The 135,489-nt window shown below is 28.9% G+C and overlaps 8 protein-coding genes across 10 annotated transcripts in view; 5 read left to right on the top strand and 3 right to left on the bottom strand.

Moving 5' to 3' along the window:
* The window catches only part of LOC123297681, a 22,883-nt gene extending 10,422 nt beyond the window's left edge, over positions 1–12,461 (top strand). The window contains exons 2-5 of the mRNA XM_044879434.1: positions 8,740–8,859; positions 8,941–10,176; positions 11,231–11,431; positions 12,253–12,461. Coding sequence (XP_044735369.1) covers positions 8,740–8,859; positions 8,941–10,176; positions 11,231–11,431; positions 12,253–12,407 — 1,712 coding nt within the window. The 3' untranslated portion in view covers positions 12,408–12,461. The remainder of the gene's footprint in view (positions 1–8,739; positions 8,860–8,940; positions 10,177–11,230; positions 11,432–12,252) is intronic.
* Positions 12,462–18,979: 6,518 nt separating this feature from the next.
* On the bottom strand, positions 18,980–25,220 carry LOC123292375 (visual pigment-like receptor peropsin). Its single transcript, XM_044873010.1, has 6 exons — positions 25,202–25,220; positions 22,166–22,334; positions 20,913–21,040; positions 20,341–20,551; positions 20,056–20,272; positions 18,980–19,090 (listed from the first exon to the last, which is right to left on the bottom strand). Exons 1-6 carry the CDS (start codon positions 25,218–25,220, stop codon positions 18,980–18,982), a joined length of 855 nt encoding a protein of 284 aa, XP_044728945.1.
* A 2,984-nt stretch (positions 25,221–28,204) lies between these two features.
* On the bottom strand, positions 28,205–36,274 carry LOC123292366 (SET domain-containing protein SmydA-8-like). The gene is made up of 3 exons (XM_044872998.1): positions 34,993–36,274; positions 29,877–30,046; positions 28,205–28,604 (listed from the first exon to the last, which is right to left on the bottom strand). The coding sequence occupies exons 1-3, from the start codon at positions 36,194–36,196 to the stop codon at positions 28,536–28,538; spliced, it is 1,443 nt and encodes a 480-aa protein (XP_044728933.1). The 5' UTR covers positions 36,197–36,274; the 3' UTR covers positions 28,205–28,535.
* A 6,343-nt stretch (positions 36,275–42,617) lies between these two features.
* On the top strand, positions 42,618–49,420 carry LOC123300951 (fl(2)d-associated complex component-like). Of its 3 annotated transcripts, none has more exons than XM_044883644.1 (4): positions 42,618–43,035; positions 43,780–46,253; positions 46,328–46,393; positions 48,453–49,420. In XM_044883644.1, the coding sequence occupies exons 1-4, from the start codon at positions 42,705–42,707 to the stop codon at positions 49,215–49,217; spliced, it is 3,636 nt and encodes a 1,211-aa protein (XP_044739579.1). In that variant the 5' UTR covers positions 42,618–42,704; the 3' UTR covers positions 49,218–49,420. The 3 variants fall into 3 exon arrangements, with proteins under 3 accessions (XP_044739579.1, XP_044739570.1, XP_044739587.1); XM_044883635.1 differs by having other exon boundaries at positions 43,777–46,253; XM_044883652.1 differs by lacking the exon at positions 46,328–46,393 and having other exon boundaries at positions 43,777–46,253.
* A 1,699-nt stretch (positions 49,421–51,119) lies between these two features.
* LOC123292356 (alpha-aspartyl dipeptidase) lies at positions 51,120–53,146 on the top strand. Its single transcript, XM_044872986.1, has 2 exons — positions 51,120–51,312; positions 52,578–53,146. The coding sequence occupies exons 1-2, from the start codon at positions 51,120–51,122 to the stop codon at positions 53,144–53,146; spliced, it is 762 nt and encodes a 253-aa protein (XP_044728921.1).
* Positions 53,147–53,478: 332 nt separating this feature from the next.
* On the top strand, positions 53,479–55,023 carry LOC123305089 (platelet-activating factor acetylhydrolase IB subunit beta homolog). Its single transcript, XM_044886700.1, has 4 exons — positions 53,479–53,679; positions 53,771–53,977; positions 54,039–54,161; positions 54,238–55,023. The coding sequence occupies exons 1-4, from the start codon at positions 53,614–53,616 to the stop codon at positions 54,517–54,519; spliced, it is 678 nt and encodes a 225-aa protein (XP_044742635.1). The 5' UTR covers positions 53,479–53,613; the 3' UTR covers positions 54,520–55,023.
* Positions 55,024–60,269: 5,246 nt separating this feature from the next.
* LOC123305007 (protein Mo25) lies at positions 60,270–64,610 on the top strand. The gene is made up of 6 exons (XM_044886597.1): positions 60,270–60,408; positions 60,493–60,961; positions 62,718–62,886; positions 62,946–63,110; positions 64,160–64,264; positions 64,334–64,610. The coding sequence occupies exons 2-6, from the start codon at positions 60,558–60,560 to the stop codon at positions 64,520–64,522; spliced, it is 1,032 nt and encodes a 343-aa protein (XP_044742532.1). The 5' UTR covers positions 60,270–60,408; positions 60,493–60,557; the 3' UTR covers positions 64,523–64,610.
* A 53,909-nt stretch (positions 64,611–118,519) lies between these two features.
* LOC123292346 (leucine-rich repeat-containing protein 15-like) lies at positions 118,520–121,601 on the bottom strand. Its single transcript, XM_044872974.1, has 3 exons — positions 121,380–121,601; positions 119,407–120,376; positions 118,520–118,785 (listed from the first exon to the last, which is right to left on the bottom strand). The coding sequence occupies exons 1-3, from the start codon at positions 121,599–121,601 to the stop codon at positions 118,520–118,522; spliced, it is 1,458 nt and encodes a 485-aa protein (XP_044728909.1).
* Between the last annotated feature and the right edge of the window lie 13,888 nt (positions 121,602–135,489).

The raw sequence follows: 135,489 nt of genomic DNA, 5'->3' as shown, positions 1-135,489 counted from the left end.
TTTAAGACTTTTTTATTACAGGCAAGCCTATATCATTATTTTTGTAATTAAATTATCTTTCTTCTGGTAAAAATTTCGATCTGTTAATAAATCAGTGAAGATCTATTCATACCGTATGAACAAGTACCTAATTATAGGTGGTAGCTACAACGATCTGTTAACCAATAGCCAATCGAAACTGGTATCAAAAGAAAGATAATTTTACTACGAAAATAATAAACAGTCTTCATTAGAGAAGCTATCACAAGCTATCCATCAATAAAATTTCATATCAAACAAGTCTCATCTGGGTTATCAAGTGGGTGAAGGTCAATCTTATACCATCTCCTGTACTATAGGCCCCAGGCATTCTATGCCGTCTTTTTGTAACGAAATGAGTCTACACAAACAGGGTGATGTAGAAAAGTGTATGATTTTGATAGCTTAAAATCATCAATTTATTATTTTACAATCTTTAAATACATTTTTATCGGGCGAACAAGTTGTTCATAACATTACACAGGATTTGAAACACTCATTAAAAGTTTCATTCTTTTGGTAGTTAAATTGTTGTTGATTCGTTATATTGATACAGTTGTTACCTCTCCTGATACTCTTCTTTTCAGATAAACTCATAAAAAAAAAGCCCCAAGTTGTTAGATTTTACTAATTTAATAGATAACTTTCTTTAGTTAGTTAAAAATAAAATTTAGGAATTACTTAATTCAATTTGTACAATATTCTTAAATACTTGTTTATGTATTTTAAGATGGTAAAATTAATTTGAAAAAAATTATGGGTTTTTGTTTTACAGGGTTTTCAAAATATAAAACCAATGATAACATACAAAAAATAAGTCCTTTTTCTATGATATTTTAAATGAGTTTTATTCAATTCGTAAAAAATTTTATGCTCTTTGATCGTCTACAACTTTTTTCAAATTTGGAAAAAGCCCGGGGTGGAAACAACCCGCAATCTGCACGCTGCAAGTGTTGCCACCATGCCGATAGTTATAAAAAGTTTTCTTAGGACATAAACCTTGAGTAAACAAAAGCATTATTCGTGCGGAAAATTTCTGATACTAATCCCACTAACATAAAAATAAATAAGACTTGATTAAAACAAAAATTTAATTTTGTTCAATTGAAAAATTGGCTGTTAAATTGTGTTGTATCGTAATTTTTATTTACAATAAATTTCTAATTTAAAATATCCAAAATAATTTCAACTCAATTTACAAATTGTTAAAAATAACTAACTAACTATAATGGAGTCATTGTCCTATTTTTTTTTAAATGCATTTGCGACGATTTGAATACAATGATGTTTGAAAACATCAACTTTATGTAGTCTATTATTATACAAAATATTTAAAGAGAAGACCAGAGCCTATCAGTAACAAAAATTAATAAATTTTCAAATACAAATGAATGGAAGGAATAGAATCATAAAACCAAAACTGCATAACCTGTTATAAGATAAATATTTAAACTTCAGAAAATTGGCAAGAGTGTAAAAGGCAACACCACAATTCTCATAGTTATATTCTTATAGCCTACCACAATTCTCATAGCTATGCTTTAATCTTAGATAAGTATTATTTCTCTTGCCTGTTTTCTGTCACATTACGAGATCTTATTTCTTTATCAATTTCCATGATTCATGCCTCATTTTGAAGTTCGCGCTGGCTAATGAAGATAAATAGACTCACGGTCTAAAAAATGTACCTCTTTGGAAAAAACCGGCTAGAGAAATCATATAAATATTTAAATTTGTTCAGTATGGAATTTGTACGTCATATCTGTAATAAAATTGCCTATATATAAAAAGAAAGTAAATTACTATATTTATCGCTTATAAATTTTTTCTTTAGACGGTTTTTAACCAAAGGTACCGCACTTCGAATGGAAAAGGATCTTTGTACCGCTGCTAGAGGCGGCCAACTTGGCTATGTCATCACAAATTGTCAAAGATAATCAATCAATAAACTAAAATTTACAAAATTTTATTAAAATGTTATTTTAAGAAAACGCCTCCTTGATCGTAGGAGCACTCTGTATGTATCTATTGCATTTATTTAAGTATATTACATATCCATTTATTTGTATTTTGAATTCTTAAGCAGCTTATATGACAAAATTTAACACTTGGTTAGTGAATGCTGTGTCTATTTTTGTTTTCTGAACTAAAATAATCTATAACACTTTTTTTTTTCAAATTGGTTATATTTATTTTTAATTTATATTTCGAATTACTTTAATTTATGCGTGCCTAACGTTGTTAAATTCTATTTTTATTTGTCTTTGTTAAAAATTTTGAAAATAGCTCGTTCGACTTTTGCTTTTCAGATTTTACAACGAAATTGCGTATTTATTTTAGTACGTCTTTTATTTGGTTTGACTGTAAATAAAAAAATTTATGTCTCACTTAAACTCACTTCTGTCTGTTGTATGGAATTCCAATTGTTCAATCTATGGTATATTTATTTCGAATTGTAATTAGAAACAAGTTAAAAGAAACAATTGACTGAGTGAATTGTGGAAATAATACGCATATAAAGTCAATGCTTGCAATGTTTTTAATAAATTCAGTGTCAGTGTTTGCAATGTTTTTAATAAATTAGAAAATTTTAAAAAAACCAACAAAGTTATGGGGGCCTTGCGGTCGCAAGTTCTTTTGGTTTACGAAAACTTCAAAAAAAAATTTTTTTTGTTTTTTGAGAAAATTGCAAATTTTCAACTCTATCTTTCATAGTTTTGGAGAAAATAGACACCAAAATTTAATCCTAATTAACGCCCTTACGAGTAAATAATTATGTCTACGAAAAAATGTTTCAAACAAAAGTTGTTATTTTTTTATAAGAAATATTTTTTCATCTAAACTTTTGTCCTATCTCTAACGGTTTACTAGATGGGTCCTAGGCACCCAAGATCCAATTGACCTATGTTTATCCTTTACGAACTCAAACTCAATTTTTATGCTTTGAGTAAGCTATAAAAAAAAACAGCTTGATATTATTTTTGAGTTATTGTGTTCAACGACGAATAGACGGACAGGCGCAAATGGACTAATTAGGCGATTTTATGAACATATATACCAAAGTTTTGTTTGTATCAATTATATTTTAAGCTTTATGAAAATTAGGACTGAACTTAGTATACCTTGATATATATTTCATATATACAGGGTATAAAAACTATAATATTTTACTATTGATGTACATTTCTAGAAAAATGTTAAGAATAATGAAAATTTACCATCGATGAACTGATGCATATCTACTATCGGTATAAGAGGTAAATGAAAATCTTTAATTAAAAAATTTTGAAGGAATAAATTTCTAACTTAATGTGTTCCTTTATCTCTTACCAGTTAAAAGTTAGATTTCACTTTTTAGTAGGTACATGGGTCACCAGTATTTGTTAAAAAAATATACACAGCTTTCTACAGTAATATAAAAACGGTCTATTTTCAGGAATAATAACCTCCTAATTTCTTTATAGGAAAGGGCTTTTGGTTATCCTTTCTGAAATTATAGAAATTTTACTAAGGAAAATATTCCTCAGTTTTTAGCTCCCGAGAGCATGTATTATTGAGAATATAAAATTTGAATTTCTTAGCAAGTCATATGTAAGAAAGAAAGTACAGGACCCTCTAGTAACTAATCTTTTTTTCTGTAAATCTTTTATTTACCTATAGAAATCTACTTATTGAATTTTCTTAGTCTACCTTTCAAAGACTATAAATACATATTACAATTATGACCTTTTGGAACCAGATTACCCAAATGACCTTTAAGGGTCAAAGCCCTTTTTTTAGCTAGATACTTTAACGCCTTAAATGCAAGTAAATATTATTGTCAAACTAAAATGTTGAAAACAAAGAATTAAAATGAATAAAATTACATTAATTTGTTGTCTTCATTTGGGAGAGATAAATTTGCATCAATAAAAATGCATCTCTTTTAGTGCAGTGACTTTTGACTAATAATAAATCTTTTGTTTACAAATTTTTTTTGACTTTATTTATATTGACTTATACAACTATCTTGGCACCGATAAAAATGTTCAAGGATTTCTTTTTTGTGCTGATATTTCATAAAAACAAAAGAATTTTGTTTTTATGAAAATTAATTCATAAAAAAAACACATATTTTCTTTAAATTTTATGTATCATTCATAATCTTATTACTATGTCAAAGACAATCCCTATTCAAAGTGATATTACTTACTTTTACTGCACAATCATATTCAAGTGTTATTGAATATAATAATTATTTATCGGCTAATCTATTGTTCCTTTGCCTTTGTTTGAGATTTAAAAAATTGTTTAGAATTTCGTAACGCAGGAGTTGTGTAACTCTAGCAAATTTACTTCCAGACAAGTTTATTACACTAAAAGTCCCAGTCATAGTCTCTTGTCCTAAATTCGAAAAATTGGTTTATGCGTTGCGTTAGTATCTAATTTACATCAAGAAAGTATTATTTAAAAAAATAAATACTATTTACCTTATGTATTTTGCATTTTAAAAAAACAATTCAAATTTATTTCTAAAACAGTATAGAGTGTCATGGTGTCTTGAATGACATCAAACCGTGACATAATATCATTTTTGTATATGCAAGTTTACATGTTTTTGTATTTGTAAGCTTATTGGTGTTTGCTCTCACGTGACCGGATGTATAATTTTAAAGAATTTTTTTTTTTTTAATAATAATAATCCTTATTATAAAATTCATTTTCAGTATTGTTATCTGAATATCATGATTAATCATTCGAAACTTTTAACCAACTGCGGATATCTGTAACAACCCGTTTCATGTATTTTCGGTTCAATTTTCCTATAACTCACTCTGTCACAGTTTTTATTAGAGATAGTTTCCAGATACGAGTGACATCATGTCACCATTACAAATGCAGATTGTTATAAAGGGTAGTTTTATAAAACCACTATGGCGTTGGTATTAGATAGGCTGATAGTTCTCAGATTTTGCACACGTACAAACCTGGAAAAATTAATTTAATTAATAGTTATGATGAGCTGTTGTAGTGCATGGTATATGCATGAAGGAGGTGCACACAGTCTCTGAAAGTCATTGAGGAGCTGATAAATGAAATTGTAAGCGGAAAAGGTGGTAAAACTCATATATGGTAATTAAAAGTATTTAAATTCAAAAAAACCATTAGTCATAAAATATCTTAATAAGAACCCCACGCTTTTTTACGATAAAATGATTTTTTGAATTTAAAGAAATTATTTTCTACCTTTTAGGTTCACAAGAGCGTGTTTTTTACTTTTTTAAGCTATTATTTGATTGTGTTTTTTAGACTATTATATTTATTTATCAAAAATTCAGTATGAATATGGTGGGAGCGCAAGGAACAGAGAAAATAAATATTTTCAGATATGGAAATCGTTAATCCTGAAAATCTTGATCAGGATAATCAAATAAACTTATTAAATTATTGTATTGTCATCGGTCCTTGATAGGCATGCCAAATCTGTGGTTAATCCGAAGTGTTCAAGGGGATCAAAATCATGTTCAAATTTTGCGTTATATACTAATATAATAACATACGTATTAAGCTAATAAAAGCGAGTTAAAAAATATTGGCGATTTCCTTGTTAAAATGAAATATTCCGCTTGATTGTATACCGACATTTTTCAGCAAATGGCATATATGTTATTAATTGTCGCGTTGCTAAGTAAATTTAAAATTAATCCAAATATTCATTTGATTATTTATTATTTAACATATATTTATTTAATTATTTATTTAAAGTATCTCAATATATTGAAGTAGATACTTTTGAGATATAAATAAATTATAATACTAGACAAAAAAATTATCAAAAATGTACGTTTATAAACTATGTCAGATTATTTGATTATTGTTATTTTAGACACCTACTTACATTTAAAAATATAAAACAAATAATTTACATTAAAACCTCTTGATATCGAACAAATTAATTTTATATCATACACATAAAATCTTTCACTAATAAGTTTTTGAATTTGATATAAGATTTTCCTGGAATTGGCCAAACTTCTTGAAAATCAAGCATGTATAGAGACTTATTTCCAGCAAACACATCATAAATATAATAAAATTCAAAAATGTTATTATTTTTATCGACCCCCCAATATTTGCGAATTATATAAATAACTAATCTATAGAAAATTAATTAAAAATTTTTTATGCCTAAAAAATCTATAAAATTTGAATTATACTTTCTTTTTAATTTTTATCGCATTTCCGCGTTTCCTTGAAATATAGATATAACAATACGAAGAATTTGTATAGATTAAATTAATTTTTTACGATATCAGTGATGTGATAGTAAGGCTTAACCATACCTACCTACATTCTTTAATTTGATAAGAAAATTATTTATTTGAATTATAAATTTCTTAATGGAAACTTGACAAATAATTTTATCTAAATGGAGTGTTTACTTCATAAATTTTTTGAGGTGATATTGGTAGGATAAAATCGATAGTAAAATATACTATCAGCAAATTCTGCATGATTTCGGTACTGCTTGTCGCATCGAGAAAAAAAAAGCATTTTTAAGCTTGAAATCTTGAAATGCATGAAAAAATTTTGAGACACCATATTCGGCGCTCTCGAAAGAAAATTGAGCGAAGGAAATATATTCTAAATTTTTTATTTTTCAAAAGGGTAGGTTTATTAATACTTGGGTCATCTGTATCATGTACCCGACTATGTATCTCTTCGATATCAACTATTGAATGAAACGTCATCTTTTTTTCAATTATATTAAAGGAACTAATAATCGTACAAAGTAAACGAAAGACTTGAGACAAAAAAAATTTTCTAGTACGGCTCAATATTAATTGGAACAGCAAGTTCATTAGCACATTGTATGCTTAAATTACTGCAAAAACTTTCAAAGTGATAGGTTGAAGCATCGCTCTCGAAAGGAGTAGGTTTTTTATTTCCCCTCATAAACATCAATTGGCCCATGAGTGCATTTTCAGAGACTAATAATGTCCTTGTACTTTACATATTTTATACGTGTAATAATTATAGAACTTGATAAATTTTTTAAATATAAATACAATGTTATTTTTATGGAGGAGCACGTGCAATATTTTCTAATCGGTTGGAATTATGGAATTACTTGAAAAATGTATTATATTATAATAACTATAATTGACAGTTTAATCATAAAATTAATAATAATCATAAAACATAATAAGATTAAAAATATTTAATCATTATTTTTTTTCAAATAAATAAAAATCTTTAAAATGTACTTCAGAATTTAAAGTGCAAATATTTTGAGTGTATTGTCTGATAATAAAATGATAACACCATTACTCGAATATGGATACTAATTAAAAATAAAGACACATAGTCGGTAACGATTCTATGAATTTATTATAGAACACGTGTATTAGTTCATAATTTTTTCCAAGTAACTAACTCTACAAAGAAGTTAATATATTGTCAACTGAAAATGACACTCGAGAATTATGTGTAAACTAAAAAGCCCAGTTTTGTACTCTTTTGGCTGAAGAACAGTCGGCTTTCGCACGTAACTCATTATATGTTTTACCGTTACCTGTTTTGTGTCTTCTGGATCGCTTAGGATTAAACTGTACTCCATTACTAACGAAGTGATTGTTATTGACGAATTTATAAAGATTCCAATTTTTTGTTATATATGATTAATTTATAGTTTGCACTTATATCAATTACACCATTGTATACAAATGACAGAATATCAAAAGACTATCAGTATTAGGGCAGTATCAAGAGCAATAATATGACAAACTCAGAGCGTTAAAACATGGAAAATAAAATAGTTAACGCTCTATTTTGGAGGGAAAAAAATGATTGACAGTAAAATTGAAGTGAAGTCCACTTAAAATTTTGAGTATTTATCTTTCTTTATTTGAGTACTTATTTAATAATTAATCTTAAAGTTTAAGTACTTTACTCATTTCGGGTTTTGATTTCTCTCTAATGATACCCTCTTTTGAGTATTTATTCGAACTCATGTTATCGATTTTTTATGTGTACACATATTTTATTGTTCTACATTTTACAAATACTTAAAAAGCAATCAATAATATTCAATATCTTCTTGCATTTTCCCAAGTATTTACTAACTAACAAGCACTTGGGTAAACAATCCTGAATAACCTTGGCAGAAAAAGCTACTTTTTTATTATAAACAACAATCTTATTTAAGCTGTAGACAAATAAGTAAAACCTAACAAGATTTTTCAAGAAGATCTACATTGTTTTATCAGATTTAGGTTTTTTTTTATTTATCTTCTTATAGTCTAGGAGACCTTGACGGTAGAAGGTCGATCTTCGCCCATCTGATAACCAGAGGAGACATTTTTTTTATAAAATTATCTTGATTTATAAACACGGCAATGATAGCTTATCTTTCGAAAAGTGTTTATGACAACTTTTAATTAAATTAATTTTAATCAATTTTTCCCATGAACGGTTTTTTGCAGGCCAGTCTCTACCACTTATTTCATAATTAAATTATATTTCTTCTGATATCAATTTCGATTGGTTAACAGATCGGTGTTAAAAAAAAACTAAGAAAGGATGAAGCTGTACTGGTTTAGGCATTAAAAAGCCTATTTTCATCCTCAGGGCTCAAGTTATTCGCAAATTTCGTCTAAATCAGTCATGGATTTTATTGACTCTCATAATATTCTTACTTATTAAACCTATTTGTATTAATAAAAGTTTTTTTTTTTACAGCCGATGGTGTGACGTACTCGTTTGGTGTATTTTATGTACAATTTGTGGATTATTTTCATTCGGGAAAAGGAGAAACAGCATGGATTCTTTCAATTCTAGTCGGTGTTACATATTGTTCAGGTTCAGTAAAAACACAAAGCATTAAGCTTCATTTACCAAACCAAGCAATAACGCAAAACTATTCTAATTTCTATGTTTCAGGTCCAATAGCAAGTATATTTGTAAATAAATATGGATGTCGAGCGGTAACAATAGCTGGTTCTATTTTGGCATCCGCATCATTAATGATAAGTGTATTAGCTAAAAATGTTTTAACATTATACTTTACAATTGGTTTGGGCACAGGATTCGGTTTTGGTTTGATCTACTTACCTGCAATTGTGAGTGTAACAATGTACTTCGAGAAATATCGTTCGTTAGCCACAGGTATTGCAGTATGTGGTAGTGGCTTTGGTACATTTGTATTTGCCCCTCTTATTGAATGGCTTAATGTACAATATGGTTGGAAAGGTGCAATTTTTATTGTGGGTGCATTGATGTTAATTTGTATTATTTTCGGTATACTATTTCGACCACTAGAATACCCAGAAGAAGATTTAAATGAAAATGAACTAGTGACAATTAGTGAAAAGAAAGTGGACGAAACACGACCAATAAATAAAGTTTTGGGTGCATCAAATCCAACATTAAATAATTTACAAATACCACCAATGATAACAAATGGAAAAGAAAGACCCCAAAGTATGGTGGGGCATTATACAATGCCACGAACAAATCAGCCAAAAAATTCTCCATTGTTAGAAAATGGCACGAAACACAGTAAGCCGAGTAATGATATTAATGCTCGTTTAGCTTTGAGTCAACCATTATTGAATACAAATTTTGGCACTTCTGCTACTGGATTAAATGCCCGTAAATCGGTTGGTGTTATGTCACGGCCTGATATTTTATATCAAGGTAGCTTATTAAATTTACCACAATATTCAAAACCAGATATACATGATTTTACAAAACAATTACCATCTTCCCAAATAATAAATGGTAATATTGCTGATGCAAATAAAAATAATCGCATTGTTTACAATAAGAATGAGACTCAAAATAAAATTAGTGATGATGATGAGCCAGATTGTTGTTGCACAGCCGATACAAAGGATACATTTAAAGAGATGTTAGATTTTTCATTATTTTCGGATCCAGTTTTTATATTATTTGCTGTATCAAATTTTTTAACAAGCATTGGTTTTAATATACCGTATGTTTATATTGTACCACAAGCAACAAAGATGAATATATCCACAACTGATTCTAGTTATCTATTATCAATTATTGGTATGGCTAATACAGTTGGACGTATTGTACTGGGATATATTTCTGATAAACCATGGGTTAATCGATTGGTTATTTATAATACCTGTCTTACTGTCTGTGGAATAGGTAAGATATATTTTTATTCTCAAAGTGCTAGGTATATAAATCATGCTTACTTTTTTATAGTTAAAATTGTATCGATTAGTTTTTATTATGATTCGACAGTCTAACCCCACTAAATTAGAATAGACTTTTCTAACGTGCAGTTCTTCACAAATTGTGAATTTCTACCTCTTATTTGTACAGTCCTAAACTATATTCTGTGTAGTTATGGTAACCCGTTTTGTAGAACATTGACCTAGTTTTTGAATTATTTTAATAGGTTATATTCGATATTAGTATATCTTTGCGATACCTCTTTTTATTTATTTCTCATAAAGGTCATTAAAATTTAGTTATCATTTATAACTAATAACAGAAAAAAATAAACGCGTAAATGTCCTTCAACTTCAAGTATACCTAAATCATATTATTTTTTATATTTATTGTTTGAAATATCATCAAAGTCATTATACTTTTCTAAGCATAGGGCTTTTCATTTACAAAATGGTTTTTTTTTTGTTTCGGACTGTTTTCAATCCAGTTAAGACTTATCTTATTTCTTCTATCCTGGTCAAAAAACGCGACTTGAAAACTTAGATAAAATATATTTAACTTTCTTAGGTTGAATGGTTTTTGACAAGTGTTCGAAACAAAATCAAATGGATGAAAAGGTCTATTGTAGGGTTAGCCATAAACTGAAAATATTCGGAAAATATATGCTATAAGCGTGAAGAAAATGTAAAACTTTGTACAAGCATATTTCTTTATCTGAAAATCTTTGATTTATCTGCATTTCATTAACAAGATCTAATTGACTCTCTATGTTTAACACACTGAGATAGTGTTACGAGTTTTTCTTCTTCATGTTACCACATTAGTCCTTGTTCTGCAAGACTTCGGGCAAATCTTGTTCAACAGAGTAAGACAGAGATAATCTTTTATGGAAGAACCAAGGCTAATGTGTAAAAATAAAACCAAAGTAGAATTTTAAATGGGTAGTCATCACTACCGCATTTTCGTCTAAAATTTGTTTTTAATTGTATTAATTTACTAATTCAAATTAATTTAATTATTTCAGCGACTTTCTTCAGTGCCTTCTGTTACGACTTCTATACATTAGCATTATACGCAATAGTATTTGGTTTTACGATAGGCGCCTACGTTGGACTGACATCAGTTATTCTAGTCGATCTTTTAGGTTTAGATAAACTTACGAATGCCTTTGGTATACTTTTACTGTTCCAAGGTCTTGCTTCATTGGTTGGACCACCATTAGCAGGTAAGCTATTTTAATAAACTATATTTTGGTAAACATTTTTTTCGATGTAGTAAAACTTAAAAAACTTTATAGTTGGAGATCTTTACTATTGATTTAAATTTTTATTTAAAAAGGTGAAAGGTGAAAAAAGAGGTTTTTTTAATTATTCGTGATTTTCAAAATTTTAAATTGATTTGTTTTTCGTGTCGATATATTCCGTTGGTAAGACATAATATCTGGCAATCGTCATTTAGCAGTATGGTTATAAATACTACATTGAACTGGTATATTACCTGTCCTTATTAACATATATTACGGCCACTTTATTAGGAAAACCGAACTTTACAGCAACAATTAAAATAAATATTTTTCATTGTTCATGCGGATAGTATCCTGGTTCATACTATCCGTGCCATTAGATAGCTTATTAGATAGTCATTTTATTCTTCCTATCTTGTGCACGTCTTATCGAAAACAAATTACTCCAACAATTTCACCAACTTTACTAGACTTGTCCTATCCAATAGCAATAGCAGAAATGAAACAGTTTCGTGGGCGGATAATAATAATATTAAAGCATACTAAAGGTATGCTTTAGTGTATTATTACGACTTTAAGACATTGTGTAGAGAAAAAGTTGAGAAATTGATTTCGAGTTTCGAAATCAGAAGCTGAAAACGTATCTAATGGATCCTCCAGCTTTACCGATTTACTAATTAAATATTTTAAGTTTCACGAGAAATATTTTAAACTCTATAGGGGGTTTACGGATAGTTTGACACCCTGTGAGTATATGGAAGACTTTCAAAAAAAAAAATTAACTTTTTTTTTTTTAATTTTAGGTTGGATGTATGATATTTTAGAATCATATGATCCAGGATTTTACTTATCAGGTTCAGCAATTGGTGTAAGTGGAGTGATATTATTTGCTATTCCAGCTCTACAACAGTATTTAAAACGAAGGTCGTTAAGAAGAAATAATGTTGAAAATATGTAATTAGTAAATTTAACTTTTTTTTTATAAATCTAAATTTTAAAAAATGAATTGATAAGTCAGATTCGTTCATTTTAGAGTTATTTTATTATTAAAAATAATTCATTAAATTGTTATTTAATTTTTTAAGTTTATTTTTATACGCATAATACAAAAAATAAGAAACATATCGTTAAGAGAGATATAAAGATTATTTTTATTTAAAATAAAAGACTGTTTTTAATAGTAAATATTGTAGGTTTTTTTGTTTTTATCATAATTTTTTATTGAATCTGGCGTTAAACTTTATTTAGTTTTAATATTTTTGCAAAATATAAAGGTTGAAACCATGAGACGTAACTAAACCATATAAACACACTTACGAAAATCGTTCAAATAGTCCGAAGGTATATAGGAAGATAATACCGCACTTAAACCGCTCTTCATATGTTTCATTAACAGTTCATCAAACCGTTGGTTTCTTTATCTTTTATTTTGAAAAAATTTTTCATTTACCGCTTTGATTTTCAGATCTTTAATAATTTATTTTTAGGGTGTTCCACCCTCCGTACCAAGTTTTTACGGACAGATCGTGGTCCATCGTTATCAGCGTGCGATTTCAATAAGAATGCATATTTTGAGTTAAGTTTGTTACAAGAAAGTCTATTTTTCATGGCTTAATGACCGCTTTTATAAGTATTTTGTAGTTTAATAGATACGTCCTCTGTAACTGAAAATAAAAATGTTAAAGAATTTTTAATAACAGACCAATAATAGTTGCGCCCATTCAAATAATCCACAAAAAAAAATAATAAAAATTAATTTTGGTAACTTTTAATCCTAACTCGATTCCACCACGACAAATTAACCGTAACCATCAAATGGAAATCATTAAGAAATAGAAATTAGTTAGATTTTAACGATACAGATGTGATAAAATTAAGCTAAAGTAAGGTTAGCGCCAGTTTCAACAAATTTTATTTTATTTTTATTTTAAGGAACAGAAATTGATTGTGATTGTTGTACAGGGGATAAAAAGTAAGAATTGCAGGATATTTATACAGTATAGTTTCAATAATCTGTAATCCGACACGGCCAGTAATCCAAACACTTCCAACATTTCCATACAGCTCTCTTTGCCTGTGGGAGTACATCACTTAAAAATGATATATGCACATACATAAATACATGAGTTTTTCTATACAATGCTTGTAATCCGAATAAATCCAGTTCATCATCCATCATTCCCTGGTTTTATGCCCGGATTAGTGAGACTACTGTATACATGTTTGGGAACAAATATATTTGATTAAAAAAAAATTTATTCGTCATTTTAAACAGTGAAACAAAAATTTAACAAAAAAATATTTAACGCCTTGTATATTTTTAAAACTTTTAATGCAAAATTTATGCAAATTTAAAATGGTTTGAATACTTATATACTTCTAGCTAACTAGCATTCTTAAACTTTTAAACTTTATTCACTTAGCCTTGAAAATTAAAATTTTTATTTCACAAAGAAATAAAAAAGATAAGTTACTTTTTGTAAAGTTTAGTCTACAGTACAAATGAGGGTATGATTTCGTGACTAACACACTCACGAAACTTCGCGAGTTTCTTTATTTCAGTGTAACCTACAACATTTTTATTTACGAAAACTTTGGAAATTGAGGTGTTTTCGATATGGGGAAGACGGGAAACATGTCAATTAAACGACCTGTTGAAAAAATATGAACAACTGTTTGCTTTTTTCTTGAATGCAACATATATGAATATATCTATAAGAGAGGATAATAGTAGCCTACAAAAATATTGGACCGTTTGGTATGACCTCCATCCCCAACATGTTGAAAAACGATGGTATGAAAATTTATGAACAACCGGCTAATTTTTACACGAGCCGTTTTCTCAGACCTACGCCTTAAACATATCAGTTTAACGGCTATATGTTTTATTATGCTAACGGCCCAATTTTCAAAGTTTTCGTAAATAAAAATGTTGTAGTTTATGGTGAATTGAAGCCACTCACGAAGTTTCGTGAGTTTGTTAGTCAGGAAACCATACCCCCCTCTGTACTGTAAACTAATAATATGAATAATTTTTCACACATTTTCTAAAATAAAAAAACTTTTCTCTATTGTTAAATTTTTAAGAATGTCGATGTAATGAAATCTATCTGCAAATACCATAATGTTCGTGATAAATTTAATCTGGATCCAGTATAATTAAGTGTGGTTTTAAATAAGTCGATTTAGACAAACTTGTCTAATTGTAAGTAAAAAAAAAAACTTTCTACCTTACCTAATTATACACACACGCCTATTAATAAAGCAAGGCCAACTTAAATTTAGTAAAACTAGGTAAACCGTTTTAAAATTTTTATTGTTTTGGACCGTATAATGTCCTAACGAAGCTTTGTGCTAAGGTAAGTTTAGTTAAATCGAAATATTTTAAGGTTCACCTTATTTGGGAGAGCGTTTCAAAGTCGTAGGCAATGGGAGAACATCATTTTTAGACTTTACGTAACCCACAAGCTTGATTTTTGGTGATGAGCAAGACCAAGACCAACACCAAGGCTGTATTTGACTACCTTTGATTAAAGAATTTAGTGTAATGGGTTTAGCATCATCGTTTTACGTATTCACCTCAAGTCTTGCTTGTCTTGCATATGTGTAAAAGAAAGATCAAAGTTCAACACGAAGTATGATAGACAAAAGCAGTTAATTACAGCAAGACCAAGACCAATGTACAAGACACAGAGCAATAAAGACAGTCAAGTTAGCCTTGTTTTGTTCCCGCTGAAAATGTGAAAAACACCACCAAAACTACCTTTTTTCTATACATGCTAGAAAAAATTTGATTTTTGCAATTGAGGGGAAATTTAATGAAACTTATGGTAAAAATCAAAAACTTTTAACGCCTCAATTCAAGGCCGTGTTGCAAGCACAACGAGAACTGGAACATTATATTATAATGCCAACACTTAATTGCCAGCGCAGCGATATTCTAAGTCGAAGACAGCAGGCTGCTAAATTGTCCAAGGAATGGAATTAAAGTTGGTGCTTGTGGAGGCAAATAGGTTGAAGGATAGTATGTGGTGAATTTGTTTTTAAGTTAAGACATTCTTAAAAGCTAGTAATAACGATTTGCATATCGTTTATATAGAGATTCAATTGGAATCTTGCATTTTGGTCGTAACCGTTTCGTCGTTATAACCGGTTTTAAATGTTTACGTATTTTCGATTGCCTAGCCAATCAATCTGCATAAACGAAGAAACGACCTACAAGAAGGAATTAATATTTCAATGAAATATTGTCAAAACCTATCATTTAAATTGTCACTGAAGATTACTTATTATTAATTTATTCAAAAATATATCCTATTTATAATATTAAATAATATAAGAAATTATTATATATCAAATTCGACCAATGTAAAATAATTGTTAAAAACATTTTTTTTTTTAATTCATCATTTATGTTAATACATATCTTAATGCCAGTTTTATACAGTGCGTGTTAACGCGTGAGTTGGCGTAGGCTGCAACTATCATGCGAGTTGTATTATTCTCGTCTTCGTTCCAGAAACTGATATTTTCAACGCTTGAGTAAATAAACAAGTGCAAACAGCAACTTCTATTCGAATTGCAAAAATTTGTCTACTCGCTATAAGGCACTGTGTAAACCTGGCATTATTCTGTTTTTGATACCCTTTCTTCTTCCCACAAGCGCAAGTAGATTACAAAATTTCCTAAATAAATTTCCATACTGGATAACAATTTTCTTCAAATGAAATATGCATTGTTAAACTCGTCAAATCATACTTTCTGTAGAACCATAAACTCTCAGTCTTTATTAGCTGATAGTTAGACATGCTTTTGGAACAAAGCCTTGGTCTGAATGTGCTTAATTCATTCTAAGTAAAACGCTCAAATTAAAATCCATACCATAAAAGATAAGTATTAATAGAAGGCGTCTATAAGACGTCTATAAGTGAAACTTAGAAATAATAGTGCAAATAAATTCCCAGAGGAACACAACAATTAGCCCTTATATTATTATACAGCATTTAAAACTTCTTATTGGATATCTAATATATGATACAATTCCAAAGAAGTTTAAAAAATGGGATTATCCATTTTTTTTCTGTTTAATTTTATAATACCTGTTAATTTAGGCTATAAATCTATTTGCGCTACTAATTCTAGATATTCATGAATTAAAGACAATAAAAAAAATCACAAACTACATTGCGCTCTAATATGCCTACGAAATTTCAAATAAGCCCTTCCCTAACAAAACTTAAAACAGTATACGAAAATTCAAACAAATACAAATAAATAAGGCCTACTATTTAATTTGAATGGCAATAATTATTTAATACATAGGTAGCTACTACCTAATTTAATTCTTATATTCGTTGCATTTTGATCATGCCATTCATATATTGTTACAATGATGACCGATTTAAACTTAGAGATCTCTGAAATTATATTCTATAAATAATCACATATATTTAAAATTGCGTCACACATTCAATATTTGGTAATCACCAAATGCATAGTCAAAAATTCCGATCCCACACTGAAAAGGAAACATTCGGAATATTGCAAATGATCGAGACCAATCCAGCTGCATAATGCCTCAAAGGATTATTATAAGAAAATTATTAACTATTTGCCACGACACAAATGTTTGGTATTATCATTGTATAGCGGCCACTTACACATCTTAACCATCATCATGGAATTCACGTTTGTAAAGAATAAGCGCCAGAATATAAGAGCTAGAATATCGCGATAGAATTGGAATTCGAGGTACCGGATGCACAGGAAACCTCGGGTATCCGATCTTGTCACGATATTCGTGTTCAGCAACCCCAAAAACCCCTGAGTAACGAGTTTGGACGGATTATATTATGAATTTCCCGAAAACTCCAGGAGACGAGGGAGGCGTTTACCCCGGGCACCACGGAGGCCAATTCTGACTAGGTACAAGGTTGGGTGGCACTAAATTCCTGTTGCGTAGTCTTCACCTTCACTTGATGCCGTATATTCCTGTGATTTATGCAAATATTTAATAAAGTTAAAACAAACTTTTCTCGTTAATCAGAAATACATATCGAAACAAATATCGACTAGACACAAGTCAAAATAAATAACAAAAAAGCAGCAAAAAAAGCTTTGGAATGCTATGAATATAAGAGAAAACTAACCCTTGCATTTAGTTTAAGAATGAAACATATTTTTAACTCTTGAATTTTTGTATACCAACAACCATTAAACACCAAAAATTGTTCCTTAATACGTTTTTCCATTTTTGATTAGTGCTAGTAATTATGCACGGTTCTTAAACATAATTATAATTATTCTGTGAATATTTTTATAATATACATAAAATTATAATAAATTTTTAAATAAAAATAAAGTAACAAGACCTTATTACTCTAAATAATTCTACGATCCTTTAACGAGTCAGTAACCGATCCCAAATTTGATTAATTTGTTTATTATTAGAAATTTATAGAATAATAAGATCTTGGATATTATTTAAACAAAATTTAGTTCAATATTTTTACATGTACAAGAATTATAATTTTCAATCAGAAGCGTCTTGTGATAATAGAAAAAAAAACTACAATACTTTTTGGATTTTAGCTTACTAACTTGGATTTTATATAGTTGTGTAATCCATTAGCAGAATATGTTTTGAGTTCCAGTCAAAATAATGATAATCTTGAACTTTTTTAACTAAAAATAAACTAAATTCGATTTTACAAAACTTGTACTTAAAAATTTGATAACAAATACTGTTTATTTTAGTTTGCATAGTTTCTAGTAAAAAAGTTTAAATTATTTATCATTATTACAATTAGCCATTGATATACTCCGTTCAAGAAAGAAAAAAAAATAGACATTTAAATTTAAGAAAAGTTAGTGACGTTTCTGCCAGGCTGCCCAGATCATGCAGCTTAACGCTTTGAATTTTTTACTTTGAGGTTTTTTAAAGCCACAAGTAAATGTAAATAAACCCATAACAATTGAAGCCTCAAAAGACAAAATTCAACGCTGTATCAATGAAATAAATCAAAACTTATGCGACACAGTCCTTGCAAATTTCATGAAAAGAATACGTCTGTGCCATAACCTCATGTTGTGTTCTTTATTATTCAATAAATACTTCAAACATTTGCCGCAAATATACATGTTTTATTTAAAACTCAAAACCGGCATTCTTATTGTAACGCCCTTTATTTATACAAGTTTTTTTAGCCATTTCGGTAATATTAAAACTATGTTTATGTTTTTCCAAATGATTTTATTTACAATTTGCAAATAAAACTGTAAAATCCATTTTTAAAATTATCATTAATATTCAAATATCCAAATAATGTCTAAAACTAAAACAGTAATCACGATACGCTTCTAATAAAGATGAAAAAATTCATTAAAGCTAATATTACAATTATTATGAGCAGCTTTCATTGATTATAATTTATTCTTGATATACTGAATATACATCTTTCAAAAGTAAAAAATAAATTATTTTTTATTATATTTATTATTTAAATCCTTATTCAAAGAAATGATTTAGATTCATCTAACAAATGGTCGTGATTCTTTAAAAGGTGGTACCATATTTAAAAGTGCGACACGAATTCGTTCATCGTATGCTAAATATGTTAAAACTGGTATTAAAGCTGTGGCCTGAAACAAAATTTACAATTAATATTGGTCAAGTGAGATGATAAAATTCAATAATATATTCGGCTAAGTCGCAATAAATGGCGTTATGAATGAAAAATTGATCGGTATAAAAGTGCCTTACAAAAATTCGTTTCCAAAAACCTCATCAACAACTTTAATATTGGCATGCCAATTTCTTTTGATTTTTCAAATTTACAGAACTATTGAATATTTCTCAAAATTGATCGTTTTAATGACTTTGGAAAAATAAGTGGAAAAATAATCCCATTGCATTTTCACATAAAATATTAATAATACTTCGAAAAAACATTTAGAATAAAAAACTTGTTTATATTCATTTCAGAAGCAACTTTTGTTCGGAAAGCAAAAAGATTCGACATCAAGAAAAATTTTGTTTTGGAATTTGATGAAACTCGGTGGATGGAGTAATTTTGATCCAAAAAGTATAAAAGTCAGGTAAATTTAATGATTGGATGCAGAGTTTCTGAGATATCGCAATATTTGGGTCTATTTTAGTTCGTATTTCAAAAACTATTCGACCAGTCGTCAAATGTACTTGATTTTTGTACTTTTTGGGTCAAAATTACCTTATATACTGAGTTTTATTGAAATTGGAGATAAAAAAAATTTTCAAAGGGTACCCCTTTTTATTATATTTTTTTAAAGGGTACCCCTTTGAAAAAATCGAGAAATTCGGAACAAAATTTTTTGTTTGGCAATTTTGATTCAAAATGTATAATAATATGGTTAACTTAATGATTGGACCTATAGAAAGTTACAATGTCGGCGAGTATCATGGGCAAAACTTCATTTTCAAAAAAGTTGGTCTTAAAAAGGAGAAATTGCCCAGCAAAGCGTTCGGCTATATGCTAGTTTTACATAATTTTAATAAATTATATCTCTTAAGTATAGTCTTTCGAACTAATACACTACCTTAATTTAATTTTAATATTTGTAAGAAGTACCTCTGTGCATAGTGGAGACAATACCGCTAGTGGTACTGGAAAAATTCTTGGTGACCATGCTAGACCAGTAATTACCCAAAATATATGAATAGCTTGTGGTAGCCATAACAAAAAAAATCCTGTTGTTACAATAATCATTGTTTTTGTTAAACGCTTTTGGGCATAAGTTTGTTTTTCTCTAACATTTCGATCGTTTGCTTTCCAAAAACACCAAAATCTATTTGAAGAAAATATTTTACTTGTTAATTAATTTGACTCACAAACAAAATATTTATTTATCCATACATTATAAAAGTTGGTATAATACCCGCAAAAATTATAATCGCAATGTTGAACAAAATTTGATATTTATTTGTCATTCGCCAATCAAAATCGCATGCAGCGCCAATAACATCACAACGATAACTGCCAATTTTAAACAACGGTGGTATCGAACATAAAAGTGCGAAAATCCAACAAAATATTATACCAAAAATGTAGAATGTAAATGGTAATTCTGCTGAAATAAAAAATAAATAAATAAATAAACTTTGTGAGAATGAATTAAAAACTATCAAATTTTCCGCTTTCCATCATTTGGTGCCAAAAAATATTTTTTTACTATCGTTAAATTAATAGATATTTGTAAAATTTTCGTTTTCAATAAATGAGTTCGATGATGAAACCGGCTCAGTGTTCGGCTCAGTGTACTTGATCACATTGTCGTGGCTAGATTAGAACGAAGTAACTGATTACACCCACGTCATAAAATTTAATATATGTAATTAAAATAAATAAAGATTAACAAATAATGATGTGGGTGGTCCCTGTTAAGGCATATGCCATAATTCCATAATTTTTATAATAAATGAGTTTACCTTTAACCTGACGTCTTGATACCAAATATCTTTCGAAAGCAACTAAAGCTAAAGCAACAATCTGGAGTACACCTAATAATTGTTTCATAAATCCAAATAATTGACAACATGAATCGCCAAATACCCATCTGAAATAAATAATTTCAATAAAGAATTATTGGAAACTCAAAAAATTAAGAATTTATAGTCAAATGCTGTGATTAAATCTCCGATTTAATTTGTAGTTCAATTTCAATAATGGTATTCAGATACACCTTGTATAAGAGCTACTCTCCATTTTAATATGAGATATTTCCCATTAAGTATACTAAATCAGGCGCTTCAATAAAACTTCATACTGGAGACGTATATGAAGAATTTCACCTTTCACGTTATCTAGAGTTCAACTAGGTATACGTTGCAGAATTTTTTATGACATTTGTTTCATATCGGCGGCTAGGCAACTTCAGATCTTGCAGCAAAACATCCCAAAATAAAGATCGGTAATATTTGTAACTAAAGTCAAAATTTCATAGAAAGATTTTCATCTACATCTATTATATATATTTCTTGTGTGTAGATGTTTGTTACTGTACTCTTTCTAAACGGATGGAGCGATTTTAATGAAATTTTTTTGTGTGTTCAAGTGGATCCGATTTTTTTTAGATTTACAATTTGGACCACAACAACTATTTTTGTGGATTCCGTACCAAAAAAATTAAATTTCACTAAATAGTGGGAGCGCATATAAATAATATATTTCATTATTATTACAAGTTACTATGTACATATGTATTTTTAATAGTGTTGAGGTATTATTTATTATTATTCAGGTATTGTGGATGGGTATTTATTAGAGCTATATACGAGCGCAACGAGCTCCACTGCCGAATGTCAGGCCGTGGTATGTCTAATAGACACGACTAAAATTTGGATTTAGCAGGATAGAATGGCGTTTAAGCGGCATGCGCTTAACGGACAGGCTAAGCATAGAATAAGTATCACGGGATTGGAGTTACGTTTCCAAAATTTCAGGTGATAATATTTTCTTGTTTGATACTTTTTGGAGCGTGATTATGTAGTCATCGGGATTTTAGTATTTGAACTTTATTTTATTTGACTTATGGAGTACCATATGGATTATAAGAGTTATGGAGTATCGGTGAAGCTTGCTAGCTTGGTTCTATTTAGCTCCTTGTAAGACGTACCAACACGGCATCTCTTAATACTCTATAATATTTATTTAATGTAGATAAATAAATAATTATACGCACCTTCCAGCAATAGCAGATGTCCCAGAAAATGGAAAACCAGCCAAAATAATTCGTGCCAAGCATGATACGCATAAATTTAAGATCAGTAAATGACTCCTTATTGTATTTAATAAAGGACTTTGTAAAAATGCACTCACAAGCCATATGTTTAACAATAAACTGAAAAGTCCTAGAAAATGATGAAATAAAATTGTTTATATTTATAACAAAGATCGGACAAAAATACATGTTGTTGTTTTTAAATTCTTAAGTATAAATATTTTTGAACTTCCTGCCAATATTATGCAAATAGTTTTCTTTTGTTTGAAAATAAAAATAAATATCAAAACAAAATTCTTTTGAATTTATTGGTACCCAGACTTTTATTACAAAAACAATATTTTTCTAATTTTCGTACAAAAACATTCAAAGCATTTTTAAAGTTTAAATTTCAAAGAGTCCAGCTGTTAAACCTGTCAGTAAAAATTTTAAAATTTTTTAGTTTTGTTTTTGTTTTACAAATTAGGTGTTTATTTTAATTAAATTAGAACTTGTATTAGAGCCAATTTATTTATCATTAAGTATAATAATAAAATAATTTCACTTTCATTATATTGAAACTTCCAATATACTCACTTAATTATCTACAAAAATACAAGTCTAAATTTAATTTATTAATACTAAAATCAAATTTAAGAACCAATACCAATTTTAATAGGTACTTATTTACAAGAGGACAATCGTTAAATTAAATTTTTTTTAAATTTGTTTGGTATATTTTGATGAAATGTGTCCCACTTAAGTGCTTTATAGAGATAGTGTGAAGTTACATTTTACAAACGACTCTCAGATACGGTGAAGATATTTATCGTGTGAATCATAAGACAGCTAGCTCGTCATTTATTAAAATTTCACATTAACTGCTTAAGAAAACATCGTTTACTTGTATTATTTGCTAAATAAAATAATTGTAGTTTTTCAATTTCGGTGGTGGAAAGTAAAGGTTAAAAAGAATGGTTTTTTGTTTTCAAGTATTTGGAATTCAAATCTTTTCTAAGAACTAACGATTTATAGTTTAACGACACTAGCACGACGAACACAATAAGGAGGGAAACCTACCTCCCTGGAAGAAGTGTATGTACCACCATCACGTCTTAAGATATATACTAAATGTGTGTTAAAGTTCATTTAACAAAATAAAATAATAAATTAACATAATAAATGCAAAATTTGATTATACTAACCTTTCCAGGTTCCGTTTATGCGGAAAAAATTCTACACTCAATGGGTAACAATAGCTCCGTAAATATTACATTCATAGAAACGAAAAACAAACTTTCTTTATTCTTTTGAAATCATTATTTTTTCGGGAGTTTCATAAGATGGACATAAATACCTACTCAATATTCAAACTAGGGTTTCGAAATCGAGAATATAAAGTTAAAAAAAGGTCGATACTAGATCGTACGAGAATTTAAAAAAAAATTTATATTTATTAAATTGTTATTTATTAATACATTTTAACGATAAGAAAGTAATTTGGAATAATTTTGTGTACTCCCTTTGTTTTTAGAAAATTTACAAAAAAACTTTCTATTTCATATTCTATTGCCAAAATATTTCTTAATGAAAATTTCCACTACTATTATATACGTTAATATCGATTAGAATGTTGTTGAGCATTTGTTATTCAATATTCATATTTTAATAGTTTTATAATTGGATAATAAGTTAACAAAAACTATGACAAAGATTACAATAAAAACACTCTTACAATATTGAAAATATACAGGTTGTTATGCTCTGGTCCATAACTAAGGCGTGACAAAGGAGGCACTCGCCGATCTTATTAGAATTTTTTTTGAAACCCACTAATTTTGGGTCATTCTTTGCATCTGTGTTGTCAGTTTTTCGCTAGCTATCACTTATGTGCTTAGTTCCGAGACCACGACTCCACATTCTTGAAACTTATTAGAGCTAGGTGAATTTTGACCACAAATTTAAAAAATATGGTCCAAATTTTGTAGGAATACATTCTCAGTTTAACAAAATTGGATAAAATTTGGATTTAATAGAGCAAAATTAAATTTTTTGGATTCTGATGACGTCACAAAGTTAACAAATTCGATTTTTTTTGATAACACAGTCAAATTTGATCCGATCTTATTGGAATTTTTTTTGAAATCCACTAATGAGGACACTTGTAATAATAGAGGCGGAGCAAAAGAGGTCAGTTGAGTATCTATAGAATTTTGTTTATTTTAAGGAAGTCATGTTGAATCCACTTCAGATTTTTAAAGTTATTTATTAGGTCATCAAGTTTAAATACTATATGCAAAATGTTTGATATAATTGCAAATAATTGTCAGCGTGATAGAAAACATAAATAAATAATCGTACATACCAAAAATATAGTAGCAAATTCCTAATAAAAGACGATGTGAATTATCCAAAATATACCAAATACACTTATATTTTGGATTTAAAATCATAATGAAAATTTTTTTTTTAAATATTAGCTTCAAAGACGATTATATTTATGCGTATTTATTTATGTCGCGTTGTGGAAGTAAACTAACGTAAATCAGGTTGAATTTATTACAAGTAAAGTATTTTTTTTAAACTACAATAAGTTTTGTTGAGATACTAGCACAGGTAAGTAATTGTGTAAGTACAAACATATAAATGTAACTTTAAACTCTTTTGAAAATAAAAAACAATGAACTTTATATCTCTATTGAAAGTAATCAGAGCTTAACATTTAAACTTTGTTATTAATAAATTATTTATTTATATTCCAGGTTAATTGATACGCACGGGACAATTGCGGATACTTGCGGTCTTTCTTTTTGATCCCACCAAATACAAATTAGACTCTTGCATGGAAAGGGCTTGGCCTTAAACCATCGTACCTACATTATTAAGTAAGTTTACTGAATTCGAAAGAAAAAAGGTTTGCTTATTAGAAAATTTTACTTTTCTCCCAAGCGGTATGATATGAATGCTTCTTCATAAATCGAACCGATTTTAATAATTATTTCACCTATAATAAGTTACCTATCTCAAATGCACCCATTTTTTGTAATTTTTGGTTCAAAATTACCTTATATACTGAGTTTGATCGAAATTGGAGATTAAAAAAATTTATCGATTTTTTGCAATTTCTTTAAGAGGTACTTAAAAAATCTAGAAAAACGCAAAAAAAAATTAGTTTTGGAATTTGATGAAACTCGGTGGATGGGGTAATTTTGATACAAAAAGTATAAGTAAAAAGTATGTCAGCGAGTATCTTGGGCATAACTTCATTTTCAAAAAAGTTCCCCACCAAAAAATTAAATTCCATAAAATTGGGAACAAAAGGGAGGCTAAGTGAGGGCTATAAAGTGATAGTCTTTGTTTTTAAAGGAGAAATTGTCCAGCAAAGTGGGCGGGTATCTGCTTGTATATGTATAAAAATACACAACCAAAGTTTAATTTAAAGGAACAAAACTTTAACACAGTTTACCTAAATTTCAAGTAGCTGTATCTATATATATATATATATATTTAAATTTTAACTATAGTCCTTTTTGACATCTGTTTGGTAGATGAAAGACATGTTTCGGATTTTACTCCATTTTCAACAATTGAAAATGGAGTAAAATCCGAAACATGTCTTTATAAAATTAGAATAAAGTGGTTAAGCAATAAAATAAGTGTGTTTTTAAATTTATTTTATCACATAATAAATTTACTATATTGTCTCATTGCATAGCAGAATTAGACACTACTTTGATTCATTGTATCATTTTCAGTGGTCGGAGAAAAAAGGAAAACTTGACAGAAATTTTTATGTAAATATATTTAGACAGAAATAAAAATTTTTACAAAATAAAAAGAATGCAAATTACAGCCAGTTTTTACATTATGAGGTATACTTATTGAAATGCGGACACAAAAAAACCATGAAGAATGCGTTGAGCCTGCTTGAATTGTAAGCACTAATGTCTTCCAGCTGTAAAAGCTAAAAAACTAAAATTACCAATAATGTTTATTTAAGTATTATAATAATATACTTACCTAAGAGTTGCTAAAATACAGTCCAATTTCTTATGAGGATACACAACTAGGGGTTTGGGTGATCTACTGACTACGAAAACTACGGATGAGGGAATTGGCACGCTTAGCTCAATAATTATATTGCATGTGTAAAAAAAAACCTATCGAAATATGTTTTGTTTACCCTATAAAACATATTTTGCAAAGAAAAGCTAAGCCAAGTATTAAAGTAATTAGTGCATTGATATAAAAGCCATTGATATAAAAGCCATTGACATAATACGATAGATTTTTTTTTCTTACTTGTAATTTTATTTTAATAAATTTGTAAAAATAACATAAAATAGGTAGAATTACACGTTAAAACAACATACGCATTTTGCTTTTACAAAAATGATGCAGTTCTGATGCGGCCATGAATGAATACCATGAGTAACTATTGGAACACACTTGATGATACATTAAATATTATAAAAAATAAATAATAAAGTATTATAAAAACAAGTGAAAACAAACAATTGACTGAGTTAATTGTTGAAATACCATGTATAGACAGTGTTGATGCGCAATCGTTTGTTTTTTTGACGTCACGTAAATAACAAAAGATATTCATTTTTAAATAAACACACACACAACTGATATTCCTATATTAATACATACTATAAAATTTGCACCTAATTAACGCCCTCGTGGGTAAACAGTGATGTTTACAAAAAAATGTTTCAAACAAAAGTTTTTTATTTTTTTATAAGGAACATTTTTTACATTTAAACTTTTGTTCTATCTCTAACGGTTTACAAGATGGGACCCAAGACCTAATTGACCTATGATGCTCATTTACGAACTTGACCTCACTTTTTACGTCCTGAGTACGCTGTAAAAATTTCAGCTCGATATCTTTTTTCCTTTTTGAGTTATCGTGTCCACAGACGGACGGACGGACGGACGGACGGACAACCGGAAATGGATTAATTAGGTGATTCTATGAACACCTATATCAAAATTTTTTCCGTAGCATCAATATTTTTAAGCGTTACAAACTTGGGACGAAACTTAATATACTATGTATATTTCATATATACATGGTATAAAAATTATGGTGGAGGCTGTGGAAAATATAATTTTGATTCGTGAATATTTTCTTAACAGAGGGTAGATCAATCGATTTTTTTGGTTGATCAAAAGTGGTCAAACGATATAGCTCACAATGACGTAAAATTCGTTCATGAGAGTGACAACTTCACAATCATGGTTATATTGCATTAATTTTTAACAAAAAAGCTTAACATGCAACGCAGTTATTAGGCCATGGCCCATGAATAATGAAGCCAATTTTCAGTTCAGCCAAATCTCCAGTTAAAAATTATGGAAGTTGTATTTTTTATTTTCGTGGTTTTATTTGGGTATTTCGCTAACGTTTTTCTGCCTGACATTTATGTTAAAACAAAATCATTAGCAACAATATGTTTAAAAACTGTCAAAACATCGAAAAATTGAACTCTATTTTTAATTCCTACGATAGTTTCAAGCATCTTGCCCTTTATTCCGGCATATTATACTGTCAACATCTTTTTTTAGTCTAAACACAAGGCAAAAAGAATATCGTTGCAATACGAAAATTCAGCATGAACATCAAAAAGCTCTATTTTCATAAATTGAACCCTCAAGCCACGTTTAAAACTTTATTTTGAGTCGTAAGAATTCCACTTCATTAAGAGCTTACGATGTATATTTGAACTGCATAATACGATGGATGATATATGGATTTGATTATTCACATAAAATGCTCTACAGTTTTATTATTTTAACGTGTAAACCTACAGAAACTCAATGTGATTGAGTTGTGCATAGTATACCAAAACTCTGCAAACTAATTACAGTTTACTTTCTAAAAGCCTAAAAACTGTATAATTATTAAATAGACATTTATTTAACCCGTCAGCCCTCGCGTCATGAGAGATTTGCTCACGCGTTCTGCACATGAGTCAAATTACACAAATTTAAAATTTAAATTTTCGAAAATGAAAAAGTCGTGTTTGTCATGCAAATAATATTTAATTTTTGCTAAAATTTGAGAGTTAAATAATCAAGTACGTCACCACAATTTTGCAAAGGTAACGTAGGTTTCTCTCTTAATGCTCCCTCGAACAACTTAGGTTCGAAACTTTGAATAGGTAATTAAAACATTGTACATTATAATACAGAAATCAGTCCACAGAGTTTTGTATACTGTTCGCTTCCAGCCTATGTAGTGAGCTAAACGCAATTTCCATAGAATCATCGATTCTTTCGTGTTTTATGAACTATATACAATTCCAACTAACTACTGAATAAAACATCAGATATAATCATATTAATCTTTAATCATCAACCTACAATCACCCCTCAATATTTTTATTGCTGCAACTTTAACATAAGTTACCTAAAAAATATAAATTTATCGAAACGAAATTTTTTAATCAATCAATCAATTGAAGCTTTAAATCATCAATCTAGAAAAAATAAAGCATAAAATGATTAAAATTGCATTAATGTGCTTAATCACAGATGAGTCAAAAATCTTAATAAATTTTATTTAATAATACAAAACAAAAAAAATCAAAAAAATAGTTTTGTTAAAAGTGATTTTCAAAAATTGTATGATACTTTTCTAAAATTCGAAAATTAAATTTTCCTGTATTATCAAAAAAATTGACTTTTTTTACTTGATGACGTCATCAGAATCCAAAAAATTTAATTTTGCTCTATCACATCTAAATTTTATCCAATTTTGATAAACCAAGTATGTAATCCTACTACATTTGGGTCATATTTTTAAAAATTGTGATCAAAATTAACCTTGCTCTAATAAGTTTCAAGAATTTGGAGTCCTCGTCCCGGAATTAAGCATATAAGTGATAGCTATCGAAAAACAGACATGGCAGCTGAAAAAAATGACCCAAATTAGTGCGTTTAAAAAAAATTCCAGTTAGATCGGATCAAATTTGTGTTATCAAAAAAATTGAATTTTTTACTTTATGACGTCATCAGAATCCAAAAAATTTAGTATTATCCAAAAAAAAAGAATTTTTAACTTTATGGCGTCATCAGAATCCAAAAAATTTAAATTTGCTCTATCACATCCAAATTTTATCCAATTTTAATAAACCAAGTATTTAATCTTAATAAATTTGGGCCATACTTTTCAAATTTGTGATCAAAATTAATCCAGTTTAAGTAATAGGTTTCAAGAATTTGGAGTCCTGGTTCCGAAATTAGCACATAAATGATAGCTAGCGAAAAACAGACATCACAAATGAAAAGAATGACTCAAAATTAGTGGGTTTCTAAAAAAATTCAAAAATTCCAATAAAATCGAATCAAATTTGCCTGTGTTATAAAAAAATCAATTTTTTTACGTATAAAAGATACGTTTTGTTTTGCGTCTCTATTTCTTATCCACCCGTGGCGGCTGCCTCCTTTGCCACGCCCTAGTTACGGACCTGGTATTTAACACAAAACGCATATTCAAGGTATAAAAATTTGTCTGGACATCCAAGTCCATTTTTATTTTAAATGTCTAGAAATGTGATTAATTTAATAATTTTGCGTAAAATTCAATGACTCATCTGTAATATCAAAAGCTGTTAATTTGTGTTAATAAAAAGAAAAACTTCATTATGAATATTCATAGCTTCATTATTATTAAGTATACCTCTTTAGTATTTTTCTCATTTCTTCGTTGACTTTTTTCCATTAATGTTAAATATAATTCTTGTAATAGAAAACCTTTCATTTTATTCTCACCTAGTTGTAGCACCTCAACAATATTTATAATTTCTCTGCATAATTTTTCTTTATATTCTAACAGATGGTCTGATAATTCTGGAAATAAATTATTTATTTTAATGTATTTTTATTTTTACATTTTTTTCGTTATTTAAAATATATCATTAATTTCAAACAGGAGCGTATTTACAAATAGCTTCAAAAAAAAGGAAAGTCATGTAAATTATGATCAAGTTATCTTATATATTTAAACGAGCAATTCTTATATATATATATATATATATATATATATATATATATATATATATATATATATATATATATATCAATGATCTTGGAAATGGCTCCAACGATTTTCATGAAAATGAGTATGTAGGGGTTTTTTGAGGCGATAAGTCGATCTAACAAGGTTTCATTTATCAGAAATGTCGTTTTATCCGTCTTTTCATGAAAAATTCATCAGATATCTATTGGTGTACGTAGTTAATGATATACAATGCAAATTATAACATAACAAAAAGGAGGCGTTTGAGTAGTCTAAAGTGAAAAATATGACTCTTGCTGATATCTATTGGCGAATAACCGAGCAAAGCTCGGTCATCCAGATATTACATTTTAAATGGGAATAAAAAAACAGTGTAAGGCGACAACAATATTTTTTAATTTACCCAATACGACTAGTTAAAACTACCTGCAAATTTTCAACTCCCTAGCTTTTATAGTTTTTTAGAAAATAGAAGTTTTGTTGTTTACGAACAAATATTTCAAACAAAATATGTTCATTTTTTATAAAGAACATTTTTTATATTTAAAGTTTTGTTCTATCTTATCCTACAGACTCAAGATCCAATTGACCTATGTTGGTCATTTACGAACTCAAAATTGCTTTTAACGTCCTGAGCATTCTATAAAAAAATCTCTTTTGGTTTTTGAGTTATTTTGTTTTCAGGCGGACGGGAGGGTAGACGACAAACGGAACTAATTAGGTGGTTTTATGAAGACCTATAACTTGGTACTAAATTAGTACACATTGATATACGAGTGATGTGAAATATTTATATCTGTATCCGTTTCTTCTTTAGCGGCTATTATTCATTGGTATAAAAACTAGAAAAATCATTGCACATAAGTCTATAGAAAACAATACTTTAATACTTTAATACTTTATTTCTATCCGAATTAGTTTTTAAGCACGCACCAAGTACATTTTTGCTGATCCGGCACATCGCTAATAACTACAAAAAACACAGATACATTATACGAACGCAAGACTAGGTAGCAGGTGCGACGCACGTCAACACTTAATTATAATATTAAAAGTAATACCAATTCATTTAAAAGCATTCATATTTCATTTTAACTTTAATTGGATTAAATAATTAGTCAATTGATTGATAAATGAATTAAGCAAATAAATGCTCCACTAGAACCGAAAAACTTTATTTACAATTGAAAAATTTTAATATTAAAAATACGCTCCTGTGTATTTACCTAGTATATAAAATAAATTAATCGAAAACACGTTGACATTTCGGTATTTTTTAATCATTTTCAATGATTTTACCTACGTATATACTAAAATCACCAATTTTTAGGAATCCAAGTAATAGTTTTTTTGAAATGGTTTATTAAAAATATGTTTGCCAAGCATCATATATACAACTGAGTTGTAAGGTTAGGAAATATAACATTTTACTTCTGAAAAATTTAGATATGGTAAAACGGAACGACAAAATTTACAAAATTTGCTACCACTTTTTTTGTAGGCGTGTACCGGGAGAAGGTAGAGTGACATGGTCCTAGAAATCCGCTGTGTGACTTTCATAAATTAGCATTAAAATGTATTCAAAAATGTTACTAAGGAGATTTTGATCACTACATTAAGATTATGATGCCCAAAATATTTCGCAATGACTGGGGATCAGAACGTCTTGGTTGAAGATGTTATTTAAATTGGTTTTAATATGCATTGATAATCGGCACGAGTTATGATGTAAAATGACAATAAAGTGAATTTACACCATAATTAATCAGGTGAGGTCCTTAAGGGTACTGATCGCCAGGTCCCATTGAGGAATATTGTGGGTAATATGTTCGCAATCAGCGATCTCAAAAATGATTAAACACAAATGGTAAAAAGTTATCTTTCTAATAAAGCCAGTACCATGGCAATTTACATTCTTTTAATGTGCGTTATCATATCATTTAATTATAAATAACGCCAAAATTTCTTTTTTATCGAGTATTTTTACACTTGATTAGTTACGACGACTTTTTATTAATGCTTTTAGTAGTTTTTATAGAAAATAATTTAATACACATATGAAGGTTACATGAGTTATTCACACACTATATTAGTTCTATCTCTAAAATTAGTACTCACATAAACAAAAATAAAAAATACGGGTGTTATTCTACAATGATTAAAAAAAAAAAAAAATATTTTTATCTTTCTAGAATTTATTTGTATATTCTGATTTGTGTAGTGTTTTATGTAATAAAACAGACGCGAGCTTTGAGCCTTTGATAGAGCGGACACCAAATTTGAATAGGGTGTTAATATTGTTCGATCTAGCGTAGAATTATTGGACGGATAACTCTGAGAACTTTGACTTAGAAAAAAAATGTTATAATAAATAATAAGCAACAATTATTAGATTTGCCTACCCCAACACACACTGATGCAGCCTAACGTATTGTCGCATTTAAACAAGATTAAATACACACACAACATGTTTTCGCCAAAGAAAATTTGTGTAAAATCATTTTCAACACAAATTGATCAAAGCGTTTTATTGCCGTGAAAAATGTTATACAAAATATAAAGCTGTGGATTCATACAAAAACATTAATATAAAAGTATACAGTTATGGGGGAAATTAAGGCGAAACTGCGCATTTAAAGAAAAATCAAGTTATTAAAAAAAAATCAATTCTTTTATTGAAGAAATCTTTCAACTTTCTTCAAAGGACTTATTTGTCTATCATACTATATTATTCAGACTCAAATAGAATCAAAGATTATGAAGATATTAGATGATTTACAACCGCTTCGTTTTGGTCCATTCTACCTTTATGTCGAGGTAAAATGAACTCATACTCGAAGTCAAAATGAACCTGCTATATAAATTCAAAAAATCAATGAATTATTTAAGGAAAAACATCAAAATTTAAAATAAAAAATAAATAGAAAAAAACAAAAATCGAAGAAAGTTTCTGAGAGCTTTTCTTGCTTGTGCACATTGCAACTTTATCTGCTGAGGTCGTTTTACCCATAGATAATAAATATTTATATTATACTATAGATACGCGTCTCTAACATCACCAAGGAAACTTGCAGATTTAGTTCTCACTCGACTCACGAGATAGCGCTTCAATCAATTGACCGCCTTTTTTAAAATACTCAATGCCAAATTCTAAATACAATTTAAACATTTTTTTTTTTACTTTTTTATTTTATTTTTTTTTGTTTTACTGTTTTTGAACATGTTTTGGTATTTTTATTTGAAATGCTATCAAATATTCTTTTTTCCAAATCAAAACGCAAAAAATTATCAATATATAGATAATTTTAATTCGAAATTAGAATTAAAATTATGTATACTGTACAATTATAAAATCACCTTATACAATCCGACAATCGTGATGAATAATCGTAGAAAGTTTGTATATAGTTACTATTAAATTTTCTCAACTGACGATACAAATCCAATTAAATTTTGCAGGTAGGTAGGTATACTTGTAATTAAAAATTGTAGAGGAACTTAAAGGTAAAATTTCAAGGCTATAATTAAATTTATTTGTTTAAAATTCACATATAATGGATACATATTACAATTAATAATTCAACTATTCACTAATTAAGGACCCACAGATATTTGATGCCATAACCTTAAGAAAATATGTATTTTTTTTTGAATATTCATTTTTATTTCTATGAGAATTTAAGTATAATTTTACCCCCCCCCCTTAAATTTTGGCAACGTATGGCATACGGCTCTATAAGAGATAGAAAATTGAAAATCTATATGTAGCTTTGAGTTGTTGCTTTTAACCAGTTGTTGCTTTTAACCGGGTAATTTTCGCCTAAGAAAGTACCGTGTAAAAAAATTTGCAATAATTTTAGCGTGTGAAGCAAAGTTAATAAACTGATTTATTAAGTCTCCCTTTACTGTTTAAGAGAGGCCTTTCAACCTACATAGGTCAAATCTAGCTACAACTTACATGTGCCATTATATACGAAACATTTTTCTGCACCTAACTGTACCTCAGGCTTTTCTTATTAAACTGTGCTTACGAACTTACGTGTACATACTATAAAAGTATCCAATAATCAAAATTACTGGATGGAAGTAAATACATTTGCTTGGCTGTTGATGTTCTTATAACAAGCAAATATTGAGTTAAGTATTGCATCAATGAACTTAATTAATTCAAGAAAAAAAGTATTTGTCAGTATATTAAGAGTTTATTTTTTTTGGAACCAATATGTTTTATACCACGTATATGAAATATACCAAGGTATACTAAGTTAAGTCCCAAGTTTGAAACGCTTAAAAATATTGATCCTATGAACAAAATTTTGGTTTAAGTGTTCATAAAATCACCTAATTAATCCATTTCCGGTTGTCTGTCTGTCGTCTGTCTGTCCGTCTGCCATCACGATTACTCAAAAACGAAAAGAGATATCAAAAGTGAGGTTGAGTCTGTAAATGAGCAACATAGGTCAATTAGGCCTTGGGTCCGTGGAACCCATCTTGCAAACCGTTAGAGATAGAACAAAAGTTTAAATGTAAAAAATGTTCCATATAAAAAAATAAACAACTTTTGTTCAAATCATATTGTATAATATGTATTATAAGGGGGTATCAGTTATGTATGTGTGACATGTATGTATGTATAATGTGCAACAATTAACACAGTCAATTGTTTGTTTTCATTTGTTTACAGTGTATATAGTCTTGATTAGAACACCCTATATACGTACATAAAATATAACACTATTGCTATTTGAATTGGTCTAAAATCATCACATCTACTCACCATTAAATAAATATCCAGATCTATGTCCAAGAATTCCAACAACACGTAATTTTAAATCAACAATCAATTGATTACAATTCGGGATACTTAAATCTATCCGATTCTGTAGAAATTCTATTAAATTCTCAACAGTATCTGAATAATAAGGATTAACAACAGCACTTAACGTTGATTGAAATATACCAATTTGTTTGCTGGAAGATTTTTTGCCACATGAGGTACAGACCCAAGGTACACTAATATCATTTGATATAACCTTAGGTAACATTAAACCATCACATTTATTAATATCCGTACAGTATAATGCACTTAATGGATATCCAAATTCTTTTAAATCCATACATCGATTACAATGACACCAAAATTGTTTGGTCATGTATAAATTATGACGGCGTGTCACTGTACCCCATAACAGATTCGTGTAAGTTATTGTAATTTCTTCGCCTGCTCTAATAAAACGAGTGTTTTTAACAATCATTCGACCTTCTTTATCAAAGAGATGAGTTGTATTTGGAGAACAATTATGGTTTAACAATGCGCTCACGGGATATAATCCACGTAAACTGACTTTGGTATTACTTTCGTAAATTGATTCAAAAGCGTTTGTATCTAATATTTGGCATGTGCTTAGTAGAAACTCTTCATCTTCTTTTGGAATCTTCAATTCTAATAATTTTAATAACTTAATTTCAGCACCTTGTTGAGCACTTTGATTTCCTTGTAGCAGCGACAGTACTTCAACATCTGTTGGACTTAATTCCATACCACGTATTGCAGTTAAAGCACGTAATAAATTCAAAGACCATACTGCAAATGATTCATGGCTACTTTTTTCTAACCATTCTCGTACTACATTGCAATCATTCGTATGAACTGTGGTATTCGCACACTCGTTTGAGCACAGTGGTAAACCACATTTTTTAGCACATTGTATTAATTGTACATCTTCCTTGAAACACACTGTACATAATGGCTTACAATTTGAACTGTATCTTGTGCCTAATATTAATGGATAATCCACAAAGATGGTTGTATTTAATGGAATATCTTCCGTAGCATAAATTCCACGCCCAGTTGTTTCATTGTATTTTATATTCCATAAATCTATTGTATCAATGTTGTGTCTTTTTAAGTATTGTTTTAATATTTGATCGGTTGTTGTAGCGTCCGTTAAGTACTTTTCACGATTGGTATGTAGTTTCATTGTTACGATTTGTTTAGCTTTAGTGTGTGCTACTTCTGTAAAAATGTGCAAACTTACACTTGAGATAATATACGTTGATTGAACATACAATTCATTTGGACGTTTCATATAAGTCACTTAATGTTGTATTCGCAAGTACATACACCTAATATTTTTTTATCAGTAAAACCTACCTAAGTTCTTGAGTGTGCCATATTTATCTTCTCGTATAATATCACACAGTAACAAGAATTAATTATGAAACTTTTTTATATTTCCAGCATGAAAGCACTTGTCGACAGCTTTGGCCAATTTTTTTTCGACAGACTCAGAATAATACTAGCTATAGGATCCTGAAGTTGCAAAATTTTGGGTTCTTAAAATCAGAGGATATAATTAGCTGCAAAGTTCGCGATTTCGAGGGCCAAAGAATGTAAAACTCACTGTTCTCCCAGCTATTTTTTACGATATTAAAAAACTCTCTTGGCAGAATTGGGAAAAAAAATAGGAGAGTTGAAAGGAATGTTTTTAGAATTAAAAAGAAAAATAGCATCGCGTCGTACTGTTTTCGAGATATTAATTTTGACGTAAATTTTGAAAATTGGGAACTTAGGCATTAATTATCTCGTGTTTTAATAGTAAGCTCTATTTTTGGAATTTAATAGTAAGCCCTATAGAGCCTAAGTGCCGAGCGGTCTAAGGCGATAGACTTTAACCGTTTGTTTACTTAGAAACAGGTTGCGGATTCGAATCCAGTCAGCAGCAGTATGAGCATTTATAATTAATGGAGCGGTACAATTGATCACACAATCGTCGTTTGGATAAGAACGAATTAACCGACTTCACCCACATCATAAATGTAATTGTATAAATAAAGATTAAGAAATGTGGATGGCCTCTGGCCTCTCTACATACTGGCCTACATATTTTATGAGCCGTTTTCTCAGACCAACGCCTTAAACATGTGAGTTTAACGACTATATGTTTTAATATGCTAACGCCCAATTTTTCAAAAATAAAAATGTTTTCAAAGTTTTCGTAAATAAAAATGTTGTAGGTTACACTGAAATGAAGCCACTGGCGAAGTTTCGTGAGTGTTTTAGTCACGAAATCATACCCTCCTCTGTACTGTAGACGATAATGATTTGCAAAATCATGAAAATACCCAATTTTCTAAAACTCTCTCTTTTAAAAATCGAAAAACTTACATTTAGCAAGTCATTTGCAAAATGTCGAAAACTTGAAAATTTCCTTAAAACTTATATATCCTTTGAATATAGTGAGGTAAAAAAAGAATCTTACGCATTGGAAGCTAGAACTGCGAATATCTAACTTTTCAGAAAGCAAGATTTTATAGTAGCCGATAGCTTTAGTGATGAATTCTAAAGTGTTTTTAAGAAGTAACATGCTGTACTATTTTGTTTAATGATGCCGTTAGGGTATAAAAATTAGACATGAACTAAGTTTATATATATCTTTTGAATTAGTTGTTACTTGTTGTTATATTAGCGTATATATATTAATTTTATTTAGCGTAAATGAATTTCTATACACGTAAGTTTTTTAATATTGATTAGTGTGAATATAAATTTGCCAAAATTATTATCAACATGTAAATGTCAAATGACGTTAAAGTAGTAATGAAAAGTTAAAATCTCTGACTTATTTATTTATATACATCATGATATGAAATAGACAATATTAATGAACTAATCACCTGTAACGTACAAAAATACATATTATATAGGAACACTAGCAGATATCCGCCCGCTTTCTATCGCTGACACTGTAACTTTCTATAGGTCCAATCATTATATTAACCTGATTTTTATACTTTTTGGATCAAAATTACCCCATCCACCGAGTTTCATCAAATTCATAAACAAAATTATGTTTTCGTTTTTCTCGATTTTTTCAAAGGGAGGCCCCTTAAAAAATTGGAAAAAAACGAGAAATTTTTTTTATCTCCAATTTCGATAAAACTCAGTATATAAGGTAATTTTGACCCAAAAAGTACAAAAATCAAGTACATTTGACGACTGGTCGAATAGTTTTTGAGATACGGACTAAAATCGATCCAAATATTGTAATATCTCAGAAACTCTGCATCCAATCATTATATTAACCTGATTTTTATACTTTTTGGATCAAAATTACCCCATCCACCGAGTGTCATCAAATTCCATTACTTATTATAGGTGAAATAATTTTTTTAATTAGTTAAGAAGTTAATTCAAAAATGACGAATTTTCATATCATCCCCTTTACGCCACCAAAATTACAGAGTTTCATATAAACTTTCATCCCCAATTTGATCCCCTCAAAGAATGAATTTTTATGAAAAAAGTAAAATAAATTTTTGTCTCAAACCATGAGCTCATATATCAAGTTTTACATTCAATAATGACATAGCTATAATACACTATAACCTTTTGCCTAGCGAAGAGACGAGTAACGGCTAGTATTAATAATGGAAACTTTAAACGTAATAATAGTTTAGACGTAAATAATTGCTTCTATGAAGCATTAAACACAAGTACTTAATTAAATTAAAAAATTATTAACAACATGATAATTTATAGTTAATTGATTAAATCAAGGTATTTATAGAGAAGCACATTACTTCGCATTCACTGGGAAAAATTTTCGAGTTCGATTATTTTGCGTAATCACATTCGGCAGATGTATCTGAATAAGAATAAAATTTACTATTTTTTAAATTGAATGAAGTTTTTTTATTTTGGATAATTTTACGCAAAAAGGGAGACCATTACTCAATTACATGAATCGTATTCGTAGTAAAATAATACACTTTTTAATGAAAGAAAAAAACAAAAATTTCATGGCTGAAAAACATTTTTTTTTTTAATTCTGAATTTACCAAAAGTCTGTAATAATAGACCAAGGGGGCCATCTGTGTACAGCAGAAGATGATACTAATGTATAAGAAAGAAATGTCCACCAATCTCATTCGTCTGGTCATGAAGGTTATAGAACCGTCTGGTCAACAAGTTCAAATTGGTGAAATATAGAAATACTGGTCGTAAAAATACGTGTGATTTCTCTTTGAAGTCGGAAAGATGTCTAGAAAAATCTGTCAGAAGCATTTTTCAGCAAATAAAAAATTACAAAAGATGAAAAAAAAGTATTCCGTTTTTAACCAATATTTCCTAAAAATTATTAATAATTAAGAAATTTTAAGAAATTTTCTTAAAGAGGAGGAAATTTCCAATAAAAAACTCTCACTCCGGAAAGTCTACATTATTTATAGTCTTAATTTAACGCTGAAAAGAGATCTTTTTGCGTCATTTTTAAATTATTGTAATATCGTCAAAAACGAGTATCTCACACTATAACTAATTTTTTTAAAGTAGTAAATATTAATTTAAAAATTTGAAAAAAATTATGGTATATTCTGAACTCTCTAAAGAATTTATTATCGTTGGAAATTTTCCTTAAAGTTAATTTTTCAACAAATTAGACAATATGCAAAACAAGGCGTATATGTAAAACAATTCTACAGTTTTTCCCGAAGAATGCGAACTTATGTACTCCTGTATTACGTTTGTATATCAAATAATTTCAAAAGTTCTTGAAAAAAATTTGACAAGATTAATAGTTAGGGAGCTCCCCAACGAATTAATTTACATTATGAACAAATATTTTTGTATAAACACAGCAAACTTTATAAAATTTGATATCAGCGTGTATCAAAATAATTTGTTTAGTTATAAAACTTGATTTATTAAATGCAGTAAAAAGTAAAAAAATAATTTTACAATAAATAGGTACATAGAGAAATATTTCCCATTAAAATTTTTCTACTTGGTTCTTTAGGGTTGTTAGTTTCCCGCTACATACACCACCTCCTAAATTTTTTTAAATATTATTTAAAACTTTAAATTAACCGTCTTAAACATACAAGTCTTTAATCGCGTTTTCCTCCGATAGTGAAAAATTTCGTAGTAAATCTACCGGATTTTGATTATCAATTCGGAAAATTTTGGGAGAAGGTTTGTTAAAAACAGAGAAAAGATGTTTTCCGGTACCGGAACGATCCGCATGATCTTCTGCACGCGATTTTGATACAATTTATGTCAACTGCGTTTCCTTGAATATCTCTGCTACTATTGGTCGGGTTAAGTCGAATAAAAATAAAGAATTGTTTGTTATGAATTTCTTCATCGACTTTGCTTGCTAATGAACAGCTGAACATAAAAAATAACCTCAAAATCACAAGAAAACCGTAGTAACTTCATATTTTCTACTTTCTCTCATAACGAAAAATGAAGCAATTTGCTCTATCGCAAAACAAAATTGCCATGTTATTATGTAACTAAAAAACTTAAAAAATTTGAATTTGAAAATTCTTTATTTTTATCATTATTCAAGATATTCTACAAAATATCGATATTATCAGATATTCTTATTAATTGCCAATAAAATGTCAACATCTGTTTTCAAGACTTGTATATTGTAAACTAGCTGACCCGGCGAACTTTGTTCCGCCTTAATGGCAATAAATAAGCAGTTTTTTGTTTTTAATTGTAAAAAATACAAAAAAAATACATTAATCATTCATAATTATTTCTGTATTTTAGTACATAGGTTGCTCTTCATTTAAGTACCTTGTGATACACGACATTTTTTTTTTTTTATTATCAGGCGCAAAAACAAACAACGCAGATGGTCTTCCGACCCGTGAACATGCCACGTATAATTGACCATGGGAAAAACATGAATGTTCTAGATTTAAACCACAAACTTTTAAGGATTGGCCAATAAGTTCATCATAGATGGCACCACCGCCGAAATAAATGTTAGTTCGGTAAGTTTACCATAGATGACGCCACCATCGAAATAAATGTTAGTTCAATATGTTTACTAAGGATGGCACCACCGCCGAAATAAATGTTAGTTCAATATGTTTACTATAGATGGCACACCCACCGAAACCCAACCCAGTTATCAAGTCCCACGGGAATGCTGTCGAACGGGTATCCTATGTCCTTCTCCTGGCTCTAACCTCCCTGCCAATTTTCAGCTAAATCGGTTCAGCCGTTCTTTAGTTATAAGTAGTCTAACTAACACGACTTTGTTTTATATATATATATATATATACTAGCGGCCCCGACGGACGTTGTCCCGTAAAAACGTAACTCCAATTCATGAATACCTATACTACGTTTAGCCTGTCCGCTAAACCCATCCCGCTAAACCCCAATTTAACTCCTATTTATTGGAGTGGCCTGACCTTCGACCTTTGGCCTGACCTTTGATAGTAGAGCTCGCTGCGCTCGCATATGACTCTAATAAATGCCTATTGACAATACCTGAATACTATTAAAAATACATAGTACACATAGTATACATAATGTGATATGATTTATATGCGCTCCCACCATTTAATGAAATTTCATTTTTTTGGTACGGAGCCCTCAAAAACAGTTGTACTGGACCAAATTGTAAATCTAAACCATCCTCGAATCCCCTTGAACTCACACAAAAAATTTCATCAAAATCGGTCCAGCCGTCTAGGAGGAGTTCAGTCACATACAGACACACACAAGAAATATATATATTAAGATATATATAAAACTATTGACGCTTATTTTTAATCGAATAGCTAATTTGATTGAATTCCGTACTGTTCACCAGTATACTGGCCAGTGCTGAATACGTCATAAACCGACGCCATACTGGTGAATCGAACCGAAATATACTGGCCAGTGCCTTTATATTCTTAAATATACATTCTTATTGTATTCGTCATTACGGGTCTTTTTCAGACGCCATGATTCCTTATTAATGAAGAATAAATAAATAAATTTCTTGTACTAACACCCGGTGAACATATGTACACTGTCATGACCGTTTTACCAGTCCAATATGGCTCCGATTTCTGACGTCATACGTACTGGCCAGTATACTGGTGAATATTACGGAACACACCCTATATATACCCTGTACATATGAAATATGGGTACGCTGTTCTATAATTGTCTGCAGACTTTATTTTACTGAATAAGCTAAGAAAAAAAATTAAATGTTCTATACCAAATTTGGATCTGAGTCACTGACTAGATCATTACATTTTAGTTTAACTCCAAAGTAAAAGAGATGCTAGGTAGCAACAAGCACCAAAATGTCAAATGCGAAAAATATTTAATTTAATTTTTTATACATTTTTTAGCTACCTATATGTTTGTTAAAAATTTTTTTAATTGAAAAAAATTTGTCATAATCATCAGCTGTCTAAAGTCTTATTGTTCCTATCGTGACAAGTAGTAAAAGTATGTAGGGTTGGTCTACTTGCGACTCTATACATATAGTGCATCAGTCTATATTTTATGGAGTCTGTGGCTACGTTATTTTTGGAAATGCCATTAACGCTTGTCTTTAAAAAGTTGACAAATATTATCGACGTTATTCCTTAGAACTATAAATATATTAAATATGGAGTCAAGTATTGTTAAATGTCATTCGAATAAAATAAATAAAATTTATTTATGTATATTCTGAAAGAAACATGTCGAAATCATCTAAAAGAAAAATAACAGTTGACTTAAATACAAAACCAATCAAAGATCAGCAATTAAAACCTCGCCAAAGTGTATTTGAACGTTTAGGTACAAAAGCGTCCACAGAATATTGTCGACATTGGGCACAAAACGGTAATTGTCCATATGGTAAAAATTGTAAATATGCTAGTACCCACACATTAATCAGTCCATCAAAACAACGAGCTGCAGTTAAAAAGGATGGAACAATTGATACAAAGAAAAAATTACATGTTACAAATAAAGATGATCCAAATAAGCGATTGCATTCGACTATTGTAAAAGCCGGAAGAAATTCAGGTACACAAACACTTATTTATACAAAGATATATGTACCCAATCATGTGTATCAGATTGAGATCGAATTAATCTGAGTTTTCAGTTGTTGTATTTATTTAAGTTAAGGACATTTACGCGATAAGAACGACACGTAAATAGCAAGAGAAATGTCGAACTTTATAAAATTATGATTCAACAAAAGTTTTTTAAATATTAATAATTTCATACATTTCAGTTGCTAAAAAATTATCGTCACCCATTATTTTCTGTATGACTATTACGGCTCCGTTTGTGTATATTACCACACAGACGATTATTGAAAAATGTATGACATTATGTACACAACGCATTGATGAAATATTGGTGAAAATATTTTTTGATGAAGTTGTTTAAGTAATTTATAAAGCCAAATATCTAGGTTAATAGAAGCTAGGGACAGAAGAACAAAAATCTAATTTTTGATATGTGGGTATCAGAATTTGGAACTTACATTGCTCGTTTACAAACTCGAAACTCACTGTTTATACCATCAATACTTTCAACCGTTATAAACTTGGTACCAAACTTAAAGATTCAGTGATATTTTTCGTATATACAGGATATATTGAAAAATATAAGTAAACAATACTAGTATAACATTCTAAAATTAAAATAAAAATTACCCAGAGAAAGTTTTAGATCTATTTGTAAAATTAAAAATATAGATAAACAGAGAAAGATGTTAAAATATGAAAAATTTGATACTTAAATAATTTTTTCCAGAAGTTGAGTGGGACAATTGGGATCAAACTGACCTAGAATACGCTGATGCAGATGCATTAGAAAAACGTCGTCAAGAATTACAACGTCAACTTGAACTCCAATTAAAAATGGAATCAAAACAAGTTCATAAAAAAGACAAAAAACCTAAAAAATGTGAAAGTAGTTCCTCATCAACCGGAAGTTCAAGTACAAGCTCTGAATCAAGTTCTTCAAGCGATGACTCTAGTTCTGTGTCAAGCTCCTCATCAAAAGAATCACATCGTCGTAAAATGAAAAAGACAAAAACAAAACAACAGTCTAGTTCAAGCTCCGATGAAGTCACACACAAGAAGAAATTAACTCCAAAAACTGTTGTTGCTAAACGTGCGAATGTTCATGCTAAATTGCCAATTCGTCATCGAGAAAACGTTATACATGGTAAAAAATTAACAGAGACTAATTCGCCAGCTCGAAAAGTAGCTGCTCCCAAAACACCACCTTCAAAGTTATCAAGATCCCCTACACCTCGGCGACCGTTATCAACTACGCCTCCTTTAAAAACAAAGAGTACAACACCTTCAAAACCTGGAACATCAATAAAATCAAATATTAAAACAGCTCGGTCCTCACGTTCAATCGAAAGGAAAGATCGAAGGGGTACTCCCTCACCTAGACCTCCTACCCGCAATCGTGATCGTGATGACAAAGATAAACATAAACTTCGTGAAAAAGAACGGGAAAGAGATAGGGAAATAGAACGAGAAAAAGAACGAGAGAAAGAAAGAGAAAAAGAACGCGAAAGAGAAAAAGAAAAATTAAAAGAGCGAGATCGAAATCATGATAAAGATCGTGATCAAATAAAATTACGAGTGCGTGATCGTTCTTTAACACCGAAAAAAGATTTGCGTATAAAAGATATTCGTAAAAAAGATTCACCTGATTCCAATAATATAAGGGATCGTAGTCGTGGATCACCGAATCGACTGCATAATACTCTAAATCGACGTCGTGAAGATAGAAGTCCAATTAGAGATGATCGTAGATCTGATCGGTCACGAGATGATGATCGTAAAAAAGATAAAGATCGATCGATTGAAAGAAGTCATAAGGATGATAAAAATATTCGCCGACATGATGATCGTGATAATCGTCAAAGAGAAAGGGATCCAAAACGTATGACACGCGAAGAGCGTGAAGCTGCTAGAGAAAAAGAACGGGAAGAAGCGTTAGCAAGGTGTCAAGAAAGGCAAAGAGAACGTGAAAGATTGAAGAAGCTGGCAGAAAAGGAACGTGAAATGCATTTACGAAATCGTGAACGTGAGCGTGATAGGGACCGTGGCTTAGATAAACCATCAGGGGATAAAATTGAACGGTTACTTCCGCTTCCATCAGAAAGAATACCGCCATCAATGCGAATGCAAGATTTAGAAAGAAGTGGGTCAAAAACAAATGACCGTAGAGATAAAAGTATGGATCGGAATTCTGATCGAAGTTTTACGCGTGATAGAACAGACCGTGATCGTTTAAACAGGCGACCTGATAATCGAAGTTATGATCACACGGTTGAGCGTACATATCGAGAACGTGGCTATGAAAGAGATCGTGATACTGATCGTAGTAATGAAAGAGATTATTCTACTCGACATGATTCTGAAAGACGTGCTTTACATTCTGACGATAAAAGTTTTGACAGCCCCTACGATAGTAGGAGACTTCGCGAAGATCGCCATTACATTGAACCAGATAGTGAACGCTATGAAGATGCGATTCCAATACGTGATTCTCACCATATTGGTGATTATCCTGATGATAGACGAACTCGTTCTGAAACTTGGGATGAAAGAGAAATTCGAGACGTCCCGGGACATCGGACATATGTTCGTGATAATTCTAGACCACCAGTTCATAAAGGTCGTGAATGGGAAAAATCTGAATATATTAATAATCGTCATGAATGGTCTGAAAGGGGTGGAACTGCACATGATTGGGAAGAAAGAGGCCGTGAAGATTGGGAACAAACTGATCGACCAACTGGTGAAGAAGAATGGCGAGGAAATTATGAAAATTGGCAAAGTGATGAACGTCGACCAAGGAATTGGTCAGCAGGTGAATGGAATGAAAGAACTGGTGTTCCAAAACGACCACCAGTATCACAAGTTCGTCCTCCTAAACCAATTGTGAGAGATGAAAAACTGGTATCACAAGTACCAAAAGAAGAAATTCATGTAGAATCGCGACGTATAGTTCCAAAATCAATTGAACATGATGTTATTCCTCCAGCTGAAGTTATACCAGAAACTCCAAATCGACCAGATTTAAAAAAAGATAACCTGGGTATTACGTATGGTAAACGAAATGCTGAATCACCAGCAGAAGGTGTTCCTGAAGCCAAAAAACAAGTAACATCTATTGTAGCTGAACCTATTGCACCCTTAGAAGCTGACGATTTAAGTGAAATTAGTGACGATGCTGATGAAATACTTAATCGAGAAGACGATGTAAGTTAACATATATTTAAATATTAGGATTCTAAAAATCTAATATTGCGCGTTAACAATTTTAAATTCATTAGGTTGAAGACTTAATTGATAATAGTGGACAATTTGCGGCAAGTGATCCAGTTAGGTCTTTTGACATTGTAAGATTTGAGTCGCTATATTCGTTTATAAACGCATGTTCTTGTAATAGATGTAACGCATGTTAGTTCAGTCTGTAAAAGTCAAAATTGATTGGCAATGAGTATTAAAAAATTTTTAATACGAACCTTTATTGTTTATAAAATAAGTATGTAACATCCAAAATCCCTCGGCAAGAATCTCTTGCAATTCGTGAGGAAAAACGACTTCTTTAAACATTTCATCCTATATACTTGTTTTGGTTCTTTTCATATCATAAGGACATATTGTTTTTTTGCCCTGAATAATATTCTTAATAAATGAGACCTTCTTACTTCATTAGTGTTAAAAAATTAATGTGAAAAAACAAAAAACTGAAACATCTGAAAGTTGGAAATTTTCTATGTTTGTAGAACAGACTACTTTTGAATTTTTGGTTGTTTGAAACATTTTTCCGTAAACTTAATAAATGCGTCGAAAATCCAATGCAAAAATCTTCGAATTATTATGTTTACGGAAAAATAATCATTTCTATAACAATCGTTCGCTCTATAACTAGAATACTGTTATAGTTTCTTAATAACTATAAGACTTTAAAGGAAGTCGTTTTTTGTACAGGTTTCCAAATTCTCAATCAAATGTGTTACATACATAATTTATCAACGCTAAAAGTCTGTAAATGTGAATTTTTTGTGGATATTGGATATATATTTCATAGACTGAGCTGTGTTTGATTTTTTTAGTTTTACAAAATAACTTGCTTCATATAGAATGAAATACAGCTCAATTTTAAATGAGTTCTTTATCGAATACTCTGAACTGAATTATTAATAATTAAATTAAATTAGAAACAAAAGTCATTTATATATCTCGTATATACCTTCAATCGTGGAGAACATTTAAAGCTAGCTTCCAAAAAATACTGTCCATATTAATCTAAATATTTGCTGTTCTTGGGTTCAAATGAAAGGTAAACCATAGCAGATAAATATGACAATATACAAATTACGAGGATTGTATCTGTCTTGGACAAAATAAAATATTTCTATTAGGGTTGCAGATACACTCCTCGTATGGTAATCTACCTATTATAAAATCGCCATATCTCGAAGTTTATCACAAATATCAATTTATTGGTGTTGACAAACTGACAGTATCAGTTCTTTTCGATTGCATTTTTCAGTGGTTTTTTTCGGTACTTATTATTAAACTATTATTGCACGTTAACACACCAGTCTTTAAAAATTTATTATTTCGATAGTGAATTAATTAATGTAGCTACCTTGAAATAGGTTTTAAAAAACAAAAAATCAGACTTTAAAAATCAAAGAAATAAGAAACTGAAAATTTTTTTAAAACTGCAAAATGGCAACTAATTCTAAACGCATAAACCCTGCTGCGGAATACATGATAATACCACCCAGAGTAGCATTACATCACACAGCTTGTACTTTCTCAGCCTCCGTTGTCATTTTTTCATTTTGTTTCAAATTTTTATTTTAAACATTTGCCGTGTAGTGTATTGACAATGATGATTCGATTTTCTTAGGTATTAGATGGCAGATGAGATGTGAAAAATGCATTTTTAATGTTTTATCAAGTTTATTTTTATTTCACGTATTAAAAAAAAGCTAAAGAAAACGCAAATCATTACACCGTTTGTGGATTTTGCCTTTGTTCAAATTTTTTAAATTTCGTATAGCTTTCATTTTCAGGACCTAAAATAAATTTGAAATTTATATGACATTTCAAAAAGAAACTTTCACATCTCTTTTTTCATCTAACATCTCAATTAAAATTATCTGGGTTGTTTTAAATTAGGGCATTTTGAACCGTACACTATAGAATAATTAAAAATCAGCTAGGCGGTATATATTGTATATTTTGTACAATTTCTTTATCTTTCTGTGTTAATGTCCTGTAGATAGATGTCCTACTATAACCATTTTATCTTTTAAAATCATATTTATTGAAGCGAGTTGATTTATCGTTTTCCCATAGATAAAGTCCTAATTGTGTTTTGTATATTTATGAATTTTTAAACATTTATAAACTAATACATAAATTTTTTTGTTATTTTAGCTACAAGAACCTCAAACCGAGGCTCTAATTAATCAAGAAATCACCACAGATCCAGTTATTACTCAAACAAGCGACACTCAAGCTGTTGAAGTTGAGCAACAAAATTCAAATGACGATAAACCATTATCGCCTGCAACCAGTGTGCCAGTGATTTCACAAAACACCGAAGTTTCAAATTTGCCAACTGATCAGAATTCGGTTGATGAAGAAGCAATTGATCAAATGGACTTTGAAGAAATTTCTGATGAAGAACTTGAAGAAGAGACTAAAGTAAAGGGGTTAGGTGATGCCTTAGGTGTTGATTGGGCTAGTTTAGTTGCAGAATCAAGGCCACGTATAAAAGTGAATTCATCGGGGTCAGCTAAAAAACGATGGGAACCACATCGAGTATTAGCTAGAATTGGTATTTCTATAAAAATGGCAGGACCAGAATTAGCTCATAATATATTAAATGAAATTGAAAGTGATGATGTAAAATCAAACGAAAATGAAACAAAAAGTGACTTAGAAAATAATGAAAAATTACAAACACATCCAATTGCTGGTATGCAAGTATCTCTAAGAGAATGGACTACAAGAAGGCGGCAGCTATTCGCTAGTGCTGGTCCATTTAAACGTGCACTGTGTGCTCGCCGTGACTTAGAAATTCGAAAGTATCTTTGTAAATTACCAGTTAAAGATACCATTGGCTTGGGTGATACTCAACACACACATGATCCAGAACTATTTCGGATGGCGTTAAAATTATACGAACGGACCTTGTGATTAAATATATAAATGCAATTAGTTGTAAATTTTTTTCGAATTTATTTCGAGTCAGTGTGTAAATTAATGTGCAAACTTTGACACCCATTTTGTTTGGGTTATTAAAATTTAAAAAAACTTTATTTCTGTAATACTGATTATTGTAATGACGTAATGTGTTGATTTTAAAGATATTAGACAATAAATATAAATACGAAATAGTATACGTTAAGAGTACTATATTATTTAAAAAAATATTTTTAAGTTATCGAAACAGTGGTTTGTAATAATTTTTAGATTGAGTTTATAAAGAATAAATTTAAATATACTCTATGTTATTAAAAAACGCACTAGTTAAAACATTTTAAGTATTATTATTATAACATTACATGTAATGAGTACGCTAATAATATGAAATACTCTTCCAGATATGTATATTGAAACTGAGTATAGATTCAGTTAGTTTATGTGAGAATCTGCTGATTATCAGCTCGTCTTATCTCAATTATTTTGAGAGGCTAAGTACCACTATGTCACAAAAATCTCACGGATTTCACATAAATGTGCGTTTTTGCAACATAGAGTATACTTCATGCATATACCAGCCCATCACAACTTAAATATATAAATTAATTTTATACCGAGAATAACCTCTTTAAAATTTCAAGAAAATTAAAAATTGTTTAAGCCACTTTTTCTGCGAGGCAATGTATATATGACTATTTGTTTCCCGCTACTTTTGGTCACCATTAAAAATCAACATTAATTATTGTATAGAAGGCGAATCGATATTGTTAAAATGTTGATTGATTTCAGTAGTTTGGAGAGAATTCTCAAGGAAAAAATCGCTTTTTTCGACGTCTTTAATGCTTTGCGCAGATCTAAGGCTCCTCTAAATTCAACTAGAGAGTTAAACATCTGTTTGTTGGTGGGGTTAGCTTTCGGGCGTGTCAACTTCCTAACCCTCCTCTCTTTTATGACGAAATATCATAGTATTTAAGGTTTTACGTACCACCACAGCCTCTTCAAATTGAGTTAGGTGATTGCTAATCTGTATGTGGATTGATTTAGTGTTAAGTAAGTTTCTTTTGAGAGTGTCAACTTCCCAGCACCTTTACCCGCTGTTTTATATCGAACATGTTCTCGCGCTTTTTACAACTACGAAGCTCCCACCAAATTGAGTTCGTCTAATTCAGTTTAAATGAATAGACAAAAATTCCATTTCAATAAGAAGTATCTTATGAGGAGAAAATATGATCTTGCTCTTCATGAGTTTTATCTTTCTTAAATTCGCATTCCTTTATTGAACCTAACAACCACAAGAGTTGCAAACTTTTTAAAGTTTAATGACTTTTCCAAAGGGCATACGAGTATCTATTGATATACGAGTTGTAATGGGTTGACGAGGCGCAAATAGCTTAATAGAATAATATTTTATTAAGTAGGCTTGTGTTATTAATAATCACCTGATGAATTAATTAATGAATATTTTTATTGCAGGGTTTGTTTTCATGTCAAAATTTGTAACAAGTTATATTTTGGTTTTGCAGTATAATTTTTCAAAATTTCTATAATGGTTTTATTTGAAAATTGGATAAAATTCGCAATGCATTTTTAGCAAATTCTCATGTTTTCAAATTTTTGTTTTTTTTTTTTTTTAATAAAGTTTTTGGAATGTGGATACAATTCATATTCCAAATTTACTGTTTTAGCTGAGACTAATGTTTTCAAAATATCGTTTTTCTTTTAAAATAAGGCGTTATTCGTTTTCAGCTCGCTTCACTAATGGAATTTATCCTTGTAAGTTTTTTCTTATAGTTGGTCTGATATTTTGTAAAGAAAGTTTTCTTTACAGGTGCTAATGAACTCAAGTCAGTTTCTAGTAGATTTAATAATAAGGTCCATGATCCAGGAAGTTTAAAAATGAAAAGACGAAAAATGTTATTATTATCATCAAGTATAACTAAAATGAATTCGAATTATTTAATGTATGCTCAGACAGAAATAACAGAATTTTTAAAAAAATCTCATGTTATTAAAGTACTTTTCATTCCTTATGCCTTAATGGATTACGACTTATACGCAGATAAAGTACGACCAACTTTTAATCAGTTTGGTAAGTTTTAAATAAAAATTTCTGCAAATGCTTTCCCTTTTTTTGTTATTTATCCGCTTAAAATTTACCCTGTTGAAACTTCTTAGAAAAATTTTTATTGAAACAATACACTTTTTATACCATGTATATATGAAATATACATAGTATATTAAGTTTAGTCCCAAGTTTGTAACACTTAAAAATAATGATGCTAGGAAAAAAAAATTTGTCATAGGTGTTCATAAAATCACCTAATTAGTCCATTTCCGGTTGTCCGTCCGTCCGTCCGTCTGTGGACACGATAACTCAAAAACGAAAAAAGATATCGAGCTGAAATTTTTACAGCGTACTCAGGACGTAAAAAGTGAGGTCAAGTTCGTAAATGAGCATCATAGGTCAATTGGGTCTTGGGTTCGTAGGACCCATCTTGTAAACCGTTAGAGATAGAACAAAAGTTTAAATGTAAAAAATGTTCCTTATCAAAAATTAAACAACTTTTGTTTGAAACATTTTTTCGTAAACATCACTGTTTACCCGTGAGGGCGTCAATTAGGCGGAAATTTTATAATATATACTATACTTGATTATCAGTTATGTATGTGTCACATGTTTGTATGTGTAATGTGATAAAGAAATCAACACTGACTATGCATGGTATTTCAACAATTTCAGTCAATTGTTTGTTTTCACTTGTTTAAGAATTTAATTTTTGCTTGGAAATTCTCAAATTGAAATAATTAATTTGTTTCATAAAAGGTATCTCTGAATAAACTTTAATCGACTCAACTGTGTATATGTGAGTGAACCGAGAGTTTTACAAAATTAATGATTAAGCTAAAAATTAAAATTTTTGTCATCTTAACTTAATACCAATTAAGTTTAACATATCTTAGATCGGATATTTGATATTTTAGTCTTAAGTCTCTCGTTTTTTAAATTAAATTGACATTAAAATGAAAAAAAAATTATTTAGAACAATCATTTGGTAATAATCGCGTACACACAAATCACAATCTGCTTTCCGAGAAACAATCAATTAATATTCACCCATTGCCTCACTAATATGCTGTGTCGAAAAATATGAACGAATGGTTTGAAACTATCCTATATTTCATTCGAAATATCCGTTTCAAAACATGCTGATTCCAAAAATAATTTTTTGATGAAACAATTGATTATGATAATTTGACTCGAATATAATTTATTTATTCGTAAAAATAAAGTAAATTTTAAAACGCATAATATTAATTTAAAAATTAATATTTGTTCCACAAAAATAATTTTAGGTTTTGAATTGGAATCAATACATCGTCATAAAAATGCTGAACGGGCATTAGTAGAAGCAGATGCAATTTATATTGGCGGAGGGAATACATTTTTACTTTTAAAAAAGTTACATGATATGCATTTAATTAAACCTATAAGGAATTTGGTTTTGATTCATGGTATTCCATTTTTGGGCTCAAGTGCCGGTACTAACGTAGCTACAGTCAATATTTGTACAACTAATGATATGCCAATAGTTCATCCGCCAAGTTTAGATGCATTGAATTTAATTCCATTTAATATAAATCCACATTATGTTGAAATAAGAAAAGGTGTTTGTCATACGGGGGAAACTCGAGATGAACGCATTCAACAATATCTTCAATTACCTAGAACCCCACCAGTTGTGGGACTGCGTGAAGGGGCTATTTTAAAAGTTGAAGCTAATTCCATTACAATTTTGGGGGTAAACGGCGCGCGAGTATTTAGAGCCAAAAGTAGACCATTTGATTTTTCACCTGGAGACGATGTTTCTTTTCTTATGGAACCTTCTGACTTTACACTATCACAGCATAGAAGTTATTCTTAGAAATGTAATAGGTTGTAGATATTATTTAATAAATGTAGATGTCTGTTGAAGTTAAATTTCTGATTTTTTTTATATGTGTATAAACTCTTTGGTGTACAATGGGAGTGTGTTTCCGCAGGTAAGCGAGAGAGAACGCTGCCGAGCCACTTTAGATAATAGTAGAAACGTTTATCAATGTGGCATTGTACAAAAATGGCGAACGATCGTACCCACATACAAAGAGCTCTGGTTTTAATTAAAGCCTGTATATACCCGTTCGGTATTATTCCTCTTTACAGAGTATACTAAGAACAGATTTCTCAAATAAAAAATACCAACACATACAACTCACGTCATACTTTGACAGTGACATTTTATATGAGATTATTTTATGTGATAAATTAAACCGAATGTTATTTTTTAATTAACGAAAGTTTAAGATAGATATTTAAAATAATTAAGTGTTAGGTGCCTTTTATAAATTAATTATGAATACTTGTACTGTTCCCACACCAGCAGTGGATATTCATGGCGATGATCGATGGATGAGTATTGTAAATATTTTTAATTTGCTCTAACAAATGCTTTAATTAAAAAAATATTGCAATAATTATTGTAAATAATCATTACGTTACTTTCTCTTAGCATAATCGTTTTCTTCATGAAACTAGAGAGAAAGATCCCGATGTAATATTTATTGGTGATTCAATTTTGCAAGCGATACAGCATACAGACATTTGGAATGAATTTTTTGCACCGTTACATTGTTTGAATTTCGGTATACATAGGGATCAAACTGAAAATGTATTATGGCGAATCAAAAATGGTGAATTAGATAATGTGAAACCAAAAGTATTTTTTTATAATTCAATTTAAATTTTCATCATTTTTTAGTAAATTTATTCGTTTGTAGGTCATCGTATTACAAGTAGGTACTAATAACTATTCAAATTCAGCAGAGGAAATAACTGAAGGTATTTTTGAAATTGTCAATGAAATACGCAATAAGCATCCAGAAGTTTATATTGTTTTGCCTGTAAGTAATATAAATTTTTATTAATAGAATACATTAGCCGTAAAATATTGTATAATACAATTCATTTCTATTTTAGAGCTTATTGCCAAGAGGTCAACATCCTAATCCAATACGAGAAAAATTAGCAAAAACAAATGAGTTAGTTAAACAAAAAGCTCAAAATATGCCTCGCGTTGAGTTTGTTAATATTGATAAAGGATTTGTTCAACCAGACGGAACAATTAGTCATCACGATATGCATGACTATTTATTGCTTACAAACACCGGTAGTCGTAAAGCTTTCGAACCGGTTTATGAACTTTTATTACAATTGCTTAGTGAAGGTGAAGTTGAAAAAGATTTAACTCCTTCAGAATAAACTTTTCGTTACAGTGATAAAGTTAAACAATCATTACCTTTGTATTCGTAAATGGTGTGTTGTATTGGATTCAAATGTTAAATGACTGTATGGATGATTGGGTTGCGACGATTTTTGCTCAACACCGTAAACATAATTGAAATATTTTCAATAAACACTGTCAGGGATTTTTAATTCAAAAATTTAATGTAAGGATGTATTTATTACGCAAAAAAATCTTTTTTTCTCTTCAAATTAACTTTGTTCCAATCTACTTTTTAAAAGTTTTACGAACTTTTTCAATATTGTATATATTATATATTATTTTGCACGGCTCATAGTATATCTATATTTTAATTGTGGTTTTTGAGTGTAATTTATCTCAATATTTATTTCTGAAGAAATTCGGAAGAGTTAATGAATTGAAAGGAAAAATAGAACAATTTAAAATCGAAGATTAAAAAAACGAAGAAGATTCAAAGATTGTTGCCCGCCTCTTTCATGTAAAACAGAATTTTATATATAATCTCTATGACAATGCTCAACGGGAGGAGCTTTAAACGTTCATATTTTGCGTACTTCCAAAGATTTTCAAAAAGCAATTTCACTTTTGTGACCGTGCAGTGAGAATTCTTCATCCAAAGTGATAAATAAAAATTTAGTTATCATCCCCATTGATGGTAGGATACCAAGTTACATTTCATCGCTGTAAACGTCTCAATTTCTATTTCTTCAGCGGAGACGATCAATGACGTTGGGTTTAACAGAAAACTATAATTATGTGGGCTAGAAAACAGAAAAATACAATCGAAATATCCTGCAGTGTAGTACTTTAGTAGCACTGATTAAAAAAATATAATTTATTAAAATATATTTTAAATTTTAATATATCAAACTTAAATTATTCCTTAGCATTAGTTTAAAATAATATTTTATGCAAAAATGATTATCCTATAAGATCTCTTAGTTAATAATTAACTTAGTAATATTAGCATATATATTCAGATTTAATAAAAATAGAACTCATTTCGTTATATGAACCACTGCCCATTTTCTATCTGACCAATCTTTTAAATTAAATAATCGGAAGTATTCGTAATGTAATTGAAAAATTATTCTCGTTCTGTCTAAAATATCAAAAAAATAAATTTTTAATGATATAAATAAATATCAGGATACTCGAAATAGAATTAGTGCATTTATTGGTAAATTTTGCGCTCCGTACTTTACATAGTCCACGACGCATGATTTTTCAATTTTATGAATATCTATCAAAGCGCCTTTTTCTCGCATTTATCGTTTTGTTTTCCTTGGTTTTTATGGAAAAAACAAACTTTTTTCGTAAATTCTATAGGTATATTATAAACGATTTAATAAAATTTTTATTTTATCTCGAATATCGTGATATTTGTTTATTTTGCAATGAATACAATTTTTTTAAATTTAAATAAAAATAATTTTGGTGTTTGGTCCGACGCCTTAATTTACTATTACAGAATGTTGCGAAAAAGTATATTATATAATGGGAATTCTAATTAAATATAATATCTTTTAAAAGTCAATGGTTGGAACAAAGACAGCTCATAAAATCGATTACTTTTTGTCCTTTATTCATGATTAGTGTTCAATAAAATTTCATTAAATCATCACTATTTTAGAGACAAATATTTTTTACCTAAAGAGTATTGGAGTAGGCAATTGTAGATTTCTATTTTACTGCATTTAAGTTAAAATGGCTTAAATAAATTCACCAAATTTAGCAATTGTCGCACATCAAGTATCCAAATATAATGAAAGGCAAGAATAAACTGAATATAATATTAGGCCAGAAGTAGAGTTTTTTTGGAAAAAATAATGAATTTTTATTTCATTATTCCCGAAAAAAAAAAAAAAAAAACTTTACCTTTATCGTTTCAATTTTTTTAAAACTTCCAGTCATGTGCGAGAGTTGATAAATTTGTTTAGGTTATTTTAACTTAGTTAGGTTAATATGCAAAGCTACAATTATCGACTTCAATACACTCTTAACTTATTCCATGACTCCTTGACATAATTTTTTTATATTCTTTGAAAATATACATTTTAGCTATAGTAAAATGTATATGTAAAACTTTTAGCTATGTAATCATAAGTTTAGACGCTAAATAAAGAATATGCCTGATTTATAAAATAATAAATTTTTAGGTTGTAAGGATTAAGGAATTGCATAATTTCATATAAGCTTTTTCGCTTTTTTGCATTTGTACAAGATTATAGTTTTTTTTATAATTTATTTAAATTTTGTAATTTTTTTATGTGTAAAATGTGATATTTAAAAATAGTATTCAATTTTGTGAATTACTTATGTAATTGTTAAGTTTTTATTTTAAAATTACATAAGATTTCAAAGCACTGAAAAATGAGTAACAATAAATGAAACATTTAATATACCTAATCAAAAAAATAAAGTATTTCATTGATAAATATAGTTTTTGTTAATATTTATGCCATTATTATTAACTACTTTCAATACTATCATCTCAGACGTGAATCCAAGATTTGATTCAGGGGGTAAAAAGAAACTTAGCCATCACTACTTGCCTGCTCAAAAAATTTCTACAAAACTATACAAAATGAAAAAAAAGTTGATAAACTGATTTAAGAATTGTAAAATTCTCTGTAGAATAGCTTCACATAAAAATTTTCGTGTTTTACAAAAGAACTGAGTTTTGAACGCAATTGAAGAGTTGTATGTCATATTAATTTTTTTTTTAAATTGCGCAATCATTTTATACAAAAACGCTAATATTTGGATATTCTCTTTGTAAAGTCATCGAAAAGACGGGCGAACAATAATGAATTCAGAGGCATTATTATTTGACCAACTCAATGATATTTAGATTATCTGTTGAATCATGCAATTGGAAAGCAATGTTGTTTGTAATATCATGAATCATCAAAATCATATGTAAATGTAGGAGATACAGAAAATTTACGGGATATCATTGAAGCATACACATCGATAACATTTTCGAAAGGCAAATCACGAGCAATGTCAATTTCAGTGTTCAGAACTATTAAGCTGGCAAGACGGTCCTGTCTCATACGTAATATATTTTTGATCATTTTGGAGAATGATCTCATCTCAATTGGACAATTGGACACCGTTATTGACAAATATATATATTGGCAGATATATGTATAATCATTGGCAAAGTATTATTCAAATTAAGATGAGCAATTCTGTGGGCTGTATTATGCATTTTGTAAAAATATATGTTTAACAAAATGCATTGGCAAAGTACTATTTCTGCGTTTGCAAAAGTTGAGTGAAAATTGTTTTCCTTTATTACAGATAAATACATTTTCCTTCAAATTCTCCGATTTGCCGTTTATAGAGCTTGCCATTTCAGCGAATTGAACCAAATCATTAGCAAGAGTCGATTCTTGATCTTCTAAGTAACAATTAGTGATTCGTTTAAATCAATTCGTAATGTGGTTGGTGGACGTCTAAATGTAGTAGGGCCCTAAGGCCAGCGCAACTTAAAAAAAATTAATGCAACTTCTCTATTCTGTGTGTATATAAAGTCTCGCTTAAATACATAAATTCTTTATTTATAATGAAGAAATAATTTTTTTATTTATAATGAATTTTTCCATACAATTTCAGTAATCAGAACACCCCTGGTCTTTATTGAGTCTCAATTGTCGAGAAATATCCTAAACTAAAAAACTTCAAGATAAGTAAAAAAAATAGATACTTGTTTCTAATTTAGTTTTAAGTTTTCAAAATATTTTCAAAAGTTTCACTGAAAAACATTGAAATATTAATTATGCGACAGCCAATTGTTATCCTCACTTGTTTGTTTTAAATTTGCATTCAAGGTGATTGCAAGTCAATGAAATATGAATGATGCAATTGTATTAACATGTATATAGGTACATTACTATTTGCGTATAAATTACGCTTTTGAGAGTAACAAAAAGTTTAAACGATCATGATAGGCTTTCGATTGTTATGTAAACGAAAGCAGTTTTAACTAGTTGTACTTTAACGTTGAACGGTAGTTAGAATTCACGCAAATTAAAAAATATTTCAGATGTCTAAAAATAATTTGGAATTTATTAGAAATATTTTAATGATGAGTGGGGTAGTATATAAAAAAGATTATGATTAATTTTGGAGAAAATTTTTTATATTACGCTCCTTATTTTTATTATGAAACTATATTTTGATAATATTTTTTAATTATCGAATTTTTGTGTATTTTATAAAAGTCAAAGTCCCTCATACTTAAAACAGCTTTAGCTATCTCAACACATTATATACCACTTAAAATATGAGGTTGAGACTGCAGTACACTTTAAAGAAAAACGCACATTACGTATTTTATTTGGATATCCGGTCTAAGATGTAACCAACTCCGTCACTCCTGTTCTATGTGAATGACTCAAATTATATGTAAATCTCTTCGTGTCTTCATTCTATTTGTATATTTGTGTATACAGAACACACAAACGTTTCACACCGCTATATAAGTGATGTTCCGATATACATATTGTGGCCACTCTAGGATATGACGTCAATTCAATATATGCGAAACCGTTCCGTTATAACCAGCTATACTGGTTTATTTAAATGAAAATAATCGTCATTTAAAAGTTTTCTGTTTAACGAAATAAGTTATTGTTTGTTTATTGCTATAATCAAATATTTCATATATTCAGTAAAAAACATTATTTTTCAAAGTGCCAATGGCAAATTTCAACTTTAGATAAAGAAAAGTGGAAAACTTGAAGTTGTTCAGCCGAACAACTAAAGTAAGCCTACCTCACATATCAACCATCAGTTTAAAACATTATTGCTAACATAGTTTGACATAACTACTATTCAATCAAAATCATATATCTAAGTATACACCTTGGTAGAATCAGACAAGGTATGCTCTTTGTGCAGGTAGGCGTAAGGTTGGGGGAATGCTCTCACTCTCTGTAATCTCTTTCACACGGTACCCAATTACCGCCATATTGATTGTTTGTTTACATTCGAACTGTCAAGTTGATTTTTTAAATAATTTTTTTCCATATTTACTGTCAACAAATATGACATAAGCAATATGGCGGTGATTGGGTACCGTGTGGAGAGTAAGAGAATGTCCCCATCCTACTCCTGCTTTTCATAAGAGCATATATTATTTTGTCTGATTCTACCAAGGATATACACCATAGACATTTATGGTTTATACCAGAGTTACCAGATCATTTGTTTCTCGAATCGCCCTGCCGGAGCGCGTGTGTAGCCACAGTAGCCAGATATTTTTTTCCAAAGTAGCCAACTTACGGCGCTGTGTTTCTTATGACCGTAATGCAGCGCTAGTAGTACTTCAAGTAAGCGCAAATATTTAAATGAAATATACGTGTATATAAACTATTTTTTCTTTTATTTAGAATTTAAATAATACAATTTACGATTTACTTAAATACATTTATTTTATCATAGATTTTACTTTTGAGGTAGAATTATTATTCGAAACCAATCTAAAAAAACGAAAAAATCTATAAAAACGAAAATAGCCACTTTGGCTATCAGTAACCAAACGATAAAATTATGTCGCTTAGCTATTTAGGAGCCCCGACAGCGAAAAATCGCTACAACCCTGGTTTATACGTCAAGTTTTAGTCGAGTAATTTTAGTATTTATGGTAGTTATTAAAATGTCGTATTAATTCCATACATAATTTAGTGTATGATAAAAACAAAAAGTTCCTATGAATCACACTAAAGTGAAATACTCGTAGTGTCAGAAATTCAATGAGAGTAATATTTTCTTAAATAAAAAGTGCTTTAAGACGGTGAATGTCATACTTATTACAATATACCATTCTTCATTTGAATATTTGTTAAATTCCAAATGTATACATTTCAAAAACGGTTAGTTATACAAAGTAAAATAATTTTATATTGAAATAAGTATTGTAGGTCAGATAGGGTATTAAAATTATACGTCACTTTCAGATTTGGTGATAATTCGTAATTTTAAACATATTTTTGAAATATTTGTGATATATTTATTGTTATCTATGAGTGCTTTTAAAATGCCACTATTTGGCAAATCACAAAAAAGTCCAGCGGAGGTGGTGAAAGCATTAAAAGAAGCTGTTAGTTCGTTAGAACGTGGTGATAAAAAAGCGGAAAAAGCTCAAGAAGATGTGAGCAAAAATTTGGTGTTGATAAAAAACATGTTATATGGTACTTCAGATGCTGAACCACAAACAGATATAATTGTGGCACAATTAGCTCAAGAACTCTATAACAGTAATTTGTTATTGTTGTTGATACAAAATTTAAATCGAATTGATTTTGAAGGAAAAAAAGACGTTGCCCAAGTTTTTAACAATATTTTACGTCGACAGATTGGTACCAGATCACCGACTGTTGAATATATTTGTACTAAACCAGAAATTTTGTTCACTTTAATGACCGGGTAAGTAATTGCATTTCTAAACATATAATTTATAACGAAAAATATATTCCTAGAATCAATAAATTATGCAATTAATTGCATGCATTATATGCATACTATTAAATACTAAGAAATTTTAAAAGTATCAAATTTCCTATTTTATCAGGTGCTCATTAACATGTCTAATTTTTATATGACGATAATTTTCATGACGATAATAAAATATTTTGTATGCATTTGATTTATTTATTAAAATAATTAAAATTATTTGTTACAAATTCATATTGTAATTCAAAACACATTAATAATTATTGAACTTAGTTGAGCGTGACCTTTTCATAATTTAATTTTGTTAATTTGACTGTGACAGTATTAAATTAAAATTACATTCTATAAATATTTAGAACAATTTTAGTTATTTTTTCAAACATGCTCTAGTTTAAACTAGTTCTAGTATTGATTAAAAATTAAAAAAAATATTATATTATAAATTTAGGTAACTTGAATCGTTAATTTAAGTCTGTTTAAATCGGGAATATACTTAGTGAAAATTAAAAAATCCATTGTCTGAATACTTGAAATGGATTGACTTAGAGAGGCGATAATTTGCCTAAGAAAAATAATGATTAATGACATAATTGTATATATAGTGTTTTCCAATAGGAGTCTCATTTAAATATCATAAAAGAACATTCAAGTTAAGGCTTAATTCGATATTCAAATAACTTTTCTTATTGGAAAACCTTAAATTTCAATAATTGTTTGGTTTATGTATTCTAAAATTTTATATAAAACGACAAGAATTTTCATAAACAATCAATCATATGTTCAGCGTGTACTCATTGTGTCTTAGGTTGAGTTAGTTTGTTCAAACTAAAAAATATACCTTGATAAATATTTAATATTAGCTACATTATTTGCCGCCCGAAAAATGTTAATTTGTAAGCATCTTTAAATGATCGTAAAGTGTCACATAACCCCGTTTTTTAAAATTCAAGTACAAAAAAATTCGATTTCGATAATGTGTACAGCAATTATGTAAGTTGATTCTTAATAATCATTTATATATAGTTAGTATCGCTAACTAACTATATTTGAGATTTTTCATCTTTCAGGTACTTTAAAATATAAAATTGGCTTATAGCTACATAAAATTTTATTACAATTTGGCTATTCGTACACAAGCGGGTCTCTAGCGTGAATACTTTTTAAAATAAATTATCTGAAAAGCTGGTTGTTATCACTGATTTGGTTGGGTTGAGTTGGTCGACTATAGAGGAGTTGGTTGGATTCTGAAGTTTTAACCCTTTTAACGTTCTATTCACGCTAAAGACCCGCTTGTGTACGAATAGCCTCACACTTAACTTTAAAGTATGAAAAATTTCTTGCAATAATAAGAACTTCCTTAAACTCGATTTTTACTCGCGTATAATAATTTTGAACAATATCATACTTTTGGTATGGTAGCGCTCTTGAATCAAAAGAAATTATTTGATACCTGAAAAAGTTCACAATAACTAAACTTATAAGTTATATTAGATTAAAAGAACAGTGGCGACTTTCATTTGAGTTTTGATGGTCTTTGCGCTATTTTTTGTTGAAATCAAAAGAACCTCTCTTAAATTTACACTTTGAAGCATTTTTTCTTTTTTAGTTTTTAGGCCCGACAGCATAAATACGTATAAAATAGGAAGAAATATATGATTCAGAGAACGAAATCAATTTGAAAAAGTTATTTTAAAATTTAATCCAAAAAATTTTATTTGTAAATTTCTAGATACGAACATCAAGAAATCGCTTTAAATTGTGGTACAATGTTACGAGAATGTGCTCGTTATGAAGCGCTTGCAAAGATAATGCTGTACTCGGATGATTTTTTCAATTTTTTTCGCTATGTTGAAGTATCTACATTTGATATTGCTTCTGATGCATTTTCTACATTTAAGGTTAATAAATAATATTTGAAAAAATACGAAAAATATTTATTATTTTAATTTTTATTCAGGAATTACTTACACGCCACAAAATATTATGTGCTGATTTTTTGGAAATGAATTATGACAAAGTGTTCAATCATTATCAACGACTGCTTAATTCTGAAAATTATGTTACTCGCCGTCAAAGTTTAAAATTATTGGGAGAATTGTTGTTAGATAGGCACAATTTTACTGTAAGTATATAATGGGTATATTCTTCAAGATATTTTTTTTATACCTGCAACTTGTTGATTAAATTTGTTGGGATTAATTTCGTCATTTTCAAAGCTTTAACAAATGTGATTTATCAGTTTGCTTTGGGCTATGGCTTTGGGCTATGGTTTCAATAAACTACAAGTATTAAAGAAATTATTGAGGTTGTTTTTGTGTTCTTTCTCAAAAATTAATAGAAAATTTCATTACAAAACATTTTTCGATAGATTTTTTAAATTAAGAATCTGCAAATATCCAATGTTTACTTTCGGTATCCAATCTTTACTCTATCCGATCTCATTTATTGGTCTAATAAAATCCGCAATGTCTTATTATAGTCTAAATTAGAAGACATGGTTAATCCTCAAGCGATTATTTTTGAAACTGCGAAAGGCATATAAAAAGAATTGTGAGGAAGTTAGGAAATTAAAACAGTCTCCACCATAATGCTCTAGGAGTATTATGCGAACTATCAGAAGAATACAATGTCAAATTTGTTAATTTTGGTTTTGGCCAAGCCCAGAACTTAGCCAAAAAATGTATTTGCTGAGCATCTTAGATCAGCACGTTTCTTTCTGGGAATAGCCATTTTTATTTTTTTATACTCTATTATTTTATCTTTCTGGGAATAGCCATTTTTATTTTTTTTATACTCTATTATTTTATATACATTTTTTTAAAAAATTTGTAACTTGGTCACAAATCATTATCTTTATATAAAAGTGCTATCTCTGCCTTAATAGACTAGTTTTTGTTTCCTTTCTCCACACACGTGTTGAGCGAAGCTATCATATAATTTATAGTACAAAATGTCATTTTGCCATTTTTCGTCTTTATTTATTTGCGACCATATACTTAATTACAGACGACAAAATATGAGTTGCTTATTGCCCGTATAGTGTCCTGGGAGAAAACTAAGCTCGATATATTTAATCACTTAGTTAATTTACAAAAGACTTTGTTGCTCGAAATACATCTTAAAACAAATCGATACGTATTTACATTCTTTTGAAAATATTTTGTTTTTAAGGTGATGACAAGGTATATATCGAATCCAGACAATTTGAAATTAATGATGAATATGTTGAAAGAAAAATCACGAAATATTCAATTTGAGGCCTTCCACGTTTTTAAGGTTTGTAAAAATTTTTTTCGGATTTAAAAATGTTTAATGATGATTTAATGTATTGGATGATACTTTTAGGTGTTTGTTGCAAATCCAAATAAGCCGAAACCAATATTGGATATATTACTTCGCAACCAAGATAAATTGGTTGATTTTCTAACCAAATTCCATACAGATCGATCTGAAGATGAACAATTTAATGATGAAAAGGCTTACCTAATTAAACAGATTAAAGAACTGAAACCAACTACAGAGGCCGCACATTAACATCAGATGCCCTTCTGCCCCTACGCCGCCATTTTGTGTACTATTAATAAATATTCTCCAGAAAAAAATTATTTAATATTAATACGTTATTATTATATTATTATGATTATTATTACTATTATTATTACATTATTAATTATCTCCTATTGTACTTTACACGCGCTGTATGTGTGCAGACAACCTACATATTAAGTGCGTGATAGAGCGTGGTTTTAATTTTTTATTAATATTTTTTAAAAGTGAAAAATTCTCCTCTACATTTTTTTGTGTGAAAATTCGGATAATTTTTTGTATTTATTTTCAAACATACTTTTATTTTCTTTGTTATTTATTTTTTTATTAATTTTGTGGGAGTTTATTGTTGTACTCCTTATAAAAAAACATTCATATTATTTTACTCTAGAGCCAATTAAAAAAAATTAGTTAGGAATTTCGATGGCCTTCAAGAATTTATTGTTTTTCGGTTCGACATTTTATGGATTTTTTCGTTTTATACAGTTAAGGAAAAAAAGATCTTTGAAAATATTTAGTAAAATGTGGGTAATTACTCGCACAATTTTTTTATAAAATTGATTTGGGATTTGAATAAGTATAAGTAGAGATTAGGTTCATGATTTTTGAATTAACAAAGCAAACTAAGATAATATTGTATTAAAAATTTTTCTTTTAAAGATTTTAAAAATAAATTATTATATTGTATGAACCTGCGAGGGTAGATTTTTTTTTATTTATTTTTTTTTTTAATAATCAGGATTAAGAATCATTTTCCAAATAGCAGCTTTCGAACTAATAATACTGCAAATATTCATCTATTCTGGAGATAAACTCAGAATTTTCAAATTATTTTAATTTTTTTAAAAATATTTCCTCTGTAATAATACGTTATTCAAGTAAAAATTACAACTTAACTTTGGTAGTCTAGCGTGATAATAGACACAATCGTGTTACGAATGGAAAGAAAGTTCTGTGTAATATGGAAAAATTCATAGTGTATTGTGAAACAAGAAAAACAATTTTGAAATGGCTGTTCATTTAGTAATAACAATTGTAAATTAAACAAATAATTATGACATCCATAAACCATTTTCATACGTTCTACAGAAATACAGAAAGTAAAATCTAACGGGTGTTCTTATTTCTACTGTACCAGTGGTTTGATTTATTTTGGAGGAATGAATTTTTATTACGGTTTTGTGTATTACTGTTGATTGATGTTATTATTTTCAATAAATATGAATTGAATTTTTTTTAAAATTTTACTATAATCAAATATTTATATGTAGTCTAAGATCCTACAGAGTACATTTGTTTTTTCATCAAAAGGCCAGTGCTTTTAGTACATTGTAACATTGTTTTCCCTTGAAAAAAATAGAAATTTTTTTATTGGTGAAAACACATCAAGAATAATTTAGGTCATAAAAATTTTGAAGGACAAAATACGAAGCCGAATAATATGGAAACATGCATAAAAATTTAAAATTTAATGCCAATTTTGGTTTTGTTGTTTAATGGTGAGATTTTTCCATAAATCTCATAAATTTTAAAGTATTCCAGAGAAAAAACAGATTGAAACAAACTACATTTAAAAAATTATTCGAAAATAAATTTTAAGGCCTTAAATAATTGTAAATTATTAATATCTATGTATTTTTTAAATTTTATTTTTCAAAAATTTAACAAAATATGATGTAAATGACCTTCTAATCATTGTGATAATCTTGGAACAATTTACCTACGGTAATAACCTATCCGTTAATAAACTATTGATAGCCAAAAAACATTAAAAATTATTGGTAATGTTGCAGAGTTAAATTGTCGCTTGCAAATAATTTGTATCTGACTGCATTTTAAGAAATTCTGATTTAACGAGTATTAATTTGGTTGAAGTTTTTATGGAAGAATTATCGTTTACGAGATATTCATAAAAACGAATCCACAATCTACATTTTTGTTGCATCCTGTGAATACTTTCCAACGAGCGTTTTTTGGCTATTGATTATTTATTCTCAGGATTTTAGAGAGATTTTTCTATTGGAATTGAAGGGAAAAATTTATTCGAAAAGTAATTGAAATTTTATTTGTTTAGAATTAGGAGTGCATTTTAAATTACGATTGAAACCATATTGCCAAGGAAAAAACACACAATTGAAAGGTGAATCCTATTAAATAAATTGATATTAATAGTATTGCTCAAAATCGTGATAATATTAAGGAATTATTTGCCAAAAGGACAATAGTTTTATTAATTAAATGCACTTAATGTGTATTAAATTAATGTTTGCTTTGTTTAACGTCTTCGATCATTTTTTGTTCGGTTTTGTAAAGTATCAGGAAAATATTTTTTATGATTCGAATGTAATGCTAAGATACATTTATAAGAAAAGCCTATTGTTAACTATGCCTTAGATAATTTTGAAGTGAAATTTAAGATCTAATTAATATGCTCAGCCTGAAACTTTAAACAAAAAAAATTGGCAAAGGAGCCGAAGCGAAGGTGGAATAGCTGTTAAAGTTAGATTCCGATTCGGAAGTCGAAGTGTAATTACACCTATGTTTGAATGATGAAGAATTATATTCTTAAAAAATGCACGTGCATGCAAAGAAAGGCATGGATATTATTATACGGTTGTTATTACATTGGCAATTTAGAATTTATTTGACTAAAATTTTCGTAATTATTTTTCAATTCCAAATAAAGTATAATATTTGATTTGTCGTTAAAGCTTACATTAGCTTAGAAATAATAATAAAATTAAAAATAAACATAAAAAGAGTTTTTGCGATTTTTTGGTCTGAAATATATGCTAAATCGCTGATGTAAAAAATTTGTACTTTTTAAATTTATGTACAAATAAGTATTGTACTTTTTAAATTTATGTATAAATAAGTATTACTTCGAAAATTAAAAAAATTTCAAATTATTTTTAGAACTAAAAAAAAGTTTTTGATATTTAAAATTAAACAAATTATGGTTAAATTTTATAATTTGTGAATGAATTTTTTAGTTGTGGATAATTGTGTCTTTTTTCAAAGAAGAATAGATACTTTTTAGCCCTCATTTTTTGTTCGTTAGTTTTGTGAATTTTACTAATTTTTATTGACCAAATATTGATTATTTTATATTATTTTATATAATTAACGGTACAAAAAATGATAACACCGCATTTATTTTATGATTCATAAAATCTTTAAATATTTCATTCCATTTACAAAAAGGGTAATTTTTTTGAAAACACAAAGGGTCTTTTTCGATATTGCTTACTGCGAATTGCTTAAATTTTACAAATAAAGTACAATATCATCTGTAGGTTGATTTTAGAAATTTTTTATAAATTAAAAATCATGAATAGGATTCTTTTATTCAGAATATTCACTCGGGTAAATACTTCGTTAATCAAGTCCAACCATGGATATAGTATGGAAATATCAATGCCTGTTGGAATAATAAGAACGATACAACCCGATTTGCCTTTGAATGTTTTCGCTCAGTTTTCCTTCACGAACTCCATACGAATATCGGCTAGATAATTTCTTTAATTGCCAATTATAAATACTCGGTTATGTAATTATACAGGCGGTCCAAGTTATAACAGTAACACTTATAGCTAAGGAAAGCATTTTTTTTTACATACAGGATGTTGAAATTTTTTAAGAAAAAAAGATATTTTTGTGAATATAGCCAAAACGCCTGCTTAGAAAAGTTGGAAATACGACAGACGGTATGAGTTATGGATCCGTCATGATTTATATATTATGGTGATAGAATACGAAAATCAGCGATAGGGATATGAGTGTGTCTCCCTCTGTTTTGGAAAAAAATCTCTAATGCCCCCGACTTTTGCAAATATAATATTATCAAGCAATTGACTATGTCTGTAGTATTGTGCAAAAAATTTTCAGTTTGTTTAGGCCAACTCTTTGGCAATATTTACAGTAATATCCTATTTTCTAAAATTGCAACACCTTATATCTAGAAAGGGACGCTTGTCTGCTTATAAGTGTATTGATAAATTATCATTATTTTAAAGTTATCTACCATTTGATGAAGTCCTGTTGTTATAATGTATACTCTGTATACATATTTGAGAAAAAATACTGATCATTATTTTTAAGTATCGGGAATTATACTGCCATGTTAAGGATAAAGGTGGTCATTGAGTTTTTCTTAAAAAATAAGTTATGAATTGGTAAGCACTTAAAGATATCATCAGCCTTAGGATAAGAGCGAACGCAACTAAGGAGGTAGAAATGAGAGTGCTTTCCACTCAGGTGTATATATCTTTAATAGATAAGACCAGTCAAATTTCAAAACACAATTATGTTGTATACGATTTGTATGCACTGGATATATAATTTTTATACGGTTTTGGATTGACATAATATGAGACATATCCAGTGCTACTGATTTCGTTAATATCAATCACAAATAATTTCCTAGATTAAAAATTGAATATAATGCGATTTGTGTCGGGAATTAATAATTAGGCAACACTATCGAACAATGAAAAACGAATTGTCGTAATTAAAATACATTATTAAAATATATTATTATTTTTTTAAATCATCACTGATCATCACTGATCCCCTGTTAGCCATTTCTTTAATCTATATATATGTCAACGTAATATTGTTATTAATTTTCGTCAGATTGTAAGCTAACTAGTAAAATTCTAAATTTAACTTTAAAAAAAAAAAAAACAAAAGTGCCAAAAAACAATCCAACTCGTGCTAATTCGACGCAGACTTTAGTTAATAGATGTGTAGTTAGCGCTATTTGGAGTGGTTTTTTGTAACTAGTTTACAATCTAAAGGAAATTACAATATTGACATATATATTTGTAAGTTATTACTGATTCATTTACTCATCATTAATTTTCTGAAACAACACAGTTACTGATTTAATTTTTTAATGATCATCATTATGACATACAAACTTATATATCTTGACGAAGCGAACAGAGTTAATGTCTAGTATTATTTGACAATCTGTTTAATGTTGTGTTTTAAATATTTGTAAATGGAGTGAAATTTGACCAAAAAAATTCTTAAGGCGTAGATATTGTTTAACTAATATATTTAAGAACAAACTATTGCAAAAAAAGATCAATTTACACGGGAAAGAAATATCAGCTTCCATTATTTTGTAAAATATAGACTTATAAACAAATAGTTACTATTGATTAATTATTGATTATTATTATTATTATTATTATTATTAAATAAAAAGTATATTCTCGTGATATATATATAATTATTATTAATAAATGAGAATGAAAAATATTCTGTATTTTAATAAAATCATCAAAGAAAAACAATTTAGAAAAAAAACCTAATTTGTAATACCATTTAGGTATCTTTCAATAAAATATTTTAACGCACGAGTATTCACATTGTTTTAATTTTATTTTTAAAATAATTATACAGACCTTCGATAATTGTCTCCTCAAAGATACGAAGAATTCCTTAATTATTCCTTGTTTTGTAAAAATACCCCCCCCCCCCCCCAATTTTCATTTAGCATCCGTCTTCATTGTTACTGTCTTGTCTTTATCTGCTGTTCTTTGAACATACCAAGTTTTCAATCTCTGTGTGTAATATAGCGTGTATGTTAGAGGGTGGCCAATTTTCGTATCGATAAGATCTGCTTGATATCTTTAACTTACATCGATACTTCATAGGCTCATTTGAAATAGGGAAGGTAGTAGTACATTGACATTGAAAAAATGCCACCCCATTAACGAAATTTTACATAAAATGAATAAAGTTTCGATTACTCTTTTTGAAAGTTTTCGACAGCGATATTTTAATCGAATCACCGATTTTGATACGACTTTTAGCAATCGGCCAAAACCTTGTAGAACCTTTTAGAACGCAAAACCGCAATTCAATCGGTCAAGCCGTTTAAAAGAATTACTAGGAGTTTGTATGCATACATCATACGGAAATGATTTGAAATAGGTTCCTAGGACTTCAAAACTTCAAAACGAGATCTAATGAACCCGATTTTCGAAAATTGAATGAAAATCAATAGCTTTTCAAGTGTAGTTGTGAATTGGTGCCCCTGAAAATTTGCCGCCCTGAGCACTAGCCCCAAGTGCTCCTAGAATAAATCCAGCGCTGGTACTCTCACAGGCATAGAGAGTGGTGTTGAATTGGCGGACGAAAAGAGTTTGGATTACTGGACGTTTCGGATTATCGAGACTACTGTATTTTGCACAAAGTGGGCTTCTCAAAAACGATACAGGAGTCGCAATTAATTAACTCTCGTCATGTTTGAGAGTCCTAACAGGTAATTCAAGAAACGATCAGAGTGATCAAGAAATTAAAGTTTACATCTTGGAGCTTTACCCTTTCAGTAAAATTAAAAACTTCAAGGGCAAAATCATTTTTTTATCGACTAAAATCTTGAGGACTAGATGATTTCCTGTTTTTAGTTTTAGAGGATTGAGATAATTTCGTTATCGTTTTAGCCAAAAAAAAAACAGCATTAGTCGTCAGCGACTTTATATATATGTCAAGTTACCATCCTTTACATAATAATATTATTCTTTAGTGATGGGAAAAATTTCGGCTACCCTCAAATTATTTTCAAATGGTTCAAGATAAAGGTCTGTTTATATGAGTTTAAATGGATTACAATACGGGCACGTTTTTAAGGCGAATTTGAAAAACGATGGAAATGGATTGGGAAAAAATTCACCGTTACTTGTTTTGGGGACTTGCATTGTTTTCAATGTACTCGGTTTTAGTAGTTTTTTGTTACGCTAAGCGCAAACAATCACATACACATTAAAAAGAATTTAGAGTAGATACAAATGTGGAAATGACGACTTATAAAGCTGATCCTTGTCTCTGCTATGACAATGATATGACAATGATGATGATTTAAGTGTTATCGAACTTTTTCCTATTACTGTATATGATGATGTTAGATACTTACAGGTTTTTTACATGCTATGTTTGACGTAGCTGTGTAAAAACATAGATATAAAAATAATATCTTAGAGCTGTATAGACATAGGGAACGTAATAAATAAATTCTTGACCCCAGCGAAAGATATAGTTCTTCTGTCTCTGCCAGTGCCTCTCAGCCAATAATAATCTCAACTACAATCAAGCGCGCAGATAACACATGTTCTGTATATACATATACTATTATGGCTAAAGCTGGGCGACAACACTTTGTAGCTCTATGGTATTATCTCTATGGTAAAAAACTAGGCACGTTCTGAAGTTTTGTTTTAGAAAACATTTTTTTGGTGAAGCAATTAACATTATTTTGATCGGTGGAGTATTAATATCAGAAATTCAATCATAATAATAGGTCTTAAATATGAAAAAATGGTTTATACGTTACATTAATATCTAATTTACACCAAAAGTATTACATATTAAAAAAAAACAAGTGAAAACAAACAATTGACTGAGTTAATTGTTGAAATACCATGTATAGACAGTGTTGATGCGCAATCGTTTGTTTTTTTGACGTCACGTAAATAACAAAAGATATTCACTTTTAAATAGACACACACACAACTGATATTCCTATATTAATTCATACTATAAAATTTGCACCTAATTAACGCCCTCGTGGGTAAACAGTGATGTTTTAAAAAAAATGTTTCAAACAAAAGTTTTTTATTTTTTTATAAGGAACATTTTTTACATTTAAACTTTTGTTCTATCTCTAACGGTTTACAAGATGGGTCCTACGAACCCAAGACCCAATTGACCTATGATGCTCATTTACGAACTTGACCTCACTTTTTACGTCCTGAGTACGCTGTAAAAATTTCAGCTCGATATATTTTTTCGTTTTTGAGCTATCGTGTCCACAGACGGACGGACGGACGGACGGACAACCGGAAATGGATTAATTAGGTGATTCTATGAACACCTATACCAAAATTTTTTTCGTAGCATTAATATTTTTAAGCGTTACAAACTTGGGACGAAACTGAATGGACGCATTTTCAAATTTACTTCGAACACAGTGCAGAGTGTCATAGTGCCATAAATGACTTCGCGACTTGAGAAGCAATCATTTTTGTGTATGAAAGTTGTAAGAAGTTGTAAGTAAACCATCACTTTTGTGCATGACAATAAATCAAGTAACCTGCTTCCTTCTATTAAAATGTAAACAGCATTACTAGCGTTTGGCAAATCGTGACGTAACACATTCTGATTGGTGTTTGCTGTCACGTGACTGAATGCCTAATTTTACTGAATTTATTTTCTAAAAATAATATTAATCTTTATTTCTTATTAAAAATAATTTTGTGTTTGTTATCTACATATCATGATTAATCATAATAGAAACTCTTATCCATCCGATTTATTCTTAGTGGACAAAAGCCTATTATGCGTGCAAAATTTGGAATTGATTGTACCTATAATTCAGTTCCAAGTTAATATCCTAGTTACTGCTAAATCTTCAACAACTTGGTCAAATTTTATAATTGAAGTTATATATATATACTCATGTGGATTCGATATTTAAAGAACTTTATACAGCTATTTATTAAACGTACGTATAGATATCTATCTACCTTAATAAAGATGCCTAAAGTGTATTTGAATTATTAACTAAATTAGATTTATTTGTCTCCCATGTTAGTATGAATTGAACATTGTAGCCAAAGTTGTTATTGGTAACATTTCTATTGGAGTAATGCTTGTATACAATCAAGTTCATTAAAACTTAGTACATTGGTCGTATTAATAAACTATATAAATTATATATACAGTTATTATCGACATACATACAGGTTGATTCAAAACTTTGAGTGACAGATTTACTAAGAATTTTTAGCGGTTTCGGTTTAATGTATAAAAATTCAATTGAGAGTTCAACAAATTGAGTCTTTGGCATTTAAACTTATAGATCCACAATAATGTCGTTGGATGCACCCTGCCCCGTGGTAATAAATTGTGTGCTTTGACGATTTTATCTGCCGATTTTTTATAATGGTTTAAGATTTAAGATTTGTGGTTTTAGTACAAAAGCCTGTTTGTCTAAAATTCATATTTGCCGTGTTATGACCTTTTAAAGACAACATTTTATTTCACTTCATTTTACATGGGATTGCTTAGAAGAGGAAGTTTGTAGTATTTGATGACTTTCACCGATTACTGATTTCTTCAGGCATTGAAATGAGTTTATTATTATTTTTTTTTTATAGTATTTTAAATAAAATTCAAAGGCTGCATGATTAGAAAAAAAAAATAGCTTTCTGTGAAACAACAGCTCGAAAACTACTCGTTAAAAAATTTTGTGGCTGTGAAAGCGTTTGATCAGAACGATCCGAATAACATTTTGGGGGCGGTTTGAAAAAGTTTCACAGAGTGTCGTTTTTCTATCTAATCGTGCTTTGTGAAATTAAATCAGATAGAACTTATGTTTGTTGCTTATTTTCATTTACTCCATGGTTTTCAAGCTAGTTGTGAAAATGATTTGGTAGGTAAAATATCAACCCCTACCTTCTACTCTTCTACAAGTAGTGCCAAGCGGCGTCGTGGAGTCCTTAATTTCATGGTCGATAGTGATTCTCGCCCGGCCTATTTAGCTTACAGGACAATACCAACGGTTGTTTGAAACATCTTTCGAATAATCATCACTGGAGCTATCTATGTAATGGTGCAAGCGTTTTCTGTTTTGGCTTTACTGGTCTGATCAGCAACGTTTCTTGATTTTGATGTTACAAACCAAGACTATGCTTTGGCTTTGTACTGAAACAGCATTACATTAGTATTTGGAAGTAAATAAAAACATTATGCATGCTCGTGAATCAGCTCGTCAACTGCTAGTACTTGTCCACTAATGTGTGGTAAGCCGAGATTTGCCAGAGCTTACTATAATGCTGGTTGCATATGACAATAAAATTTTAATTACGGATATATGCCTATTTGCCTCGATGGTTCTATACAGCATCATAGTTGTGTTTACTATGCTGAATATAAAATACATTACCAGAAGGAATAACTATCTCTTTTTTATATATAACTGTGAGAATATAGCTGACTAATAACGTATGATAAATAGTTTCATATCATTTTTTTATACAACAAGCCAAACTGAAGAGTTGGCCAGAAAGGTTTGCAAACTGGCTTAGCAAAAAATGAGCATCATTGATTTGTTTAGAAATAATCGATTTGCTTGAACACACAAATTGTAGAATTTGAAGTTAAAAAATCTACAAGTCTCACTCTATTTTTATTTTGGATTTCGAAAGGTAGTTTAACCACTTTTATTCGAGATTTTGGAGATATTCTAAATGTTTTCGAATTTTATATAAGCAACAAAGCTCAACTCGATTTTTCCGAGCTTCATATCACGCAGGCCTACGTGCTATTTGAGCCTCTTGGATAAGTTCATGAGTCACAGGCTCATGAGACTCATTTCTCTAAATAATAAATTTATTTGTTCGTATAAATTTATTGAAGTTTAAGAATTTGTTGAATCATAACTAATATTATAAATGTGAACGTAGCTCTCAGTCTGCCTGTCAGTTAGTTTTCACGCCTAAGCCGCTAGACCAATTTTGATGAATTTCTGAATGAAGGTAATAGAGACCTTTGAAAAGCACATAAACTACTTTTTGTCACGAAAATAAAACTGGAAGGGGTGAAATGAGGGATAAAATTTTGTATGATAAACAAGATTATTAATCCGATGATATTTTCGTTTAATATTCATAGGTGACACTACATGTACCAAAGTAAATAATAGTTTCACTTGGAATTCATGGATGGTTACATATATAAATTGGAATATGATTTTGTTTTATATTCAAAGATGACGTTTCATACACTAAATTAATATATTTTTGTTAACAATGTTTATTTTACATCAATAGTAAGTAGTCCTAGGATCAACAAACTAATTTTTGCTAACGCAGTTTATCAAATAGGTAATAAGTTTGTTTCGTTGATTGTTCTTATTACATTGAGTAGGAACAAGCATGAGCTACCATTGCAGAAATTTTTCGACAAAAATAAGGTTTGTATTTTTAGGGAGACTCATTAGGAAAATATAATTTTGGATACTTACCGTGAGGTTTAGCTGCGAGAGTTTAGTACTTTGCCTTTAAATCTGAAAATACCCTAGATTGTCCTCAATAAATTAAGTTGTAAAAATTTATACTGGCCCAAGAACTACAACTATCGTAATTAATGTTTGTGAATAAGAGCAATGTCTTTGACCTTCAAGCTTTTCAAATAAGAGTACAAAATTATTCCTTAACTAAACGCGAGACTCAAATTATTTAGAAACAATAAATAACAAATCATATATGGCGCCATGGTTAGATTGTATTATAAAATTGAAGATATATAGCATGCCCTAAAAGTGTACAGACACTCTCTTCTGAGGTAAATCAGATACAAGAAAATGTTTCAAATAAAAGCTGTTTTTACTAAAGGGTGCATCTCATACGTTAGATTGGACCTTCACCATCAAGATTAGTCATAGTTCAAATAATTTTGTTACAGGTAATAGAACAGTCAAATTTTTGAAGATAATTAGGTAACTGATTTATAAAAATGGTCTCTTAGAAAATACGATTTTAAATAGTTTTTTTGGAAATATTTCTAAAAAATTTGAGTTTTTTAAACTATTTATAAATACACACAAGTAAGACAAAGTGCGTGGTGATAAGCAAACAAAAACCAAATGGGATTAAGAATTCATAGCACCATGGTGGAACAAGTGAACCAATATGTATTCCTTGGAGCTTGGAGTTGAAGGTGATAGATGTGCAAATAAGATCAAGAGGAGTGTAACCGTCAAAAAGGTAGCTTTTAATAAATTCAGGTCGTTACTGGCAACAATATTTCTAAAATAACAAAGACTTGGGTGTTAAATTATTTTGAGTGGCTTGTTTTTTATTGTATGCATGCGAATCATGGACTGTGGTAAAAAAACCAGAAAAACTTCGGAAACATTGGAGATGTGATTTTATTGATGAATTGAGCGTATTTGCTGTATGTTTAATTAATGGTGAAACGTGAATTTTTTCGTGTAGGACTGAGGTGGAAAATAGTAGAAGAGGACAATAAAGTTTTAATCTTTTTCTGTGTATTTTCTTTCAAGACAAGGGGGTGTAAAAGCATTCCTTGCACTCCCTCCTGGCGCGCATGTAAAAATATCCAATATCACCAAAGTATCATTTCGAAATTAAGATACAAAAAACTGTTTCTATTTTCCCATCACTTTTAGATCGTACCTAACGAAGCAACTTGGTACTGAGGTAAGTTAAGCTAAATCGACTTGTTTTGAGTATTGTTATACCTGAGCGTTCTACGCACTTTTTAGGGATATATTTTTGAATAATGCCATTATTAATTTCTTCTCTATAATACGTACCATACTATAATAATTTTAGGTATATTTTAAAAATTTATATAAAATAAATGTTTGTTATGCGTAGGTAGGTTATACCTTAATTAGATTTATTCAACATTGATGTATGTTGTTCATAAAAGTTTGCTGTTTTTCCTCGAAAATATAATAACTGTACATTTTTAAATACCTCCGTATATTTATTTATATGGACTTTGAGAAAATGAAAATAATATTCAAAATTTTCACGTCATGCAATATTCAATTCAATGATTGATATTTATAACTAGCGGATAAAAAAATCTTTACTCCTTATTTAGAAAACATAAGTAATTATATAAAATTTATCAATATAGTTTTAAAATTATGACATGTATATTATATTTACACATTGAGCATAAAATATGTCTTCTTTCGTATAAAGTATCCGTGCCTTATTCGGAGTGATGAGAATGAAATATTTTCGTAATGAGAAGAATGTATCACAATATTTTAGAATAGACTCATTAAATCAATTTCCTGAACACTTTAAATTTGAGCGCTTCAAGCTGTTATTAAGTTCATTAAAAATTACGTAGAAAGACCCAGTTGTTGGAAGCTTTTAAGAAAATCAGTTTATTTTTAGCCTTAAAAGACTAAGTATAAGTTCACGAGAGTTAAAGTATAAATAAAAAAAAAAGAATTAAATTTTGATAAACCAAGTATGTAATCCTACTAAATTTGGGTCATACTTTTCAAATTTGTGATCAAAATTGAGCTACCTCTAGTAGGTTTCCAGAATGTGGAATCCTGATTCCGGAATTCAGCACATAAGTGACAACTAGCGAAAAACTGGCATCACAGCTGAAAAGAATGACCCAAAATTAGTGGGTTTCAAAAAAAATTCCAATTAGATTGGATCAAATTTGCCTGTGTTATCAAAAAAATTGAATTTTTTAACTTTATGACGTCATCAGAATCCAAAAATTTTAAAATTGCTCTATCACATCCAGATTTTATCCAATTTTGATAAACCAAGTATGTAATTCTACTTAATTTGGGTGATACTTTTCAAATTTGTGATCAAAATGAACCTTGCTATAATAGGTTTCAGAATGTGGAGTCCTGGTCCCAGAATTAAGTACATCAGTGATAGCTAGCGAAAAATTGACATCACAGCTGAAAAGAATGACCCAATATTAGTGGGTTTCAAAAAAAATTCCAATTAGATTGGATCAAATTTGCCTGTGTTATCAAAAAAATTGAATTTTTTAACTTTATGACGTCATCAAAATCCAAAAAATTTAATTTTGCTCTATCACATCCAGATTTTATCCAATTTTGATAAACCAAGTATGTAATTTTACTTAATTTGGGTGATAATTTTCAAATTTGTGATTCAAATTAACCTAGCTCTAATAGGTTTCAAGACTGTGGAGTCCTGGTCCCGGACTTAAGCACATAAGTGAAAGCACGCGGAGCTTACCTCTATTTCTTATTCTCTTTTGCCACGCCCTAATTACGGACCTGAGATTAAACATTGGTACTTAAATTTTATTTCGAATTACTGCGCACTTTGGCGGACTTTTGCAAACGTTTTACCAGCGAAGGACCTGTAGGCTGTTTGTACACTCATGTTAGCATCTAAAAATACATTATGAACGTATAACAAGTATTTTTCACTATATACTTTTAATAAACAAGTGTCGGATTATATCACATGTCTGTTATATTATTCACTCCTAATTTTGTATACATACATAGCTTGAACAATGCAATACCAATTACCCTAAGAATATATTATTAGAGAATATACCGTAGCTGATGAAAGGATATGAAAATACCTACTTTTCTAATAAACGGTTGCTTATATGATGAATTCCAAAATTTAATTTCAGTTAAATGAAGCTTAATGTGATATTCCCTTTCTTTTTATATCTTTGTAAAAAGGAAAGTAAGTTCTATATTTCATTTCATTTATTTGATATAATAATCAATTTTACAAATTTTCTTGATAAATCAAATCAAATTATCAAGTCAAATCATCAATATATAACAAAATAATTACAAAAAAACACAAATTAATTTTAAATATTATAAATTATAAACATAAAAATCAAATTATTTACATTCTAACTTCTAAATAATAGAATCAAATTCTAAATGTTCTTTAAAATAAAAGAAAAAGAAAAGTAATTCATAGATCTATTCATTATATCTATTAATTCTAAATCTATTCTATATCTAAAAATCTATTCATTAAAAAAAAGGAAAGATTAGTAATACAATTTTTAAGTAACAGAGAGAAGACAAACAATTAGGGAGCAATTATATAGGTAAGTTTGTCGTCTGGTTAAAATATGGCTTAAATAATCTACTATGACGGGAAGCTTTTTTTCGTCATACTCATTCAGAATGGTCACTGCTGAAGACAAATTGAATTCGTTAACCTTGTCCTTTAAACATCCAGCTGTACCTTCGCAATCCTCCAATAAATGTTCCACACTTTCTACTCCACCACATAAAACACAAACACGTTCATCGTTTATCCTTAGGCTGTTCCATTTAAAACCGTATACTCTAAAATTGGCGATAATACGTCTTCCATCTCTATCTACGTTGCTCAAATATCTCGCACCTTCTTGGTAGTGCGCCAGTTTGCTATAGAGGCTTAGACTACTCTTTATATTTATGTCCATTAAAGAATTAGTTATGGATTGTTCATGTATTTTTTTTTTAATAACGTTTTTGTTTATATTATCATAAGGTTCCCTGATATTTAATTCATTCATTTTTATAGCAAATTGGTCACTCCAATCTCCGTTCATGCATAACTTTTGTAAATATTTGTCACTTTTCGTAATTCTTAAATAGTAACACAAGGCTTTTTGTATGCAGACTTCTTCAATAGATGTCACTCCTAATTCAATGTTAATGGCCGAGTTAGGGGTAGATTTTGGGGCAATTAGAAGTTCTATATAATAAACGTAAAAATTTTACTTTCAAACTAAAGAAAGTAAAAGTATAAGTGTAATCGCGAATGGATTTTTCGTCTGTACGTACAAGAATATGCTTTTTTGATTGTGTATTAGTGCAGAAGAATATGAACCACCATTTTGGAGCTATAAGATCAAAAATAAATATAGATATATATTTAAAGGCACATCTGTCTTTGGCATCTTTTTGTGACTAAAATTCAAATATTTCAAAATCCAAAAATCTAATATTAACATGTAATAATTGTCATTAGTGTTCCATTTCTATTCGCGTTTCATATAATTTGTTTAATGATCGTTGCCCTGGAAACCAGTTAAGTTTAAATAAATTTGTAAGCCATTCGAATTATTTAAGAAAATTCGTTTAGCTTTCATAGGTCTTTAGGGTGGTGAATTTTTTAATGTATTTTTCGAGTTTAATTGTATTTCAAGCATCTGTTATATTTTATTTTAAACCAGAGATTCACCCTAATTTAAAATGCATTTTAAAGGATGAATATAATTGGATTTATCAATGATGTCATACATTATTAGAAATTTTATTCCATCAGTTTTATAAAAAGGGGTTATTAATACATACATACTACATATTAGCATAGATGACAGTCGAGGAAATCAGATTTTCGAGGGCTTTGTAATATGGTTACTCAGTTATCAATTTTGTATAAAAATGTTTCTTGGCAGACAATTTTCATGTTTTTTAAATCGATAAATAACATTTGCAGATTAAGTGAAGCAGAAACGCTACAAAAATTATTTGTAGTAGTAAATTATTATAGGTATCTTATTCTTTACTACTCCGAAGAAATAGAATTCTGTGTTTAATATTATCATCGTTTTGCATTTTTAAGGTTTCTTAAAGTGAGTTTTATAATAAAGAAACTTGAGGTTTTCACCGTGCCTCGAGTGTGGAATTTATAGAAATCGAGCGTTTGGATTTACATGTTTTTCTAGGATTTGCTCTGCCGTAGGTACCTATATGTGAAAAAAATGGGAAGAAGCCGTCAACTATGGAAAAGGTTTTGAGGGCTATGGAAAGGGTTTTGAGGAATATTCCAACTAAATGATTCACTAAAGGAATCAACGATTCACTAAATGAATCAATGATTCACCAAAAGAATCAATTATTATAGTGAAAACATTTAAATTCATTTTCATTCATTTTTAGTCCCTAATATAAGCAATTTACGAGTAACATAGACTTTAAGTAAAGGTTTTTATATTTATAAGCTAAGCTTGATTTTATCCGCGGCTTCGCTGAGTTAATTTAAATTGTGTCAATCAATTCAGGTTGTCGATCCGTTTCAGAAATATAAACTTTTTTTGTTATTCTACAAGGAACGCAATCATCATAAATTAATTCTATTTCGTATCATATTTTTAATTAAATCATAATTTTCTGTTGTCATCAAAAATCGAGGTTTGATAAAAATTAATTTTGGATGTGCTGACGTAAAAGATTGTAAGTAACAATTTCTTTTAAATTATAAAAAATATATTCTCTATTCTGATTTACGGTTTCGATTGTTTGCGGAACATTCCAATATCATAACAAATAAGCTCATGATATATTTTATAATTTTTACATTAAAAATAATTGATATAATATTTTGTTTGTTTTTCACGAAATAATAATTGCTAAATATACATTAAAAAAAAAAAAGCTTGGTAGTAGGAATGTATAAACAAATGTTTAAAAAAAATATATGTATATTATATTTAAAATAATAATACAAAAAATATTATTATTTATCAAACAAACAAACTGTATATGGGGTTTTGGATAAGATAAACAAAAATTTATTATTTTTTATAAGATAATAAATAAAATAATAAATATTCACATTAAAATATTAACAAAAAAATACAATTTTTTTGTTTTCTCTATACAAAACGCGCCACATTCAACAAAAATTATTCAACTGGATGATATTTTTTTGTACATTCAGTTTGTTTTCGTACACTCTAACGTTTAAATATTGAATCCAATATCAGTAAAACGGAAATTTTTGTAATCTAAATTGTAGAACCACTTATTGAATTAATCTAATTATTTTAACGATCTTTATCTCTCTGTCCTATACAGTTAGAAAAATTTTTTATATACCCATTGTCTATGCCAGATGCCAGTAGTCCAAAATGTACAAGATTAAAGCTTCTTTAACATAATTAAATACATACGCCAATGCACGATTGGAATTTACTCTTTAAGTACTGTATAATCCAGGCATGGGCAAATGGGACTTACAGTAGTCCCTCGGACTCCTTACTTAAAATACAAGTAAGACAGTGACAACCCTACCAGCGACAATCTAAAATACCAGTAAGACAGGAAGACAACATTTTCTTTTCTACCTCATTATCATCTCATTACTATTAGAGAAACTGAGATAGATAGAAGAGTCGTATACCCGCCTCACTTTCTCCTCTATGAGCAATGCGGACTTGGATAAAGAGACGCATAATAAACTTTATGACACACAATAAAGTTATAATAAAAATGACTTTATAGTAAAATAACTCGCCCATAGTGTGCTGTGTTCGTCAGGTTATTATGCCAATTTCAAACAATAGATGCTTTGCCTGACACTTCCGCGCTTATACGTCCTTAATTAGTCGGGCACAACGAATTTTTAATAGTTTTCAATAATTTATTAAGGTTTTAACTTAAATTTAAATACTTAATTTTTATTTTTATTTCCACCTACTAATTGTTGAGAAATCTATGAAAACATGTCATCTATCTACCGTTTTCTCATAAGACCAATGTTAAATATGCCAACTTTTTAAAATTTTCAGAATTGATTTCGACTTAGTCAAACTTCATATAAAAAAATCAAGCTTTTTATTTAAAATTGCCTTGGTGCCTGGACATCCTTAAGAATTAGAGAAAAATTTCAAATTGGCGAGTTATTCTTTATAAAATAACAAACAAGAATAGTTTGTAAACCAAATATAACCTGGTATGTTTTAAAATGATACCCCTGTATAAGATTTTATCTCGTATTCTATGAATTATGGTTATAATTATTATTTTAGTTTTTAAGATAAAATGATGATTATAAGATTTTAGTTTGTTCTAATGAAGGAGCTTCTTTGTAACAATAGTTGTAATTAATAAGAATACTTTAAGATAATTTTAAACAATTGTTTCATTTCAATATATTTATTGTAGGGACAAAGGTATATTAATTGTACTTGAAGCGGTTTATAAATAAGTTTTATGAGGGGAGAGAAGTTGGAAAAATTTTTCAAGGATATTAATTGAATTGATGATGAAGTTTATAGTAATTTATTAATTGGATTAAATCTAAACTAGTCTTCCAAATCAAGCATATATTATTGATTTGCGTTATAGAGAAAATTGAAACGTCCTTTTAAATTCGAGTTTTTTTTATGAGAGAATATTTTTTGTAATATAATATAGGGTTGTTATTGAAATACGAAATCTCTTCATAACTCACGAAGGACTCCGGACATAATACATTGATTTTTGGTTTCGGTTAAAATTTTTTGAAAACTTTTAAGCTCAACCTTTAAAAACCCTTCCCTTCCGAGCTACGGCCATTCAAAAGTTATGCCTACATGAGATATTGATTGTTGGTTGATATTGATTTTTGGAGAATAATGTTAGCTGTGAGATCCCGAAGTTGCTGAATTTTTGGACGTTTAGATCGCGAGATAATCAGTTGCAAAGTTTGCGATTTCAAGGGTCAAAGCATGTAAACCTGTCCTCCCAGATATTTTTTACCATATTAAAAAATTCTCTCGACAGAATTTTAAAAAAAAGTAGGAAAGTTGAAAGGAATATTTTTAGAAGAAAAAAATTGCACCACGTCGTTTTCTTTTCTTATTTTCGAGATATTAATTTCGACATAAATTGTCAAAATTGGAAACTTAGCCTTTAATTTTTTTCTCGTGATTTAAACCGTCAATATTTATGAATCTCTTTGATTTAATAGTGATCCCTATTCTTAGCCTGTAAAAAAATGCGTTAATTTTAATTCTATCGAAAAGTGGGTTTTATTATTGTTTTAGCATAATTACTGCAAATATCATGCTAGAAATACCTTAAATTTCGTATTTCAGAACATTAAGTACCTTACTTAAAATGTTAGGTGATAAATTGTAGTAAATTTTATTTTCTACAACTTTGTTGACAGAAATTTCTATTTAACTAATAAATTAAAATAAAAGGAATAGTTAGCATAATGATAATTCTTGTCGTTTCGGATCGAAAATAAATTTTTGTAATTTACACTCTGTAGGATAAGTGGATTTCTCTAATATAGTCATTGCGGAAACTAACCTAATATTCATCCTTGATGTACTATGTATGTAATTTTGAATAGATTTTGTTCAGGCCCTTTAATCAGTTTCATTATGAATGAAAAGTATAAACATAAAATACAGAAAAATCGGTGAAAATATTCTTATTTTGTTCACTTAATAGGCTCAATTTTTTTTGAACCAATATCATTTATATAATATGTATGTTTATTATATACTTTTAGGTTTATACATACATAGTTAGTTACTATATCTAGGTATATTGTTATCGTTAACATTTTCGTTAGATTGTGTTATGGACGGTGACACATCAGAATATCATAAATTTGATGACAACACAAAATATACATGATAGGTATATATTTATTTGTATATTATATTAACACGTTTATATTTTCATATGTATTGTATGTATACCTATGTAGACTAAGTAGCAGGGAGTATGTTTTTGTTTTTTTTACCTACCTTTGGAAAATATCACCAAAAAATAACATGAAAATTGGATGGAAAAAAATATAATTTAATGTATATTTATAGTAAAACAGTAATCTGTATACCTATGACTACTTTATACCATAGAGTTGGAAAATATTGTTTGAGATTAATAATTTCTCTGAATGTGCATAGTTTTTAAAAAAATTTTCCTATTTTTAATCTCCGAACTAAAAAAAAGGTGTTATAAGTTTGATCGCTATGTGTGTTTCTGTGTGTTTGTCTGTCTGTGGCATCGTAGCGCCTAAACAAATGAACGAATTTTAATTTTTTTCGGTATCATTTGAAAGGTAATTTAACGGAGAGCTATGTTTCAAGTGCGAGCTTAGGGTTCCGTGCCCGAAAAAACTAAAAAACTGGCGATGATCTTCAAATTGATTCAGTTTAGAAAAGGCATGACATATAATTGAAACATATAAATAATTATTATGGAAATGAATGGTCAGATAAACCCGGCTCAATTCATTTCGAAAAGTGGAATGGTTAAATAATTAAGTAATTCAAAACAATAATTCAAAAGAACAAAATCCACTCAAATATTTCAATTTAAATTAAAATATTTCCAAAAATTTGTCCCAAAAAATGATAGCTCTCTAAGTATCCTTTTCATTTCATCTGATGTCCTTGACCGTCACTTTGATATTGATTTCAGAAGGAGTGTTATAAGTTTATAGTGTCTTAAAACGATTCAATTATTTGGAGATCGAAATCATTACCAATTGGACAATATTTGAGGCTCTTATTTACCGATTTCTCTGATGTTTAAAATAATGGCCTTAGAAAGGTTTATACTTTTGCATAATAAGTCAATGAGTTCAAAAGTGTACCTGTAGTAAAAAATACCTGCTAAGAAAAGACAATGGTTGAATTGTAGCTAGTATGTGTGTTGTCTTCAATTAAGTACAGAAAATACATATAGCAATTATAAAATGGTACCTAGGTTGTATTTGCTCGCTAAGTTTTTTGTATTATTTATTTATGAAGGTAAATGTATTTTTTTAAAAACATTTACCCAAATGAGTTAATGGTGTAAAAATTATAATTGAAATTATAAAAAATAGCTAAGTATGAGTTGTTGATGTCGTCGCGTCGCAGCAACTACGTATGTATACTATTACTGTGATACAGCGTTACAGTATGAATGGACGCATTAGAAAGATACAGGCTTAGGGGAAGTTGTAAATCAACTTTTTACCCGCCTATCAAGGAGTGGTTACGTTTTTCACGCGTATCTTTTATGCATGTATGTAATTAACTCTGTGTCACAAAAAATTCACGTGTTTTATCATTCTAAGTTATATAGCTATAAAATTATACGTGAATTACATGTACTGGTATACGTCTTCCAAAAGCTCGGTGGAATTTGACAGTTAAGTTATCGTTATATTCGGCTTAAAACCTCAAGTGTATTAGATAGGTGTTTAAAAAAATACAACAAAATTTAACAAAACCTATCAATTATGATATCAAAATAAGGGAAATTAAAAGGGAATTACAAAAATATATATATACGATATATGTTTAACTCTAGAGCAAAATACACATTTTTCGACAAATCTCGTTTACGAATGCAAAAAATTGATATCTGATTATTTCATATTCCAGTCTAGGTCATGCAGAACTTTTGATCAAGAATAACATTTTTTCATAAACCATATAACAAAAAAGTTTTCCATATGGTGTCGACTTAATTGCACAAACAGTTATATGTAATAATTTATTAAACATGTTATCTTAAAAATCCTTGCCATTTGATTTTTGTTTCATTAAGAAAAATGAACTTCAAGCGTAAATGTTAAATTTTGATCCCCTGCCTATGGGTAAGGCGTCCTAAAAACTTTTATTAAAATTATAATTTTGTATAATAATTTTTATTTGTAAAAGTGTTTTCAATTAAAAATGATTAATAAATAAAAAATGTGTATTCGCACGTTAACGTGTAAATAGAGTTGGAAACATATCAATCACTTAACCGTTGAGAGTTCCTCGATGTATTTCTTCACTTGTAACTAACCGAGTACAGAAACGAAATCAATTTGAGGGTTTATTTGAATTTAAAAAGTATATGCTCAAATCAGTAGAAAAATAAGAAATTCGGAATTGTTTAGTGAAGTGTAAAAGTAACGCCTAATATTTTAAACTTTTTAAAAGCTCCTATTTTTTACAAACAAAATATTACAGCTTTAATTTTTATCTTGAACTCTATTTTGAAATGAAAAGAATTAGATAATAGTAACTATTTCTCTTGAGTAAAGGTAAAATTGTACGAAGAGTAAAAATTATTTTCATATTTTTAAATTGTAAACGCTGGTTAGCCTTTTTATGCCTGTACGCCAAAATGATTTAGTTTCCACTGGGTATAATATTCGGTATAATTTACACCTGAAACTTAACTTTTGAAAGAAAGGTATTAATGTGTAAATAATTGTTTAATATGAATTAATTTACACGTTCACGTGTAAATAGCACGAAAGCGATATGAATGAAAACTGTTTTTAATCTCATGAAAAGAGGATTATTTTAATTTATAAAGGAGTCATGAATACAGATGATATAAAATTGTTTTAGAAGATTTTGTTTTTACAGTACTAAAACAATTTATTCCACTTTATATCTGCTACACATAGGTTACCTTGAAAATGTTTAGTAAATCAAATAAATAAATAAATAAGGAATATGTAGGTATTGTTTTACCTAAGTATAACGATGAAACTTTTATTTAATATTTTAAATATTACATTGTTATCACTTTCAACTTTTTACACTTGAAAAGTTTACCAAAAAATACAAGATAAATCAATTTAAATTTAAACAAATTGTGTGTAGGTAGTAGGTAGGTACTGGGTGGATATCTGAAATTAAGTAATGCCTTTTTTGAATTTATTGTGAGATTATGTTCAGAGATTAATATTTTGTAAAAGACTTTTGGAGATACAGGTTGAGAAATCTATTTCAAAACTTTAATTCTTTCAAAATTTTCATAATCGCTGGTGTCAATATAAAAACAGTTTCAATGGTTATGTGGTGTTAACAATCCGTGTGAACATACTATATTAAAACCAAATCGTTTTATATTACGTAAACTTATAAAAGTAATATGTATGTAAATAAATAAGCAATAGAACAAACGTGACAGTTCTAGAATTTGCTAGACTGTTGATTGTAACTATATAAACGGTGCACAGCGTGCGATACGGTCAGATTATAATACGAGACAGATTACTGCATATTTTTCAAAATGTTAAATTTTGTGCTTTCGGTAAAAAATTTAATTAAAAAGCAATTACATGTTATATTTTGGACGATTCTAAAAATATTTTTTTAATGGTTATATGTATATCGAAAACGGTGAAGTTGCTTTTTAATTAAATTTTTGATCGGAACCACAAAATTTGTTGACAGCCATCAACACTTTTTTTTTTGCCATTGGTAAGGAATTTAGAAATTGTAATATATTGCGAATAACAGTAATTTTTTAATTTCTGCCGTACTATTAGACGCAAAGACTAAAAATTTCACTTATGTTTGTAACTGATCAGAGATAGAGATAAATTTTAAATTAGAAAGTCATTCTTTGTAAAATATATATATACCTTATTGATTTGACTACAAAGGGTCATATTTATCAGAACTTGTGTATTATGCGAATGGTAAAAACTAAGGATATAAACAAAATTCTTCTTTCCCTTCAAATATAAATTTGTTTCATTTCTGTCTCTATTCCATTAAATTATTTGATTGAAAAGTAATTTTGTTTATTGTATTCAATTGATTTAATATAGAAAATAAATAAATACAAATAAAAGAAAATAAATAAAGTACTTTATTCATAAATACATTTATATTTATATAATACATCTTAGAATGTTGATTGTACACGAAATACATATACGGCAGTTATTTTAAACAGTATATTCAACAAATCTCTCAAGAAATATAATATGAAATTTGTGGAAAAAAAAATATATATATGGTGGTCCAAGTTGTAAAAGCAGGACTATCTACCAAACAGTAGATAAAGTTAAAATAATGACAATTTCTCAAAGAATTTATAGAGACGGAACTAGCTTCATTCTATTCAGCGTACAATTTAAGGATGTACGAGCACCAAGGCAATTTTAAATAAATAGCTTGACTTTTTTCAAAAATATTTAGTTGGACTTAGTCTAAATGAATTCTGAAAATTTTAGGAGGAATTCCCCGATTATTTAATTAAATAAATGACTTTAAAAGTAGTCATATTTAACATTGGTATTTTGAGAAAACGGTAGATGGATAATATGTTTTCATAGATTTCTCCAAAATTAGTCGGTGGAATTTAAAAAAAAGTATTTAAATTTAAGTTCAAACCTTAATAAATTATTGAAAACAAGAAAAAAACCCGTTGTGTGTAACTAATTAAGGATGTATGAGCACGGTAGTGGGGACAGAAATATAAAATAATAGATATTTTCAATTTTGATGGTGAATTATGTTTTAACGTGACAATATAAGACGAAAAGTAAGAATAAATTTTTTCGATGTCTGGAGTGATTTTCAAAATATTGAAAATTTGGTTTAATTATTTAGCTTTCGATACAATTTCGATACTGTTCAGTTGTGTTTATCTCAAAATACAAAAAATATTTAAGAGCCTTTCTTGTTTATAATGTTACTTTCTTCTCAGATATTGTTTGTATTTTAAAAAATTTTGGAGATTATTTTTCAACTTGGCTGTATGTTTTGGGAGGTGGAAAGACAAAATTGTTGTGGTACTACCTATCATATTTATTATTATTTGATACGATCTTTTTATTTGTTATATTATTATTTTATTATTAATCATTAAATATTTGTTATTTTAATCATTTTCCATGTTGATTATCAATAATTTGGGGCAAATAAGTATTACAGGAAATTGTTTTTCAATAAGGATGTTTGCCGAATATTGGCGAAAAAGTATAATTCATTTTAAAGACAGGAATGTGAACAAATTAAAAAGCCTGATTATTGTCCATATTTGTACAAAAAAAAAAACAGTGGCTACATTTTGGTAGCCAATCCTATAAATACACATTCCGTACATTGGTGCAGGTCGATACATAGACCTGAGATTCTCAAACTTAGGACTTAGGCAGGTACAAATAAATTAGTATATGGTTTATAATACAACATTTAATTTCTAAATTCAATATGGCTGCAAAGTTTTCAATCATCCCAATATCGAGCTGTTTATTTTCACACATTCCAATAGATCCCCATCTATGTCCCAACTTCATTATTATACCATGTATATTTGAAATATACATAGTATGGTATAGTATGTGAATATACCATGTATATTTGAAATATACATAGTATATTAAGTTTAGCCCCAAGTTTGTAACGCTTAAAAATATTGATGCTACGAAAAAAATTTTGGTATAGTTGTTCATAGAATCATCTAATTAGTCCATTTCCGGTTGTCTGTCCGTCTGTCCGACTGTCCGTCTGTCGTCTGTCCGTCTGTCTGTCAACACAATAACTCAAAAACGAAAAGAGATATCAAGCTGAAATATGCGTACTCAGGACGTAAAAAGTGAGGTCGAGTTCGTAAATGAGCAATATAGGTCAATTGGTTCTTAGGTCCATAGGACCCATCTTGTAAACCGTTAGAGATAGCACAAAAGTTTAAATGTAAAAAATGTTCCTTATAAAAAAATAAAGAACATTTTTTTGTAAACATCTCTGTTTACCCACGAGGGCGTTAATTAGGTGAAAATTTTATAGTATGTATTAATATAGGAATATCAGTTATGTGTGTGTGGCTATTTAAAAGTGGATATTGTTATTTACTTGACGTCAAAAACAAACGATTCATCAACACATGGTATTTCAACAATTAACTCAGTAAATTGTTTGATTTCACTTGTGATTTTTATTAACTTTTAAACCAATTTCGTATGTAGAAATAAATAATTGGTTAAATAAATTAACGATGAGTTTAAATTATCAAAATTACCAAAAATGTACAAACAATTTCCTGCCCCCAAAGGTAAAAAGAATTGAACAGAAAATTACATCAAGTTTTGTAATATTGCCCCACTGTTTCCTAGTGAATTTAGCCAATATGAAAAGAATTTCCTGTTATCAGTTATAATATTTAATTATTTTTTTAACCATTTTTAACCTACTGTGATGATGTATTTAACAAATGAAATGTCTACCACTAATCTAAATATCCTATCAGTATGTAGTTTTGATGTTTGAAACACAAGGTGTGATATTAACTATCACTAATATTGTAAAATTATCATTATAATCAATCAACTCTGATGAATTGAATGAAAAGTTGATGTACACTGAACTACGATAAAAATAATTTGAGGTTTTGATCTATATGTATTTGAACGACGAAAGCTCATTGGCCGAAGGCTGGAATCCTTTATCAATTCGTTGACTTCTCTTTAAGACGTAAACCTCTGGGGCGTAGATATCATGTACATTTTTGTGGATGTAAATATCGTATTGCGAAATTAGTCAGCTCTGAGGCCGAATCACCTTGACCTCTGTAACAGATTTCTCCTCTGTGACATCTATAAGCTTAAGTAAATCAGGCCTTGTTGAAGATCGAAGGCTAAATTCAAGCCAAAGCTAGCAGTTCGATGTCCCACAGAATGGATGGAGAGGTTTAATGGCGACAAACGGGACTATTGTGTGCGAATATTTGTCTATAAACCTAGAATTGTTCTGCGAAACGTATTGGTAATGACTAGTGTTTTATGAAACCAAACAAAACCATTATTTAAAATAGTAAGTACACCACATGTAATCGTCATAGAGTATCCTATTCAATTTGGTTGATAGGTTGTGCTGTGTTACCAATCTAAAATAGTATTTATAAAGTTTAGGCAGTGTGACAAAGGTCAACTAATGAAAACAATAGAATTTCAATAATGATTTATATAATATAATAATAGAAGCTATCATTTTCTCTGTGTTTTAGTTTGTGTCATTTTGTAGAAGATAGAGATAGTTTACTAAACAGTGATACTCAGCTAAACAGTGGTCAAAATCAGCAGAATGCATATAGGTCGAAAAACCTTAGGGTACACGCTAAGAAATGGATGGCGTTTATTACAATGCTGATATGATACAGAAGCGCATTCTATGAGTATCTATGAGTATCTAGTATAAGTAATATTACATTATTGAATAGGGCTATCCACCAGTCGTATTGTGAGTATCGCCAACCAGAATAGGTCTGACACCCGCATCGGAGGCCCTCACACTGATACTGTATGAAGTTCACACCGATACTGACATAGTAATATTCACAAAAAATTTCTTATCGTGTATATATTAGAGACGATTAATGGGAAGTTTAGTAGCGCACTATTAAAGCTTTTTTGTGGTTAGCTAAATATCTACCATATTTAATTATATTAAGAACAAGAGCCAGTTTTTCTAATTTAAAATTAAAGATACTGGATTTAATTTTAAAATAAAATCTCATAAAGTAGCTTATTTCTAGTATAATTTCTGAATTGGAAGATTTCAAATATACATATGCTTCGTACAACACCCGTTTATATCCATAAAAATAGATTTAGTATTATTTTCTATACTAGCGTTTCCACTGCGGTATGATCACTTAAAATCACTAAGTACAAACTTAATCAAATATTCAATTTGCCGAATATAGTATTGCTTAGACGATTTAAGATAATTCATCAAAATATCATAAAGACACGATAAATTTGGAAGTTTTAAATGGTTTTTCACAATTGTTTAACAAAATGAAGGTATAGTTTTTTGGTCATTGTAGACACTACCTCATTTACATTGAAATAGGCTTATTCTGAATTTTATAGAAATTGAATACCACAAAATTATTTCAAATCTTTATTATTTTCTGAATCGTCTTTAACTAGCCTATAACTTGTTAGTTAATCATTAGGCTTATCATAATTACTTACACAAAAACGACGATTATTAATAATTTATTAATACTAAACCAAATTTAAAATATTTCTAACAGGATATCAAAAATTGTTTATTCATGAATTTTATCGAATGTTAATTAAATCGAACAAATGCTTTTCATAATTATTTTACGTTTTGAAATAAATTCATTGAATTCATCAATACATACAATAATTAAATATTTAAATATTTTATTAGATCCATTTTAATAAGCTTTTATTGGATCTATTTGAGTAATGAAATTGTAAATTATCAAAATCTATTTGGTAATGATCAAATTATTTTTCCCTGCAGCTACAACAGTTTTTTTTGAATAAACACTACTATTACTAATTAATGAATGGGTTCGGAAACTGAATAGGAAAGATTAGTTTTTAATGAAAAAATTGATTGCGTTCGTTAAAAAATTATTATAAAATTTAACTATAGTAAATATTTCAATTTTATTTATTAATACCAACCGAGAAATTTCAAATTTTGTGATAAACAATATTAAAATTTTTATCGGAGTTCGAGACAAAACTATTAAAAAAAATACCCGACACTAACCGAGGCTACATGGAAATATAAATTTAAATTTTTTTATTTTTGTCTTTTCCCATACATTATATAAGGCAAGATAAAATATAACGATGTTATATTTTTTTAAATCCCGTCTTGCCTGAAGCCCTAATCGAATGTTAATTATATTATACCACTTTTGATTATTTGCATTTCTAATTTAAATGTAGCCTTGCTATTTGGGAAGGAAGAATTTAAAAAAAAACTCCTTTTCTGTATTCTTTTACAATAAAGGAAATCTATTAAACAAAAAACTAGGGATTCTTCCAAAATTTTCTGAATTTATTATCAAAATCCGGTAGATTTACCTAGCCATATAAAAACGTTAGACACGATTAAGAAATGTGAGTGTTGATACTGCAACGAGTTTTCCACAATCTCTTATGATTATTATAATGTTGAAAACTACGTAGAAAACTCTACGACTCAACAGCATTCATCCAGTTGCTTGGATTTTGGTTAAAATATATTTGAAAATTTAATATAATTTTGTTAAATTTAAAAGCTAGAGAGAGTTTTTTTACCTTTGCTTTGCCTGTGTGTACATTTTCCAACAGGTGTGAGGCGTGAAAATCGCCTCTGCTAGTCTCGGAGGTTCCAGTCGAGTCTCGTTTATTTTACATTCTCGTTTCGGAACTGTTTAACTCTGATCTAATATTTTTTTAGCAATTTGGTCTGTTAACGATACTTGACAAGAGACAATATCATGATTATGCAGACAGATGCAAGTGTATTGATCTTATGTGATAGATTACAAGTGTATTGATCTAGAGCAGGGCTTCTTAAACTTTTGTAATTCACGACCCCATTTATGATTGCGAGTTTCTTGACGACCCCATACAAATATAAAAGAAAAATAAATTAATATTTTTTGATGATTTATTTATTAGGTAACAATATACATATACATATGAAAATATCTAAGTTTAGAATTCGTTTTGAAACGTACAAAAATCTAAAATTAAAAATGCACAAAAAATTATAAAATTGTATTTATTACAGTTTCAAAAATAAAAGTGGATTCTGACCGTCTTAATTCTCTCGAATATATTCAAGTAGTTGCATGGTAAGTATTAAATTAAAGTATAAGTCAAAAATTTAATGAGATGGATGTGCCAGTTTTTTTATTGCATAACAAATCAAATCTTGGTGGAATGTTTGAAACTGCTGGACGTAAAACTTCTTCAACATTTTTTATCGCTGAACGATATTGGGATTTAATACGTGTTAAAGGTGTTTCTTCAGCATTAATACCTAGAAATTTTGTTGATAATTATTTCTCGGGATTATTTCGGCTTTTAGAGATTGACAAAATAAATTTATATTTTTTATTAATTCCAATAACATTTCATTATTCATAGTAAATGTTATTCAAGTTATTATAATACTCTTAATAGAAATGCAGGAACAAACAATCTTTCCGAACTAGAAGATTTTATGATATATTTATCTACGATAATTGTTATTTTATCTTTATAACAATAATTTTACAAGTTAAAAAACATTTTCTGTTAAATTGTATTCTTACCTCTCGCGACCCCAGAATTTTGCTACGCGACCCCAAATGGGGTCGCGACCCATAGTTTAAGAAGCCCTGATCTAGAGCATTACTTATGTTATTGAATTTATAAAGCTCAAAACTATGTGCTCTGTATCTAGTTATTTAACTGAATGGAATTAATGAATGGTTATAATAACCAGTGTTGGTATAACTGTTAATAGTTGTAATAAAGAACAATAGACGATCACGATGGTACAGAACTAAATAGCGGATAATATAAAAGCTAACAAAACTATATAGTTACTAACTATCTGCATATAATAATAATATAGAAAATAGATAATATACAACAGTTATTTAGTTGAATAATAATAACACAAACGTATAGCGAGCGTATATAGTCAACTAGCTCTCTTGGGAAAATTAAGCTAACATTTCAATTTCAATAGATATATTCAAAATAATAATAATAATAATAATAATAATAATAATGATAATAATAGGCAACAAACCAAATGTATCCTGTAGTATAGGCAACAAAACATTCACAAATAGTTTTGTGAATAATAAACACTTCCAATTCATTTAATTATATTATGAATCATTTTATAATTTACGAAACTTTTATTATAGACGAGAAAATTTTACATCTTACCGCGAAAAATTCTAAAGTAAGATGGGCCGTAATGAAGTTTTTTGCATGAGGTTCTAGAAGGTATTTATAAACTTTGTGAACATTGCAAATTATGGGGAGATAATTTTCCTCATTTGTGCATAAAAAAAATGCACAAACATGTAACATGGTAAATAATGATAATATAATGATTTTTTTCAAAATTTTGTTTAATATCTTTACGTTTCATGATCATTACAATCTTTTAAGAAATAAAAACAAGTGAAAACAAACAATTGACTGAGTTAATTGTTTAAATACGATGTGTAGACAGTGTTGATTACTCTATCACATTACACATACATACATGTCACACACATAATATAACTGATATACCCATATAATAATACTACAATTTGCTCATGATATGCGCACTCACGGGTAAACAGTGATGTTTACGAAAAAATGTAAACTTTTGTTCTATCTCTAACGGTTTACTAGATGGGTCCTACGGGCCCAAGACTCAATTGACCTATGTTGCTCATTTACGAACTCGATCTCACTTTTTACGTCCTCAGCTTGCTATAAAAATTTCAACTTGATATCTCTTTTCGTTTTTGAGTAATCGTGATGACAGACGACAAACGACAGACAGAAAACCGGAAATGGACAAATTAGGTGATTTTATAAACACCTTACCAAAATTTTGTTCATTGCATCAATATTTTTAAGCGTTACAAACTTGGGATTGAACTTAGTATACCTTGGTATATTTCATATACATGGTATAAAAAGTTAGTTATTTTATACATGGTAGTAAAAGTCCCAATTTTAATAGAATGTTAAAAGTCCCAATTTTAATAGAATGTACATATATATGGTAAATAATGATTAGAAAATGAATTTTTTTGAAATTTCTTAACATTTCATGAATATTTCAAGCCTTTTATGCACGATGCCCAGGTCTACAGGTATTGCGAGGAATTTTTAACATCGGATTCGTGTTCAGCGACCCCTAAAACCCCTGTGTAACCCTTTACAGTCTATTTGGTACATTTGACGGGATAATAATTTTTTTTTTCAAGTGTCTAATACGAAGCATAAAAAAAATGCAGTTTTAATGCACAAACAAGGAGAATTTTATCTCGCCATAACTTGCAATGTTCACAAAGTTTATAAATACCTTCTAGAACCTAACGTTTTGACGTTTTTGTGTTAAATTACCTCGTCTATTATATAATATCTATTATATAGTTTATACTTTTACAGGGTGTAACAATCAATAATGGACCGATATTTAAACCAAAAACAAGATAAATTGTTGCAAAAAATTAGGGTTTAATTAAACAAAAAAATTAAATGAATTAAAACAATTTGAATAACATTATCTATTTGCAATAAAACAAAGCATTGCGGCTGAATTAGGTTAACGTAATAAGGCGTAATAGTCACAATGAGAACTATCTGTCAACAGTCTCATTCTATGTTTCGTTCGTCGATAAATAAGCTCAATCTCTCACTTATTTTGGCTCTCATTCCAATTATTCTTTTCAGGAAATCGATTCAAGATTCAATTTTGGGGGTTTGACTGACTGTATAATTTTAAAATTATAATTTATGAAACCGTTGCGACCTGCGGTCATTGTTATTCAATAACACTTGATTAAAATAAAGTAGGATGTCTTTTTGAACTTGACATTTTCAAAAATAAGACACATACAAAAAATTGTTTCAAACAAAAGTATCATTTGTAAAGCCTCGATCGAATGGTAAATGGTGGTCAACTTCATTTTTTCAAATTGAACCCTACATTTGTTGTAGGTGAGCCGTATTTTGTAAGAAAAAAAGATATCGTTTATCTAAAAAAAATTTTGATGGGCTGAAAAATAAAATATATTGTCATTGATTACTTATGCAAAAACTGTTGTTTTTAAGCAAATTCGTAGAATGTGAAGAAGTGTTTTTTATTTGAACACGAAATTCCTTCGAAATCCAATTTAATTTATTTTAATATTATGCAAATTTTAAATAAACAATCAGAATTTGTATATTTAGAAATATCATTTTAGTAAGTTTTGAAGAGTAGGTACAAAATGTGTAGGTTCGGTCAAATTTGCAAATATTGTTGGATTTTGTAGATCATATACTTAATGGACATGATTTGAATAAACGTTTTTTTAGTTATGTCTTTCAAGAATATTCTCATCAAAAATAAAATTTAAATAAAAACAACATAAGTTCAAACAGCTGCGAAATTATCATCTCTGCGAAAACTCATCGAATTTGGAACCTCAAAAGCTCATTTGAAAACATTTACTTTCTGCTTTTGGAATCTATTGCTCAAAATTTCATCACTTCCTGACGGTTTGTACTGAGGGATGAAAAGGTTATTCATGTTAAGCATAAAAAAATTTTAAAGATTATTTTACAAAAAATCTGATAAGACCGCTGCAAAACTTGTTTATTTTATATCATAGCAAAATGAACACTTCTGGATTTAAAATCTAGCAAATGAAATCATTTATGATAAGAACAATGTGAAGTCCTTTATATGTCAAAAAGATGCATGTAAAACAATTTAAAAACATAATTATTCTGTCAAAATAATATTGTTTATAAAAATAATCCTATGTTTACTGCACAACTCTAATGCTGTTTTAAAATATCAAACTGCATTGTTTTAATTTACCAGTCGGTATAACTTACATTGTACTGCAATTTAATATAGAATAGTAATGTTTTTAATTTATTTAGAATTCCTTACCTCAAAATGAAAAATCGGAATTGTTGTTAACTTCACAGTAATATAGCGGAGTTATTCTAATGGGTCCGAAATTCTATCATATCATTTCATTTTATGGTGTGGATAATAAAGTAACATTGCTTTTACATTTTAACTAGCATGTTTGGCGACAATTTTTCTTTCAAAACGTTTGCAGTACTGAAAAAAACAAATAAGTTTTGAAGAAACTAGTTAGTTGAATGGAGAAAAAGGAAATATTAAAATACGAAACCATTTAAATAGATAGATTTTGTCATCAGGGCCGTAACGAGAGTACATAGCGCCAGTGGCAAGTATTTAGGTTGCGTCTTATATATCGGGATCGGCTCTAACGATTTTGATGAAAATTCTTATACTGATAGTATTTAACATAAGAGTAAAGGAAAAATTGAGGAGGTAGCCATAATCGTGTCATTTTACTTTAAAGAGTCTACACATTTAATTGATAAACTTTTTAAATTTTATTCAAATGATAGAGTATCAAATTAAATTGTTGATTTATCTCAACGTTTATGATTTTTAACGTCATCAGGATCCAAAAAGTTTAATTTTGCTGTATCACATCCAAATTTTATCCAACTTTGATAAACCAAGTATGTAATCCTACTAAATTTGGGCCATACTTTTCAAATTTGTGGTCAAAATTAATCTAGCTCTTATAGGTTTCAAGAATACGGAGTCCTGGTCCCGGAATTAGACACTTAAGTGATAACTAGAGAAAAACTGACATCGTATATGAAAAGAATGGCCCAAAATTAGTGGGTTTCAAAAAAAATTCCAATAAGATAGGATCATTTTTAGAGAGGTTTGTCCATTTTTGGAGAGTGCGAGTTTTTATTTTTCCTTCACACATGAAAATGTATTACAAAAAATTGTTTTCAGAACTGCGATTTCTTCATAAAATTATATTTTGCTTAGAGTATCAAAGTCTAGTATCAAAATATAGGAATGTTTTCAACTGATTTACAATATTGACATTTGTCATAAAAGGAGGTCTCATAAAAAAATAATTAATTCAGGCTTTGAAAATATCAGTGTTCTATTTTTAATTGCGTGTCGAATAACAGGAAATAATAGGGTACTAGTGTTTCGTTAAATACATAAATATGGCTTAGACTTAACAGATATTAATTAAGCCGTTTTCTTACTGTTTAATTTAACCAATTACTTCGAATACTTAACCTTAGAAAGTAAATCAGAGCACTTGACCGTTTTTTTTTTACAAACTAAACATGAAAATAAAATATCATGATTCCAATTTCAACAAGTACAGCTGGTAAAGTCATTACCATACTCCACCTTAATGGGTTCAAATTAAGTTTCGAAAACAGAGACACAACTATAACATTATTTGTAGAGGATTTACACCTTACAATCAGAGAATCCAAACCCATTTGAAGTTTTTTATTGAAATATGTACTTTTGTTTTAAATTTTTATACCATGTATATATGAAATATACATAGTATATTAAGTTTAGTCCAAAGTTTGTAACGCCTAAAGTGGTATAGGTGTTCATAGAATCACCTAATTAGTCCATTTCCGGTTGTCCGTCCGTCCGCCCGTCCGTCTGTGGACACGATAACTCAAAAACGAAAAGAGATATCAAGATGAAATTTTTATAGCGTACTCAGAACCTAAAAACTGAGGTCAAGTTCGTAAATGAGCAATATGGGTCAATTGGGTCTTGGGTTCGTAGGACCCATCTTGTAAACCGTTAGAGATAGAACAAAAGTTTAAATGTAAAAAATGTTCTTTATAAAAAAATAAACAACTTTTGTTTGAAAATTTTTTTTGTTAACTTCACTGTTTACCCACGAGGACGCTTACTAGGTGCAAATTTTATAGTATGCATTAATATGAGAACATCAGTGTGTGTGTGTAGCTATTTAAAAGTGGATATCTTTTTTTATTAACGTGACGTCAAAAAACAAACGATTGCTTCATCAACACGGTCTGTTGTTGAAATACATGGTATTTCAACAATTAACTCAGTCAATTGTTTGATTTCACTTGTTCTGTGTACTTTTTATAAGTCTAAATTCCCATTCATGATATTTTTAATAACTTTTGCTATATGAACACATTATACCACATAACATATGAGGGCGATAATGGATTAACGCACATTAATGGACTAACGCAAAATTTTGTTATTGCTCGAGTGAAGTAATGTTGATTATTTTTTGGTACCTAACGATTTGATGCTGACTGTATTCTATTTTAAAGGATTACTTTTTTATCAGCTATATAAGACAGAAATATAATTGTCATAGTTTTTGTATGATACGCCGTCCATAGTAAAAAAGTGTGAAATTTTTGAAAAAGTGCTTCAGAGCGCTAATCTTTCATTTTTCACCCATTGGTTAATTGACAAAACTGATACATAAAGGTTTACCGCCCCTGCTAAAGTATAACTTACTTCAATATTTGAATCTAGTTACAAATTCCCTTCGTATTGGGGGACGTTGTAAATTATAGAATTACCAAGAACAGCAAATTTTCCAATTTGTTGGAAAATCATATATTGAATGGAAATACAATACAGTTTATACTGCTTCACTACAAAAATTATGTCAATTACAATAATAGGCTATTTTATTTTTGTAAACTAAGCCTAGGTATAGGAGCCAGAGATAAAAAAAATTTTATTTTTATGTAGCACTTACCTGTAGTTTGCGAGTTAAACAGCATCCTAAAAATGGCATAGGTATTTGAATAAAAAACATAATACTTTTTTTTTATAGAAAAAACACATGTTTTCAAATTTTTTTATTCATAAATAGAAAAAGATAATATTAAAAATGAAGCCTGTACAATTAATGTTAAGCCTATAAGCTAAAAAACCGATATGCATTTTTGTATATTTAAAAAAATATATATTATATGTATATATACTTATGGTATTTTCGTTTAAAAAACTGAAAAAATTATATTAATAATCTATGTACAATTGAATTCATAATAAAATGAACCAAGTTAAAGTGTTGCTAGTTTTTACCTCATTTATCTAGTAATTTTACAATAGAACAGGTGCTGGATGGGGTTGAGTGTACAAAATATGAGCACCGAGTCTTGTCAGTTGATTCTTGATCAGAAAAGCTTATAAATTAATATTGTTAATCTTGCCAGAAACCCTATTGGTCCAATTTTCGTATACCCCTGCATTGTTTTAATCGTAAAGAAACTAAGAAACAGTTAAATGACATTTTTTTGAATCAAATGCAAGTTACTCCTGATTCTATGGGTTATTTAACGTCAAAAAGGCTCTTTGTGTCTCCAAAAGGCCATTTTAAAAGCTGAAAAACAGGGAATAAAATTAGATTTTTGAGTTTAACAAAATTCTAAAATACTATTTGAACATCTTTTAATAAAGACCTGAAGACTAATACAGGTTACTTCATTCTAGAGGCTCATTTTTCCATTCTTAAGAAGATGTTTAATTCCCATTATTAACAATGAGTAAGACAGAGATATTAAATATTTCAGTCTTACACACTGTTATTAATAAGAATTATAACATCTTTAAGGAATTAAAAGTTGAGACTTTAGAATTAAAGAATCTGTAGTTTCTCTTCAGAACTTCATAAAGGATGTTCAAACATTATTTTAGAATTTTGATAAGCTCTACAATATAATTTTAAGACCCGTTTTTCAGCTTTTAAAATGACCTTTTTGGAGTTTTTCCAAATATTAATCTGTTAATATATCGAAAACGAAGAAGTTTATGAAAAAATCGCAAAGAGCCTTTTTGACGTTAAAAACCCATAGAATCAAGAGTAACTCTTACTTGATTCAAAATGTCTTTTAACTGTTTCTTTGGAGGGGGGGGTATACAAACCTTGGACCAATAAGGTTTCTGGTAAGATTCACAATATTAATCTATAAGCTTTTCTGATCAAGAATCTCTTAACAAAAAGAATCAATTGACAAACATTTTGCACACTCAACCCCATCCAGTGCCTGTTCTACAATGAATTTTAAAAGCGATGTACTAAAGTGAAAGATGTCGGTAACAAAATACTAATAATTGACCTAGTAATTTATTAGGTTTCAATCAAATGTCGCGTTTTACAGGTAGATCTAATTTTAATCTTAAAAGGAATAAAATGTACCCACAACCAAGTTTTTAACTGTTTTTATATACATGTGTGAAATTAAGTATTTAATTGTTAAAGAAAATAATTTTTACTCATATTAGTTCAATTTTTACTGAATTCAATTGTACTGAAATTTAATAATTTTTTGTACATAACAAAATATTTGTTTTTATTATTAAACAAAATAATTTAAATCCAAAAAAAATTAAAAATTTTATTTACAAAAAAGTTGATTTTTTTTTATTTCTTCAATAAAAAAAAAGATAATTTTAAATACAATTTTTTTTTTCAGTCACATAATGATAAAAATTTTGTTTATCCGTAAATTAATTTAGGTAGTCGTTTTTATATTTTAGTTTGAAATAAAACTAAACCATAAAATTGTAGATATAAAACAAAATATTAAAAATGTGTACGCATTAAAACGAAATAGGGCAGTAAAATAGATAAGGCCCCAATTATTGTATTTGAATACAAATTTGATTTTTTAAATAAAAATTGTCATATATACTTAATGTAACGCAAGTAACGTAAGTTTGATATTAACTTAAACCAATGTTTAGATTAGAAACTGATTTCTTCATACTTTTTTTAATTTGTTACCGAAATTACACTCGATGTGACAGAGATTGTTTGAAGTTTTTAAAAGAATAATAGAATGGAAATTTGAAGGTATTATGGAAATTAACAAATTTCATTCTTTTACAGCATTTAAACAAATGACTGGGTTTTGCTTATTTTGCTTGCATTGAGCGACCTTCAATATTCTCATATAAATCTTACTGTCTGAAATCCTTCTTAAAACTGTCTGGAACCGTAATATCTCATTTGAAAAATTTTACTTTGTAGTTTTGGAATCCTTTTTCTCTCGTTTATTTATCACCCCCTGCCGCTTTGTAGTGATAGTTGAAAAGGTGAGAAATGGTATCCCTTTTATATAAAGTTTCGAAGCGTAAAAAAATAAATATAAAATTATAATTCAACAAATTGGCTGACTCTACTCGAAATTTTGCTTGCGTTTTTCGAAAATGAGCCAAAGAAAGTTCCCATGAAGAAGGAGCTTTTTTGACCGAGATATTCGCTTTCCAAGCAAAATAAATTTTGTGAACAATATCTTAAAAATAAAAAATACAAGTTTTCAAATGAACATGGTAAGATTTTACCGCTTGTTTTCATAAAATGGCAGTATATAAAGTTTCGAAGCGTAAAAAAGAAAATATAAAATTATAATTCAACAAATTGGCTGACTCTACTCGAAATTTTGTTTGCTTTTTTCGCAAATGAGCCAAAGAAAGTTCCCATGAAGAAGGACCTTTTTTGACCGAGATATTCGCATTCCAAGCAAAATAAATTGTGTGAACAATATCTTAAAATAAAAAATACAAGTTTTCAAATGAACATGGTAAGATTTTAATGCTTGTTTTCATAAAATGGCAGCCAGATGAAAAAAAAGCCATTAATATGACAGGAATAAAATTTTTTACAAAAATTATGATAGGACAGAAAAACAAGGCAGTTTAAGTTTTCGAATGAATTGAGATTTTAAAACCAAAAGTGCATATTTTGCTTGAAAAGCGAATATCTTGGTCCATAACAGTACGGGAATTTTTTATAGCAAATTAGCCCAAGGAAAATAACTAACTTTCAAGTAGCCTCAACAAATTTGTTGTAAAATAATTTCTAAAATTTTGGCACGCTTCTAAACTTCATTTAAATTTTTTCATATCAATTCTCACTCTTTCAAAACCAAAGTACAAAGCAGCAAGGAGTGATAAAAATTTTTAAGTAAAAGAAGGTACCAAAACTACAAAGTACAAGTTTTCAAATGAGTTATTGCGGTTACAAATTTTATGCTTTTTCACAGAGACACAGTTTCTTGAAATTTTGTGTTTAAAAAGTTTTTTTTAATACTGATGAATACATATTGTGGAATAAAAACTAATAAAATACAGTCTATCTGTATTTAGTGTTAAACTAAAAAATTCATAAATATGACAATTTTCATAGCTTTTGTTTGAAAAAAAATCTTTTTTGAGTATCAATGATATATTTTTATTTATATTTTATCTCAAAAAAGATCTATTTCAACCATCTATCAAGTCCTTAATAATAAATACTTAAATATAAGATAAGTGATAAAAACATCACAATATTTCGAATTTAAAAATTATATTTTAAATATATAATTAGGTATAATTTTTTGGAAAAATGCATGTATAAAAAGTTATCAATAATCATTTTTCTGACAGAAATAAACTAAATCTCTATTAAAAGTGATTGCAAAATAAAGGCCATATCGCATCCTTTGCCCTCATACCTTAGCTTTTTCAGTCATAATGTATCTTCGAATAGAGCTAACAGGTTGTATGACCACTCTTTTTAGCCCCCAAATAAAAAAAAAGGGTTGTTTGACCGTCTGTGTTTTTGCCTGTCTGTCTATGTGTCTGCCTGTGGCATCGTAGTGTCTAAACGGATGAATCGATTTGGATTTTTTTATTTCGTTTGAAAGATAATATAATGGAGAGTTTTCTTAGCTATGTTTTAAGTGCAAGAGTAAGTGTAAAAATAGGCGATGATACTCAAATTAAGGTCACTTTGAAGTAGGCTCTAGCTCTATTAGAAGCGGCGCTATGAGCGAAAAATGTCGTAATGGGGGAAATGAAGTACCATTATTTTGCAAACCCGGTCATATGAAAAAATTGCTTTTGTTCATAGAACATTGTTATAAACAATGATGCTGCGACTCTTGAAAGAGTAACATTCCTTCTTCAAAAACAACAGGTCAGATACCAAGAAAACGCTTGGGTCGAAAGAGGGAAAACAAATATGAAGCGAGCCACCTTTAGCCGCCGTACTAAATATAGTACAGCGGCTAAGGGTGGCTCTTAACGTGTCTTAAAGCGTGATTGACTTTCTATATATTTTTATTTTTATTAAAAATACTAAATAGAATACAAATAACATAAAAAAATGAAAAAAAGATTTTGGATTTTTCTAAAATTTGATTAGCATTATTTTTGATAACTTTTTATAATATTTTTATACACAAAATTATTTTTAAATAAATAATTTTTTTATAGTAATAAGTTTTGTTTTTCTTAAATTTTAAATAATTTTTTTCGATTTATTACAATAGTAATTTTTTTTTATATATATAATTTAAATAACATATATATTATTTTTTCTTCTTAAATAAACTCACTTTGTGAGCTATACATATATTTCATATTTGTATTTTTAAGACATTTTATATTTATTAAATTTAATTTTATATAAAAAACTAATTTTTTTTTAAGATTTTACAGTCAATTACACATTCAAACATACACACCGGAGAAGCATACATACGACGGACGCGACGCGATGGTTACGTTAGTTTATTTTAAAAAAAGAAACACTTTTGATTAGAGATTTAAGAATATGAGAAATATTGGAGTGACATTTAAATTTTCTTTTGAATGAATTACTGATACACATTTTTTTCTTCAATGAAAATATTTTTAGTCTAGACCAATTGTCAAGCTTAAATTACGGAGAATGATCAAGTACCAATTGAAATAATGTACAATAGAAGTCAATATCTTTATTATCCATGTTTTTATTTAAAGTGAATGTCGCGTAAAATTAACTTTCGATAAATATTCCTTTCCATACTAAACAAATGTCTACAAGAAAACAAAGTATTCGCGAACAGAAAAGTCGATAGTCAATCGATCGATATGGCAGTAGTGGACACAAAGTTAAACAATGATCAAGTACAGTAAACGTACACGTATGTACGGTAAATACAATTTCATCTGTTGTTGTTCAATTTTGTCTTACTAAAATCTATGAATTTGTTGTGAGCTTGATGAAATGATAGAGCGTATTCATGTTACTTTAATAAAACTTTTCAGTTCAAACGATGAATTTAAGGATTTTTTATTTAGGTTTTTCTGTAATTTATGACTGATGATTTAAACGTCACCGAATTCGTGTAATATGACATCAGATTCGTATTCAGTGACCAAAAATATCTAATATATGTCAATTCTAAGCCAAAATAAACATTTCAACAAAATTTTGGGATACATATGCCCACCGATGGGCCCTATGCCTCCTAACGAGTAGGTTAATTTGGTTCAATGTTTGTTGGGGTCCTATAAACATGGTAGAAAAAGATATTAAAATTGGTGCTGTTTCCCAACTTTTCCACTATCGATACTTTATTCCGGCTTATTCACTGTATTATATAAAAAAAAAAAGTAAAAAATGTTTGTATTTGAATTGTATGCCTCAAAATGAATGCTTTCATTTTAAATACTCTTACATAGTTCTAAGTCTAGTCACAGAGTTCACGCTTTTAATGTTCTATTCCTGATGAAGATGCAAAATATGATCAATATCGCTGTCATAGTACGTAGCAAATCTTTATATATTATAAATGCAAAAGTAAGCATGTTTGTTTGTTTGTTTGTTACGCTTTCACGCTAAAACTAGCGATTGGATTTTAATGAAACTGTACAGGAATGTAGCTCATACTTCAGAATAACACATGATATATAATTTATTAATTTATAAAGAGATATTAATAAAAAAAAATTAAAAATTAATTTAATTTGACATTACCATAAATTACAGATTTCTGTAAAAGTAGTCATTTGACATTACCATAAATTACAGATTTCTGTAAAAATAGTCAATATAAAATGTTTCACGGCCATCTGTTCTGATATACTCAAAGAAAAATTACTATTATACATTTAAAAAAATTGAAAACCATACATTCATTTTACCTGTGTAAAACAATCCTTACCATTATTTCGAGTGTTATAGAAAGGAAATAAGCGAGAGCAATCTTTATCAATCTTTACATTTAAGCCCAGCGAAGCGGGTGGGTATCACTCTAGTTGTATATAAAACAGAGACAGTTAGCAGCTTTATGAGGACAGTGGACCCCTTTCAAAGAAAATACACTCAAGCCGCTCAAAAAATATATGATTAAAAATCTTTTGATTTTTTTGAGTTGTGCTTTAACTTTTACTTTGACACGTAGATAGCCATTTCTGTAAATATCTGTTTATTCGCAAACATGCATGTACATAATTTCAAAAATGCAAATTATTTGTTTTCAAAAGTGCAGATCTGAAATTTATTTTCGAATTGTAGTTCAGATATTAGTGCAGTAAATGAATGTCAAATCAGGGTCGACTCTATAATTTTTTTGATAATGAACCGATTTTGATCTAACATAGCTCATTTTGTTCGTAATTGACATTTTTTCGTAATTGACTTGACTGAAACGGCTGTTTTCACGGATTAGACTAGGCATGAAGTAGGATTTATGTAGATATACTTTTGAGAAATTGTGCCCAAAAAAACAAATGTAGACAGTAAATTGTTTTACAGAATCTATACGGGTGACAATTTGAAAGTTAATAAATTTTCAATAAAGTGGATATATGCCAAGTAAACATTGTGTGATCTGAATATTATTTGTTAAATACTATGACATAATTAGTAATAGAAAGAAAATCTATTACATTTGGCAATCTATTCTATAACTGTAATACGTATGTATGTATACAATACATAGATTATGAATGTGACATTGCATCTACTTGGAATGAATTGGATGGGTTTGTTACTCGATATGGTGTATTTGTAATCATATAAAATGTGCTCAAAACTTTATGTTGTTTTTGTGTTAAAAACACGAACTATTCAAAAAATATAAAAAAAAAGAAACAATATATATAAAATTTTATGTATCTAGTGCTTGATCCAAATTGTATAAAGGCTCCTATACACTATCTAATACTCCTAATCTTCTAATAGTCCTAATCTTAAAGAGAAAGCTTTGTGCATGATTAGATGAACAGGAGATAATTCTGATGTCGAATTGATCATATTACCCATAAAATGTAAAACTTTATATCAGCGCAAAATTTGAAAGTGCTGTTAAAAAACGAAGAAGTTATAAGCAATCAAAGATTCTATTCGAAGGTTTCCCATCTCCTTTTAGAAAACAAAGTTTTATATGTAATCAATCTTTAGGGAGATATCCACATATGACGTTGCTAGTGGGTATCTTCTTCTTTGTTTAATTAGGAACTTTAGACGTTTATATCTCGCATACTAGTAAATATTTTTAGAAACCAACTTCACTTCTATTTGTGAAGTGAAAATTTTTCATCTGAAGTGATAAAAAAAAATTTAGTTCGATCCCCATTATATATTACTGACCGGAAATTCAGCTCAGGGCGTCTGTCATCTCGCTGGTCAATGAATTATGTCTACTAGATCATTAGCTGGACAATGACATCTAAATGAAAATTTTGCCCATATCTTGTGCATATTAATTTTATTTGCTTTGAACTATTTTATATAATTTGGATCAACTGGATGAATCATAGGCGTAAGTTTATGAAATAATTAAAATAATATAAAATAGTTAAATTTTATATTTATCTATAACTTTTAACCATATACTAAATATTCTTATTTCACAATAAGAGATTGATTGAATACTTAAAGCGAAATTCAAATCAAAAATTCATATTACATAAAATCGATATTAAAAAATAAGTTTGTACGAATAATCAATGCGAATTTAACTTCCAGCAAAGTAAATAATTTCAGCTTGAAAATGAGTGGAAATACTATCTGAAAAACTTTAAATGATATTACACCGGTCAAGAGGATTTGTTAGGAAATTAATTTGTTAAAAGGTTATGACGAGCGGTATAATGTGGACATCCCTTTACTTATTTTTTCATTGCACATTTCTTAATGTTAATTTTTACTTTGTTTGAATGAACCTTAGGTAATTAATTAATGTGGAAGACACTAAAATTGCACTTTTTAAACAAAAGTTTTAAATATATGACGATTATCTTATGCAGTTTATCAGATACTTCCATTTTCACTGATAAAAGTATCATCTTTAAAAGGAATTGAATTGAATTGAGTTTTAGAGAGAATCATATCTTAAAATATAGAAAGGAGTACTTTCTTTTGAAAAATCTTTATATTCATTTAAAAAACTACAAAAGTATTAGTACAAAATGTAACAGAACTAATAATCCCATTATTTCATAAAGAGCCATTAACTTTAATAAAGGCTCAATAAAAAATATTTACCCCAAAACTCTTTTATTTAAGTTTTAAATATTACTCGTCTTTTAAGTAGTGGAAATTTTTCGAAAATTTCTTATACTGATGAAATTTTCGCTGCTAGTTTGAAACGCTTTTTTAATTTTTTTTAATTGTATGGGTATATACTACCATTTTTCCAGCTAAAATAGTTTGGAATAGAATTATAAGCTTGCCTAATCTAATACGTTTAAGTGCCCAAAATTTCGTTCGAAATCTCAGCTTTAGACTAATTCAACGAGCTAAGGGCCATAATAAAACATTGTGTTCATTTTTATATCCAACTGCAATAAATACAAAAACTGGTAAACGTTCAAGTGGAATTTTTTTGTGAAATCAAAACAGAAAGTATCACACATCGTTCACGCTGGACTTTTCCCAACGAGTTCGAAATCTACCTTTCTCCGAACATCATCTTGTGCCGATTTCCTAATAAGTTAGGGGATGGTAAAATGGTCCTTCTTGAAATTAAATTTACTAGTTTTATATTTTATTTTCACCCTTCAATCCCTTTACATTCAGTATAAATATTGTTGGATACATAAATACTTTTTTATAAATGCTTATAAGGCTACTACTATTTACTAACAGCGTAACACAGTAGAGGATTATAATACAACCTAAAAGAAAAATCATTTCCCGAAAATGATGACAATAATAATTTCTTATCAAATTGTTTAAATCAAATAAAAAATAACTTTTTTTCTTTGTTTTGTTGCCTTTTTCTACTACTTTTTTTTATATTTTTTTAAAGTGGATTTCTTTTTTTTTTTTTTTTTATCTGACGATGAAAATTTTTTTTGGTAGTAATAAATGAGCTTTATTTGTCAAAGATCAAAACAGAGTAATAAAGTTATAAAGTTTACGGTACGTTTATTTATGTTTTACTGTAATCAACAGTTGAATATGTAAAATAAATCCTTGATTCCTGTTGTTATCAAAAATGAAAATGTACCCAAATTTAAGTAGAGTATGAGTTATTATGTTTCGCTAGAGTACGTTCAATATTTTGTGGATTTATATTTGGAGGATATTTGCTTGCGTTAAGGCTTAACTAATTCCGTCCGCGGTAATTTAATTAATAGTTGCGATGGGCTGGTGTAGTGTATTGTATATGCATGAAGGGGATGCACTCAACCTCTCAAATTGAGGAGCTGATAAATGAAATTATCAGCGGAAAGGGGGTAAAACACATATATGGTATCACAATGGGCTCTATAGCCTAAGCGGGTGATTCGTGGACAGCCAATAAAACCTAACCTAACCTAACCTTCTTGCTTTCAAGTAAGGTTTAAACGCCAAGTAAGATTCATAAAAATTGTAATTTTTTCGTTCAATATTTCAAGTATAATAATTCGAAATAAAGTTAGTTTTTTAGCTTTCAAAATGAAAGAGAGATGCAGTGTCTATTACTGATTGAGAGTTGGTATTTTCGAAATAATTTTAAAATAGTCCATGATGAAAACTTAATTTGTTACTCATATTGGTCTTAGACCTGCAGGCATAAATTACAAACAAATTGAAATACTGGAAATTTGTACACGAATCATTAAATTGAACAGTATAACTTAAAACATGAGAAACAAAAACGATTTAGTAAATAATAGTAGCCTAAATAGCAGACTCAGCAAGTGAAATTTACAAAATTTAAAGAAACCCCCCGAGAAATTTTTGGGGTACGGAATCCTAAACCCGCATTTGAAACATATCTAAGAACACTCTCCAATAAATTTTTTTTCTTAAAACCTTTTCCAAACTGAGGGAATTTGGAAGATCATCGACAATTTTCAGTTTTTTGAGGTACGGAACCCTAAATTCGCTCTTGAAAACTATATAGCTAAGAACACTCTCCATTAAATTACCTTTCAAACAAAACCAAAAGAATCAAAATCGGTTCATTCGTTTAGGCGCTATACTGCCACAGACAGACAGACACACATACATAGCGTAACACATACATAAACTTATAACACCCCTTTTTTGTTAGTACGGAGGTTAATAAAATCGGTCCATCTGTTTGAGAGAGTTTCTGCGAAAAACAATGACCCACCTACGAAAAGTTTCTTAGAAGAAACGTTTTTTATCAATGATATAACATCTGCTTCATTTCATTTATTTTTTAATTGAAGACATAGCAAATACTTGAATTTGAAAAGTTACTTCAATTTCGTTTGGAGGAAAACATTTAAATTAAAAAAAACCTGTAATTATAAATAACTTTAATTTAATTACGAACCCAAACGTACTATGTATAAAATACAGAATATTTTAATTGATATTCAATCAAAAACATAAGAAATACAACCTCGTATCATTATTTATATAATTTTGTAGTTTGTCTGATGTGCGATGTCCTCTCATGTCTCGAAAATTACAAGCAATACAATTATAATTCTATTAATTTTATAAATTTGACTTGCAAAGGTGGTAATTCTCGCTTCGTATTAAAAGGATTTATTAAGTAAATCAAATTATTTTGTTTCATTTGCATTAAATGACTGCCGGGCGGCATTTTTCTGGTTGAATGTATGAATGAAAGATCAATATTTGATATCACCCAACTTATCTCGAATGTTGGAAAGCTTAAGAGAGCATTACTGAATCGACATTTGAACTTAAGCGGTCGAGAGACGCTGAAGATAATTGATAAGTGAAAGTTTCTTCAAAAATTTTTTATTAAATTTTGAAGAAATAGTTGTAAAATCTATCTTTCAAACAGACATCTTTATGTATAAAAATTACGTGTAACGTTGTTTGTCCGCTATGGACTCCTAAGCTACTGAACCGATTTTAAATTTGATTTGCACACCGTGTGCAATTTGATCTAACTTGAAAGGTAGGATAGCTTACATCTCAATTTGTAGTCGTAATATAATTTTATAGCAAATTATTATATTTTATTGCAAATTATTTGTCTATTTCAAATAATTATTTGACAGTCACAATTATCTGTTAGCTCCAAACGATTCTAACAGATGGCGATATCTGTTGACTGGATTGAGTAAGTATTCAATAGATGGCGCTATGTTAAAAATACAAACGTTTCATATAAGCTACAATTTAAAAGCATAACCACCACGTGTTGCTGAGGCTAAGGTATAACCGAAATTAATTTTTACAAATCTATGTAAAAAGGCATGGGGATATTCATGACTGTTGTCCATACTGTTTCCCTTGAATAGTTTACTACAATATAATATAACAAGAACCTTAGCCACAGCAACGCGTAACCATATTGAATCGATTTAGAAATCAATATATTGAATAGATTCAAGATTTATTTATTTTTTTAAATATAGTTCTTGCAGGAAGAAAAAATTTGAGCCAAATAAAAGATAGCATTGATTTTTGAACAGGTTTCCTAACTCATAAGTATATAAAATATATTTCCTCTCTCTGTTAAAGTTTTATTATAGTAACGGTATTGGTATAGAAAAACTTTTATAGAGTAGGTATCCACCTACCTATCAACTACATTGACAAAATATATTATTAATTTTATGTGGTTGACATTTATTTTTATATTTCAATTAAATTTTCTTCACCAATAAGTTTTATTTTAATTAAAAACCATAAATAAAATAAAAAAACAAAAACTTTGTGCAAATAATTTCACTTTATGATTGTAACAAACAAACAAGAAGAAAATATTTTACGTAGGTACTTTATTATTTCAATCAATATCAAATATAAATTAAGCTGGAATTTTGTTACATTTATCGAAAGTATTTTTACACTAGCGATAGCAGTTTGTCAGAAATTTGGTCTTTTTAAATTCCTTATCTAGATCTTTTCACTTTTTATACGAATACCCAGTGTACAATGATAATCAGGAACTTTAAAAAGAAAGTTTTGCTTTAAATGTTATTTTGAAATATGATATTTTGCTGTTTTGAAATAAAGGATCATGGAATTCGAATTATTTAAATTTTTAATCTTGAAAATTAAATAAAACACGCGCGATCATATGTTAAGTAGCAATAATACAACTTTATGATATCAAACAGCCACGAAAATCATGTGATTGATTTTTTGGGGTTTCGTTAAAAGCCGTGATTACACCAAAGATTGGAGCATTTTGCAACCATTAATTAGTCGAGATAACTACCGTTAGTCTAACTTTTTTTAAGTTGAAACTAATTGTGTGATCTCTAATTGAAAATATTCTCATGAAAAAAGTTAGCATGCTAAATTTTGCATAAAAATCCAGCTAAGGAATACTTTTGAAAAAAGGTTTGCACACCGTGTAATTCTGAAACAGTAATTTATTAGAAAAAATTAACGGATAATTTTTCTCATGCCTTCAATCCACGACAAAAAATTATAGGGAAAATGTGAAATTTATTGAAATATACATTATTTTAAATTTGTCGGGTCTTCTAAGCAAACCAAGCATGGGGTCACCATACTGAACCTTACTCAATTTTACTCTTGGTAAAAAGGTAACTACCAAAAAAACCTTTCTCTCCATTCAATGCCCAAATAACGTTGTATTTGAGTAAAGGTGGGGTTGCCTTTTTGTATGTAATAGTTTTTACGCACGCCCACGAAATATTAAATAAATTATTCATTGAATACTTATTTTTTTAAATGTGAGATGTCATAGAAACCGGATCATCAGCGTACTTAACGTAGGGAGATAATTGACTTAGAAGGCTTATTTATTTTTCTCAGATATCAGTTTGAATTAGTCATTGAATTCTTATTTTTTTATTTTTTTTAAATGTGGGCTGTGCTAGAAACCGGACTGGTTCCTATGACAGCCCACATGTTCCTGGTTGGACAGCCTCACTGGTTCCACTACCATATTGGTGGGTACTTAGCGTAGTGAGACAGTTGATTTACAAGACTTATTAATTTTGTCAGATATCAGCTTGAACTTCCTTCGATGCTTTTTAGCCAAGAACATATCGTTAATAAATTTTCAAACAGATTCCCCGAAGGTGATCCAAGCCTATTTATGTTATAATTTGTAAACACAAGAAAGCTACAAAGCTACAAAGCTACATTGTTTATACTAACTTTCCATCAAAATAATGTAAATGGAGGTTCTTAAAGACAACAACATTGATTAAACATCCATTTTCAATTACAATTTGATATTTACTTATAATACATAACTTTGTAACATTAATAAGTTTTCTCTAATGATGATGATGATACAATGTTCTTTACACAAACTGTCGAATATGACAGACAACACAAGTGTGTGTATATTATTTATACATGTATGAACTAGCGGTTGCCCGAGCCTCGTACGTAAATTCCAAGCCTATTCCTTACACCTTTTACCTTTTAAGCTCTAGCCTGTACTATAAAATCCTGTGTAGAGGCCAAAATCTATTATTTATGACAAGAGGTCATGTTATCACTAATAATAAAGGAAATTAATGCAAGGAATGAATAAATAGATCCACAAAATTAAAGATACAATAAAATGTTACTAATTTTGAATGTATTGTAATATAATTTTAAGAACCACATTCCTCAGTGCTGCTTTGTGTGTCGAGTTTATTCATGATTGGCGCAAGTATATTAAATTTTATGCGTAAAATTAAAATACGTAAAAAAAAAATACGTACTTTGCTTAGATAAAGCAACTTAAACGACGCACCTTTGTTAGTTGGGTTCGTTACACATTTTAATTATTTCAATGTCTAATAATTACTGAATTATTACAAAGGAAATAAAATTTTTTTTTTATAATTAGATACATGAATGGTAGTTGATTAAGATTCTTTGCTTGAATATGGCTTGACCATCCACTCGTCTGGATAGCATTTGACTAAAAGTGAGTGCTAAACGCGCGATCGAATTGCTTGAATAAAGTATGTTTTATCCAAGCACGTCGATTGCGTATTTAGCACTAACTTTAAATGACATATTATCTTTACATAATGGATGTCCAAACCATATACAAGCCAAGAATATTAATTTACTACCTTTCATTTGTATCTAGTTACCACCTAAAAGATTCCTTTGTTATTTCCCTTGCAATAATTCACACAATACTTTAATTTTTAGTTGTTTGCCGTTGTGTATAAAATGAAGAAATCTAAATCAGTGAATTACTTAAAAAAACTCATTTTGATAACTTAAGCCGTTTTCCAGTGACCAACGCACATAGCAAAAATAGACTACTCTTTTTGTAATATTATAGATGTATATTATAGCTTTGATTGTGTTTTGTTTCAATTCATAGATAACATATTATAGATAGGTTTTGTTGTCATATTGTTGTCAATTTGTTAGTAGAATGAATCCTTTTATAAACGTTTTATTGTATAAATGATGTAAATGTCATTTACACAAGGGGATTCCCCTGATACTAACTATTAATTTTAATGGAGATATTACATACAGAAGTTGTAACAATATAACAATTATTTAGTTAATAAAGACATTTTGAAACTACCTAAACTTTATTCATTCAAATAACTTCTTCTCTTATACTTTCTATCTTAATGGTAGTAGTAACAATAACTATGATATTTATTGAAGGTTTTTGTTCAAAAAATTTAATAGATTGTAATGTTATTGATGAAGCATGAAGTATAATGTTTTTCTATACTAGTTATGTCACTGCTCTAGCATTTTGGTATGCTTTTTGGTGGAAGAGTTGGAAAATGTACAACAGTTATTTACGATACTAGTGGGATAACAGTATTATTATCGCAAGCCTGCGAAATTTGCACAATGAGTGCAATCGTATTATATTTCTTTTCAAAAATAAATAATATTTATTAAGATCTTAACAATTAAGACCTAAAAGAGGTATATATTTTTACATCCGAGGAGAATTAGATTAGAGAGAATGAGCGACGTATGAACAACACGGCCGACCCGATGGTATCAGTCTATCCCCAATTGTTTTACAAGAGAAAGTCTTCGTTTTAATGTTTAGTTCACGTACCTAATTAAATTTATTGAAGTAACTTGCAGTCATTTTTATTGAAAATGGATATATATAAAAGGAGCCAATATCACACACTTCCTTCCCGTATATCTCTAAAAATATCTCCATGATCATTTTTAACCGATGACAAATTTCGATCAGAATGTCGATAACTATAAAATTTCACAATTTCAGCCAAATTGAGAGGGACCCAATTTACATTCATTTTGTGTGGTGTCCTTTCTCAAAAGATCATTATTATCGACAACTACTAGTGAAAGTAGAACGAAATCAAGGGGCAAACCCTTGTATGATTTTTCTGAAATTTATTTATTTTATTGTTTGCGATTCTTCGCAACCCCCTTGTAGAGGCTTTGCGACCCCCAGGAGCTCGCCAACCACATTTTGGAATACATATGTCTAGACCATTCAATGTTACTCATTATATTTCTATCACTAAGACTACTTTCAAGTTGATTAAAGTATATACTATTAATTCGTGAAAAAATTATTCATCGAAAAAATTAAATTACAACACCATTTAAAATAAAAATTTAATGCAAAATATTAAAAAAGAACTGAAATAAAAATAAAAAATGAGAATTGGAAATATGTCACCCCAATTAATTCTCATTGTATACAGTAATCAAAGAGATCATATTAACATATAATACGTACTTCTTTTTTGTTGTTGGAAAAATCAATCAAACTTCTATCTATATGTACATTTCCAATTTTCGATTTATATTATAAATATATTAAATTACATACAGTCACTTACACACACACACACATACACGTTAAAAAAATACAGGATCGTATTAAATTATTCTTAGTAATAATAATAGAAATTATATCATTGGCACATTTAAAAATTAAATATTAAGAAATATATTTTTTACAAACGATTTGTTTTGAAAGCTTATGAATTAAGAAATTAAGATTCCTTTTTAAAAAAACAACAAAAATCTAAAGATTCTAAGTATTTCATATTAAGTGTCCGTCATAATTTAATTTAAAGTTATACCGGTTTGTCCGACTTTAATCGACTCGAGTAAAAGTTTTTACCTACGGAAGAGGTCCTCAAAAATATAATTCTCACTATTGCTCATAGCTGATAAGAGATAAAAGAAAGATATTCTTAATAAAATAATACATAACTTTTGTTTTATTTTCATTTTTAATAAGCCTAAATAAATCGACGCGAATCGAAAAATCGGTCTTTGCTTCTTGCTTCCAGCAAAAATACTTGGTTTTTTATTAACATAAAGATACATTTTTTATATTATTATTTTTATTTTTGCATTCGATGTCCACCGAACTACGTTTACGACCACTATTGCCAATAAAAAAAATTTTTGATTGTAGCTTTTAGATGTACCCCTCCCAGAATAAGTTTAGCTCAGGTTACTTTTTTTTTACGCTTCGTTGAAGAGAAAAAATATTTCGGGTGAGCTATTAAAATCGAACCCTCGGTATATGTATATATGAATTTTCTAGAATTTTGCAAAGAAGTTTTCTCGTAAATTCTATATCATTCTAAAGAATTTGACATAATTGTATCAAGAATTTTCGAATATTCCATATTATTCAAGCGAATTTCAATAATCTTCCTCGTAAGTTGTAGAAAATTCTTTGAATTCCAACGAATTGTATCGAATATTGTGGAATATTCTACATATTTTCATCGAATTATTTCGATTATTCTACATTCTATATTCTAATATAGAACATACATATATTTTTAATTATAATATCTCACAGAATATTCATTCCAGATCAGAGAACATCAAAACACATTTTTAAGTCTACTTGAGTCTTACTATGTTGGAAGTCTAAGGGCTAACTCCTCCCACTAAGTGCCTTATTAGTGACAATAATTATGAATCATTCATTTGTGCGTGATTTAGTTATAGCTTAAGAATTTGAGGTAATTTGTACCGATAGAAAAGGAATCTTAATTTGTAATTTGGTAATATAAAATTTATTATATTTTCAAATGAAAATAGTATATGGAAACAAAATTGTGAATGGAAAATGTAATCTGTTTCCATAATTTCTTAAAATGTAAAAATTTTCAATATTTTAATTTGATTACAGGAAGTAAATGGAATAAAAATAACAATTATGATAATGATCAGAAAAATACCTAAACTTAATACGTTCCTGTGAATTCGTATCATTTTTTATGCATTTTTTTTTCTTAAATTCAATTTTTATATTCGTTTTTATTATTTATTTCGATTTTAAATAAGAAAAGGCAACCATTTTTTTTTTAATTTTCTATATAATTATTATTCGTTTCTTTTTATTCATTTTGTTGTATATATTTTTTTTATTCATAAGAATATATATTTGTCCTTTGTCGCACTCATGAATTACCGTTTGTAATTACAGTGAGTTGTGGATCTTTTTTCGTTATTTCATCGATTGTCGATGATATTGACACCATTTTCTTTTGTTTTGTTGTTTGACTTATATCTAATGGAAATTTAAAACTAATCTCACCATTTTCACCTAATATCGCCGTGGGATTTTCAAATATTTTCTCATTTTCTGGACCACGTTTCTCTTCATTTGTATAGTAATTGGCTGCATGTCGTTTAGAATAGCACATCGCAATGGTTAGGACAATACCTGTAAGGTGAAATGGATGAAAAATTAGTTAAGAACGCCGTGTAAGCAAACTAGAAATAATTGCCTGACCAATATAAATAGAAAGTTCTAGCATGGTGGCGAGTCTTTTTAACCCCCGAGCTAAAAAAAGGGGTGTAATAAGTTTGACCGCTATGTGTGGCTGAAAACGTAGCATTAGGAAAAGTAAGGCGTAATATTTGCATATAATTTATACATTGAGAAAGCCGGAGCCAACACTATCGTCGGTAAATATTTTTTGGGAAGATGGTAATGATTTTTTCGTACATTACCCTCGTCGATGTCTCCTTACCTCTCCCAACAGCGATGTAATAGGCAGAAAATTAAATATAAAGTTTAAAACTTTCGAAAATTTATTGATATTTGATTTATAAACTGCTTGCTTTAGAATATCCAAGCAACAAAATTGATATTATTCTTATACAATAGTGTAATATCCTACTAATAAATGTAAGAACAAACTAATAATTATCATTCGTCTTGTAACAAGTCTGGTATCGTGGATAGCTGTGATAATAAAATGCCCTTATTTGAAAACAGAAAAGCTCTTATAAAACGAAAAAATAGATGCATTTTGAATTCATTGTGAAAAAATTAATTTACCTGTTATTATCAACAACATGGATGTGGCCCCAGCTGCAATGATTCCCAATCGACCTTCTTCACTTAAAAAATTATGTGCTCCAACTCCATTTGAATTACTTTCATCAAATGTATTAGAACCATAATCTCTCGCACTACACCAATCGACTTCACTTCGTGATAAGGACGCAATTGTTCGTCCAACTAAAGCCTTAGGATGTATACATCTTAAATTTTGTAATAATTTCATATTTTCATGCCACGTTGATATCATCCCTTTTATATGACATAAATCGCACGTCCATGAATTATTTTGTAAATGTACTATTGGTACTGTTTCTAATTTAAGTAGAACTTTTTCATCTAAACCACGAAACCGATTCGATGACAGATCGATTTCATGTAATTTTGGTATAGGTGATAGAACTTGTATGGGAAAGAAAGAAAAATGATTATGGGATAGATTTAATTTCACAAGATTTTCTTGATAGATTAGTAATCCAAGTGGTAAATCAGATAAATTCATGTTGGCTAATCCCAATTCTTGAACTTTTGTGACAACTTGTAACACATATTTCAATTCACCAATCGCTAAATTATTTCCACTTAAATTTAAATATTGTAGGGATTCAGCGATTGGATGAAATGTTTCTGTATCTAAACGATACAACTTATTATAACTGATATCTAAGTATCGTAACGATGTTAAATTTGTAAAGGCCGCATTGGTTATTTTTGCTAAACGATTTCGTGCTAAAGATAATATTTCTAATTCGTTTTGATTTCCAAATGTATGTTCTAGTACAACAGGTAATTGATTACCATCTAGATATAATGCTTTTAGTTTACGTAAATCATGAAATTCATCTGGTGTGATGTATTTAAACTCGTTATCACCTAAGTCTAAAATTGATAAATATGGGAGTAGATGATAAATTTGTGTATTAATATTTCTCAAAGCACAATTCCGACATCGCAACGCTCTCAGCTCCTGAAACAAATTGAAAACTATTGCTCACCATAAAAATAAATTGAACAAAAAAGATAACTCCTTAATTTTTATGATTTCTCATCTTTATTCAATTATATTTTACTTAATTTTGGCGTCACAGAAAATTACATTACATGAATGTATGAAAACTTTAAAAAATATTTAATAAAATGAAGTAGAACTAAAACGCAATTTTGAGTTTTTTTTCGATTTTTCGGTGTAATACCGCATTGACTAAAAAAATAGCATCTGTCTATCTCACCTGAAAGTGCTTTACAATTTGTATAGGCCAGTCAGTGAATGAGTGTGACAGTTTTACTTGCGGTTATTTATTTTATTAGATAGATCGATTAGAGAAGTACTTATAATTCTTTATTTTACAGAAAGTTTTCATGAAACAATTAAATTCAAAACTGAAAAAACAATTATTTTCTTTAAATTCCACATTAAGTTGGTTCTAAATCTATTCATAGTCACAAATTTTAAATCAAAACTTTAATCTTTGAACAGATTTGCGACTTTAAAATGTTCTCTAAAATAATAAATACCCGAGTCAAAAAATGTCACTTGATCAGGTAAAACGAAATAACAACTCCGATTTCCGTTATGATATTTGAATCAGACACTTCCATTAAGGTTAGAGAACTGGACATAAAATAATTGTTACTACTCTTCCTTTGGGGATGTCACCCTATTAGCTGAGTTGGTTAAGGCGTAACCAATTCCGTTCGCGATATGCTTAGGGTAGCGAGCGTAGGGTTACACTCAGCCTCTGAAATTGAGGAGCTGATAAATGCAATTACCAGCGGAAAGGTGGTAAAACACATATATTGTATGACAATGGTCTCTATAGCTTTAGTGTGTCCTTCGTGGACTGCCAATATAACCTAACCTTACCTCCATTTGGGATTGAAAATAAATGCAGTTAACTCCGGTTGAGAAATCACAAAACTTTAATAAAATAAAAAAAAATTAATACTACGGTAGAATTACCGAACCGTACCTGTACATCCTTAAATACTTCTGGCGTTAATTCTTTCAAAGGATTCCCACTTAAATCCAAATTTTTTAATTTACCCAGTTTTAAAAACAATCGTGGTACCAATTCCGTGATACGATTATGTGCTAGACTCAACACTCTTAATTCTGATAAATGACGAAATGTTCCACTGGGTAAACTATCTATACGATTATTTGATAAATACAATTCCAGTAAATTCGCCATACCGATGAAATTATGATCATAAATATTTGAAATATTATTATGCGTTAAATTTAATACTTTTATGGATGGTACTCCCCAAAATGAATGTTTACCAATTGCAGGTATATTGGAACGTACAATCTGTAACTCTTCTAAACGTTTGAATTGTTGAAAAATCGGTCCAATCGTTAAATCATTTTCATTGTATTCAGGTGCAGCGATAATAATCACTTCTGTTTGTGGATCCATTTGATTGATTGGTATTGGTGCTTGCATTCCACCTTCAGTACACACAACTTGTCTTCGACCACTGTCGTCCAAATTACAAAAACATTCTGTTGGGCAAATTGCGGATGTTTCGTTTATCGTTATCGTTAAAATAATTATTAATATTATTATACGTTCCCAATTCTGTTTCGTCATCCTTTCGATATTCGAGAAATAATTTTGATGAGTTTTTAACTGCAACAAAAAGAAAATTTATATTAGTATAACAAGTCAAAAGAGTCGACTCCACCGATGCTAATCTTATAAAGTTGGTGTTTCGGGGGTTGACTGAGAGGGGGTGGAGGATTTTCATTAAAATTGGATTATTGAGTAGGTGTATTGGAGGGGGGGTCCTAAACAACTAAATAGCCGATGATCTACAAAATCGGTTTAGTTTTGAGCTTCAAAATTGTTTATAATGATTTTCTGTTTGATAGTTATAGTCAAACAGAAAAATCTATTTCGTTCTTCTCTCCCTCGGCGACCAGCTATGTTGGGTTTGGGATTGAGTCTTTTCTTTTACCCTCTTTTATTTAAAACTGAAACAAGTCTTTCGTTGCAAATGTCTCCTTTCAGCAAATATTCAATTTTTTGCAAGTAAAAGCTAAGATTTATGAAATCGTTATGTTTTAATGTACACTTTTAAGTTTACCATTTTCTATTAGCTAACTTTTATTAAGCAATAAATTGTTTAAAACTAAACACAAGTATAATTTTTAACATAATTAAATTGTTCTGTTATATAATAATAAATTTTAAAATTATGAAATGTTTGTGATGTTATTTTCTTTATACTTAAATGTTGGTAAATATACTTAAGAATGATATAATATAACATAAAGTAGCACAGTTTTATTGTAAGTAGATTAGAGTTGTCTAGACCAACTACTATCCAAATAGATGCATTCGAATCCGCATCCTAAGTCTAAGTAGACAAACAGACAAAGTCTAACGCCTTAGACCGCTCGGCCATTTAGGCTCTTTTTAGGCTTTCGATGATATACAAACGAAAATAACATGAAACTTAATTCCGACTTTGCGGCGATATTTGGAAAAAAAAGACCCATCAAAATATTAAGAATATGATGATGATGATTTTTTGATTCTTCTAAATTGTAACTTCGTGTTTTTATTTCAATCAATTTATCATATATTTTGTAGATTTTCAGCGACGGACCATTCAAAATGGTAAAATCCTCCTTTTATAAAATTTTTCTAATGTCTTTTACTTTTCATTGTTTATTCAAAAAAAGATCCCGTACTAATGTTTTGGAAATTGAATCTCGGTCAAATAAAATGCGAGATTTTATTGATCTTAGCATCCTCATCAAAATGATGATCCAATATGCAAACGTTTCTGTGTAATGGACGCTGGAATTACTTTGAAAATAGGTACACACTTACTAAAAAAATTAATTATATTTTTTTTATAAAGCCTATCTACTTATCTTTACACATTGAATATTGACATTCCAATGCTAATATCTCAAAAATGTTTGCATTTTTTCTAATGAGGAGTCATTCTGCGGGATATATAGAAAAAGACATTTTCAGAAATGTGCTTTGATTTCTATGATAGATTATTCCAAGAAAAATTATATTTATATTACTAAAAACTATGGTCTACTTTAACAACCTTCCTATACATATTGTTTAATGTTTGTTTCACTATTATCTATTTTACATAAGAAATCAGTTGACATATGTATACATTGTGTTTCACAAAACTTACAACCATTTATTTATATATTATATTATAGTACCATTCTATTCTACATATGTATATATAATGTATATAAGTATATTTATGTATTGAAAATAAAAATGAAATGAGAAAACTTCATGTTACTAGAAAAGCACCTGCTACAAACTACAAAATATTACATACATACTCCTTTACTCCTTTAACACAACTTATATAGTTGATATTATATGTGTATACAGGCTGTTAAATTTTCAATAAAAAATCGCCGATCAGAATAGAAATCTTGGGTGGTTTACTTATACTAAGCCAACTTATGTTTTTTTTTGGAAAATATCCGTTAGTGGGATATTCCCTCTGAGCACTCGAGAAGCTTGCTTCCAGGGTAATCTCAATTGAATGAATGTCCTAACGCCCATACTGCATTGACTCGTCCGCAATAACTATTGCTAATGTTTCTATTTCATCATTAGTCAAATAAGTATGGCGTTCCCACCGATCACAGTGATATCCATAAAATTCGTAGCGCAGGAGCTGCGTTAACTAAGCTAATCCCCTCAGAGATTGAAAAAAATAACACATTTTTCTTAAAATCGAATATTGTTTTTTAAGTTTTCAAAGAAATTTTATTTCGAAAACTAAGCGTCTAGATAAAAAATTAGAAGATCATTTTTCTGCTTAAAATTGATAAATAAATACAAAAATATTTATGTATATGAAAAAATTAAAATTTTGTTCTTTGCGAAACCACCTCTCAACACCCCTTATTTAACTGGCGATTTTTCTCATTCACGAACTTGACCATTCAAATACCAATCCCCTTCTTGATACCAAATTTCAAATCGGACTTAAATTGCGACCGGTATTGATTTTACAGACACATAAACGTATAAGATACATATGCATAATACGTTTAATATTTTTCAAAATTTCAGCATCAGTACAAAAGGTACTTCGGCAATGCACTAAAATTTTTTCCGTGTGGGACTTTGAATATTTTGTAGAGTGTAGAATTCTGCATCGATATCAATCATAATATTTCATGAACTAATATTTTAAAGAAAACCGTCAACTATGTTAAATGTGGGTAATGAGCCGGGGCAACAATTTAGCATATTTGATGTGTTGAGCTAAGCCTTATTCGATCCCCTCAACTTAATCGAACACTCGTCGTTATTAATATATTCAGTATGTAGAAAAATATATATTGCTATATAAAATATAATAACATGGATATTTTGTCTATTTAAAGTTTGTAAACACATTTGTTTTTTGAATATCACGTCACATATTTTCGTGTGAGTATACCTATTTATATTTTGGAGTATTGTGCATATATATACTAGAATGATACCCACCCGCTTCGCTGGGTATAAAAGTAAAGATTGATAAAGATTGCTCTCGCTTATCCACTTTCTATAACACTCGAAATAATGGTAAGGATTTTTTACACAGGTAAAATATATGTATTGTTTTCTATTTTTTTAAATGGATAATAGTCGTAATTATTCATTGAGTATATCAGAAGAGATAACCGTGAAATCTTTTATATTGACTATTATTTTTACAGAAGTCTGTAATTTATGGTAATGGCAAATGACTTCTTTTACAGAAGTCTGCAATTTATGGAAATGTCAAATTAAATTAATTTTTAAATTTTAATTTTTTATTAATATGTCCTTATAAATTATATCTCATGTGTTATTCTGAAGTATGAGCTTTATTGCTGTACAGTTTCATTAAAAACCATTCGCTAGTTTTAGCGTGAAAGCGTAACAAATAAACAAACAAACATGCTTACTTTCGCATTTATAATATATAGAGATAGAGACTGTAGTAAAACTATTGTAGTCTCATATTATAAGTACGACAATGTGTTTATTTGATTTAACTATGGTATTATATTATAAAGCTAATTAGTATGATTTATATAATTTAAATTATTACTACTCTTGGAAATTAATAGTTGTGATGGGCTTGTGTAGTAGTGCATGGTATTTGTCAAAATTATTGAGGAAAAGTGGTATTACAATGGGCCCTTGGGTCTAAGTATATCCCTCGAGGATAGTTAATACAACCTAACCTAACCTACTCTTGGAAATATTCGATATCAAAAGGGAAAATATCATTAATATTAGAAGATAATGTCGTAAGGGAATAATCCTTCTATGTAAGTAAAATTGTAATCCATGCCTTAGAGAAATAAACATAAAGTTTGGGTTTGGATGCATAAATTAATATGAAAATCTTTATGCATTTTAATTTTAAGAAGGTTAAAATAGTCTTTCTCGGTATTACCATAAACCTTCCAGCGGTACCGCCAAATCTGGCAGACGCGACTTTTAACCCGAAAGTAACTTTTGTTGATAAATCTCAATGTGTAGGGGCTAAAAACTTTTCTTTTCTCTGGATTTCTTTTTTCAGCAAAAGTTAAACTATAATTTCGATGTCCCTGTTATTTCAGTGATAAGCGAAATTATCACGTAATAGGTTTATCAGACTTGGCGCCATACTTTGTAACGTATTTTATAATGTAAAATTTGGATAGTTCCTATTTTTGCTGTTTTCGGTCACAGACTTGTTTGCAAGCTATTTATTTATTTTTTTAAAGTAATCCATACAAAGTATTTTAGTTTTAATACTTTTCTTTACGAATTTTGTTTGTAACAAGAAAATTCGAATAAGTCTGTCAGACTTAGTTTAACATTTCGTGTTACAAGATAGTGCACTACTACTGGAACGCTAAAAGTATAATGAAATTTGCAATAAACAGTACAAAATAATCAAGTTTTTCTTAGCTTTTGATGGAGTATTCTTATTGATGGAAGCACGGACGACAAACTTTTATATAATATTAAATCGTAATCAAGTCCAGAAAAATAATTGTAATTGTTTTGCATTTATATGATAAGTTTTTGTTAAAGTGTTTTTCCGTCCGTAAAAACATTTGGTTTGAAGATTTGCTACATTAGTGTAATATTAATAAATAAAACAGTCGGGTTAGTTAGACCATTTGTAACTTAAGAACAGCTGGACCCCTGACCAATGATTTTTGAATCCACTACCTTCTTAACATAGAATCTATATTATCAGCAAATAACATATTTTATTTTATTTTCTAAATAAAAGGGTTCCGTTCCACAAGATTAGAACTCATGAAATTGTGAAAGAGACAAGTGGGGTCAAAAGGAACGGTTTGTTTTTCAAATTGAAATTGCCCAGCGAACTCGACATTCATTGACTGCTAGGGGGTTCGAAGGTCAGTAGAATATAAATGAAAAACTAATAGTATATTTTATTGAAGATCCCAAAAAGAAGAGAATGTGGCAAAAAGAAGTAGCCTTTCAACTAGTTTTTCAGTATTTCACTAATGTTTATTGTTTCTAAAACAGTTTCACTGTAATGTTGTGTGTATATTTTATAGAATAAGAATACATGAAAAGTTATTACATTATGTAGGTAATAAGTAGATACATGTATATAACACTAACAAATACAAATATTCTCACCCACAAAATAACACAAATCTTACATGAAGTGAGAGAAGAAAACTTTATATATAATTTTAGAAATTATTGTTTGGTTTTTGGCTATAGTTTTTGTAATAAATGTTCACATATCAGTGTATCTGTGTATACATATTCGTTCGTATATTATAGAACAGTAAGCTATAAGTTTTGTAATGATATTTTGTACAATGCATAAGAAGATAGTCATTTGTAAAATAGTTAAAACTAGCAAGTCCTAAAATTTAATGAAATATTTATTTATTTATGTATTGAATTTGTCAACTATTAAATTATGCAGTGGAATATATCGAGCCAGCGAATTCAATTGAAAGATACAGAAAATACATATTACAAAAAATATTATTTTATAAAGCTAAACTACTTGGTTTGAAAAATTTTGATGATAATAAACAAAATATATGTGGTCAAGTCATTTGAATAAAAGGCACGACTGTTAAATACAATAAAAACTGAATGGCAGACGGTTTTCTCGTGTACAAACTTTATCATAACCAATATAAGTTGGTAAAAAATATTGGTATATTAAAGTTTGTACACGAGAAAACCGCCTGCCAATCAATTTTTAATGTATTAAAAATTAAACAGTCTTGCCTTTTATTCAAATGAGTGGCAGACTGTAAAAAGTTTTTCTCTGTGTTTTAAAAAAAAAAGTTAATTTTTAACTATGCGTTAATTCGTTATGAAAGTTATTTTATACATTTTTCTGTTGCTTGTGGCTGTATAAAGGTCCTCTATCATTGACAGGCTGTAAAAAATTGATTATGTTTTTCTGTTACGAGTTGACAGTCTATTATTATCAAAGTAACCAGTATCTTGTTATTAACAGAAAAATTTTAATTTCTTTTTTATTCTTTTTTATTACTGCATTTGTCAGTCTATATAACACTCCTTTATGCTATTCCACAACGATTTTTGGCAAAAGTTCGAGGTCAATTTCACATCTCCTTACTTTCGTAGTAAAAAAATCTTCGGGCGATGAGACAAACATGCGTACACACAGCCTTTAATATAAAAATGGTGTTAAAATATTGTCCTGACTATACAACATAAAGATTTGATGGAAACTTTGAATTTTCGGACTCTTTACAATAACTTTTTTAAAACTTAAAAGTTAAAAAGATAAAATACGTCTTAGTAGAAATCTCTTTATTGTACATTAGTTTCAAAAATACCGTTGATATATTTATGTACACTCACTGTCAGAAAAAGTGCCACAGTTAAAACATTCTAAGCGTACGCATCATATGTTATGTTATAATAGTAACACTTAGAATGTTTTAAAACGAGCATTTTTTGTGACATTGAGTATACATATAAAATGTTAATTGTTAGCTTCACTAAGATTATGACTATTATGAGTCTATTTCCATTCGTAATTTTTGAAAACAAACACAAAGTTGTTTTATTTATTTTTTTACATTTTAGTACACCTATTGCATATTTTCTCTCATACATTTGGGACCTCTTGTACATTGATAGTTTATTGAACATTTCCAATGAAAATAGACAAGTTGACAACAAGTATACGGGGAGTATTGGCAAAAAAGAGACATATCAGTAAAAACGATTTCATTTTAATAAAATATGTATACGAAAACGTGATTTATGATGTTTGCAATTTTAAATTTTTCATTTTAAAAACACGTTTGCATAAACTTATTACTTGCTTATTTCATTTTACTATATTAGACTACGAGAATATATAAGAAAAAAAACGCTGAAAATTATTACACAAGAGTGTGTTATTATATTCATATATTCATGAGCCTTAATGGAAAGATTTAAACATTCAAACAGAAATATTAAATCCCTTTTAAACTATCGTAGAAAAAATTAAACTTAAAAATGATTGTAAGAGTTTATTTTTAATGTTTAGATAGCTCTATTCTCTCTGAAAGATGAATTAAAAAATTGTACGTCATGTCTTGCATTAAGATGCCATTTCTAGTCTCTTTTTCTAGTTTTCAGGCATATATTTTGTAAAAGAAAAGTAGCTAATTAGAGAATATTTATTTTGTTTATTGAATAAAACCATCTTCTTAATCCCCATATATTATAAATGTGAAATTAAGCATGTTTGTTTGTGTGTTTTTTAGGCTTTCACATTAAACCTAGCAAATGGTTTTTAATGAATGTGTTCAACAATATAGCTGATATATCAGAACACACTATAATTTATAAAGAAATGTTTAAAAAAAGTATAAAATAATAAAAAAATTAAATTTAATTTGACATTTATCATTTTTTAAATTTTTGCAGAAATCTTTAATATATGGGCAGATCTATGATCATCATTTTGAACCATAAATTAAAGAATTGTGTAAAAATTTTAAATAGTAAATGTCAAACAAATCATGGCCAACTTTTCTGTTATACTCAATGAATTATGACTATTTTACATTTAACAAAATTGAAAACTGTGTATATCAAGAAAGCGTGCAGGCTATAAAGCGGTATTTTTTACTTTTAAGCCCAGTGGGCGGGTTTCAATCTAGTATTTAATACTGCTTATTGGATCTTTAATCAGTCATGCATTTAGTTATCATCGGTAACGATCTTAAACATTTATCGATGTTTAGTGTTATTTATAGTACAGTCATTTTGCAGACTACCTCAAAAAAATTTAGCACAGAAAATATTTTTCAAAGGATTTTAGGGAAGGGTAAGTTTTTCATAAAAACGTAAAAATTGGTGCGGTTTCCCACAAAATGGTGTTTCGAATTCAATCAGTAATTTCCATTCAAAAATATAAAAACAATGAAAAATGGTAGTAATCTGCACTCATAAATATATGAATTCAAAGCATATTATGTCCCCTCCAAACCGTTTATTTAAATTTGTAATACCTTTTAATAAGAAAAATTTTACCACTCCAATTGTAAGTTTCTGAGATAATTCACGGGGGGCAGACATATTGTTTATTTATTTTTTCTGACTAGATTACAAAGGTTTATATTATTAGAACATAAAAAAAAAGATTTTACTAACTATATCAGAGAGAAAATATGTTTTACGTTGTTGCTGGCTGGATATTGTACAAAATATTTGCTGTTGCAATATATTATCGTATATAGAAGACAATCTTAAGTTTTACCTTTTCTTAGTTATAAATACTCAAGAGACTTTCATATACAATATTATGTTCTACCCAGCAAATGGAATGCATCTTTAGTGATGATGATGAAATAAAAAAATGATGAAATGAGTTTACAATCCTGCAAAAAAATGAGTTATTAAAAATGAGTTCTGTGATTTTCCGATTCGATTCGAAATTATGTAGGAATAATATCTGGCCAGTCTATAAACGATAATTTTATGTAAATAAGTTTTCAGATTTAAAGTACTTTTAAAAAGCAGCAGATTTGGTAAAAGTACGGTTGACTTATTGAGTAGATTTATATACCTTTTGTTAACCAAGAAAAAGTAAATTAATCTACTAGATTTCATTACTTTCAATAATTTGGGGTCATTACTTGATAAAATACGAAACGAATAAGTGATACAATGATAACTTGAAATGGAGTAATCAATGTTTATAAATTCTACTTTATTCGGTTGGACTAATTTTATCAAAAATACCTTTTTTTTTAAACCTTTAAAACCTTAGTTAAAGTCTAAGCCAACTGGGCTATATGTGCACTAGGCACAATTAAATATAACTGTAACAAATCAACGAATTTTATTTTTATTTATTTTTTTTGTCTTTAATTAGTTAATTTTTTTTTAATGTTTGTTTTCTAAATTTTGTATACAAATTTTAAACATAAAAGACCTTTAAAAGTTTACATTCAAGCTACTACAACTAGAAATTCTTCTGAGTGTGTCGATTTATCAGCATCCCTTATTTGATTCGTAGTAGTATATGCACCTCTAAGTGCATATATATTAAAGATTTATATATACGAAGGTACAGTGTTCAAATAGAATTGAAAATCTTTTCAAAGCTCCATTGTTTACACAATTTTTCTACTTAAATTCTTATTTCTATCTAAGCACAAAATGGTAAAAATACAATATTGAACAAGAATATTAGATATAAGCAGCACTTGGGAAATGTAAGATTATTAATAATTTTATAAAATATGAATAAGATTGTCTGTAGGTGGCTTATAAAACATAGAAGTGATAACATAGAACTGTGATGTGGTTGATCGTTTTAGAGAGACCTAAAAAAAGTACGCGTAAAAGCTGCCTTCGACTGTCTTATATTACCCATATGAAATACTCAGACATGCACGTGTTTATACAATAATTAAAAAATAAATATAATGCTTTAATAGGCTGCAAGATAAAGAAGAAAGACGGTCCCTTTTTTAACGGTCAATAATTCACTTACTGCGATTCCTATACTTTTAAGCCTCCATGTTAAATATAACCTCTTTGGTATAAAATGAGTATGGTGATTCAACTTTTATTTAGTCCATGTGAATCTATTTAAAGTCGGAAAATTTGTGCTCATACATCTTTAATTAGACGGACACAACGGGTTTTTTGTTTTTTATAATTGATTAAGGTTTTGACGTTAATTTAAAAAGTTTCTTTTTTATTTACCAACGACTAGTTTTGGCGACATCTATGAAAACATATCATCCATCTGCTGTTTTTCCATAAGACCAATGTTAAATATACTTACTTTTGAAGTCATTTAATCGTTTAAATAATCGGACAAACCTAACTAAAATTTTTAGAATTGATTTTGTTTTAGTGCAACTTCGCTCGTTCTGAGCAAAATATGAAATTTTTTCATAATAACGAATTTATTTTGTTGTCAATATTAACCAAATTCTAACCTTTTTATTTTTGTTTGTGTACAAAATTTTGAATATAAAAAAAATCAAGAGTATAGACAAATAATAATTGTCGCGTCATAAAAGAAAATAGCAAAGAAATAAACATATCTTAGGAATCGAGCCCGGGTTTTTTGGATTCATGCCAACCGTTTTATCTGCCCTACCATATATTCTGTAGGAAAATTGTGCATTTATTTTTGTTCAACATTAACCAAGAAATCAAAGTTGCAATATCTAAGTTTGTGGAATATCAAAATAAGACATTGAAAATTTGGTTTATTCTCAGTTCACAGCACTATTTACAAGTAAAACTTGCAAAATTTAAAAAACCCCCGGCAAATTTTTCGGGTAAGGAACCCTAAACTGGCATTTGAAACATATTTAAGATCACTCTCCATTAAATTGCCTTAAAGCCTTTTCCAAACTGAGCTGATTTGGATGATCATCGCCAATTTTTAGTTTTTTCGTTACGGAACCCTAAATTTGGACTTGCAACATAGCTAAAAATACTCTCCATTAAATTACTTTTCACACAAAAACAAAAAAATCAAAATCAGTGCATCCGTTTAGGCGCTATGTGCCTGTAATACGAATTACTTGTTTGTATGAGTTGTGATGGAGTTCACGTTATACTTGAAATTATAATTTTTTTTAAACAAATATTTTATATGTTTTCCAAATACCCAAAACCATGTTATAACACTTCTACACGTAGATTTTTTAGCCCAGTTTTATTCATGTTTGAAGGGTGTATCATAATTTCTATTGTATCTCTCGTATTTTTTTTTTGTATAATATCAACAAAAAAATCTACATATTATGTAGATTATTTAAAAAATAAAATTTTATAATCTAGATTAAAAGATTAAGTTGCACTTTTATTGTATATATATCTGAAACAATCAGTAAACAAAACACATTTATATTGTAATGAAACAGAATACCCGTGGAAATATCCACAATAAATTAGTATTTTCAAACTTTAGTTTTTCGAACTGGAAAATAAACAGTTTTATGTTTTTCAGAAACAGTCAATTGATATTGGATATCCAGTTTCAGACTGTTGAATTTCTAACAGTTTCAACATTTCATCATTTCTTTCCGTTTGTCATTAAGTTTGTTTTTGTGAACCGTGTATCAAATAGAAAAAAAATTACTAGCATATATTTTTATGTCAAACTCGAAGCATATTCAATCTATGGAATTAATACAGTTTTTGAATGCATAAAATGGGGAACAATTTTGGAGTAAATCGACCATATCATTCTTGTTTCGGGGTTCTCTGTTTTTCGCATCAAAAGTCGTATTGAGCAATGATTAGTTGGAATATTTTATTATGCCTGAAGCCTACCATATCCAGGGAACCTAAGACAGTGTTTACAAGTACACATGAGTCTACATATCGTGCAACAGCCTTGCATGTAAAAGCCCGTTAAAATTAGGTTATATTCATCTACAGACCGTTTATTATCTCTAGCATTTGGTCTGCAGGAAGGGCTGGTGTTTTACTGCGTCAGAAAATTCCTGATTTTTAAAAATCAGGGTCATGAATATCCATTTAGATGGAATTTTGCACCGAATCTAATGATTTTGTCCTGAACGTACGAAAGGACTAAGTTTTTTGGAATAATATGTCTCACATTTCCATCATTGTCTCGTTTTTATTAATACACTACTCAATTTTACACCCATTGACACTTGGGTCAGCATGGCAAGACTATCTTCCATCAAATTTTCTGCCAATTTAGCTGAAATGTTTCTCCATTAGAATTGAGCAGTCTTTTGTGTGATTACTATAACTTATCAATGAATACAATAATTGTTTTCAGAAAATAAGTTTGCCTGAACTTTTGAAAAACTACTGTTTTTTCATACTGTGATGGTATAAGAGCAATGAAAAAAAAACAGCTGGATTTTAAACATTCCTTATTGAAATTAGATAGGGATGAAGTACGCTCGGCTCCAGTGGGTGATTGCGTTACATGAGTTTACTAGTGCGCATTCCCAAAAAAATTGCGCAAATTGCTGATACTAAAATCATTTTAAGTCAATTTTTCAAAATCATTTTTCATGTCCTTTTAGCGAGATAAATTATAATTTCAAGACAGTTTTGCCGTTGTAAACAACGCTCCAGGTATTGTTATTATTAAAAAAAACCATTTTGGCTGTAATTATAATAAGATTTACTTTATAATCCAGGAATATAATTTTAATTTCCAGACAGAATTTTTTTGCTTATTAGTACGCTTCCCCCGTTAATTAACATTTCAGATGCTTTCAGATGCAATACGTATCCTATTTCATCCCTACCTAAGTTAAATAATGAAAGAAACATCTGCAATTCAATCGTTTCAGAAAAAATTTAGGTAAACCTTACCTGCTCTCGTACCATGAATATTTTCCATATTTGATTTTAATTGTGGAATGTGAATGGTAAATCATCGGACATTGTTGTGAAACAGTTAAATACACAATAAAATGTAGTGTATATACGTATATACATCAAATTGAATAATAGCTTTTTAGACAGATAGATATTGTAGCTACAAAAGTGGCAGCAGAATTTTATATTATATCTTGAATAATTATTTTGTATAATTTTAAAGCTTTCACATTCAATATTCAGTAAAAATAAAATGGAAATAATTTAAATTAATATATAAGTTATTTAAAATGAATGTATTATTTGCATTATTCACAATGTTCAAGTTTATCCATTTTGCGAATTCTTTTTTTACCTTAAACGGAATGTTAGTGTGCGAGTACGCCTGTATATTGGTTTAATTGTATTTTTTAGTCAGAAATGGTAGAAACACAATTCACCTCAGATACTGATAGTATAGGTGAAAAATATTATATCGTGAAAATATGTTATTTGTCAGAAATACATTTGAAAATTATTTTATAGCCTGCTGAGAGTGAAATTTACAAAATTTAAAAAGCCCCCGACAAATTTTTCGAGTACGGAACCCTAAACTCGTACTTGAAACATAGCTAAAAACACTCTCCGTTAAATTGTCTTTCAAATGAAACCAAAAAAATTAAAATCGGTTCATCCGTTTAGGCGCTGCGATGACACAGGCAGACAGAGACCCACACATAGCGGTCAAACTTATAACACCCCTTTTTTTTTAGTTAAAATCATACTTTATTTTGAGGTAGTAGTCATTCAAGGTTATAGTGCCAGACCCTATTTTGCACCTAAACCTAGCCCATTTTCATTTTTGCAAAATTTTTGGAAAATGGAAGGGTTTCTTTTGCAGGGTTTCGCTAATTTTTAATCGCGTCACCAGTTTGTAATTGATAAATAATTTTAACAACCGTATATTAAAAAATTGCCAAGAAACGTAAAGAATACTGCTCATTCAATCATGGTTATATTGGCTGTTCACGAGAGACATTCTTAGGCCAACAGAGCCCAATGTGATACCACGTATGGTATGTGTTTTACAACCTATGGCGCTGATAATTTACTTTATCGCTCGCTCATTATTTTGAGAAGTTGAGTACACCTCCTTCATGCATGTCATGTGCGATCAAGTCTATCATCACGGGACTAAAGATTACCGAATGGTAGGCGAGAGATCATCCATCAGAGAGAGCATCCAAAATTTCTATTT

Source organism: Chrysoperla carnea, chromosome 1 (assembly GCF_905475395.1).
Source record: "Chrysoperla carnea chromosome 1, inChrCarn1.1, whole genome shotgun sequence".
Classification (NCBI taxonomy): domain Eukaryota; kingdom Metazoa; phylum Arthropoda; class Insecta; order Neuroptera; family Chrysopidae; genus Chrysoperla; species Chrysoperla carnea.
The sequence above is the reverse complement of the archived record's forward strand: the minus strand, read 5'-3'. Positions and strand labels throughout refer to the sequence as shown.

Excerpts from the sequence above, each read along its gene's own strand:
- LOC123292375 (XM_044873010.1), bottom strand. Across the intron at positions 20,552-20,912 it reads ATCAAGACGTCAGGTTAAAG|AATTACCATTTACATTCTAC; the intron begins GTAAACTCATTT and ends TTATTTCAGCAG. Across the intron at positions 19,091-20,055 it reads TGTCTCCACTATGCACAGAG|GCCACAGCTTTAATACCAGT; the intron begins GTACTTCTTACA and ends ATTTTGTTTCAG.
- LOC123292366 (XM_044872998.1), bottom strand. The coding sequence starts at position 36,196 with ATGAAACTACATACCAATCGTGAAAAGTACTTAACGGACGCTACAACA. Across the intron at positions 30,047-34,992 it reads ATCTGGATATTTATTTAATG|AATTATCAGACCATCTGTTA; the intron begins GTGAGTAGATGT and ends ATTTATTTCCAG. Across the intron at positions 28,605-29,876 it reads ATGAGAAAAATACTAAAGAG|GTAACTTATGTTAAAGTTGC; the intron begins GTATACTTAATA and ends TATATTTTTTAG.
- LOC123300951 (XM_044883635.1), top strand. The coding sequence starts at position 42,705 with ATGTCGAAATCATCTAAAAGAAAAATAACAGTTGACTTAAATACAAAA. Across the intron at positions 46,254-46,327 it reads TACTTAATCGAGAAGACGAT|GTTGAAGACTTAATTGATAA; the intron begins GTAAGTTAACAT and ends TAAATTCATTAG. Across the intron at positions 46,394-48,452 it reads CAGTTAGGTCTTTTGACATT|CTACAAGAACCTCAAACCGA; the intron begins GTAAGATTTGAG and ends TTGTTATTTTAG.
- LOC123292356 (XM_044872986.1), top strand. The coding sequence starts at position 51,120 with ATGAAAAGACGAAAAATGTTATTATTATCATCAAGTATAACTAAAATG. Across the intron at positions 51,313-52,577 it reads ACCAACTTTTAATCAGTTTG|GTTTTGAATTGGAATCAATA; the intron begins GTAAGTTTTAAA and ends AAATAATTTTAG.
- LOC123305089 (XM_044886700.1), top strand. The coding sequence starts at position 53,614 with ATGAATACTTGTACTGTTCCCACACCAGCAGTGGATATTCATGGCGAT. Across the intron at positions 53,978-54,038 it reads TAGATAATGTGAAACCAAAA|GTCATCGTATTACAAGTAGG; the intron begins GTATTTTTTTAT and ends ATTCGTTTGTAG. Across the intron at positions 54,162-54,237 it reads AAGTTTATATTGTTTTGCCT|AGCTTATTGCCAAGAGGTCA; the intron begins GTAAGTAATATA and ends TTTCTATTTTAG.
- LOC123305007 (XM_044886597.1), top strand. The coding sequence starts at position 60,558 with ATGAGTGCTTTTAAAATGCCACTATTTGGCAAATCACAAAAAAGTCCA. Across the intron at positions 62,887-62,945 it reads ATGCATTTTCTACATTTAAG|GAATTACTTACACGCCACAA; the intron begins GTTAATAAATAA and ends ATTTTTATTCAG. Across the intron at positions 63,111-64,159 it reads TAGATAGGCACAATTTTACT|GTGATGACAAGGTATATATC; the intron begins GTAAGTATATAA and ends TTTGTTTTTAAG.
- LOC123292346 (XM_044872974.1), bottom strand. The coding sequence starts at position 121,601 with ATGGCGAATTTACTGGAATTGTATTTATCAAATAATCGTATAGATAGT. Across the intron at positions 120,377-121,379 it reads AAGTATTTAAGGATGTACAG|GAGCTGAGAGCGTTGCGATG; the intron begins GTACGGTTCGGT and ends AATTTGTTTCAG. Across the intron at positions 118,786-119,406 it reads CATGTTGTTGATAATAACAG|GTATTGTCCTAACCATTGCG; the intron begins GTAAATTAATTT and ends TTCACCTTACAG.